The sequence below is a fragment of the Trachurus japonicus genome, chromosome 13 (assembly GCF_045865225.1).
Source record: "Trachurus japonicus isolate A0001 chromosome 13, Traja_1.0".
Taxonomy (NCBI): Eukaryota; Metazoa; Chordata; class Actinopteri; order Carangiformes; family Carangidae; genus Trachurus; species Trachurus japonicus.
In genome coordinates this window covers 34,106,354-34,217,615 of record NC_140919.1, presented here as the reverse complement: position 1 = coordinate 34,217,615, position 111,262 = coordinate 34,106,354, and the positions used below count along the sequence as shown (strand labels likewise).

Below are 111,262 nucleotides of genomic sequence, written 5' to 3'. Positions count from 1 at the left end.
AATAAAAGAAGAGAGAAGGAGGTATGATGCGTGTGTGTAATATGCACTATGTATAATAATAAATAATAAATAAATAGTGTGCAAATGTGGTGCTACTGTGTGAATAATGAGTTACCGACTCCTATTGTTTAGGAGTCTGATGGCAGAGGGGAAGAAGGAGTTTTTCAGCCTAGAAGTCCCGCTTTTCACACTTCTGTACCTCCGGCCTGAGGGCAGAAGTGTGAACAGGTTGTGCTGGGGGTGGGTGTGGTCATTGAGGATGGAGAATGAGATGCAGCCTTCTGCTGGTATCTGGCAGAAAACCCATTCAGCTGCCCATCTGTGCAAGAGTGATAACATACATCATGGATAGAAAACATATTTTGTGGTGGGATGTGGTGCCTCGAATTTGTGTTGAAATAAAATGACAAACATGGTGTCAGTTGATATGTGTGAACGATTTTTTGTCAGGTATTCCTGAATAGCTCTCCCTATAATTCAGCACAAAACATGAGCGAATAAGTATAAGAGCCTCACTGATTGTTTCAGATATCATATCCACTCTGAGACTCTGAGTACGATGTTACACTTGGAGAGTACACACACACACACACACACACACACACACACACACATACTATGCCGGTACAATCGTGTCATAATACGTGCGCACCTATCAACTGGACTTGTCACACCCGCGTGCTTTGACGGCTGTGCAGCAGACAGCGCCTGACGTGTAATGTAGTTTCCTCATTGACTTATAATGGCCCCCATTCACGTGCACGTTCACGCGTGATGACTGCTGCACCATACACGTGTGAAATACAACCTGCGCGTAACAACGCACGCACGCACGCACGCCTAACAATTTAACCATGCGTGCACACACACATAGCTGCGCATCCTTACAGTTGTTTTGACACGATTGTACCGCCATAGTGTGTGTGTGTGTGTGTGTGTGTGTGTGTGTGTGTGTGTCTGTCTGTGTCAGTGTCTGCCTGTCTTTGTGTGTGTGTATGTGTTGGACTTTGAGCCTCCTCTATGTCCCCACTGATCTGATTTAGAATGCCTGTGAGTCTTCAAACTCTTCATGTTCTTCTTCTTTGAACTTCAACAGATTCAACAGAGTTTCACCTATAGACTTCATTCACAGTAATGTAAGGCTATAAAATACTCGGCTGCATCAACCCATCAAAATGTTTACAAGCTTTGTGGTGTAAAGACAAGACAAGTTGACAGACAAGTTGAAAATTATAAAAAAAAATAAAAAAAATAAAAGGATTTAAAATGAAAATGTATGTTCTGACCACAGGAGCATTAACACCATTATAAATGACATTATTACCACAGCATTTTGAGTTGCCTGCTTATCTTCACTCAGCATCACTGATCACACAGGAAATATTGTCTCTTGTTCAGTGAAGTCAAATTTCATTGAACAATATAGATTACCCGCAAAAAATCCTCGCAGCTCATAAGAAGACCACTCAAAGCACAGTTAGGAGTCTTGCAGTGATTCTACAGACCTGCCTGAAGGGGGAGAGCAACTCCTATTTATGTTGAGAGATAAAAACCTTTGGCTCCTGGTAGACTAAACACAACTGTCCCTCACCTCCCCATGTTTTCTCATGAAGCCTCTTCCACCAAATGTAAGCAAACAGAAAAGAGGGTTTCTTGCTGCTGTTGTGGTCTGGACTCAGCGGTAGGACAGCAGGGAGGAAGGCTGTAATGCACTGTAGAGCTGGGCTATTCTGAAATTAGTACACTGTACACATCAGTTCAAAGACCTTAAACAAACATTATAATATTACTGCAGTCAGTGCTGAGCAACATTGGCTTAATTTCATATATATTTTCACTGACATTCATAAACACAAAAGTAAGGAAAACATCCTGTTTACTAAAGCTGGGTTCATCAACATTTTCTGAAATCAAAACTAACCCAAAAGACCCTACTATAAAACAAAGGGGACTTTACATAATATAATTAGGAAAGAGGTGAATATCTGAAACACAGACTGTTTGTGCTCAAGCTGTTCAGTGAACCTGCTGGGACTACATATTGTAATGCAGAGATGGTCTGTGTAAAACTTGAGAGGGTTATTATTATTCAGTCTGGATGTGGTTGCAAGGGTATCACATGCAGATTTAGTGCTGTTAGTTACCTGGCCACCTCAGGGTCCTGGCCCGGACATAAGAGGATGGCCTCGGCATTGAGGAGCAGACCCCAGAAGGGGAGACGGAACAACAGCAGGATGATGATGCCCCACTGAAGGATCACCTACACCATCAGCAATTCAAATTCAATTCAAATCAGTAATTAGTATAGGCTACACACTGAAGAAGACAGCTGTCAAAACCGGTCTGTGTGTTTAGTTGCCTGTACACGACGGAAACTGAGTGTTGCTGGCTTTTTGTTTGTACTGAGTTTCTCTACAGCCGAGCACCTCTTGACTTTTTTCTTTCTGTTTTTTTTTGAGTGTTGCACGTTCTTCCTTATTTTTGCATAATGTAGCTAATTTACCATTTGGAAAGGACAGCAGTAAGGGGTCCATAAAAAAATAAATAACAGTGTTTTATATAATCTTATCAAAGCGTTTTCCAAACCCGAGTCATCGTAGTAGCCTACTATCACCTGACAGCCTCAAACCATGTCCAGCAGCTACAGTATAGTGGTGACATTTATGCTATGAAATGAACACGCAAGATGTTTGAATGAGTTTGACCTACACCAGATTTGTGAGAGGACTATAAAAGGTATCTTAGGAGGTGACTTTATAGTTGCAACATTTCATTTTCCCTCTGCAAACTCTCGTTTTCTCATGTCCTCCATGCAACTCTATGGATACAGACGACCACTTAGCGCAGAAGCTAATCCGTAGCCAGCCATCACATCATTTCCCAGACACCAGCAGAACAGTGTAACCGCAGATGGAATCAGGTAATTGAGGATTTGGGGGAGCAGCTGCAAAGACAAAAACCAATGTTAGCGCAACTGATACAAAGTCCAGGTTGTAAAATACAGTAGCTAAACAAAATTTGTAATTACTTATAGCACTCAGACTATGACTTGGCAAATAAGCTAACTCAGTGTTGTCACTTTAACTGTTGAGCGTCTGAAACCTGCCAAAGACTGTTTTAAGTATATTGGATTCTGTCTCAGAGTCTCAGAGATAAAAGTCTGGTTTCCTGACATCTTAACCTTTTCTTTGGCAAAGAGGGACTGTCATCAATCTGCTGTTGTCCAAATCAGATTTTCAGCAAACGTAACCTCTTTCTACAAAGTCCCTTACAGATAGAGGAAGGATAAGCAGGGCCAGTCCTTGCCAAAGGTCCAGTCATCCTCAGGATGTGGTACTGTACAGCTCCTCTCTGTGGGCCAGGGGAACCTGCAGCAAAGCTTATAACTGGACCCCTACAGCACAATGATGTGCTGATGCAGGTCCCCCTGCTGAAGTGTCCCTCTTTTTTCTGATGCACGTTTCCTTGCTGTGGTCATAGGAGCTGCAGAGCTAAGCCAAGGCCAGCTGAAATAACACTAACAGAGTCAGAGAGGTGAGACCTGGAAGCAAGAAAGTTTCGATGTGAACAACAATCTGGTTCTAGTTCTTCTAATTCTTCCACAAGCCAATTATTTCTGTTACTATCTCAAGCCTTTTGAATGTGATAATGCTCCACACAGAGTTAAAAGGTTGAACAAAAATATTCAGGTTAGTCTATAAATATTTTATCTCTGGAATGATGAAAAACCTGCCACAGTAATAGTGCACATTTATATCTGAATAAAGAAAAACAAGTTGAACAAAGTACACATCTCCAGTAGTTACAGTCAAAGTACCCCTCTTCAAATATCAGTCCATTACAAAAGAAAGTAGTTCAGTGAGAACTTCACTTGAATAATTACTTACTGAATGATGCACTGACTGATTTGTAGAAGCTGTAGAATAGAGCTCTTGTAGACAATGATACAATCCCGAATTCACAATGAAAACAAAATACAAAAGCCATTGTCATTCTAGCATTTTCCTTTCTTTAATAATATGCAACAAGTTTCACAGCTCTAGGCTAGGCTCACAAAATGTTGTTTTGGCCTTGTGAACACAACATCTCAAGAACCCATCCAGAGAGTTTCTCATTTGGCAAAACAACCACTTTCTTTTTTCTTTTTTTTTCAAATTTGGTACATCCACTTGGACTCAAAGACAAACTGATTGGACTTGGTGGTCAGGAGTAAAAGGTCATGGTCATGGTGACCTTGGGGTATGGTAACCTTAGACACTTTTTAGCCATTACCCAAGACCTCACACAGCAGTTATGACAAAATTGCACATTAGTAGTACATTTAATTTGGTTTTTGGATAAACAGCAATTTATCTTGAAATTAGGAGGTGCGGCTATAGCAACTGAGCAGTACTTCTGGTTTATTCAATTTAATGAAATAGAAAGTCTATTCACAACTTATTCCACGCACCATAATATATTCTGTTACAACTAGGATCTGTATTTACCAAAGGTCTTTTAACTGAAGCTCTCCATAGTCAGTAAAAAACGGGCAGAAAAAAAAACATGGATGAAAAAGGGAAACAACCAAGGCAGTAAAAATTCACTGTGAATAAACAATGAAATACTCTCTTAAATGTATATCACATTTCCACCAATCTATCACAGGTTAGCTACAAGCATCTCAAAAGTGATGATCAAGGCTCTGAAGGTTACATTTTCTCTTCTACTGGGGTCAACACTGTGGAGAAAATTTGATCAGGAGAGTATGTAGTATTGATCGAGTCTTTGGAAGAAAGAGTCTCTGGCAAGGGCACAAGGAAGTGCACACATGCTCCCACAACCAGGAGTGCAACTGCTGCAAACATAATGAGGCCTCGCCTGAGGATCAGTTGGGTAAAAGAGAGACGACCTCCCCTCGCCTGTTGGACCGCATGTCCACCCTGTGTGTCGGTATTCCCATCATGGGTTTCAGTTCTCACAGATATGTAGCCGTCCACTGACTGGAAAGAAAACACTTTATTATTATTATTATTATATAATAAAGTGTAAAATTATATACGTATATTATATTATGTCCAATTACTTTATTTTATTGAGCCATACAGTATGGACAGCTAGCATGGTAACACTTTGAAATATTTGGCATCTTTAACTGAATCATGTTATAGAGACATATTGCATCAAAGCATTAATTGATACCAAAGTGAAACAAGATATGAAAACATATTTATTTGTATTCAGACTATCCAAACCTTTTTGAATAACTTGCCACTTACGTTGCAATTACTTCCTGTCTGGCCGTCTGTGTTGTCTGACAGAGCAGCTGCACTTAATAATGTCATGTGTATCTTTTTCTGAGATCGTTTCACAGCCTGCAAACAAGCAGAGATCAAAACTTAAGTGCCAATTTCAGCACCCATTTAACAAAGAGTTGCTGAAATTTGCCAGATTCGTCTCAGCGACTGGGTGGAGTTGTAGATATGAAACAGATTCTGTCATTGTAGCTGAACAGCCTTGGCCCTGCATGATCCTGATTGTTAGATTAACCGCCTACCTCCTCAGTTATCTTCTTCCAGTTTAGCTTGAAGATGACAATGATGTAGAAGGTGGATTGTAAGAAAACGCAAATGAGCAGTCCCAGCCAAAAACCTGCAGAGAGGACAAATTAGTCTGTCAAGGGCACAGCAGGCTTCACTTAATGACAAAGTGCTCTTACTACGTAGCCATGGACATGTTTTGAATGTTAATGAAAAATACAAAATATTAATTGAAGCACCTAACACCCCAAGCTTGGCAACAAACATCAAAGTTACACCCAGTGAAAGTCCTATGCCGTAGTATCCAATGAGATTAGCCACAGCTGGTATCTTCTGTTTGCCTGTGCCCAAGAAGATTCCATTGCAAACACACTAGGGTGGAGACAAAGATGTTTCACATTTGAAAGGAGCACCTTGCATAATTGTTCTGGAAGACTGAGTCAAGTTGGTAGACTCACCACAAGGGCATCAAAGAACTGACTGAAAACGTAAGCATTCATCAAGTGGGAGACCAGACCTATGATCTTCCTGTAATGACAACATTGTGATTGACATTTTGTTTAGTTGTACTCTCGCAACATTCATGGAGGTGGTGAAATGCGAGAGCAGCTGTGGAATCTCACTCATCAGAGGTGAAGATGTAGCCGATCACTGTTTTAGTAGAGGCAAGCACCAGACCTTCAACGATTGAGATGCTTCCTGTACAAGAGGAGCAAAAAGTTAAAAATGCTTACGAAACCAAACATCAAATGCTGATTTCTGAAAAAAGGCCACAAGATTTCTTATGTTGAATAAGATTTATTAAAATACAAACGATCGAGGAGAACAGAGGAATCATCACTGCATGCTGAACATATCAGAGGTGTGATGCAGCTTCAGTTCTTCCTGAGTCTGAAACAAATGCAGATGTGTGTGTGTCTCCTACACCTATCTTGTGTAGTCATAATTCACACTTCAGGTGCCAAAGTTACTGTAACTGAATCTCAAAGGGCTTTAAATGGCAAAAAAAAAAAAAAAAACTCCCGGGAATCCTTTTAACAGGGAAAAATTGGAGAAACCTCAGGGTGAGCAACAGACTCACTCACCTGCAAGAGTGAGCGATATTTTGCTGGTGAGGATCGCCCTAGCTGTGTCTCCTGCCCCAAGAGCGTTACCTACGCGAGCGCAGGCTGCAGCTTGAATTCCAAGAGGAAACTATGGAGAAATAAAATGAAGGTATGTTTAAAAAAAACTGTCATGCAAAAGAGGTCGCCCCTGGGAGAATACAGCAACAAAATCACATTCATAATTTGTGACAATTACGTACTGTATTTTTTTAATCCGTGTAATTACGAGGTGAATTGACTGTTTGTGAGAACAAAATGTTTTGATTTGCTGTCACTAAAAATTACCATGTAGGTTATGAATGCCACCATCATCGTAACATGTTGAGCTGCCAGATCATCTTCACTCAGCATCCCTGATTATTAAACACAAAGAAAATATCATGTGACTTCGGATTTGGTTTAATGACTTCAAAACTATGTTGAATAACATTGTTAAATTTACTTCTGTAAACATACAGCAAATATCTAAATTACCTGCAAAAAATCCCCCAAACTCAAAAATCCACCACTCAAAACAGGTCATCATGGTACTGGGGATGGCCAGTTTCATGTACGAGCCCCACTCTTGCAGTGATTCTACAGACCAGCCTGCAGGGGGAGAGAGAAACTCATTTATGTTGTCTGTAAAGATGGAGGCTGAGCAGTGTGTATCTAAGTGAAAGCATGAGTATGAAATCCCTCACCTCCCCATGTTTTCACATAGAGCTTCTTCCACCAGATGTAAGCAAACAGAAAAGCACAGATGTAAATCTGAGACAGACTGTTGGCTGCTGCAGATCCACTGCAAGACAGATACAGTGACGTCAGTCTGAGCAACAATTTGATTCCCATTTTAAATGGTCTTGACAACACCTACACCTACCTCACCCCCAGATCCAGCCAGTGAAGAAAGATGTAGTTTGTTAGCAAATTTGCAATGTTTGCTGCGGCAGCAGTGTACATTTGAGGCAAAATTATATCCTGAGTACACAGAGAGGCGATGAGATGGTAAGAAACACAATGATGCAACGAGTACCAATTAGTTAAACCTGTCCCTTCAGAAATGTAATTACCTTAATTAAGAGAGCATATTTACATTACAGACAATAAGAGACAGATTTGCACACAGTACATTAACACACCTGGTTCTGAAGATAAGACACCTGAAGCTGATGTAGGAACATTGCCTAGGAGACAAAGATTGATGAAAACAGTTGACACTGGGGTGTGAGGGCAAAGTGTGCGTCACCAATAATCTGTTTAATTTGCAGAAAAATGTGAAATAAAAGCTTCAACTCACTGGCACTGCAGGAAGAAAGTATGTAATATACATCTGGGCTATTCTGAAATCAAGAGACTGCATTCAGATCCAGTAAAAGGTATGGAAATGATGGTTTAACACAAAGTTCATCATCATCATCATCTGTCGTTTCTCTCCCATCAGAGATGTAAAGCTGATGTATGTGGACAACCTTGGATTCAGATTTAGTGCTGTTAGTTACCTGGCCACCTCGGGGTCCTGGCCCAGACATAAGAGGATGGCCTCGGCATTGAGGAGCAGACCACAGCAGGGGAGACAGAACAACAGCAGGATGATGGTTCCCTGCTGAATGATCACTCCCACCCTCAGCAGGTTCTTACCACCAAATGTCTGCATAACAGTGCAGCAACTGTGTTAATCATTATATCAAAGAGAGTAATGGACAGTTGAAATCAGGAGTTAGTGAAGTTTAAGCATATTTGCTTTGGACAAAAGACTTGCCAAACCTGAGCCACCAAAGTATTACATGCTAGTCCCAGACCACATCCCGTTGATGCAGTGGTGACGTTAATAGTCTGAAGGGAACATGAAACACTTAAATGAGTTTGTTGGACGTACACTTGAGAACTGAACAATATTTCTATGACTCATGAGGGTAAATGTACTGTAGGCTATATTGATTAAATCATCAGGTTTGCGGAAGAACCGTAAAAGCTATCTTGGGAAGCAGAGTTTATAGCTGTATTTTTTTGTTTTCATTCCACCGGCTCCCTCGACATTACATCTTCAGCTGTCAGTTTCTCATGTTAGCCTCCACACAACTCTGTGGAGCATACAGATGACAACTTACAACAGTAGCTAATCCGTAGCCAGCCATCACATCATTTCCCAGACGCCCACAGAACACTGTAACCACAAATGGAAGCAGGAAAGTGAGGATTCGGGAGAGCAGCTGCAAAGACAAACCAAAAGTATAGTTGATACAGAGGCCAGCTCACAGGGGATATACAGTATATAGTATAAGTTAGAGTTATCACAAGTTGTAATGAATTTGCATGGGTCTCTTTGCAGAAGAGCTACTACACAGTAATCGCTTTAGCAGCTTGTAACCAGTGCAGGAGGTAGCCAATTTCTAACAGCTGCCAGACTAAGTCTATTTTCCCTGTCAGTTCAAACAAGAACACTCTCGTCCAAATTCCAGTGTATAAATCATGTTATGAAGGACGCCCTTGATGCACACAATAACAGACAGTACATGGTGTTTAAGCAGTGCCAGTGCTTACCAGAGGCCCTGTCATCCTCAGGATGTGGTACAGCTCCTCTCTGTGGGCCAGGGGAACCTTGTTGCGCACCCACCTGCAGCAGAAAAACTTATCACTGGACCCCTCCATGTCTGCAGGATTGGATGCTAATGCAGGTTTCCCCAGGGAAGCCGCTGTCCTTTCACTCATGTATGTATCTTTGTCGTTCTCCAGGGAATGAATTCACCACTGGTTGAGTCAAGTATTTCAACATCCTTAAAGGTTACTGATTGACAAATTCCATCTCAGGTTTGACACTGGGCAAACTATGACCAAAAAAAAAAGAAAGAAAAGACATCTCATTGTGTAAGACAAAAATATAAATTATAAGTTAAATTGACAGTATTGTTATTAGTAACATGGTGCAGAGGTTTTTGCACCTATTAAGATAGGTGGATACCAAAGTTGTGCATAAGTTTAATTTAAAAAATAGTAATTAAATTTGAATTTAGCGTTTCACTACATTCACAGTGTGAATGATTATATGGCCTAGTGGGCACTGTGAATGGCATACTAAATAACCATACATGCCATCATGCTAATTCTGTGTTGTCAGATAAGATATGTGAGCAGACAGAAGGTGTGCAGCCATGATTATTCATGAACATCTTTTTATTCTTTAATGACTGCACAGGTTTTTCTTTGGAGCAGTAAAATCAGTCCAATCAGTCTTCATCATTTCAGAAAGACATGTTCATTATAGTGTTTGGGAAGATTAAACATGTCATATGGTTCAATGTCTAGAGAGTGGTAAAGGTTAATCGGTCCCTGCCCAGGCAACATCTAGAATGAGATGCAGCCCTCTGCTGGTATCTGGCAGAAAACCCATTCAGCTGCCCATCTGTGCAAGAGTGATAACATACATCATGGATAGAAAACATATTTTGTGGTGGGATGTGGTGCCTCGAATTTGTGTTGAAATAAAATGACAAACATGGTGTCAGTTGATATGCGTGAACGATTTTTTGTCAGGTATTCCTGAATAGCTCTCCCTATAATTCAGCACAAAACATGAGCGAATAAGTATAAGAGCCTCACTGATTGTTTCAGATATCATATCCACTCTGAGACTCTGAGTACGATGTTACACTTGGAGAGTACACACACACACACACACACACACACACACACACACACAATTGCTTTCATTATCGCCCACTTTGGAAAGTTGTATCGCCTCTCTTTCATTTCCAGACCTCTCTATTGAAAGTGAAATTGGTGATGTGAGTATGAGATTAAAAGTGCCCTAATTTTTCAACACCAGCATGCAGTTTCAGATGAATGTTAAATGCTATAATGTCTCACTGAGTCAGTCCTCACATTTATCATTGCATCACAGAAAAAAAACAAGTATAAACTCTCCAGAATCATAAAACAGACATCTAAAATCACTGGTACCTCTCAGTTGTGACTTTCATAACTTTACAGTCATGCAGTACAAAGGACAGCAGTTTGCATCACTAAGGACCCTTCACATCTGTTTCACTACTTGTTTCAGCCTCTACTGCCAGGCAGCCTTTTCAGGGCACTTCTAGCCAAAAAAAGGACCTATAAAAACTTTTATTCCCACCGCAGTGTGCATTTTAAACAAAGCAAAATAGACAGCACTTTTACATGTGCTTTTATTAGTACTATTGTATGTGATTGTATATGTCTCATGGGTTTGAATGTGGTTTTCATGTCTTTGTGGTGTTTTTAACTGAAGGCAAGGCAAGGCAAGGCATCTTTATTTATATAGTGCATTTCATACCAAGGCAACTCAATGTGCTTTACATAAAGACAAAACATTAAAAAAAGAAGCATAAAACAGAGAAAAAGCATAAAACATAAAAAAAGCATAAAACAGAATATAAACAAACAAACACTAAAAACAGAGTTAAAAGCAAGAGCAAATAAAAGTAAAATAAAATAAAATAGATGAAGTTTAAAGTTCTTAAAAAGAGCTCAGCTATAAGCACGTGGAAAGAGAAATGTTTTTAACCTGGATTTAAAAGTGCTCACAGTTGGGGAAGGGAATTTTATGTCACTATGTGATAGACAATAAAGTTTTTTGAATTTTGAATCATGCCTAACTGTGACACCTCACATCTCAAAGAAAAAACACTATTTAGATTCTGCAAGTTTCAGGATCATATTGTGTGAAAATTAGAAAAAAAGGTAATTGGCTGTCCATCAGTTTCTGTCTTTCAGTCTGAACGCAATACATGATAGTATTGCTTGGGTAGTCATCAGACATACACTACTTTTAATGATACATTGTGATATCCTATTAGTCCACCATAAAGGATATGATAGTTCTCACTCCACTTTCAGACAGCACCACAAAAAGCCAAACTCATAGTATAGCGGACTATATAGGATGTAGTGACTGCACAAATGAGTCTTGTAATAGAGTGCAAACTGAACAGAAATTCTACCAACACCTCACTCAGAATATGCTTAGGTATGATCGGCTCACCAATCCCTGACACCCTGAGGATAATGAGGCAGACAGTGTAAATTAAAGACATATTACAAGTGCATAATGCACAATAAGACTGAATAAATAGTGTGTGAATCTAAGGAAACTGTTTGCACACAAAATTGGATCAAGGTAGCTCATGTACTATTCTTCTTGTACCACTGTATATTCAAAATCTATTTTAATGAGCCAGATTTTTTTTTTTTTCCAAGACAGGCATCAGAGGGAAGCAAAAGAGAAAACAGCTTGATAACACCTTGTTTGAAATCAAATAAGGTTTGGAGGATTAAACAGTGTGTGAATTCTGGTTGTAAATGCGTTTCTAATAAGAGGAAAGGATGAGCAAAATGTCGCATTTCTGGCGTGTCCTTTTAGAGGCTTTCAGTCTCACTTTGAGCTCCTCTTAATGTGACAACCCAAAGCCCTCTAGGCTTCATGTTGGCAAAATCAATCAGTCTGCTGGAATGAGTGCCACAGATACCATGTGCTGCAGTGCCAGTGATTTGTATCTGTCACTTATTATTTTCCCTAACCCTGCTCTTGCCTTTGTATTGCTAAATCCACTGGATGGCACCTCATATCTCTGCCTTATAAATCAGCGTCTGGGCAGTTATTTTCTGACAAACAAATAATTCAATAATTTGTTGATCCTTGAGATTGGGGAGTAGGTTGTTTTCTTAACCTACATAGTGTAAGTACTGTATATCACAACCATAGGTTAGTTTGGGATCTCAACATGAAAGTATCTAATAACTTTTGTCAAGTTCCAAAGTTAAACACATGTTCATCAGCTTGATAGTAAAGAGGTAACAGATTACAAAACTAGTACTTTGATGAGTTTTTTTGTTGAATAGGACACATTAGCATGTGTGGGGTTGTTCAGTAGATAATGGGGTCTGCGGCCACGCTACTGGCTCTGTGAGGCTGGTTTTAGCCATGGTGGTGCTTTGAGAAACGTGTTACTGTCAGCCTGCCAACATAATAAACATCAGAATTGAAATATACTCATGTTTAGCAGGTACTTTGATGTTCACAATCTTAGTTTAGCATGTTGGTAAATTTGGGTAATCAGTACTAAAGGCAAATTATATCTGAAGCTGATGTAAATATTTTGCATGTGACAAACCAACAACACAAATTAATTTTGACTTGTTGGAGCTGTAAGATTATTACAGCACATCCCGAGGGAGACATGGATGTGTGCTCCAAATATCCCAGTTCGTGTCACATCAACAGGGTTAGCCCTAGCTTCTAACCAAAGTTGTTCAAATGTCATGCTGCTTTACACAACTATAAAAAAAGAAAGACTTGAGGCCTTAAAGGGATAGTTCTAGTTTTTTTTTTTCACATGAAGTTAAATGCAGTTACAGCACAAGATGCCATGGGTCATGTGAGTGAATCAGAAAGCCACTTCAGCGGCTTCTACTGTTCAAATTCATAAGGGTTTTTGGGACTGTACGGACTGTATGACTCAAGGTCACAAGTCATGCAGAACACCAGCAGGTTTTGTGTCTAGGACAAGGACAACTTAGTGTCCTGTGGTGATGTGCTGTTTTACCAGTTCTCCTTTGGAAATTACTGCACATAAATACAATAATGAGCAATGTAAGATCCCATCTCAGAGTTTCTGACCTCTAGTAGTACTTTTTTAAAATACAGAACCTGTTTTGTTTATATTGTATCTTGCTCATATATGAGGACACACATCCTTCAAGCAATGGAAGTGAAGAAGACAGGTAGACAACGGCTAAAGCTTAAACATGGATGTACAGAATTTTGGTTTAACAGTCTTTAAGAAGTGCTGTAGGAAGAAGGAAATGCACACTCTCTATGAGGTCAAAGTAACCAAGTTAATGTGTTTCAGGTTTGTGTTTGCTTGTCTTCGGGCTATACATTAATTTTGTGGTTTGTACTTCTTGTGCAACATTTTGGATTTAATACCCTGAGGAGAAGAACACTGATCAATGTCCATAGTGAACAGTTTGAAGATATTTCTAAAATTGCATCTTTCATTCCATCATCATTCATGGAACTAAAATCCGTCAAATATTTATTTTAAATAATAAAGTTTAATTAAATTCCTTCATACCATGTTAATCTATCTGTTACACTAACACAAAATAAATAGAGAAAAGGGTCATGGTCTTACTGTTGATGTCTACACAGGACACTGTCACAATCTGTCCACTTACAAATTCAGTAAAGTTGTCTGAACCGCAGAGAGAGGACAAGTGTCTGTGCTTATCTTGGTTGAACATTATATGTGTGAGTCACAGCGTCTCATTTTAATCCTGTTTCTTCTGGAAAAAAACAAACAAAAAAACGGTATGTAAAAGAAACTGCACACACCTTCACTCCCTGTAGTTAACAGCTTGAGAAAAGGATCAAAGAGCCAAATCTCTTTGACAATTTATCCCACCGACAATGCATATTCATTGAATGAATTATAGCTCTGAGGAGGCACATATTGTTTATTCATTTGGTTCTCCTTCAATTATTCACTTTCTTTGTGTCTTTCACAATGCTGGAAGTAACACAGATCGTGTGTTAATGAGCTACTGGGTTGACAACACTCTGGTAGCTTAAATAAAAGATGCCTGTGTTTACCATCACAGATTTCAACTGAAATACCAAAACAGAGAATGACAAATGAAATATTTTTGGTAAAAACCAACAGTAGAGTCCTGTGTTTCATTTTGTGAGACATCTTACTTGTAGATACACAAGGGGGAAAACTGATGATTCTAGGAAAAGTCCCAAATCATAAAGAGCAGGCTCCAAACCATTTTTCCACAGTGCAGTCACACCATTGCGTTGACTTAAATATTGATGTCTCTGGTTAATGATGGCAGTCAGAGATGTGAGCTCTACTACGATGAGACACAGCCTGTCACGTCTTGTGCCACTGTGAGCAGTGATATGTGGTTCCAGCATCTGACCCTCGCTTCCTGGAGGCATTTTAGATAATTGCTTTCTCAAATCCAATCTACAGATTGTTGTTTTCCCCTGAAAGTATTCAAAGACAGCGGGTTTCCAAATTCTTTCTGGTTTCTTGTGACCCAGAACTGAATTCAGAGGCTGTGTTGCAGGCAAATGCAACAGCATCTAAGTGACTAAGCCTCTACCCAATCATGTGCCCTTATTCAGAGACCTATTTCTAACCTTGATGCAATGCATCCCTTTGGACATTTCCAAGACTTTGACCAAACAGCTAAATCATTTATTCAAGTGTCACCATGGTTACACACAACTGAGATCAAATGGTGAATTACATTAAGTCTCACATGCAATTGCAAAGCTGCAGTAAATACACATTCAAAGTTATTTTTAATGTGAAACTAATTCAAATGACCTCATACAGAATGAGATTGATTACAGTAGTCGTATAGCTACAACCAGGCCAGAGCTAAACACTAAAGTGTTTCCATGGCAGCTAGCCAGAAGTAGAAAAGTTTATCTCCGTTTCTCCTTGCTGACCCCAGGCATGTGCTTTGGGTATGAATGTGTGCAGCTGCCTTATTTACACTATCTGAGTCTTTTTCTTGTTGTCTGGAAACCAGGCTGCCTGGCTTCAATCTAACTCTGTATCGTTGTCTCTCCGTCTCTGCTCTGCTTGATCTATTCAGATATTAATGCATTCCTCATCACAACCCGGTCATCCAGAAATCACCTGCCAGATCACAGGACAAATTAAACCCCAGTCTGCTGATTCACTGGTGGTGGTAGTGCTGCTGCTGAACAGAGCTGAAAGTCAGGATAAGTGTGAAGTTGCTGCTAGGTAACTGATTTGTTCTGTGCAAAGAGCATCAACTGTGTGATCTAAGCTGCTATACGCAAGCATTATCTTATACAGGTTGAACAGCCTAACCCTAACCTTAACCCTCCATATGGTAAACCGGCTCAATGCAAAGAGGCTAACCCTGTCCAATGCAGCATGCCCTATGAGCAAAGTGTTATCAGTGATCCTATATTGTTAAGTTACACTGCACCGTGCTCCTCTTTACCCCCGCACCACGCTGAGGAAGCCTCCTGTTTGCTTACAGTAAAAGCATCATCTGAGTCCAACAAAGGCATTCATTGATTCACAAATTAGGTCCATGCAGCTCCAACAAGATTCGGATCTCATTACCAGAAAAAGCCAAGGATGCCGAGAAGCATTACAAAAATGTGATTGACAGTTGGGGGTACACCATTTCAATCCCCGGGATCAGCATAGGTGACACTGTCCCTGTTACTTGATTCATTTGCAGCAGAATTTTTTAGCTTACCTAGCATGGGCAACACATGAGCATTGTTACATTGAGACAAGTGTTTAAAATGATACTGATGATATTGTGTCTAGCTGAAGCTAATTTAAATTCAGGTTAAAACAACTACACTGATGATTCGCTACAACAGTGGATAAAACCAGCAGATCTGGAGCTGCATGTGTAGAAAACACCCAACTAATACTCCCTTTACTCTGAAAAACTGCCTCAGTTGGTGTGTCTTTTCATGAAGACCTGGTTGATTTGTGAAGAAGCAACGGTGCACTCTTACTAAAGAGTCTCAAAGGAAAATTACCTTGATTCAAAATATTGATCAGCATAGAGACCTATGGGAAAACAAAGACAGCTTCTTTTAACACAGATTTCTTCTGCACAAATGAGAAGGAAGGCAAATTAAGAGGATTGTCAGCCAGAGGCGAGTTTTCCTCACTTGAAACACAACAATTCACTGTGGTTGAGAAACAACAAACAAACAAACAAATCAAACCACCCTTTAGTTGAATCATCATCACCTTGCAGTACAGGAACTATATTTCCTTTCATAAGGGGACACTTTCTCGCCTGTGTCACCAACCATATGACTAATGCTGTTTAAATATGGCTTGCCGACAGCTTCAGCTCACAGCTACTGCTCATTATACCAGAAGCCTGGGGTAGGATAAAACACTTTATGGTGATCCAGGGTGGAGGTCATTGTCCTCGCAACCTTGACAGTGATGAAAGCAGTTTATCAATTTGATACCCATTGATTAGGCTACCCATATTTCCAGGATCTGTTCAGTGACCTGTGAAATGGAGCACATATTTCTGCAAAAGGTACAGGGTTAAAACAGCTCCAGGCTGCACAGATGAATTATCAGCAAGCATCTGACATATTGCACTGTGGTAACTCTTTGGGCTTTAGGCCTATATGATGAATATTAAAGCAGTTGGGAAAAGAATTATCTCACAAGATACAGCAGTATGGAACTTTTTCATCACAAGATTTTCATTATTTAGCTCAGGTATTATGAATCACTATACATTTCCATTTCCAGTTTTAGCCATGCTAGTGACTGTATGGTCTGTCACTTGTCCACCACCAAACCCGTTTTGTACAAACATTCATGGTCAGATTAATAATACTGACTAATATACACTAATTCTCAGACACTATAAACTCAGATGGCACACAGTGTAAACTTTGTACCTGCTATGGATCAGCAGGTGGTGACACAGCATTTCCATAAGCATGAGCTCAAAGCTTGACTGCACAGCCTTAGAACAACTAGCATGGCTGCAGACTGGTCTCCATGACCAAGACCACCAGTCAATAATCACCACCAAAGTCAAGAATAAAGTGTCGGTAAAACCAACAGCTTAATTTTAAAGCAGTCATGATCTGAGCCTGAAATCAATGACTGTATTCTACATGTATTGACACTGCAGCCTGTGGTGTAACACTGAGCAGTGAATGGATGACTAGTTTGATCCCAGCAATCAGTGCAGGATGGTGGCCATTCATCTGTTAAGGAGAATTGCTGCTCAGCCTACTACTACTTTAACAGCCGAAGTCGCAAATATTTAACTCAAACCAACTGGTTTGCAGGTCAAATTGTTGTGAATGGTGGAAAAAAAGGTAATACGCTTCATTGATTTCTTGACCTAAATGCAGGCACACATAAAGGCAGGTAGATGCACTGAGGCTATAAATGAACAAAACCTGGCTCACAGGCAGATGAAAAGATAAACAGAAGTCTAGACAGGCAGACAAGCAGAAAACTGAACATAGGGTTGAACTCAGGACGAAAAGACAGACAAACTGACAACAAGTGAAAGGAAAATTGGCACAAAAATACACAAGGGAGATCAGGGTGATTGGGAACAGGTGAAACACCTCAGGCCGTTGCTGGGCCCCCTGAAAGAATACTAAAGTGGGCCCCTGCCCCCTGACTTTTCCACTTTTTTTCTTAGACTACGTATGTATTTATCATGCTTTGTTTTGATGCTAATGCAGCATTACTATGAGTATTAGTCAGGGTCTTATGCAGAATAATTCAGTCATAAAGATTAGACTACTGGGGTTTTTTGTGGGCCCTACTGGGCACTGGGCCCCTGGAATTATCATCACCTTTCTCCCCTATACAACGGCCCTGCCTCAGGGCTGGACAAACAATAACAGCCGGAAAAACAAAGTAAATTAACCAAGAAACACAGAAGGTCTGCACTTTTAAAATCCAAATAAGAGGACATTAGAGTCTAGTCTGATGTGTTATGGTAAAACCCATGATCTTGAAGTAATAGCAGGTGCTCAAGCTTTCATTGCTGCCTATGAGGAGCATGTTGAGGGGAAAAGGAAGACAGTCCTGGAGAAAAACTAATTTAGTCAATTGTGAAATATCTTTATTTATGCAATAAATACGGACTGAGTCCAATAAACACAATAACATGTTCATCATCACAGGAGATCTGTACAAAACAATACACTTTGCAGCAGTGAAACCAGGTGTTTTTCCTCATTGGTCAAAAGGCCAGTGTCAAATACTCATAAGACCAAAATTAAGATCACAAAAACAAATAAAAACAATCATTTAAAAGTAAAAATTAACTGTCATACGATATTAATTAACATACAAAATCTTACTTTATAAGTCATGAGAATTGTTAATAAATGGCAAATTAGGCTGATACCCAATAGTTAAGTCATGATTTGGTGAATAGTAATCATTTGACAACATTAATTAGTACTTAATTAGAGGTTAGTCATTTGTATTGGAAGATAATAATTGTATAACATTTAAATCTCTCAATATATACAATGATTTTACATGATAATAACATATCCTACTGTTATTTATAATTAAAGACTATTTCCTTCTATTATCCAAGAATAAAACGAAAATAGATTAATCTCATTTACATGATTAGATGATGAATTTAAGGAAAAAAACTGATTAAAGGATCCATAGAGACACTTCCACACAGGGGTGATGCTCAGTTTAGTTATGAAATCTGTTGCATTTATAAAAATACCGGCAACTTAGGCCAATCTGATGTTCTATCAAGATGGCAACAAGAAAAGAGCTACTGTATAAGTGAAGGAGGGCTCATAGTTGGGGCACCAACAGCAGGAGCTTTAGTCACAGACTGCTGAACTGGCTGGTGCTTCAATAGGAACAGTGACTGTAGTGAACAGAGTGTAGTGATCTGTATTTGCATCTAAAGGTGTCAGTAAATATATGAACAGAAAATTGTGGTTTCAAAACTTATAACTAAGATTTTCATGCAATAGAGTGATTGGGTGAAGAGAGTCTTTGTTTGTTCTACTAAATTCTTGATACCACAGTAAGGGGATCCAGTGACTCATTGGCTCCATTGTTTGGTCGGCATGACTTTGTTCCACTTCCCTTGTTAAAGGAAAGTGCACTGCAAATCAATGCAAAGTTGTTGTGAATAATTTTTATTGTGATGAAACATTCCTCTCCTGACAGCTAGTGGTCTCTTCCAGGACAGGAATACTACCACACATACAGGTATGTATGGCATGATGTACCAGAGAAATTTTGGTGAGTATGAAAATGATGTGAATCATGTGCTGTGGCCTTCACAGTCCTGAACCTCCGTTTGAACCTGCATGTCAGACAGTGATCTCCACCAGTGCCATTAAAACAATACATGAATGAATGAATGTTTTGGAACAACAACATCCATCCCTCCACTGGAGTGGTAAGATCAATGTGGAAGCTGGTCTGGTGAGATGTGTTTTCCTTTTGGGTGAGAGTCTGATGGTAAAGCAAGAAGTAATGTCAGTTTGTATTAACTATGTCATCCTCCATTTACACTTGGAGAATATTATTATTATGAACTGTTGAAAAGCCTCAGTTATTTATCATGATTGAGGTACTGTTTTCTATTTTATTCAGCAGGTAGTGGTTGAATTTATGTTCATGAATAATAATTATTCACCACTTTATTACAAATAACTACTCTATTATTAGAGAGTGCCACAAACATGACAGCTGATCACTTAACCATATCAAATAATTAACATGCACGTCACCATTTAACCATTAGATCATTATTTGCCATTTACTAACATTGGTGTACTACATTGCTGGCCAGCTTAGATATTTCGCTCCTGCTGTCTCATCAGGGCAGCAAAATATCACTATGTGTTCTACACTCTAATGGAGTCACTTTGATTATTGATTGTACATCGATGGGAATGATTTTGTTGCATGGATAACAACGTTTCTGTATTAACAATTTTAATGGAAAAACAAAATTGAGTTAAGTATTTCAGTATTGTTTCTACAATATTATACAATTACCAAGAAATGCTAATCGGTGCACTACAATTACAGGGGTGGCACTACAGGGAGTCATACATACTTAGTAGTAATCAAATAGCTCATTACTGCACCACCTATGATGTGCAACGGGTGAGAAAAGGGGGGTCTCCCTCCTGGTGTGCACGTTCTACTCTGTTCAGTTAAACCAGGACATCCTAAGAACTCATAAGCCCTTTTTCTTTCATAGCAGGTATAAAAACCTCCACCCAGTAATCCTCTGACATAGTGCTTCAATCCACACCACAGAAATACACAGTCAGTTCCGAAAAGTAGTGAGCTGCAGTGAGAACACACAGGTATGTTAACACTGACCTCCCTTTGTTCACTGCTTCCTCTGCAGAGGACTTTACTCATCATGGTCACTGTCTTCATATTCACAGGAAATACACAACAAATACCAAGACACTCATTCACACTCATTCACACACACACACACACACACACACACACACACACACACACACACACACACACACACACACACACACACACACACACACACACACACACACACACACACACACACACACACACAGTATCCAAAACATGTCAAAGCAAAATATCAACTTGATAAAATGCACTTCATCATGATGTAACTGTAAAACTCAATACTTTGGTCAAAGAAATAAAAATAGTTTTGTATCTCTACACAACATCAAATACAATTTAAGGCAAAAATCAACCATTTAACAAGTCAAACAACAAAAAGGTTCAAAAACGTACATTGAAAATATTTCTATTTACAATATTTCCTTATAGAAAAATATGTTTGACTTGCACAGAGTTTTAAACATGGCCACAATAAGACTCAATTCAACCGAGTGCACAAGACAGCATCAGATTTAATCACAAATCTATTGGCTCCGGTGCAGCTGTAAATAAATGGATGCTATGGCATCCTGGTGGAGTTTCAACTGGCGTGGGGTCTAATGTACAATATCCTGCAAGCCACTGCAACTACTAAGCAATTACACTGACATTGCCAATAATGATAATTACACTGTCACTGTAATTATGTAGCTGAACAAGAGTTGCTCCCTTTTTAAAGCAGTGTCTGTCAATCTGTAAACATTTTATGGTCAAATCAACACTTCCCTACGAACTATTTGTGTTTAATCCTGTAGTAGTTACAGTAACCAACAGAAGGAGCCAGAGCACGATCTGCAGGAGAAACAGGAACTACAAGTACAAATACAAATATAACTCTTTTGAATCTTAAGCTAGTGCCGCAGCTAAATTGAAAACAATTGTGGCATAGTGCAAATGCGACCTTGGGAACCGAGTCATGCACAGCACAGCGCTTCAGTGGCTGTGGACCTGGTCTGAGGCGGCTGTCGAAAGGCATATTCTGCCTCACTTGTTGGTGAAGGAGGATGGGTTGGGTGGGGATTGGCAGTCTCAACGCGAGGGAGACATCTACAGTAACAGTAAGAATGAGATGGGAGGTCGGCCGATTTGGGCTCCAGATCGCAGAGCTCATGTACAGATTGAACCTAAATGTCACAGTGCTTCTCTGTCCACAAGCCCACGCAGGATGGGTTGTGTTGAGTATTTACACCGATGCAGGAGTCAGACAACATGACCACCTGTCAGCACAGCGGTCTGAATGGGATGAGAGTGTGGCGCAGCATCTTGTAATCTGCTGCTTGAGTGTCAGCATGTTCAAAGTCACCTCAGGCGCCATATTTTTCATCCTCTGAAACATGTGTGTGCATGAATATGTGTGTATATTTACCATCTCGAGTATGTTCTTCTGATTTTACAATTAGACACAATTTGAGCTTGACACGGCCATCCCCAAAAATCACCGACATCCCCGGCATCTTCTTCACATTTCAGGCGACTGGAGACTAAGTGACATTATCCACGGGCAGGTCCGGAAAAAGGGCCGAACGGGTGTCAAAGTGTAGAGGGCCAAGCGCAGAGGTAAAGCTGAGCTGTGAGCAATACCAGCAAAGGATCCAATGTACAGGTTCAGTAGGTAGAGATGACACTGTCAAATGAGAGAGGGAAATTAGGCAAGTTTCTCACACTCGGGGAAAAGTCGACGGGTTGATGAGTGTTTGCACACTCTCTGTCAGCGTATTTGCTCCAACATATCTCATGGTGATACAGCTCCAATCTCCATAATTGCAACGACAATATTTCCAAAACTAAAAACGAGTGGATTTCAAGCATGGGAGGACACTGCAGTTGTAGCTCATCAGTACTCACATAATCATAATCATGCTGCTGCTAATAATAGCACATCTTACACAGGGTGACACAAGAATAATTTTTCCCTCCTGTTGTTTTTGTCCTTTTATTCTTCTGGCCTCTTAGACGCAAGTTTATTTTTAAAAAAATATTAATGCCTCTGCGTAAAGACTGTAATGTATCAGGTACAACAAAGAACATAATCTAATCAACGTGGACATTTATTGACTTTGCCGGAACTCAACATCAGCGAGCAAAATCAATCTACGTTTGTGCCACTGCTTTATGGAGCGTTGTGCGCTTAAAGGCTTAACAAGCAATGCAGTGAAGTGAAATGTGAAAGGCTGCATTATTCATCAAGATTTATTAAATTCATGTTAATGTCCACTGCTGCTTATGTGACAGTGATTGTTATTTTTAAGTGGGAAACAGTAAAACAGCAATCTCACGTATATTGACAGTCTGCACTGCTGTGATGCTCTCAACACAAGTCTGTGTACTTTTGTCTTTTGGTACATTAGTTTTCACACCCATTATATAAAGCATTCTTCAGTACACATGAACTGTACTTGAGGCCACCTTTTCAAGTGGATCTGAGCATCGATCAATGAACCGTGGCTGGGTCCACTTGAAAAATCTGCTCTCAACTATTGTACACAGTGCTCACACTGATCAAACACACTGCACTTTGTACTTCGTACTCAGATCCAGGCCCAGGTCCCTGATGTGAGGGGCCCACATAATGAAAGAGCAAAATTTGTCTGCTGATTTAAACAGATTTCTTCACAGGCAAAACTCAAATGCTACCCACAATGCACAGCATCTTGCCAACCACTCTCTTTTTTTTAAATACAAAACTAAATAATGTGTCTTATTGCTTCATTCTGAATTTGAATTTGCCTCACATTGCTTTGTCCCAAGAGAAAACCTGCATCATGTGAAAGACATCTGTGCAAGTCCAGACGGAGATGAAACAAGCAGTTGGACGTGCTGTAAGTGACACCTGCAATATCAGTAATATTCCCTCACTGCACAAGACTGTGAGCACATGACAGCATCAAGGTCAAAAACGGAATCTAGTGGTTTGCAAATTGCAAATTGCATTTAAGTAATGTATTTTCTGCTCACCTTCATTTTCTCAGCCTAAACCTTGTGTTCAATCATTTGAAGGTAATGATAAAGAATGCCTCGAATGTAAGATCCAAGTTGTTACAATCTCTACGGACCAGTCCTAGCCTGGTCAGATGCGTACATGAACTGATAAAGCCTCTTGGATGAGAGGTGAAACGTCTTCCTAGACAAATAACCAAGTCCAGTTGCATTCGATTTATATTTCCTTGAGATAACTATGACCTGGACAAATGAGAATATTCACAGGCTTACAATCTCTAATTATAAGTTCAATCTTTAATGAACACTAAGATCTCACCTTGGCTCTAGACACTAAGACCTTTTTGTTCTCCTCTTCTTCCGTCCTCCTACAATCCTCGCATTTTGTTTTTGACGTCAGGGAGTTGTGTCTCCACGGTGTATGGAGGCTCGTCCCCATACACCTTGTCCACCGCCACCGCCTCCTCTTCCACCTCCGCCTCCGCCTCCTCCCCCTCCTCCTCCTCCACCCGCATGGTCCTTATCGGACTCTGGCTGGCTCTGGGCTCGCTCAGGCTTGGGGTTGGGTGTGCACGGTGGGTCGGGTTGTTGTACTGACATGGTCCTGCGCAAGTGGGTCCGCTTACACAGGAAGTCAGGCTTCGCTGAGAGACCAAATGATCCTTTCCTTAGGACCATACGAACCGAGGGAGATTTCTTTGGTCTGGCTCTGTGCCCAAACTGAAGCGTGGAGAGGTGCGCTGCGTAGCCCTCACATAGGAACTGGAGACAACACACAGAGAGAGCATTGTAAGGAGATGATAGTAAATAAGAAAACACAATAGTAAAACCACAAATTTCAACTGAGGTAAAAGACAGAAACACTATTAAAAAGAGATAAAAGCAACAAATGGAAATTGAACCACCTGGCACTGATTCTGGTACTTCTTCGAAGGTCTGCCAACAATATAAATCTGTGAGGGGCTGAGGCCGAGCATGTTGTAAACAGAGATGTCCTTCATGGAGCCATAAGCAGAGTTGATCTTAATGTGACACTGGTGAGAGAGGAAATGATCATTCAGAGATGTTTGTGGCATTTCAATGCAGCACAACCCCAGACTGAGAGCTTGCAGAACGCAGAAAGAGTGACACAGAGCAGAGAAATAGAAATATCGCTTCAGGGAGGAGGGGTAAAATGTTTCACATGCTTTTAAAGACAGATTAAATGCCCAGTTAATGTCAGAATGCTGCTGTGTCTCAGAGGTCTACCTCCTGTATTAGGTTCCTGAGGAAAATAGTCTTTTGTCGCAGGGGATCGTGAACCAGGCCTTCAGAGAAGAAGATCATTCCGTGGGGAAAATTGTGCTGCGAGAGCCAAGATACCACGCGCTGTTTCTGCATATCGGGACGACCCGTTATGTAGATGATCAGATACCCCAGGTCCTGCCAGTGCCTGTGTGTGAATACATAACATCAAAACGGTTTCAAAGATATTCATCTCAAAGGTTTTCCTGTAGTAGGCATTAACATGGGAAGGACACGCTTAAATGTGTAAAACGCTTGGCGTGCACAAAGGAGGACACAGGCACTTCTGAATTCTTACATCGCTCTGAACACTCACATGTGCAAACGCACTCACCCACGCACATTCAGAGGCTGCCTGTTACCTGACGACGTCCACGGCTCCCGGGCGGACCTTGGGGTCGCTGCCCATGATTGACACACTGGCAGCAAAAGAACCGTCGATGCTGAAGACCACACACTCCATGCCCCGTGGCAACACAGTCAGGTAGGCCTCTGCACTGGTCTGATCTCCCCTTGGGTTAGAAAAAGGAAGAAAGAGAAACTGCATTGGCTAAAACATGGTTGTTGGCCAGTTCAAGACAGCCTTTTATTACTGCAGCTAGAAAGCTCACGCACTGATACAAAGCACGAGCATAGGACCTAATTCAATGAGTCTCTCCTTTTTCTATGTCTTGCTACGTCTTATTAGATAATGCAGCACTCAGTAAAGGGCATGCTACATGGATGCTTACTTGACCACCATTTTAATCGGATAGACTCCCAGGCTGAGCTTCTTGCTCTTGGGTATGGTATATGTGACTCTACCGCTGCTGTTGGTCACGTCCGTGTCAAAGTGCACCCAGCGGCCAGACTGAGGTTGTGTCATCAGCAGGATGTCCACCTGACAAGGACAAAGTGAGTCACCATGTAGCGGTTAAAGTCAGTCTTTCACACACAAACCTGTATCGTCAGTGATCAATCATGGCCTTCTTTTTCACCTTTTCTCCTGTCAGAGTGACCATGTCCAAGGGGCCGTACATGAAGCGACCAACCAGAGTCTGAGGTCCATCCTCCGTGGCGATGATATCATTCACCCTGTGGTTGGCTGTGACATTCTACAGTGGACAATAAGGAGAATCATAAAATACTTCATTCACGACATTAATGTTTCAACCTTTTGTTGCAACAGTAATACACATTTAACCACAAGAGCTTTGACAAAGACACCAAGCAGATTCAGACATCCTGAGATTATTTTTTCACACATGTTGCTACTGTCAAGAATTAACTTCCATGCTCAAACCTCAGGAAGCTTGACAAGGAGCAACATCAGATGTGTGCATGATTAGACAGTATGGTGTCTGCCTGAGCCACCACAAAGCTCCACTAACATCACCACTGGTGTTTGTCCTTAAATAATGTGCTTTTACAAGATTTTGTGACATACAGCACTACTCAACATGACAGAAAATAGCTGAAGTTTTCTCCACTTTGATGTGTTGCATTTCCAGATTTCAGCGCCTGTGAAGCACATACCGTGCGACCTTAGAGAAAAGAGTGTTAACTCTCTGTTAAGCTTCCTCGTCATGTTCTTTTCCATTCAGTGACTACCTCCGAGTGAGCCAGCAGAAAAACACTAATCCCTAAATCTCTTCTTGCAGAGATGGTTGCATTTTAATAGCATATTATGATCACTCTAATGTCTAATTCTCAGACACTGTTGTGGGTCACCATGACAGAAAATTTCCCCAACAGACTTCTCTGCCATTTCTGTAATCTTTACTTTGTCCTGGAGAACTGCTCGGCACCCATGTTCTTTTCCAGCACATGGCAGACATACTGACAGTAGTTGTCCTGTAGAGAAAGTATAGCATTTCCTCCACAAGTGGAGCATGTGCACATGAGTGCTCAGTAAGCTAATGTGATCAAACAAGTTGTGGTTGTGTTACACAACCACACTGGCCAATGAGAACTGATTTAAAGGATGTGATATCTAACTTCTAAGGAAGTTTAACATTTCCAGCTGTTATCCTGCATTAGCTTTGTTAAATGGTAACTTTAATTTCTTTTTTTTATTTATTGAATTGGGACAGTGCACATTCATCAATACTGACGCATTAAGCTTCAGTGTAAATGTGCCGGACATAGCACAACTGCTAAATTTCAGCTGCTGTTTTCAAACGCAAGTTCTCACTTACCCACTGATAGCATGCATGCAGAAAAAGCAAACATGTATGTTCACACAAGTACAAATACAAATTCACACATAACTTCACAGCCCTGTGTGATGTATGGAGGCCTGACACTGTTCAGTATCTCCTGGAATTTCCCCAACACAGTCCACTAAATACTTGTGTGTTCTTATGTAACAACAGGAAAATAACATGTGCCTCAGTATCACCAGACTGAAAGACAGTGTGAAAGACAGACGGTGGAGAGTCAGCTGCCTTCAAAAGAGCAACATGTACAAAAAACCCAACAACAACAACCAAAAAAAAAACCAGCTACGCAAGTGGTTCCTCTCCAGCTGTGACAAAGACCTCTTACCAAACAGAGGAAGATCAGAAATAGGCGGCAAGCCTCTTGAATAGTATCACTCTGCAGCAGTGTATGCTGTGACTCTGCCTCCACTGAATCAGCACAGAGCAGTTCTAAATCTCTGTACAATGAATTGCATTCAGGACAGGGCAACTTGTCACAGCTGTTTTCCTTGAAGCACTTACATCAGAGACACATGACTTGGCAGAGGTGAGGCATGAACAAGATGACACAAGGAAACCGTCATGGCCCCATTTATAGATATGTTTTCATGGCTCTCTGGTTCTATAGCCTCTTGAAAAGAATGCAGTCACTAAATTCTTTAGTCTTTTAAAATAGCAGATAAAAGCAGCGTTTGGTGGATAGCAAACCCTGGACCCTGATTGTTCTACTCTGCACGGCTCAGAATCAGCAGGAAATTGTTTTAACCCTCCATCTCATGGATATGTGTGGCATGACATGTCTGTGTTGCTATTGTTAAGGATGTGTGATTGTTATTGTGTTGTGTATGTCTGCACCTGTACTGACGTTCTCCTGCATTGAAGTTCCTAATGGAAAAATAAAGTGATTTTGACTTTGAATTGTCTGTCTGCCTGCTTGATTCAAGGTGAATGTGTAGGACTATTTCAAGAATCAGGCCACAGCACATTCACACAGACTGCACAGCTGAAGCACTGCAACCTCTGGAGCTATTGATAACTCTATTTTTAGTGTGAATGAATGCAAGGCCACTGCATAATAAAAGCCAACTTGTGCTGTTGTGGATGTGTGCGTATGCATGTGTGTGGGTGTATTTCTGAGATTGAGGTAACCTTGGAGACAATATCCTTGGTTGTGTAATATCTTACCATCCAAGCCAAAGTGTTATGTCAAAATATTCATGAGTTTGTTCACGTAAAGTTTGCGTATGAGCTTCTAAAAATGATTTGAATGGATTTCATATTTCTGTTAGCGATTTTGCAACCAGACTAAACTGGGACAAAAGTATATTTATATAAAAAAGAACACACAGACTACTTTATTACCCTTAGTTTGACATGTGTCCTTCTTCTGAGCCATTTTTCTCGTGGGCTGGAGGGAGAGAATGGAGCCGAGTCCAAATGGTCCGCTTCCTGGGTCTTCACACAGTCACACCGCATGAGCTGCCAATAAACACAGATGCATATAAAAGTGGGCATACGCAAACACAAGCTAAACGTAATTAAATAACACCTCCCTTGCATTTGTACAGCACAGGAGGAGCATTAAGCGTGGGCTCTGTCATGTCTCTTTGTTTCCTTTTCCATTTCCTGTTTTATTCAGATTTTCACCTCTTGTCTTGTTCCAGCTTCCTCCCTCCTGTGTGATTACCTGACCTCCATATAATGTGTTGCACCTGTGTCTCATTGTTTCCCTGGCCCCAGTGTGTTTAGTCAGTGTTCCCTCCACTCTGTGCCAGTGTTGTCTTGTTCACTTGTGTCAGTTCTAAAGCCTTTTTCAACATGTAAATTTAACCTATTTCTGGTAAAGACTGATCTATCCAACTGAGTTTGGTTTAATTTGTTGACCTGCAGAGCCAACATACAGTAAATGACCCTTGACCCTTTCGCCTATCAAAGAGTGAAGATAATAAAACAAAAGAGTTTCCACCAAACTCTCTAAGATTCTCAAGACAATCACATCCAATTACAGAGTGTGGAACATTTATTCGAATTAAAGGGACTGCCCTTAACTGGTTGAGTCATATTGCTGATTTCAGCATTATGAGGAAACACTTTAATCGTTATGCAGATGATGATCGATTGTAGTTATAAAGGAAGACTGGTGAAACAAGTCAGTTGGCAGAATGAATGTCTTGTAGTTTTATTTTTGGCTATTAGGGTAAGACAGAACTTAAGTTATTATACTTGGCCACAAACACCACAGACATAATGATGATACAGTATAGTTACTCTGGATGCTCTAGCCTCCAGCATCACTGTGAGAAATCACAGTGTTATCTCTTATCATGGTGGACCTTAAACTCTCATAGAAAGCAAATTTTCCATGTTAGCTTCACTACACTGGCTCCTTATACAAGCCATCCATCCAAAGAATTGAATCCTACACAGAATTTTCTTCTTCACCCACAAAGCCCTTTATGGTCGGACGCCATCATATCTCTAGAGTCTCAAAGAGTAGAATGGGAGGCAGAGTCTTCAGCTGTCAGGCTCTTCCCTGTGGAACCAGCTCCCAGTTTGGGTGCTGGATGCAGACACTCTGTCTAAGTTTAGGAGTAGCCTTAAAACTTTCCTTTTTGATATAGCCTGGAGTTAAGGCTGGCTCAGACTTGCCTTGATCCGTCCCCTAGTTATGCTGCCATAGGCCTTCTAGAGGATGTCCCTTGATGCACTGAGCTCCTGTCCTGTCCTCTACCTCTGCCGCTGTATACATTCATATTCCCGTGACACTTGTTACTAACTCAGGCTCTTCCATCCCAACAGGTTAGTGTTTTCTCACCTCACTCCTCCTGTCTCTCTCTGCAAGTATTTCTGCCTCTAGAGCCACTGTGCGACCCTGCTCCACACCCACTACTATATTATTATTCATTTTAGTATATTAATTATTTTTACGTGTTTTGATTTGTCACTATATAAATTTGACTTTACTAGTCTCACCTGAGCACTTCCTGCACATTGAGTGAGGAATACAAAATAATTACTTGGAAGATTTAACTGCTGAAGCCTTGAAATTAAATCTGCAGTTATGTTTAGGGATCATAAATCACAATTCTAATGGAAAGCCATTGTGACAAGAGCAACACTGACGCAGATTAAGGGCTAAGGAGTGCTTTGGAATACTCAAATGAAAATGACTGCTCCCTACTTGAAAGAGGCCATGCATATTATTCTTGCCTCAGTCAATGGGTGGCTTGGACCTCCAGACGATCCGTGCGTCTGGTAAAAGAGGTTCTCCCACTAAGTACTGTACACTGAAAAAAAACTTGATTTTAGGAAATTACTTTCTGCACAGCCCTTAAATTCCATGACGGTCTTTTAATACGGTACAGCACCAAGTGGAGCTGAAAACCACTGAACCAAAATAATGATCTTCAAGTTTATTAGCTTTCTGATGGCGTCGATAGCACTTCTTATTTCCTATATGCTCTCCTCATTCCCCTCACGTTTCCTCACAAAGACATGCTGGAGCAGACAGTGGCAGGGTGGAGAAATTGTTCTTTTCTTTCTCCTTGGGGAACTCTGCTTTCTAATGATCAAGTTCAAAGACTGCCAGTGTTTCTAATGCCTCTAACAGGACATGACATGGTGTGCTTTTTCTTTTTTGGGTCCTGCTCTTAGTTGTTGTCTGAGGATTTGGTTCACATTACAGTCTTTCAATCTGATGCACAAATACACAAATACACAAATGCAATCACTGTTAAAGACATGATATTTCATGAGCAGCCAAGTGGGTAAATGGTTTAATTCCTACTTAGTACTGGAAATATTAGACTAGAGACACCATGAGACCTCTGATCAAAGGTTTCAAACTCCAAACTAACTCTTTATGCTTCTTTAATTTCTGCAGATTTAAGTCATGAGTTTTTACAATTATCCATAAACCAGCCCCAACTACATAACTATGTAAACACACCGGCCTTGATGTCTGTCTATATGTTGAAGTTTCAACCCATAAGTACCCTACAGTAGCATTATTATATAAGTAGCCACTGCCCCACCCATCTTCAAACTCCACTTTCATCATGTTCTCAACTACACACTTGTATTTGCATTTTGTGTCTGTACATGGTTGTAACGCTAACATGTTGACAATATCAAAAACACCTGCCAATGTTTTCAGAATTCCCTCTGTGGTAGTTAGTCACACACAAAAACATACACACAGTCTCAGAGGGTGAAAACAATACAAGCATCACGCTGTTGCAGCTGGTAAGCATTTAATAAAATGGCCCCCACTTGTCTGGGGCTCAACTGTGAGGTGTGAGATGAATGCCAAACATTTCCACATAAAGTGTGCTAACAGTGGTGGTGGTGGTGACCTTCCCTTTGTTTTGCAGACCATTACGCAATCTTGAATCACTCATCGAGGCTAAGTCAAGGTAAAAATGGGCCTTTACATCATGTGGCTTGCTGTAAATCCACACGTCACGACTCAGAACCAGATTGTGCCTTAAAATTACTTTACACAAATCAATCAGTGAATATCGGTATACATTACACAACTGACTTTGTCCACAGCTACAAGTATTGATGGTGTTACTGGCTCCCTGCCAGACTGCTGGTAATAACATATTCAGTGAGTCTCATGTGCAGTAGCAGCCCTTGAACAGCTAAGCAGCATCTTTCTCCAGTGCCGTGTTGCTTGTGGGGCAAGACACCATTAAATGAAAAATGAAAACAGCTGCTCCACAAGCCGCAGCATTTGGAGATGGCAAAAGAGAAAAGTCATTAAGGATGCAGCATCTAACACATGCTGAACATACTATAAATTAAATGAAAGGTATTACCAAAATATCCCTGCATGTCAAGGCCAGTTTATATAATATGTTCACAATAGGACTGTTGAATCTGTCCACGACCTTGCTTCTAAATTAGCAGATTTATATAAAGGTATTATAATTCAATAATTATGTACAATAGATTTATAACATTTAATTATGATATGATATAAAAAATGTGTTTCAAAATGAACACCCTGTCCAGTGTCTTCACCTCCCACCTCCTACAACGTTCTTGTTGATGGTTTTGTTAAATTACAGTACAGCCTGAAACATTTCCCAGTTCATCTCTCACAATAATAAATGGTTGCAGCAGGGGTGGGAAGTCACTTCCTGCTGCTCTCATTTGGGTGTGACAACATGTAACACAACAAACAAACGTGGAGGCTATGGGCTTAGAGCAGAACACGCCTGATACATCAAGGAAGACAGGGTACACAGTCAAACTTATGGCCCGAACAAAAAACTGTGCTTGTACTGTCCTCTGTTTCTTTGTTTCATCTATTTTCTGAGCAGCGTGCTCAGAAAGCCTCCCCACCTTTAATTTAAGAAGTTCAGGCTTTTGAGATACGGTTCGGCAATTTCTTTTCTGCAAATAGCTTTGCCTTGCTGAAATGTCAGACTGAAACAGCCTTTAGATGATGTGTGAGCTAAAGTATACTTATAAATCACAGAAAACAACTCAAAACTTCCTATACAGTGTATGCTATGCTAAAAACACCTTCCAAATGTAAATGTGTGGTATTTGCAAGTGATGACAGCTGTCCCAGAGTATGAAACCTGCTGAGAAAGAAAGGTAAGGAGGTAAATAAGGCTCTCCTACCTGTCGGAGAACAAAAGCTGCTACGTCGGTGGACTCCCAGTAGGAGGCGTGAAAAAGATGCGGCAGCGCCACCGTTGGGAAGGTGGTCAGCACATCAGGGCAGTACAGAGCAAAGTCCAGCCTTTTGGAGCCCCACCAGCTACCGGATACTAAAACACACAGAGAAATAAAGACTGTGTTGAAAAGTAACCGACTCAATTTACTAAAGGGTACTTCAGTGCAGTTTTGAAGTACTTCAGTCATCAGTCATCCAGGTCATGTTATTTCTAAGAGCTTAGAGCTCTAAGAGCTAAGAACTGTACCAATAGGCAGCTAGACTTGCTTGATGTTTTTGAGATGCTTCACCTCTCATCCAGGAGGCTTCTTCGAGGGGCAAGCTGCAAATTATAACTTGTCCCTGCAGCAAAGCGAACACAAGAGCTACCGTCATCCACAAAGGATGATCTCATGCACCTATGATTATGCATAATGAATGATTTTGCTTAAGTTACCAAGGATAAAATGCTCACATTCTGAATTATCTGAAGAGCATATTGGACAGCGTTGTTTTTCTGCATTTGCTTAAGTAAAGGATCTAAATACCTCCTCTTACACTGAATGAGGAAATTAGAGGTCACCTTAAGAGCTGTGAAACCTCATGAACTTAACTTCATCTCAGGAGATTATAAATGAGACAAAGACAAGAGTCCTTTCCTTTTCTCCTCTCCTCTCCTTCCCTCCCACTCACTGTTAGCAATGGTTTTTCCTAGCTGGCCCATGGAGCAAACTGACGTTTCGCTTTCCAAGCTGGTCAGACTGGCTCTGCGACCTCCCTCTTCTCCTCCTCCTTCAGTCTTTGTCTCAGAGGGCTGCTGTGGAGCTGGACCTCCGTGGGTTTGCTCACCTTCCAGAAACACGTTTGGATGGCCTTGGATACTTTCCTCTAGAGGGGTGGGAAGGGAAGAGAAGAGACAAGGACAAACAAGGAGAGATGAAGGCGGGAGATGCTTTGATCACACAACAACTGGCTGGCCTCAATCTTTAAATCAATGCTGGTATTTTGCTTAATAAGATAGATTCTTGCTATGTTTCCATTTGCTTCTTCTTTCAAGGAGGAAATCCAAGACAAGCACTAAGTAGGCGTACAATGTCAGATACTGCTTTTACTCTTTGGGGGTTGAATCCATTTGTATTGGCTTTGGAAGTCCCAAAAAGCATCTTGCTCTGCGCTCCTGCTGACAAGAAGAATAATTTATCAGGCTTAGTTCTTCTCTCCTACCGGCTTGTCTCTATGCAGCTCTTCCCTATTTGTTCGGTGATAATACTGTATATTAAGAAAATTTGAATTTTCCCCAGAGACCTGGTTCCACCAGGAATCATGGATCCACTTGCAATTCCCTGAGATGCAGAGCGCTTAGAAAGCACATCTCGTCAATAATTTAATCATTAGAGAAGCAAATGTCTACCAGATCAGCTCAATAGCACATTTGGGCTAAATCCTACAACATCATGGAAACAAAAGGAAACTCACACTGAATGTAATTAAACTTCTACCAAACACAGGAAGCTGAAAAACACAGCAGCAACATCTTTCTTTGAAAACACCCCCACACCATGTTCCTCCAACCTGAATTATAAGAAAAACTTTTTTTATTTCAGCCTGACTCAAGAGAGTAGTCATTATCCTGTCAGCTAGACCTCCTATGTTACTGTTATGACAATAGAAAATGGTTTGACTTGCATCTGCAATGCCGCTGAGATGCACAGTGTGCAACTAAAGAAATGTTGATGACCTATGAACCAATCCATGCCTCGTCAAACAATTGAATGGAAAGCAATCTAGACTGTATATTTGTATGTATGTCACATAAAAGCCAAGAGTCAAAGTGCAGGTGACCCCACTTGAGTATCATGTTATCTGCTCTCTGGTATTTACTGTAATACATATCAATCCCCTGTGATGGAGTGGATAAGAGGAGGAATACTGAGAGTGTGAGCAGGGAGCAGCATGGTTTAGGAGAGCTGAGATGAAATGAGAGTGCGTGTGCCTGCTTGCCTGCCAATGTCGGCCAGAGCACATCTTTCATGGGAGCTGCATCTCTGGAAAGAACAAATTCTCCCAACAGCTTTCCTACAATTTTCTGTGTTTACATGACTTCCTCTCGCGTTAATCACAAACGATGTGTGTGCCTACATGCATTCAATACATGTAACTGGGGATGGGTTTGTATGTGTCAAACACCCAGAATGGTCCGTTTGGCGGACGCAGTGGCCCAGTTATCGGCAGATTAACCCCTTATCTGCTGACTAGTTGCTGTGGTTCCAAATACAGTGAAGCATCAGATGCAACCACATGTTGCACGACTTGTCTGTGATGGATTTACGTCTGCGGCAGAATACAGATGAAGAGACGTGACAGAGAATCAGATGTGATTAATACATCTACACAGTGAAGGCAGAGAATAGTGCACATTAGGATGAGGAAGATGGTAGAATCTGACATGTACTGTGTATCAGTGTCAGAGAGAGAGAGAGAGAGAGAGAGAGAGAGAGAGATGGCTTTGTATGAAAAGACACATACTACAAATTGAAAATTGTTTACCTAGTTTAAATTAGTCTACATCAGGTTTAAAAGATGACTGATCAAAAATTGAGTGTAATAAACACACAAACTGGGTGCAGTCCTGCAAAGAAAAGGCACTATTAAGGTGTTGTGTACTTGTGTAGTGCTGGAAAGTAAAGGTTTTTCAACTGAATCACTCAATATATGGGACTTTGTGTGGTAATGACATACAGCTGTCGATCAATATATACTAGAGCATATTTTGAGTGTTGGTTGGACAGAAAAAAACGTTTAAAGACATGACTTTGGTTTTTTTTTGTGTTTTTTTTTACTATTTTCTCTGCAATTAGTGTGTGTGTGTGTGTGTGTATGGATTCAAGGTGAACGATGTCTGCTTTCTATCTGACCTGTGTGTCATCATATATGTAACAGCGCCAGTGCCCAGGCGCTTTGTAACTGACCGACTCCTATTGTCAACTGCACTGGCAGTATTTATGTCCTTTGTACAGGAACTATTGTCCTTTTTTTTATGTGGCCGTACATAAATATTTCAAATGTGTATGGATTCAAGGTGAAGAAGATATAGTGGTTGAGTGTTGGAGCGACTACCTTGTATAAGAGTTGCCTTGGAATATATGAAGTGCTACTTGTGCATACTACTGGGCAGGTATCCCACTGAGGCGCAGTGATGAAACTTCTTTTTACAGGTTTGACATGTTTTAGAGGTTACTGAGATGGAAACTATTGGTGAAAGATTAGTATTCACAGCTGATCACAGATGCCCTGCCTCTCTCTCTGCTCTAAGGTATATACTGTACTGAATACTTTACAGTGATTTTCTGTCAATTACAGCTGCTCTGAGCTTTTTAAGAGACTGAAAGGATGTTCATACACATGCATGTTCCTCCACTACAATCTGTTATCATCAATAAGCTCTGCCTGCCACACACCTCTCAGCGGAGTCTTATTCTCATTCAAGCTCAAGAATATTAGCACAAGAGAGAGAGAGAGAGAGCCCTTACTAATGCATTTTACTAAAAATTTCAAAAGATATATGGCGAGGAATACAGCAGAGCGAGAGGAGCATCAGAAAAGTGCAAGGGCTAGCAGGAGAGACGAGGCTGTGTGGCCACACAGATAGACCCGAAGAGGGCTAAAAGGACGAGCACGTGCACGCAACTACAGTCTGTTTGAGAGTAGAGGAAGAAGCAAATATGGTTGAGCTGCTGGTGCGATTAAATGACGAAAAGATTATGATTCAAGCACAAGGCAGGGGAGAGTAAAAAGGACACACACAGAATACACAAGGTGACAGAGGATGATTGCTCTGCAGCCTTGAAACGTCTTTGTAACATTAAGAGACAGAAAGAAACATTTAACTCTGCACCCTCCCCTCCTTTCTTTACTGTGCTCTCAGCCTCCACACACACATGCACCCTGCTGACAGATTAATTCAGTGCGAGCAACAAAACATACACACAGTGCAGCATCTTTGCATTACAGCAGCGCTATAGTCACATGATCAGTTCTGACTTTAATTGCCGTCTTGCATGATCATATTTCTAACTGGACCATAGCTGGAAATCAATAGGAAGAGGACTCATTCTCTCTATATTAGCAACATTCATCATAATAAAAGCCCCACGGTTGATGGGTGTTGATGTCAAAGTCATCCCCAAAGGAGTCTGATTTGATTGGCTTTCCATGCCTTCATAACAACTGATTACCATATTACAGAACAGGAAATGGGTGATCTGTGCCACTGTTTCTTCTGTGTGTCTGCCTGAGCCAGTGTGTTTCGTGCGTCTACCTATGCCCATGTGCATCTGTCTATGGTTTTTAATTTAACACATAATTTGACAGCATCCAAGTCCGATCAATGGAACAGGGATGCAGACCCATAATTAAAACCCAGTGTAGCTGCAAGTCTACGCCGTGCGTCTGCTTTTACACTCCATCACCTTTATCAGCACTACTGGCTCTAGGAGGCGTCAAGCATGCCGCTTTGTGACGGGCTGAACATGATTAAATTAATAAATCACATCTTGGGCATCCAGTATCCATTTTGCACACGTTATTTAGTATCACGCACCAGTTTTTTTTCTACTTCTCCTTGTACACAGGTCATGTGCAAGCAGTAGGGAATGGATTGGCCCTTGTATTGGGTGGTGGAGGAGGGAGCTCAGATCCAGACCACCATACATGTGGCATGGTCTCATGCGCAGCTCACTGACAGGCACACAGTGAGGGGCAGTAAAGAGACTGACAGATGAGGACCTGTAAAAATGTGGTAATGACTATGAAGGGTTCTGCTATACCTGAGCTGTGTGTAGTACACCAGCACTCAAAGAGAATATCAATACATAATAATAAATCTATCAAATCTAATGGTATCTTGTTAAATCTGCCTCTTTCTCTTTCTTTAATTCTCTCTCTCACCTCAGTCGCCATGTGTTTCCACTTTAGCCATCAATTTAAATTAAAAGCTCTCTTGATTGTGTAATTGGGTTGTTGACATGACACTGTCACAGAAGATAAAAATGAATATAATTAGTATTCTCATCATTTAAAATACAGTAAATGGTTAAACATGTATTTGTTCTACATGGACCTGTTGTTATAAAAACTGTTTTTTTTTTACATTTTTGAGTCAAATCTCAAAATTGTCCTATGGTGTGACTGTCACATGCATAATTAAACGATTTACAACTCTTATAAGTTTTTTTTAAAAAGGATAAAAATGTTTATAAATAACTCAGGCATAATTTTACAGGAATGTCCTTTGATGTGACACCTTTAGCTGTCACACCAAAGGACAAATATGTCACACTGGAGGACAAGGTCTCTTTAAAAAAGCATTTTAAACAATTAAATAAGATTTTTTTATACAATTTTTCTTACCTTGGCTGCTTACCAGTGTTTTTAAATGCAATAGCTACAATAATTTAAATATTTTCCGTTTTTGCTGAAAATTTGTACGTTAGGTGAAAACTATTATTTTTTTGTTTTGTTTAAAAATATGGTTGATATTGTTTGCAAAAAAAAAGAATATTCTTTCATCTTTGACATTTTCAAAGTTAAATGAAAAATATTTCAATGTAAAATCTCTCAATTTCTCTTTACTGACTGTTTCTGTCCTTTAGTGTGACATAATGTCCTATGGTGTAACACACATAAAAGAACCAAAAATGTATTATGTTGAAAATGTCTTAAAAAATGGTTGAGTATTGCATTAGGGCATATATTATCATCATTCACCTTGAATTATTTTAATTTTTTTTTAACAGTTTTCAAAGGTTGACATCAAAGTTTGACTCGCACTCATTGAATTTATTGAAAACGGTCAACAAGTCATGAGGAAAAACAATAATAATAATAATAACAATAATAATAATTTCTCATTAAATAGATAACACTATATGAAAATAACTGTCTCACAATTAAGATAAATCTGTCTCATGCTATTTGTGTAGGATTTAAGGTTTTTTTTTTTTTTTTACGTCACACCATAGGACACATTTATGGTGCAGGTCAGAGAAGATGTTCAAAAAAACAGTGAAAGAATTGAAAAGGTTAGTGATCACTATTCTCAAATATCACATTTTGAACTACATAATTTTTTTTTTTTCTTCAAAAAATGTGTTTTACTTCTTATTTGTCAACAACCCAATTATAGCTTTGCAGCAGTGAGCTGTTCTTGCAAAATGTATATCATAAAAACAGTGCACATGTTTTGCATTAGTTGTAGACGCTTTACTCAAACATAATAGAAGCAATGCTTGGGCAATGGTTAGCAACTAGTGCAAAAAGGGAGTGCGGGCATAGCAGTGAGCTAGAGGACAATAAACTTAATGATAATTTTTATTGCTGAGGACCGAAAGCAGGGCTTGGTTGACTATGAAGTTTTTTGGATGAGTAATTCTTTGAAAAACATTAAACAACAGTTGCTTAGAGCTGGGGTGTTTCATTTTCATCCCAACCCAAGCATGACCCATAATAAACATTACAAATAATTCATGCACTGCTGCTGTTATGGTAACATAACATAGCACAGCGCATTATCTAACTTAACTTAACCCTATTACTAACATTATTAAGCCACTGTATATTTTCACTTTCCTTTAACGGTCATTGTTGTTGAATCTCTTGTTACAGTCAGGAAATGATTTTCTCAACTCAGTGATATAAATCAATGCCATACCCTTAAGTGAATTTCCACTAATCCTCCAGTTCAGGGACAAGGCTGCGATGACACACTTTTCCCTGTACGAGACAATCAGTATATACAGCATAATATTCAGTTTTTACTGAATCTATCTGAGAGGTATTGATTTATTTTAATGGTCATTTTTATATAACGTCTTCAATTTCTGGGGCTGAAATTGGGTGATCCTACTTTTTCTGTCAACTTCAGTGGGATAGACAAATGATAATGATCAGATGATTCAATTAAATATTTAACCATCACTGACATTAATAAGTAGGTTTTAAATGTGCTCCAGTGTTATTAAGGAAGATGAGCATTTTCTCTTCTCTCACCGGCCAAATCTATGGTCTATTTTACACAGATTTTCTGTTTAAGACCAAATTTATGACTATCTCACTCCTCATAGTAAATCCCCTTGATAAATGTTTTCATCAATTTAATCATTAGATAGCTGTAGTAACAGTACCCAAGCATAAGATTGCCATACGCTAAGTATAGGACTTTCTGTTAATTGACATGCTGCAGCATTTGACTGAATATTCACTCATATTCAAAGTATAAAATCTGGGGAGGTGGATGGCAAATGATCATTGTGTTTTAATTAACTTACCTGACATGAACGTCTTCCATTAAGGGAAACCATTTTTACAGTGACCTTTAGGAGGCAAAACACCTCATGGTTCATTTAATCCACTGACTGTAAAGAAAGATTGAAACAGCCTCCTTGATACTGTATCACCCATAGCTTTCTAAAGAGCAGCCTTGAGGCTCAGAGTGGGCTGCTCTGCCGTCACCATTTTGGTAAAAATTTAGTCTGTCAAACTCCCAGTTAATCAAAAAAATGGGCAAAGAGGTATAGGGCCCAGACCTCATGGTATGCTGGTTTATGGCAGGCAAATGCTCAAAGTGGCACACCCTTAATTCTTACTTGAAATTGAATCCTTAATAAAAATTTAAACGAGTGTGTGTTATGTGAAGTATCCACTCTCCCTTGTACAGTTCTCGTGAAGGAGGAAATTAGCCACAGAGAGACCTAAACTATTTTATTACCAGGCTGTAAACACGTTTATTTCTGCTGTAAAATAGAGCATTTTTACATTGGAGTCTATGGGAATTAGCTCACTGATGGAACCACATTCACATGATGAAGAAAGGGTTTTCATTTTTCAGACATTTGATGTCATCTCGCTTTGAGCAGATTTAACTGTACTGCTTCTGTGGCCATGATAACAATTTTGCCCCCTATGATGTACGACTGGTACATTTATGTAACGCTAAATGTTAAATAGTTCTGACATGTAACTGTTTCCATATTAGTAAAAGGTGATGACGCTAATTTGAAACTACTGATTTTTATTTTTATCAAACACAGGGAACCTAGATCTGTCTAAATGAACCAGATAACATCAAAAAGCATCAGATCTCTCCTGGGATCTTGACAGAGATGCTGCTGTTGCTGTTCACACTCAATTCCACACTCATTATGTCTGCATTTTACATTAGTTTAATTTAAGTGTCAGAATTGTGGCTTTCCTAAAGTTACATTTAATAAGGTTTGTGAATATGATAATACCTAAGTGACTGTATGGATGTGTGGTTTGAGGGAAATGCAGTGCTCCCCCGCAAAAAGCATAACTGAAAGCTAGATGGAAATTCATTTTCCATTTCACTGACATGGCACATTTCACAAATCTGCTTTTAGTCATACATATCTCTAATGATTGCATGTTGAGTAAAAAGGGTCTAAATTTTTTAAAGCCTTGCACCAAACCACAAAGCCTTATCTTCATATCAGGATTCATGCTCACAGGCTGTTAGCACAGCAGCGATCAGTCCTTGCCCTACTTTCTCTCAGTGAGGTAGGTGGAAAGAGAGGCAGGAACCAGCCGATGCGTCACAACTGCTGTGACTGTTTAGGATGAGTCTCTGTGTCCCAAAAGTGGGCTAAAACATGCTTCAAATAAATCAGTGGCTCATTAAGGACTCAGTCTCTACAATCAAGCCCTCCGCTGGGATTACAGCAGGACTGTGCTATATCTAGCAGATTAATATCTCACATACTGCGCCTGATCCTCGGAGAGCTGTGGCGGGCTAAAGGTACTGCACCACAAGAATATAAAGTATAATTACTTCATGCTTCAGGCTTTGGGGTCAGGATTTACCTCACACAAATGGATCAGGCCTCCATGTGCCTTCTGCATCCATGACGATTCACATGACTAAACCACAGAGTCTGTCTCTCTGCCACTGTAATCCAGGCTCACTAGAAGAATTCCTCAAAGGTCTAACGTCAGCTTTGAAATGCAAAATCTAAAAGGTTATTAATATGGCAATACAATTCCACCAGAGGATAGATTAACTAATGAAATATTCAGAAGGAGCTGCTCCCCAATATCTCCCCACACAGGTAAATTGATTTCCAGGTTTCAAATCACCCGTCGTACCTATGAGAATTGAGCGTCCGTCTCCGAGCGGGTAGCGCTGGTAGCGTGGGACAGCAAACGGTGGCAATTTATGGAAGAGAGGCTGCAGCAGCGGCTCCAGTCGGGAGGCCGAAGGGTCCGAGGGGTAGAAAAGGTTGAAAATCTGAGAGCAGGCTGGATGGAGCTGGCTCACTGACAGACAGAGAACACAATGGAGAAAAAAAAAACACATTAGGATTTTAGCATGAAGTGCAGCTGTGTCAGATGAAGAGTAATATCTGACAGTATATGGGACTAAGCTGAAGCATATTCTGTGCTGCACTTGCCATTAGAGGACCTTTCATCTGGTGAACTACGAGCAGAGCATTAAAAAACTGTCTTTTTGTGTCTTTTTCTTCAGAGAACAGAGAACTCAGGTTTCAATAAGCGGAGAGGTGACATCCAGGTTAAAATGAATTTATACTGATCTGATCCTTTTAAAAATGGGAGCATTTGTACAGAAAATGACTAAAATGGTAAAAAATGTTGAGATCATTCAGCTACATAATTTTGAACTTGACTTTCCATCAGTCAGCCAAAGTTATTTTGTGGCACCATTCATGCTGATCAGTGCAGTTAACAGTGTTTTGCAGCTGGTTGACGAGCTGCTATCAGAAAACCATGAAAAAAAGCAAAACAATTGGTAACTAATGGACACACATACAGTACACAAATTCAGGTTTCCTTGTGTGTGTGTGCCTGGGCATTGCATATGCTTCTATATGTGCGTCTCATCTTCTACCATATGTGTTGCATGTGCGTGGTTCTTACCCTGGACAGCAGGCAGCACAGTGCGTCTCATGGCCAACACAAGGCCCAGCGGACAGCCCAGCAGGAAGCAGTCTGACACCTCAAAGTCGAATCGGCCAGGGTTCAGCATCAGACTGGTGTTACTGCCGCCTCGCTCTACACTTTCTTTCATCAAACTAAGAATGAGACACGGACACAAAATGTTAGATTTTATCTGCCGGTGAATATACTGTAGTTCATGTATTTTTCCCTTGATGTTTACTGTCTGTCGCCATTGGCTACCAGTTGAAAACAAGTTGTTCTTCACTCTGATGCTGACTGCCAATAAATGGACAGGAGGGGAAAGGCATGTGAGGATTTTGTGAATGTGGTTTATGGAGCTATAAAGGAGTGATTCACAGTGAATTCACTTTGCTGCAGGAGAGGCTTTTGGGGACATTCGATATTACTCTTTTAAAAGCTGTGTTTCCCATGAAAAGTGAAGTAAAAGCCAGTAAAACGTAGCTTCAGGTAAGTAATATAAAAAAATTATCGTTTTGAGGTGTTACAATTCCTTTCAACTCTGTTCATGGCTCAGTATTGATATTCGAGCGTTTGATGGCAAAGAGTGGTTGAGCCAATAGGCACGAATATGGGTGTGTTTTTTGTTTTTACATGAAGAGAAAGGCAGGGTTACCTAAAACGCCAAAAATATGCAAATAGCAGAGGCAAATCTTTGATTCTTGATGAGTCACTGCTGTTTTCACTTTGTCCTCATCCTCATTGTAGGCTGGTTTGTTTTAATATAGGGTCATTGTCAGCAGCAGGCCTTTGTGACTCAGTCTGAGTCGCTTTTCATTCAGCCTTCACAGGCTACATCCTGCTCAGAGCTGTTTGAATAGTCGAGCCCATCTCAGCCTTGACCCTCTGTCTCTCTGCTCTCCAGCGAGCCAAGATTTGCCCATTAAGTCCTGTGCAGGGAGAAAGGATTAGCCAACAGTCTCCAGACGTCTTTAAAAGCCAAATCAATAGTGCTTTGATTGTCTTCTGCTTCCGTTTTGTTTTTTTTAGTTCTCGCTTGTAATGTGTTCACTCTGTCTCTTCTCTGAACTGCTAATCTCTTTGTTTGTCTACCTACCAAAACCGGTTACTGTGCAAAAGATCCTCAGAGTTAGTAGCAGCCTAAAAAACTCCAGGAGAACTAGTAGCAGTATCTGTGCGGGTGAAGACATGGGGACCACCGGGTCATTATTTATTGAACAAACAGGACATGCGCCATAGGGATTAGCGTGATTAAAACACTGGGTTTGTACATGTTCTCGGTTGCTGTAAATAGCCTCATGCTCTGGGTAAGTGCACTTTCCATTCACTACAACATAAAATGCTTAATAACATAGTACCTAGGACACTGTCATTTTGCCTATTGGTGCAGAAAGAGATGTGTTATTTTTGCTGCAACTTAAATTGTCCTTTTTGCAGCACTTCTCATTGAACTATTACCAATATGTTAAATAAATATGACAAATATTAGATTTGCTTTGTGAGCTGAAACATGTCAAGTCTCAACATGTTCAGCCTTTTACTGCAGGAGCAGCAAATAGATCTAATGCTGGTGCCTCTATAAAGCTACAGCATGTCGAATAGATTTTCTTATGGGCATTAGGCACAGACTTTTAGTGGCTCAAACCACAAATAATCTTTTTTTTTCTTGAGCGCTTTATACTACATTAACATTTTTGTAATGTCAATTATGTCTATTAGGTGTTTTGGTATTTAATTTTTCTCAACCGTAAAAGTCAGTTTTATTAACATCATCAGTGAAATAAGTCAAAGAGAGGCTGGGGTGTGAGGTTCAGGAGGGCAGCGTTGTGACCATTAGCACCAATCTCAGGCTATTCCCAGTCAGGGTCAAGGCGCAGCACGGTACGTATGGAAACATCTACAACGGAGTGAAGCATGGATAGACAGGGAAAAGGAGTTTTAATAAGCCCTCCTGGTGACTATGGAAATATCCACTGGGACGTGCAAAAGAAAAGGGCAAAATCCAGTACAAGAGGTCACTCCAAACTAGGCTTCAGCTTAATCAGTGCAAGAAGTGATATGTGAAAAGTGCACTGTCACTGTAACTGAACTGACGAGCTCCTAACTTAAATTACTCTGTGACTATGAAGGCCAGAGTCCAGTGGAGCATGGTTCAAAATGGGAATACTGGTTGCTTGAATTGAATTAACATGGCAGCCACATCCCCTCCAGCCAGCCCGACCTACAGTAGCTACATTCCCCCACAGCGCTCGGTCTCCCATACAAAGCGGCTGGCACGGGCACAAACAGGCTATTTATAGTCCAGCAGAAGCAGGTAAGCATGCAGCGCAGTCAAGCTGCAAATATTGATAAAGAGCAGGGGCGAGACGGGCCGACACACTCCAGGAAAATCTGGATGAGGGCCGGCGTGCAACATCTGGGTCATTATATGAACCTTTAACAGACCTGTCACCAATCACCAACAGCTGTTTGACAGAAATGGATGGCAGGATTTCTGTATCTTTGATGTTGGATGTGGTCTGTTGCCAGGTTGCTGGTGATTACGTTGACAAAATGACTATTAAATTATGCAAAAGTTGTATAACTATACACCACACTGTAGGAGTTGGGCCACCATGTGCAGCCAGATCAGCTTCAGTGATTCCTGGCATTGATCCTACAAGTGTCTGAAACTCTACTAGAAGTATGAACACAATTCTTCAAAGAGATATTCCCTTAATTCATGTTTTGATGATGGTGGTTGAAAGGCACTGTCCAAAACCTCCCATTAATGTTCACTTGGGTAGAGATCTGATGACTGTGAAATCAATATAAAATGATTCCTATCTGAAATAAAGAGAACTACTTCATTTGCTGTCCAAAAATGCATCACAGTTGTGCTTTCCAACACTGCCCTTTTACAGCCAGAGGGTTTGTCCTCAACAAAGGCTGGTTTCATGTTTTTGTTTACCTGTGCATTTTGTACTATTTAATGTGAGTGTGTTTTTGTAAGTGTGTGTGTGTGTGCCTAGATTTACAAAGGAACCTTTAAACCATTGCACTGTTGCACTGAGCTAAGCTTTCTTTTGTCAAGTGTGTTTTCAGACTGACCAGATGGTTGTTATTGTTGTTGCAGAACTTGGTAGACTATATATTTATGTGATATACACAGCTTTCTTTTACCCCAGCATCCTTGTTGCAGACTGATTGAAATGATAGGCTTTGTGAGTGTTTGAGTGTTTCTTTGTGGACGTACAACAGTAAGTCACCTGAGATCCATTTTTACTGGCAGAGAATACATGCAAAACAAACCATGTGTTCTTTTAAATATGAATACTTTGATAATCCTATTTGCCTATAGCACAAATGTTAAATTGAAAAATGACCTGTATTTATTTGGCACTGACAGAGATCTGATACAAATCCATGGTAAGGTTAAAAGTGAGTTTACCAAAGCATTCATTTTCTTTTATCTGATAAAATGTTTGAAATGTTTGTACTTTGCTGTATTTGGGTTTATTTTAGGATCATTCTTTTTGAGGATAAAGGTCAGAATCTGGATTAGACTACAGGTGCAGAGTGTTGTGGCATAGTGTGTTTTATGTATGTGAACAAAAATGAACAGTAAGGATAAAATCCTCTGTAACCACACTGATACACTTGTTCGTGCTACTAATCATCAAGAAATCTGTGTCCGTGTGCCTATCTAATGATTTCCTTGATAACTGCTGATCCAATCAATCACATTGCTTTCTGAAGTTCAAAACCAAACTGAAGTATGAAATGATCTGGAAAATCAATTGTTAGCAGAACAGATGGGAATGATTGTTCTGGCTAAGACCTAAATAAATATCTGAAAATTCAAACTACTTTACCACAGTGATGAAAAAACTTCAGAGCAAATAAAGCTGTGATTCCAAATTGATTATCATTTCTGTAAACAGTCACAATGTCTCAGTCTGTTAAACTTGTCTTGCAGTACTGAATACCTATCAGAATAACACCTGTGCTGTGTGCTACGTCACCTGGGAAAAAAGGTGTGCTGGCCAGTGGTCGAGGTATCTCCATCATACGAGTCGCTCTGCTTCCTGCTGAGAGGCGGCCCACCCTGACTGTGCCCTTCATTGGGGGCAGAGATGTCGATGTTGCTCTTACTCAGCCTCTTGCTAGAGCTGAGCCCCGGGCTGGACTCACCAAGCAGAGACCCCGAGTTATCCTGAGAGGAAGCAGGAGAACCTGCGGGTTACTATAAAGCCGCAATCACTCACAGCGTCGGCTGCATCAGAAGATAACACATAAACAGATTGGTGATGCATTTTCCTACGTGAACAATGTGGGAGGAAAACAATGTGGGAGGAAAACATTGTGTGCAAGTGGCAAACGGGGGGGAGGAGAGATGGAGGGAGTAAAAGGCACAAAGTGGGGATCATGCAACATTTAACAGGAAAAGGGGACAAGAAAATGACAAGCTACAGCTACTGTAGAAATGTACTGTAACGATGAACACAAACACTACAGTGTTACTACTAAAATAACGCTTGGAAAAATGGAGATTCACATCAAGTTCCCTGTTGAAAACAAACGAGATCCAGAGACACAGAATGAACCTGCATTTGATTTACATCTTATGTATTAGATCATGGAAAAACACAGTGCCAAGGACATGGCACAGGGGCATTTCTGGAAGCCTTTTTAATAGGGGTGTAAAATCACTTTATGTTTGTTCCAGAGGCCAGAGACAAAAGATAACATCATCGTCATCATTTTGAGTTATTTCTCCCAAATTAAAAAAAAAAAAAATCTTGTGCCAGCTGTTAAAAGTCTCCCACACACCCGAACAACACGCAGCCCAGGGTTTTATCATCATCTTATCACTGTGACGCTGAGCTCGTACCTTCAGGCTCTCGGTGCTGTTATTCCTGCTGCTGTTGTCGGGGCTGCCGGGCCTCTGGTGGTTACTGAAGCACAAAGCGTCAAAGCACAGCACACCTCCCACACAGTCGCCCATCAGGCAAACCTGCTCGGGAAATTCATGATTTAGATGCCTTACACATGTGCTTCACTCACTCAGTAAAAGCTTTAATTAGATAGAAGTGTGGTTAGAGGGGGAAAAAAAGAGGAAACAACATATTGCACAGGAACAGGCGGGTATGACCCTCAAAGTATCCCAATATTAACCACACTACTTGAGTTAGAGTATAGATCCCCTTGGGCAAATATAACTCTAATACAAATTAAAGTTTTACTACAGTCAGATTTTTTACTTAAGTTAAAGTATTGGAGTTCTTGATTTTAAAAACTCTGTTTTATCAACATATTAATGTTCCACAGTGTATCAACAGAGCCTAATGACTCTGAAACAGTCTACTGAATACACAGACTTTATAGAAACTGTACAATAGAAAGCTTGTAGAATATGGCCATAAAATACAATTGAATCAATCAATTGTATTTTTATATTTCTTTTGTTTTAAAGTTTGGTCCTGGTAAAAATGGTGAACATTTAAAACAAGATTATTTTCTGAATGTTTTAAACATTGACTTATGGAAGATTAGACCATTGTGGCTCTTTTGCCTCATCTTTATCCATTATACTGTAGCATCATTTGGTTCAAACATGACTGACAGTATACAGGAGTTTGCTGTGACTGTTTTTGTATTAAGTTGATACCCTGATAGTAGTAAAGTACTGTACTTGTACTCCAAAAATATACTTAGTACAGCGCTCAAGTAAAAATGTCTTTCTGTTCACACCTGCCAAAATGCAGTTTGCCAAATAACATCAGTCAGTCTACACCACTGATGATAAAAGAGAAAGCCAGATGTTTTTCTAAAGATTTAAAACATGTTGTATTGTTGGCCTGTAATTTATCCCTCTGGAGCCTTTTTCAACACTGTTCACAATTTATTTTAATGTTTTGAATTATCTCCATCTCCTTTATGCATTGCATTGGGGGGCAATATCATTCAAGAGCTGCTCACTCACAAAACAAGCTATTCTTTTTAATGCTGCATTCGCAACATATTGTTCAGACTGTAATTACAAGCAACCCAATGGGAAAAAAACTACTAATTTAGACCATTCATCTGTTGGGACTATAAGGCAAACAGTTTGGCTGACCATCTGGGAATATTGTGTTTGTATTTTGTTTTGGTTTTCCATTTGGCTAACACACATCACTCACGCATCATTAGATTGCGTGCTTTTTTCAAGTGTCCGTAATTTAGTGATTTTTGGCTTGTGAGCACACAGCCTCCTCCTGCTTAAAATGAATATGCAGTATGAAAATGGGATACAGCACCTATATTTCAGTTATGTGCCAACCCATGTATCCACAGTCACAAGGTAGCAAAAACTCTAGAGCTCTTACAATGAAAGTAATTACAAGTAGACCAATCTGTAAAAAAAAAAATATTGCAGAAGGAAAAAAAATGACAAGTCGAATATTTTGATTGATGAGCAAATACATTTGTAAAGGAGAGAGAATTACAAGATTGAAAAAATCAACACATTTTCTTATTATGCCACAGCCCCACAGACCTGAAAGTCTGGAAAGTCAAAGGGGGTTTGTATTGATTTTAGATCATCATCTCCAGTTCATTAATGTAGTGTTGTTCTCAATCAGCCAGTTGAGCTAGTGACCAACTACAAGTATCTTGGCACTATAACTGATAACATGTTAAAATCTGATACGAATTGTGACATGTTTTGCAAAAAAGGTCAGCAACGCCTCTTTTGTTTGAGGAAACTCGCCAAATTCCAGGTAGATAGGAGCCTGATGAAAATGTTTTATAATTCCTTCATTGAATCTGTTATTTCCTTTTCAATCACCTGTTGGTATGGGAACCTTGCCAAAAGGAACAAGCGTGCGGGTGGCGTCAACGTGGGGTGAAATTCAGGTCTCTGGATGAGATTTTTAACATCCAGGTGCTTAAAAAAGCAAAGTCTATTCGTATGGATGTTACTCATCCTCTCAGTCCTGAATACAGTACAAACTGCTTCCTTCTGGTTTTCGTCTAACTGTCTCCCCCAACTACCAAAAACAGATTCAAGTTCTCCTTTGTGCCTCTCTCCATCTGGGCTCTAAACGCTGCAGAGAGGAGGAGGTGATTGCACTGCCTATATTGCTGCTATTGCTATTTTGCAATTATACTTGTAACTATTTATTATTACTTATTCTCTATGCACTTTAATGTTGTACAGTAACACTTGGTGTATCTGCTATATCTTGCTGCACATCTTGTATGTTTTATCATGTATGTCTTACTGTATGCTTTTTTCAAATGTGACTGTTGAATGTGTGTCCACTGCAAACCAAATTGCCCTTCAAGGGACAAATTAATAAAGTGAAGTGAAGTGAAGTACCAGCTATCACAACATACATCACCTATTCACAATCAGGAATAACAGAAATTACTGTAATTACCTTTCATCAACTGCAGGCCAGCTAACTCGTACCTGACTTGACTGTATTTAATGTATCCCCCTGTGCTCCTAAGTGATTGGCTCATCAAGATTTTATTCACCAGTGGTTTTCAATCATGAACCATCACAGCCTGTCTGAGAATCTGAGGCTTTTCAAAGAAAACAAGCACAACTGCAGCTGAAGTACATCAGCTGGCAGTAAAAATAAACTACAGATTCGTTTTTATTATGTGTTTCTAATCCGGTTTTTAAAGTTACATTTAGACTACATTATACAACCTTATTGAAGCTATGCAACGACAGTGTGTTTCACAGCTGGACAGTAACGGGGTTTAATGCAACTCATGAACACTCTTTCTACAGATCATTACCTCATTATAAAATGCACCTTGAACCAAGAGCCTAGTAGTGGTTACGTAGAAGAGAGAGAATCTTTACTGCCTTTGACGATCATTGATTTCTATTACAGTGTGTACAGCCCATTACTCAATAATGAGTGTACTTCTCCTCTCCTCTCCTCTCCTGCCCTCTCCAGAGCGTGGCGTGACACACCTGACCCGTGAATCCCTGGCCGTCATCTGACTGCAGGAAGCTGCGGTAGACCTGGTTGGCTCGCGCGATGACGGTTGCCACGGCATCCTGGTAGCGTGGCGAGACGATAGCGAGGAGAGGGAGGGCAGCCAGGGGCAGGTGGTCCACGCTGCTGGACACGCAGCTCTCGTCATAGCTGTACGGGTTTAGACTGGAGGGGGTGATGGTAGGTAGGAAGGATGGAAGGAAGGAAGGAAGGAAGGAAGGAAGGAAGGAAGGAAGGAAGGAAGGATAAAGAAAAACAACAAACGGCATCATTACTTTGTCTTAAAAAAGGGCTTTTGTTTTATGTTTCCTTGGAGTCTGGTAAAATGCCAGTCATCATTTCCAAATGTTCCTGCTAATGTCAAAATAAATGAAGGTTGGAGAAAGTTCACAATGCTCCTTTTGTGATATGCTTCTCTTTGACTACCCCATTGTCTCATTCACTCTGATCATGATGCTCTCAATCTGGCTCGACACACAAAGGCATTACCACAAAGGTGCCACGTGTGTATGTGTGTGTACACAAGAAAGAATACAAGAACAGGAAAGATGTTACCTCAACAAATAAAACCCGAGGAGCCAACAACACGGAGCGCACGGCCTCTGTTCCTTTACCGTGCACATTAATGGGTGCCTGTGTTTGTGTGCTGCAGTGACAGTGCAAGTATGGATCAAGGGAGACACTTCAAGTGACAGCGTGGGGAAACAGTAAAGGATGGCGTTGCCCCCCCCCACCCCCCACTCTCTCCTTGAGCAGCAGTGGCAACCCTGTCACCATCCATCAGATGCTCTGATCGCAGGGAGAGGCGGCGATGCCACACCAAGGCAGAAATATGTCAGTAACCATGGACACCTCACCACACAGAAGGGCACAACCTCTGTGTGAGGATGAAGGCTGACAGTTTGCTTGTAGCGCAGACACAGAAGAGCTCCCCCACATGTTGTTTATATTCCAGCATCTCTGTTCAATCTTTTCAATACAGATTCTAGTGGCCTGTGACACACTTAGCGCAGCCTGCCTACGACTACTTCAGGAGCTGGATTGATACTTTTAATACTGTAGTTGACAAATCCCATGAAAAGACGGGAAATCTGTCTCTCAAAATGCTTGAGCTCCCATAAAAGTGTTGTATCCTTGAGCTGCTGTCCAATCTCATTTATGGATCCTGAAATCACAAGTTGATAGCAAAACGATACAATCTGAACAACCACTTATTTGTGTAATATATGATTCCCCAAACCCTCCAATTCAGATACGGACAAAATGACACAAATTCAACATGATCATCTTTAAAAATGGCTAAAGAGTTTCATACTGTACAACAGCTTAAGGGCTGTACACAGGCAAAACAAAGGAGCTGACATCAGTAAACAAAAACAAACTCAATAGGATCATCAACATGGCTGGGAAGATAGTTGGCCGTCAACAAAGATCATTAGAGAGCCTCTATGACACCGCTGTACAAAGGAAAGCCCTGTCAATAATCAGAGATGAGACTCACCCCCTACATAGTGAATTTGAACTCCCCTCAGGGCGGCGGTATAGAGTACCTCTGGCAAAGAAAAAGATCTACAAGGGCTCCTTTATCCCCAATGCCATTTCTATAATCAATAAGACACAGTAAAGGAGATCTTGAAGTGTGGTTGTTACCTGTATGTATGTTTTGTTTTGTTTTTTATTATGTGATCATGGTTGATTTGTTTTGACTCATGTAAGTCTTGCTGTCTGTGTTTTTCCTATGTAAGTGAGACCAAAGATGAATTTCCAGCCTTGGCGGGACAATAAAGTTTTCTAAATCTAAATCTAAATGTTACTCGAACAAAAGTAAAGAGTAAACAGCATGTTGGATGGGGACTATTTTCAGCTGTGGGTTTCACAGCAGCAGGATGGTGCTTTTGGTACTGAGTCAGCGTGAACTGCTGTGCCCACATTTGTTGTAGAGAAGGAACATGTCGCCCAGTTCTAATGTGTAGTTCAACAATGCATTTTAATTTAGATTATGAAGAGGAGGAATACATCAGGCTTTGAACACACAAGTTGTTAGTTGGATACATTTGTTGTTGGTTTTGCCTTGACAGTTATAAAACAAAATACCCTCCATCAGCAGTGAGGTTAAAATAAAAGGATTTTCTTAACAAGCGTTTATCTTATGGATTGGAGATAATTACCTAACAGCCATCTCCTGGGCCCAGTGTTTGCATGAGTTATTGGCACTGCACACGTTCCACCTGCAACACTTTGCTGTTTGCCAGCTAACAAAATACAGCAGGGAAATAATTGTTTTGAAATTGTTTGAAGGTGGGTGTTTTATCTCTTGACTGGGGTTAATTATTTTCTGTCACTCACCCTGTAGCTTTTTTTTCTGCTTCTGTTTTCCCTTCATCCTGCTGTGAGCTCATGGACTCTTACCAACAGCTATCCTATGTACTGTGGGAAAACTCTAAACAACATACTGTACGTATGCTTCTTTCTGACAATGATACATTTCATTATACGCAATATATTTGAAATACGTTGAACTGAATTGAACTTAAAACATTCTGGACTAATCTCTCCACTAAATTAGACTACATTAATATCAATCTTCTAATATAATCTCATTTTACTGAATCTGACTAAGTGAGTGAATGATTGTATTTCCCGAAAGGAGGTAGATCTTATTGTTGTTTTTCTAATTGGACTGCCACAATTTATTTGTAAGTCCAGTAACAGTCTCTTTTGTGCCTCTGGCAGGTTATGAACTTTGTTTTATTAGAGCAAAACATTGTGTCACCATGGTGACAATACCCCAGAAAAGAAGAAATGGAGCCTGTGTACCATCTATGCAAGAAAATATTTCCTTTAGTTCGTGAACAATTGGGGTCAGAGCATATCGATGTTCTGTCACTGGCTGGGAAAGCTTGGATGTGTATAAGTCAAATTAAGCCAGTGTTTCTTTGACTGCCTGAACTGACTACGCGGCTGTGTAATTACCTCATTATAATCCTATTTTCAGGACCGAAACACTTTTAATTATCCAAATAAAACTTTGAGAACTACTGAAAAAAAACCCCACCAATTCCATTATCATTCCTTTTTTTCTTATTACAGTCGAGATTCTGCACTACCATATGTTTATAGCAGCCATGACCAATTTGTGTAGCAATTAAAAAAAAAAAAACTTGCTGCAGGCTTCAGAGAATATGGAGAAGAAAGAGACAATAGATGTGTTTGTTGTGCTCACAGCAACATGGTGCTCAGCAGCAAGTCTCTGACATCTACGGTGAATAAAGCCACATAGACAGAAAATACACAGGGCCACAGCATGTCTGTAGACCTGTCCTCTATACTGTAATCTCTATAAAACATCATCTCTGTTGGAGTATTTCACGTGTACATTCACACTCCCACTGGACCAGTTGGTATTAATGAGCAGCAGTGCGACACGTCACACCCAAGGATGTGGCTCTGATGTGTTGCTGTTAGCAGAAACGTGTTACAGACATCACCTGAGACACAAACTGCGTTTGCAGTGTCAACTCTGTGGTGCATGAACCCTGCGCTCTTCTCTCCAGAGCTCCTTATTGAGACTCTACTCTATAACCTGCTCACCTCATGCAGGTTTGAAAGCAAACAGTAAAAAGGGGAAACTCTGTAATATATTCAGTGCCACTTGCATAAGGATGCACACAGGTATTTGCATATCAACAAAGTCACTTCTACAGAGGCTTAAGTGAGAAATATGCAACTCAGGCAATCCAGGCATGGAGTTGGCAACATTTTGGTCTTGGGGGAAACTTGCTGTGCAACAAAATACCATCAGGTCACCTCATACCACAAGTTATTATCTTCCTGTTTACTGAGTTTTGGAATTGAAAGGAGAAATCCCAACATCCCAAGTGAAATACCACCGAGGGCTTGGACTTTCCGTTTATAGTTACACGGCTGTGATCTTATTAGAGTCATGTTAACAAGTGCTGCTCAAACACACACACACCAAAAAACACAGACCTGAAAAATTGAAAATAGCTCCAATTAATATTCCAAATGCAGCTCTTCCTCTGAACGGGGTTCACAAGTCACATGACAGGAGCAGAGGTTCAACACCTGCTGCACTGTTCAACAAATGTCAGGTGAGACACTCATTATTTGCATTGCATAATTACTTGATTATGCAAGCACTTGTTAGTATCATTACCACAGAGCAGCCACTGTTATACATTCAAGAGTGCACAGAAACGATTTATTTGTGTGTGTGTGTGTGTGTGTGTGTGTGTGTGTGTGTGTGTGTGTTTGTACGTGCATGAACATTAGTGTTTTCTGGTTTATTTGCTGAGGCAGCTTGAAGGTACCACATCCTCACGGATTGCAGCAGGTTATTCTCGGTCTCGGAATCAATCATCCTAATTAATGCGAGGCGATCATTATCATCTATGTCTATACAAACATGCACTTGAGAAAGTCTGCTCCGCCACACCATCCAAATCCCATCAACATTTTAATGACCATAATGAATCTTAGTAATTCTTACTATTATTTCCCCAGTGATCAGTAAAATAGTGGCAGCGATTACAGGCGAACAATCTTGATGGAGCAAAACGGAAAAGCGTCGTATTTGTTGTCAGAGGCAGATGGTGTTCTACAGTCTGGATTTTGTGCTTACGACTGGAGAGCACGTGTTCATCTAACAGCCACATACGCATGACACACCTGACATCCAGCAGCCAGCAGCACACAGGTAATACAGATATGTTACTTGTGAGGGACCGGGGGTGTTTGCTCCTCAAAGAGAGGCATCATCAACACAGCCCTGAATGGTGCCGGAGCGTGGCTCACACTGCAGTGACAAGTCTGTCCCTGATATTTCAAAACATGAGTCACTCACTCATGAGTGCCAACATTTGCCCTGTTTACATCTCTCCACTCACATTAGGAAAATGTAAGTGATATTGACTGAGAATACACTGAGGTCATTGTAACGTGCACCTCTTTGAAGACACATTCACACAATACAAAAAGCTTAAAGACATAGAGTAACTTAAAACGAGATTTGCTGAAAGGGTTCCTTCATCTTCGAAAACCAGTGAGCCTCTTGGCCATGTTGATTTTCCTTGAGTTACAGAACTATTCTTCGAGGTTTCATGCCAATGTGATGATGAAGATATCCATTTACTGTAGCAGGGGGAGACAATAAGGCCAAGTGAGTCGATTAAACCTCAAATCAGTGTGATCTCACACAGTATAACCTTGAGAAAGACTCCATTATGCAACCCCCCCCGCCACCCACCCTTTACCGCTCGCCACGTAATGTCAAACTGAAAACTCTGAAGTCTGTCAGATTCCTGTTTAATTGCTCTCCCCGTTTCTTAATGGTTGGCACAACGCTTGCACAATTAACATGAGCAGCAACGGCCCTCTGCAGAGTCCTCTTAATTAGGGAGAGGTCCCAGAAATAGTAGCGGCATGTCCCCAGCCGCCGATGGCCGGAATAATGAGACTCTCTATCTCTATGAACTGAGGTCGCTTGCTGCGCACATGGGTGAGCGGGCTTCCTCCTCGTCCTTCACTCACCCTGATGGAAAAATGATCCAACACAATGACACCGAATCCACACAAACCAGTTTGATTTTTCTTTCCTGCAGCACAGAAGTTTTTAGCAGCTGAAATTTTTCTTTCTCTTCAAACTGTGACAGAGGCGGCGCGTCGGCTGCAAGAGGAAATCAATTTGGGAGCCTTTTCACTGCCGCTGTTAATTGGATGTGCTATGGTGCAATAATACACATAACAGTGCTCTTTTCCAAGTGTTTTTTGTGTGGGATGTATGTGTGAGTGTGTGTGTTTATGGATTTATATGTGTGTGTTGTCTTGACACCCAGCTCCTGGCCAACACTGTCAGGTACATTCATTAGCAGGCAGAGCTAATAATGAGCGCTTGGAGCCCCTCAGAGCACAGCAGGCCATGCACACACGTGGCAACAGAGAACAACACAGGCTGAAAAACAAGTTCATCCTCTATGGGGACTTCCTCTGGTACATAAGGAATTATCAAGAACTGAGTCCAAAGTGGTTTGTTTATGTGAAAGTTTGTCTTTTCAGGCGCTAAGAGGATTTGCCACCTTCACTCCGTGGTGCGATTTTCAGCCAATCTGTTACCCTGAATGAGAGTAAATTACCCATACACCAGCGTTTCCCTCCCGCTTGGGTGCCCACTCCTCTGATGTTTATGTTGGCACAGAAATAAATGAGGCTCCACACACCCACATGTCCAACGCTGTCATTAGAGTAAACACTGTTAACTGACAAAAGTGGAGTTGAATAAGTGTTGTTTGGTGCAGTGTGGGCGTGTATGAATGCCTACTGGCTGCACATATTGTGAGAATATGTTGAGGACCTGGAGCCATCTGGCCATAAGCATTCTTTGTCTACTTTCACCAGAGCACAAAAAAACATTTATTTCTTATTTATAACCTAAATTATTTCCTTTAACATATCTTAAAACAATATATTCCCCCTTACAGTATAATGCAAATTATTGAGGAAATAAGCAAAGACTTGTATCTTGTATTTATGATTGTTTTGACATGAAATATACATATATCATATATACATTATATGTTTCCTGATGAGAAGCTTTAGAAAGGGTTAAAAAAATTACACTGGGCTGTTACATAAAAATTGTCTAAAAAAATATCTTGTTGAAGAAAAATGAAACCGGCAGGAACACAAGCCATCTAACATTACAATTAAGTACTTAATACATAAGGTGGGATAAAGTGTATTATACATCTCTTAATCCTTCTGAAATGATTTTTTTCTCTTCATATTCAGTCATTCACTTCCTAGTAAAAAAGCTTTGGTCCGTGCTATTTTCATATGAATGGGTCTTTCCTCAAGCTATTTTTTCATGCTTGCCTTATATATAAATTGTGTATGTATTCGTGTGTCCACATGCATTATACAGCAAGCAATGGAGACATGTGGCAAGTTGTGCTCGTCTCCCACGGGGAGTTGTTGTTTTTAATATTTTAACTCTGGATGTGGTGACAGCCAAGCGGACATCAAGCTGCCAAGCAGCTACAGCACTCAAATCACTTCACACACATCTTGCTTCCAGTCACCACCTCTCTCCTGCTCACGCCAATCACAAAACCAGACTCTTCATTGCCAAACACGCTCTTTCAGCCACGGTGATTAGTGGCAATTCTGACAAAAACATCATCGGCTTGTAATTGGAGAGCAGTGAAAAACTAAGTGACACTGTCAGAGAGAAGACTGGTGACCAGTGGGACATGTGACATTAAATGTGAAATGAAATCATTAGTTACGCTTAAGCTACTCTCTGCACAGACAGCTGACAAGACTAAAGAAGGAGTAAACCTGTGAACAGAGACATGCATTATATCTCCTGTATCTCAGAAATATCTAGCAGCCAAGGACGTCATTACACAGGACTGCAGAGAGTTAAGACCTGTGCAGTTTAATGGCCACAATACTATATAATATGCCATATGGGAAGACTAATTTACTGTCGGCTGTTCATCACTGAGCTACTGCCACAACATCCACGATTAACTTTCACTCTGAAATTGATACCAAAATGAAACCTGAATACAAAGCAACAGTAGCTAATTATACAAACAGATCATTGCACACTCTCCTTGCAGAGGCCTCAGCATCAGTGGAAACTGTGTAACATCATTTAGCCATTCATTTGTCTGCCAAGGAGCCACCTCCAGTACTTTACAGGGAGAATTCACAATCAAAAACAAAAGCATTTCAAAAGGTTGGGAGTTTAATATTCCACATGAGCACTTGCTTGGTAGGGCTGGAAATGTCATCAGCATGCTAATTAACATTGCACTGTCTGTTTAGGGGTCTTTGGTCAATATATTCTCTCAATTAACCTTCGCTACCATCACCAGCCAAGCGTTTCTGTCTCTATTCATGTAGGCTTCAATTCACACTGGGCAGATTCAGGAAATAACTCCTTTAACAGTAAAGTCCAGTGCAGATTCCCCATTTTAGTAATTGAGATGGTCTATTAAAATACAGAGAGTGTTGTTTAAATAAAATTAAAAGAAACAATTAAAGGGAAGCATGGTGATACCTAAGTGCCTTTCTCAATGAAGCATAATGGAATAGCTTCTGTATCGGATGTTATGTGTACATGCAACTAAGAATCGCTGTTGAAATCTGATTACTCCAAACAATTTAACAGTTTGAAACATTTACAGAGACGCAGCATGCACAGAACCAAGACCCTGAAACTGAAGCAGGTATCATTGACTCATTGATATAATTATAAATTGCATTTGTGTTTAAGCTAAACCTGTGAAGCTCATGGTCTTTTGAGTGTTTTGAGTGTGCTGCAGCAAGCTTTTAGTCTTGATTTTGTATCATGGAGACAGTGTTGCGCAGCATCAGAGTCCAAAATGATAAAGTATATTTTGGTTCTGATTCTGAAATTTAATAATATCTGGCTAGTTCATCCACGTTTGTATTGCATACTGTTTTTTATTCCTCTGGCATGTTTTTGGAGTTACAGTATCAACAACTTCAGATGCAGAGCAGCACCTACCCAGATTTGTATATAGCTTTGGAAAAGCAAGATTGATGCTATCCGATTTGTGATCTGTCTAAAGAAGGCTTGTGATAATAAATGGAGCAGATAACAGGTAAGATATGTCGTACCAAACAGACTCCAAAAATATAACCCCCTTGTTGCATATCTTGCATTCTTACTGAATGCAAATGTTTCATTATTTTTGTAATAATTTATTTATGTTTTTTTATTCTTTTGTTTTATATTCCTTTCACTTATTCACTGTGGAAAGCATTCATATTCCAAGGTCAAATCTTGCATACGACATGACATATTTTGTAAATACAGTATATCTGTGAATATATTTCAGTATCATTTTATAACCATTTTCTGTTGTGAAAACAAGAGCTTATACATTGATGCATGATGGCTGAATGTATGATTTTCTTTGGCTCAGTAAAACATATTTGAAACAGAATAGTTCCCTACAAGTGTCCTGCACTGGGGGAACATGTACATGTACATTTGGTGTTTTGAGGATGTTGGTGGAGAGCTCCATCAAACACATTGGTACAAAATGTCCTCAAAGTGTTTCACTGGGTTCAGAAATGATGACTAAGAAGGCCATAGCATATGATTCACTTTTTCTTACTCATCAGTCAACTCAGTGAGCTCTCGTGTCCTTGTCCAGTTATCTAATCAGGTTTTTTCTATGACTAAATATAAATGAAAGCATATCAAACCACATTCGGATTTTATCCAGATATGAGTCACTTCCAATGACAAGTGCAAGAGGGACCAATGAGACTCCCTGTTTTGGCAACAGCACTTACTTCGACACCAGGGAGAAGGCTTCAGCGCACACAGCCGGACATGGCACCAGCTTGATCATCACATGTTCTGCAGCAGCCTGGAAATGCGCCCGCGTCACTTTCTCCAGCACTGAGGCCAGGGTGGCCACATCACCAGCCTTTGTGCTGGGGTCTCCGCCCGCTGTGTCCAAGATGTTCCCCCCATGCACCACGAGCAGCAGCACATGGGTTTTACACTTCCTCTGCAGGAGAGTTCAGTTAGAGTTGAAAAGACAAACACTTAAAAGGAGAGACTCAAAGGGAAGGAAGGACTGGAGGCATCATTTTGTGAATGCAGTGAGGTTGCACGGCAAGACAAATAACCAGGTCCTTCTACTTGTTCCTGGCTGCTCATCAATACACAGAATATAAAGGTTCTTCGTAATGATCCTACCTCTGTGTCCTCCAGTCCTTCAATGCTGCTCTGAGGGGCACATCGACGACCACCCAGCTGGTACAGACCCTCTGTGAAGGGTAAGTGTAGTAAAAGGGGGGGTAGAGAGGGAAGAACAAAAACACAGAGAGAGAGAGAGAGAGAGAGAGGGAAGGAAGAAAAGCGTCACTGTGGGAGCCACTTCACCCTGATGCACCGATAGCAGAAGCGAATTTGATATCGATCAGTGAATATGGTCAATATTACTAATGCCTCTCCATCACTCTCCATTCTTCCTCCAAACTGGGTGATGGGCTTAGGTGCCCTTACACTCTAATGGCATAAGCATAAGATTCCGCAGTCAATACTGAGAGTAAACAGCTGGAGCGCAGTTGTTTTTCTGCTGCAGTATCTGTGGCCATCACATGTAATTGGATTCTGGCTTCTGGGATGCAGAACAACAGTGGAGTTCTTTTCTAGGCACAAAAGATGAACAGATGGGGACAGTTTTATCCAAACTGGAACAACTAAAAGCATCTCTCTCTCTGTCTCTCTCTTCCTCTCCCGATGCAGTGCAGCATATCATGGGAACCTGGCCAAACTCATTACCCTCTCCGGAAGCCTCTGCACCCTGTGTCATCTTATTCCTGAGCTCTCTCTTGTCTCTCTTTATATTTTCTCTCTCTCCAGGCTCAAGGCATGGCTCTGTGCTTTTCTAGCTATGGTTGTTTACTTGGCCTCCTCGTCCGGCACCGACTGTCATGGGAGGCTTGCAGCAGACTCACGCGCTGTCAGCTCCCTTCTTCTCCGTTCCCAGCCCACAGACTGCCTCCAACTGCCGGCTTGTCTAGAACAGCTCAGCACTCACAAGGGACTCAGCCCACTGCACTATTTTGGTCACAAAGTAACAGAAAATCAATGGAGAGAGATTTTCTTCTTTTCTGAAAGAGGGGAGGCAGGAAAGAAAAGTTCCTCCAAAAACCTTTTCAAGTATTTTAGTGTGCAAACACTGTTGGAGAGAGAAACAATTTAAGGTTTGACAGCAAGCAGAAAAAAAATCAGGCTTTCTTTTAAAATACAATATTTGTACTTATTATTTGTCGGACAAGATCATTAATGTGTTTTTGAAATCCTTTACAGTATTATACTGTATATAACCAAGTGTCAAGTCTGTGTTGTGAATGTAAACTTTGGTCTGTCGGCTTCTTTGCACTGCTGTTCCCTTCTGCACAAGCAATGTGATCCACAGATGTAGCCATAGTATATGCGCTACACTTATACTTTGTATTTTATAGATTTTTTTTTCAAAGTTTTGGTCTGTTGGTTGGTCTGCTGGTCCATTAGGTTGGTCCAGACTTACATATCTCAGCTATTCAATGAATCACAATCAGTTTATAGTCATGGTTCCCAGGAGATTACGACTATAGACTTTGGTCATTCTCTGGCTTTTTGTGAAATACCTGGGATATTTAAAGCAGAAGTAAGCCTGGTCGTTTTGGCTAACTTCCTGTCAGCCGATGGAGTTAGCAGTCCCCGCCCTCGTCCCTACGTCACCACATTCACGCGCATCCCTTGGCTGCACACACAGAGAGGACCGCCCCTTTATGCCGTTCTCTCTCCTCATTGGATAAAGGTTGTAGGATACAAGGAAAGTTTTCTCCTCGGTTTACAGCAGAGCAGAGTAACTGACAGACCCGTGTGTCGGACCAAACACTCTATATACGTGATTGCTGTCGGAAGATATAACTATTTAAGACTTATATTAACACAAATATTCCGCTTACCTCTGGTTCCAAGTCAAATATTCATAACCACTGAATGATTCCCAAGCTTTTCATTTAGCACCATCACCATTATCTGGTCAGAACTCTACAGAATTTCCCATCAGTCTTTAGTTTTTAGTGACCTTTAATTCAAGACGGTCATTATTTAAGTTAGGGGTTGGGAGTGAGGTCACAAGTTCTTCTAAGTTGTCAAGCATTTATATTTTTGTTGAGTTGAGAATGAAATGAGAAAATGCATAACTTCATAAGTGATGAAATTTTTTTTATGCCAAATTATACAAATACATGACAATCATTGAATATTTTTTGGTTTACCTGTGCTTATTTAATTTTAATTATCACGTTTTGATTAACACCTGAACTTCTACAAATAAAATAATTTCATGTGGGCTCAACCAATGTGTTCAACAAATTTCTATCTGACTATTTTCACATGAGCAAAATCCCCTGAAACAGCATGTGTGGTATGAATCTGACAACTGAAAGCCAGACAAATAGAATTATTTTAGGCAGGTTAGAGCAGCGCCTTAAAGCAGGCAGCTGAAATAGGTTTCATTACAGGTTTCACACACTACAATTCCTGTGGCTGATAAAAATATGATATGATTTCTCTGGTTTGGAGGGCAGGAAATGTTCCAGCTACATTCAATGTAGTTTAAATTTATGATGCAATAAAATAAAGTCTATGGATCTTGACTCATTAACAACATTATCCTTAAAGAAATTATGTTAATTACATATGTTAATTACACAATAAAGGCAATAAAAAGTGAAAAAATGTTTTATGACTAAATAGCAGATAGACTGTACTCAGACACGCCAAGTATAGAAAAGTCTTGCATTTCAGTGAGTTTCATAAGTGCCAATCTACAGCAAACGGCTGCGTTCAGAAGATTGTAGGAAAGACAGTTAAATGAAATAACAGAGCTGCACTCACCTCATCATTTTGAGAGAGCAGCACACATGCTGGGATGCTCCCGATTTGTGAGACATTTGTCTGTTATTGGCCTAAACTGACAAAATCATCTTTCTGTTGGTGCGGCTCAGTGGTTTAAACCGGCTTCATGTGGTTATGAAGCCAATTGTTTTTTCTTCCTGCAGTAGATTTGAACCGCTGCAAGAGGATTCTCACAATCCATCTGCTTTTCTGTTTTCATTTCTTGTGCCTCCTCTCAGAGGTCTGAGTCCTGCCAGTCAATATGTGCTTTATGAAGCTTAGTGGTATTTAGCAGCTCTCTCCTTGAGCCCATTCTCTCCCGACAAATTACCTAGCCTAGGAGGCACCCTGTGGAAAGCTGACAGCACTATTGTTCAGTTGGCATCACTGTCATTTCCAGTGGTTTAAAGCCCAGTCAAACAGTTGCAGCAGGTGCACATGGTGCACTTGTTATCATACTGCAGTCTGATATATTTCTTAACTTACCTATGAGAGAGAGGAGGGGAAAACTGACCACGAGGGATGTGATATGAACGATGAAGGGCTCTACAGAGAAGTTTACTAGAGCTGAATGAGAAGGGATGAAATATTGATGTATTGATCTTTGTTTGGTTCCCTCAGTGTGTCATTTTGTGAGCACAATAATGATTTAAAATGGCATTTCCTATAAAACTCTGTTTTTGTCCCCAGCAGCATACACAGTTTTTGTTGTCTGTTTATCTCTCTCTTTCTGAATCGTCTTCCTCTCAGGTCACGACCACTTCTATCGCCATCACACATTTGTCACCTTCGACTGAGCAGATGGGAGAAAGACAAGAGCAGGAAGATGAGAGTGGGAGGCAAAAGACGGCATTCATCATCAGTGAGATTGGCTTCCACACTACAGATTTATATCTTCCCAGGGAGTATGAAAATGGCAAAATGCCCTCAAAGTTTCCAGCCTGCCGGAGTGTGAATCGACTCATTAGAGAGCTACAGTATCACGGTGAATTATCTGTCTCTCTGGGAAGACGTGCACAGAAACCAGCAGCGGTGGCTTCTTCCTGCAGTTTGTTTTTGCCTCCAAACCTTTATCTTAATTTACGGGACATGCCACAGTTTCTAGCAATATAAGGTGAGGTTTACGATGCAGAACAAAGCCTATGATTACATTTGTGAGGAGTGATTATGGACACTTTTTAGCACACTGTAGGAAAATGTTCAATAATAAAACTGTATGCGGCAATAATGGTTGTAACATAATGCTGAACAGGTTCATTGTTTTATAGCAAGAGGTGTTTTCTTTCTTTATTTCTTTCTATTTTTTGTTTTTGCAATAACCAGCTGTGCCTCTCAGGTGTCACTGCCCATCCAATAAAAATCATACCAATACAGTATGTTGTGTTTTAGCTCTGTTTTTGGTCTCCATGCACTGAGAGTAACATCTGGCTCTGTTGCTGCTAAATTTTCCACCAGATTGTCACTGCAAGAGAGGTCTGTTTATTACAGATTTTTCACTGCTCCACACAGGGCTAAGGGTGACTTCAGATTTGGGTGATAACTCTCGATTAGTTCATTCATTCATTCATTCATTCATTCATTCATTTTCCATACCACTTATCCTGCACTAGGGTCACGGGTGAGCTGGAGCCTATCTCAGCTGACTTTGGGCGAGAGGCGGGGTACACCCTGGACAGGTCTCGATTAGTTCATCACATATAAAATATAGTAAAAAATGAAAAAAACATGTTTTGGCTCACAGTATTTTGGCCAAAACACATGTTTACATGTTAGGTGTTTATTTACACCCCCCCCAAAATTGCAGGATTTCCTCCACTGGGTGCTGATAGAGTGTGTGACAAACCACTGCTGTAGGAGTTCAGATCTGCAGCGGAAGATGTGATTTAAACTATTACATACAAGTACAATAATGAACATGGAAGGTAAGATTATGGGGGACGACTATAAAAAGGTGAAGTATGACTGTATGTATGTATGTATGACTCTGTTGTGGTTCCACAGTGCGTGTTGTTGAGCAGTAACAGGTTAGGGTGCTCATTTGGGGGAATGCTGTCTCCCGACTGGGCGGACACCCCCCTCTGACCCCTGGCACAGTGCAGGCATGCTAACACGCTCAGCCATCTGTTCACTGCTGTCGGCATCAGGGTCTGTGTTGGCCTACTACTCTGAAAAGACCCCAGGAGACGCCACCAGCTACTGCATACCAAAACCTGCCGACCCCTCTCACACACTCGCGCGTACATGTGAGCAGCACACACTTACATGCACATACAGTACCATATGGCGAAGAAGCGGCACAAAACGTGACTCAGACACATATACATTCAGACACACAGTCTGTCCCAAACAATCCCAGCTGCTACCTGTCTATATGATGTGGCTGCTGCACTGTAATTAATCTTGTTCCCTTAATTTAAGGGCGGCTGTGGCACAGGAGGCACAGCGGGTCGTTCACTAACTGGAAGGTCAGTGGTTCCTCCAGTCCGCATGTCGAAGTGTGCTCGGGCAAGACACTGAACCCACACTCGCCCCCCGGGTCATCAGGTGTTTGAATGTGTGTGTGTGAATACTTAGCTTTCAAGTGCTTTAGCTACGAAAAAGCACTGTGTGAATATGTGTGAAAGGGCGAATGAGACAAACAGTGTAAAGCCCTTTGAGTGGTTCGAGAGACTAGAAAAGTGCATTTACTTGATTCGAGTCAGTCTTTGACTTTACTGGCTGTAGCTCCTGACAATGGTCAGGCACCCTTGGTAAGCCTTGCTACATGTTGCCATACAGCATGTACATTTTGATACAATGAGTATAAATGTTGGTTGAATATATTTATCTACAGTAGGCTACATGTACCAGCTTATTTTGTTGTAATATATCAGAACTCAGTTTTACATCTGATATAACAAGCTCCAACTTGTGCAGCGACTCTAGTGTGTCATTAAACCTGAGCGAGCAGCAAAATTGAAAAAATGGGTCTTATTGTGAAATGTGTTTCTGTATTGAATTGGCAACAGAGTACGGACACAGACACTCAGTGTTTTAGTATCAGTTTGGAGATAAAAAAAGAAATATGGGAAATCAAGCAAATTTATTTTTATAGCCCCAAGATCACACATTTGTCACAGGGGGGTTACAGTTTGTAAAACAAATTACCTACTATTAGATCCTTGATTTGTATGAGAAAATCCCCAGGAAGGGACAGATATTCAATAAGTAATTAACCAAATATTGCACAAAACATATATTATTCAGAAATTAAGTGGAATAAGTTGAAGGGTATAAGTGGTATTGACGAATTTCTACCCTTAAGTGCTACAGCTGCTGTGTGATCACAGTCACTTCATGCCACTTCTGCAGAACACAAATACTCACAACAACACTCATTCAACATTTGTTAAGGGTCAGGGAGTGTGTTAAACATTAGCAGGGGAAATCTATGGGGATCCTGGAGATGTGGCACATCTCAGATATGCCCCCACCCCAGGGGCTGTCAAAATAAGAGGTGTGGGCAGAATAATACTACAGATGTGGAGTCAAGGTTGGGCGCACCTCTCCCTTGTTTGTTATTTGCCGGCTTTAATTGGAATTCTGCTGAGAAATTTGTCTCTCTCTCTGGACACTTTCTGTTTTCACGAGAAATACAAAACGATTAATGGGAATTAAAATGAGAAATTGTGTCGTGCCTCAGTATTGACTTGACCAGGGGGACGTGGCAGACAGAAAACAGATGAGTTTCAGACCTTAAATTTATGTTATCTGTCTCTTTCTCTCCACATGTGTTGCTGAATAGAGCTGCAGGGCGCATGCAGAAAGGAGAGCTCCGGTACTTCACAGGAAATGGAAAATCATTCTCCCATTCAGTATATTTCTCTGTGTGGAATTAAACTCTCATCATATATTATGTTACCGAGAAAAAAATTGGTCTGTGTTGGGTTGTTTGGCTGGGCGTATCTCTTAGTCACCTCCACCAAACTGTCTGCTACTGACATAGCCATTTTAGCTAATGTTATCCCAGCTTGGCAGCACACACTAAGGAGGAAGCCAAATCTGGAATCTAGAGTTTTTGTTTATCATGGAGTCAGTCATTTTCATAAAAGATCAGTTATGTAACATGGCTATTTCAGGTCTGACTACATTATATGGCATCAGTCAGTGAATAAAGTGGGGAAAAACATGGCAATGAAAAGAGCACAGCATAAACATACCGATAAAAGTGTTTGCATAGTGAGCAGATGGGGAGCATGAAAGACACTGTGGAGCTGTGGCTGTTGTTAGATCACAGGACGTAACAATGAGCAGCGATGAAGATAGTGGAAAATAAGGGGCAGCTGTGTTGCAGGCATTCCTCTCTGCCAATGAGGTTTCCACCACTGTAAGCCGTCTCTATTGAGAGAGAGTGTTTACAGTGGCCTGTGGCTTGTGGGGTAACAAATGTAGCGAGATAGAGCAGGAAAATATATAAGAACATGATGAGGTGATGCGATGGGAAGGGCGTGAAGGAGCAAAGGGGGCCGGGGGGAAATGCACGGTTACAGAAGCTGAGGAGAACAAAGGAAGGGAATGAAGGAATAATCAAGAGCAGAGGGAGAGAGGGGTTATAGACCCAGACGTGCTTTTGAGGAACCGACAAATGCATGGGGATCAAAGGGTAGTGGATGTTTCAGCTCTGACTCAGATCAGTCCAGCGGAACCTTTAAGGTTTCCCACATATTGCATTTTCTCTTCAAATTGCAGGTAGCTTTCCCATCCAGAAAAAACCACCCACTGATCTGACCTCCACAACAGCACAATCTGATCCAGTCTTTTTTCTCACCTTTTATCATAAACCCACAATAAAACATAAGCAATGAGGTGAGTTAACAAATGGGTAGCTGTAACTGTTATAGTGACTCATTTGACATTTTTTTTAAAGCACTGACAATAACACAGCATATCTGCAACAGAAACTGAGCAGACAATTTAGACACATCTGTAGGAAGAGAATGTGCTAATGCCTAAATGCAACAGGATTTTAAAAGGTCAGCGCTGACTTATTTGAGAGTTTAAAGCTCTATAATCAATATGTCTGTCTCCTGTGGGCACACCATGGAATGGAAACATTATTCATACATCCACATCATCACTCTTCCTCCTTTATGACCACCAATAAAGGCATAGGAATAAACTGGGTAATAACACAAAGTAGGTAATTCCATCTTGAAATAAACATATCCACTGATGCTGACTGTGCTCAGCTAAAATCACACAATTTGCTGGTCAAATCCGTTTCACACCCAGTTGACACCCAGCTGCAGCAGGCCAACTTTGTGTCTTTAATATCCCTGCACTGCTCTCAAGAGTGCAGGATGTTAATAAACATTAAGAATACAGAACCTCTGCAGGCTTATGCACATTTGTATGCAGCACCATGCTGTGGAGTTTCTATTTTTGGTTGAGTTTGACTGTCGCTACTTAAGGATGAGAGACCGAGGGAGAGAGAGTGAGAATGTAATTACCAATATTTTGAAAGTCCAAGTAAAATTCTAAGCAGCAGTCTTAAAGTACTAGAAGCACCTCTCCTTGTCTTTTCTTTCCATGACACAGGGCCTCAAATGAACAATTATTCAGAGCTGCATGGATTTTTAAGAAATCACATTTATGCAACACTATTAGTGTTTGCAAACATGCTTTGCCACTTCAGGCATGTGGTATGATTGAAATGTGAAGCACCTGCTGTACCAGACAGAGCCGCACACTGATTATACTGCAGCAGGGGGAACATCTAAACTGTGCCACCCTTTCCTTTGCATAAAGAAGATACTCATAATGTTTTCACACATTATAGAAGATTAAAAGATATGGGGCTCTAGTTTCGTAGACCAGGCGCGGTCTAAGCGCAGCGCAACAATGGGGTGTGTTCAGGCGCACTTTGCAAGTGCACGGCACAGCCCGGCGCAGGTACTCCTCCCGTCCCTCCTACCGGCACAAAGGGGTTTAACACAGCCAACTCAGGCCTAGTCCACACGAGCCCGGGTATTTTTGAAACCGTGAACATATGTTCCCGGTTGTATGTCCTGTCCACATGCAACCGCGCTTTTGGAAACCTGAAACCGTGGTTTTTTGAAACCGGAGTCCAGGGTGGGGTTTTCGGCCGGGGTTGGTTTCACCGGGTGCGTGTGGACACTGCAACCGTGATTGTTTTACTCGTTTACGTCATAGCTGCACACGTGCTGATGTAAACACTGCAGCTGCAGAGGTTGTTTGCAGCGGTTTGCAGGTGAGCTCGCAAAAATGGAGGTGACAAAGTGGATTTTTATCACTTTTTTTTAATTTATTTTTTTACATCATCTAAATGCTATTTGTATAGTTTTTCGATGAGAAAAATATAACGAAACGGTCGTCAGTCAGCTCCAAACTCACCCTCAATCACAGACCACAGCTGGCTTTCCACACAGCATCATTTACAGTAACAAGTGACGCTACAGATCAGCTGGGCCGCTGCCGGTGTGTTTTTAAATGACAGAACTACTACAGTAGCGCCACAGTTTCTTATTCCCCACCTTGTTTGATTGAGAGTTTTTCGGGATGATTTTCATGAATGAACAGGCAATAGCCTATGTCACTGTCAGGCCGGGTACGACGGGAGGGGGGGGGGGGGTGAGTCGCATCATGCAGTGATATAAAGAGCCTATGCGGAGATGAGGAACGAGCCAAAAGCCGAAAATGTATCCGTGACGTCCGCGGTCGATATAAAGTGGATATGATGTTTCATTCATCCATGTTTTGACAGACAACACAACAGCCAGTGATAAAGAGTTGCGAAGCACCGACAGTCATGTGGCTCAGCAGCCAGGTGATGCACACAGCACAACAACACAGCACACAACAACACACAGCACAAGAGTCAAGACACAGCACAGCAACATGTGCAGGCTGCTGCAGCAGTGCACGTCAAAGGGACATCGTCGAAAATAAAATAAATAGGCTACATTTTTATTAAATTAATTAATATTTAATTGTTGGACTTGGAGTCTGTGAAATAAAGCTATAACACGTAGTTTTGAAATGGTTTTTGCGCATGTTTACATCCATAAAATGACCAAAAATGAACACTATAAGCGGATTTCTTGATAACGAATTATTTAAACAGCATTTGTATAGAAATGATTCCTCCCAAGCCTTTTGATCCAAGCGGTTTCCACTGTATTTTGATTGGTTAAAACACGTGCATTGCGTCACTTGGTAGCGGATTTCACGGTTGCGTGTGTACGGAGTGTTTTTATTACACCACTGGTGTGGACGCGAAGCAAAACTCCGGTTTCAAAAATACCCGGGCTCGTATGGACAAGGCCTCAGATTTTCACCAATCAAATGAGCTCCTCTCCTCACATTTAATGCAATTTTGTCATTTTATATTTCAACATGGACGAAGGAGACAGCAACGCCAGACGGCCGAATATTTTACAGAAGGAAACTGATGTTTTGGTCCAGGAGGTCCAAGCTCACACAGTGGACGAATATATATGGTAACACGAACAGACCTCCGCCGACTGAGCAGAAGTAGTCTGGGAGGAGATATTGTAAATCAGTTCTGCCCTGCGTTAACCAATGTGAAAAAACAAACAAACAAACAAAACACACCCTTTTTCCACTAATGAAGACACTCACATTTACCACCCCGTGTAACAAAGATCAGGCAGATCACAACATAAACAAATACCAGGTGTAACGGGGATGAAATCAGAAGCAGCTGTGCGTAAAAGACGCATTGCAGAGCGTCTCTCTCTCTTTTTTTTTTGTTTTAATTTTCTGAGATGAGAGATGCCGAATATATATTCACTCTCTGATACCGAGGCTGTTTGTGGTTGGCTGAGAGAGATGTGAACTTGTTAGTCGGCATCATGTTTTAATCTGTGTTAATTCAGTCAGGTTGAGTTTCTCTTACGTGTGCCAACCGCCTTTGATCTGACATCAGATGTGATGGGAAAATCGATATAGATATAAACGTGTTGATTCCATTAGTTGCATTAAAGCTGTGCAGAAAAGAAAATTTAATTTGATCCCACTGTGGGTCTTAAGCCTGTGCATATTCTCATTTGTCCAGGTCATAGTATTTCAAAGGAGGTTAAATCGAAAGCAACTGGACTTAGTTATTTGTCTAGGAAGACGTTTCACCTCTCATCCAAGAGGCTTCATCAGTTCATGTACGCATCTGACCAGGCTGGGACTGGTCCAACTAACTGGTGTGGAGACCCAGGTATTTAACCTCTTGTGTGGGCGTTCACAAGGCTGATGATGTCACTGGTTCCCTTTTGTGCTCCAAGTGCCAACGACAGTCGTTTAAATGACTGTCTTTGATGGAAAGTTGGTTTCGACTTCGTTAGTGCCCTATGTTGTTATAATGAGTCGTTGGAGTCACTTGCCACTTGTGAACAGTTGTTGTTCTTTGAGGCTAGATTGTTGAATCTCCTGGGAAGGGATGAAAGGGCAGCATTGTAAATTGGAGATAGGGGGTCTCAGAGAGGTCTCAGAGGTCTCAGACACCAGGGAACCAGTGAACGTCTTCCTAGACAAATAACTAAGTCCAGTTGCTTTCGATTTAACCTCCTTTGAAACACTGTGGGTCTTAACATTAGTGTAATAACTCATCTATCAGACGATGTAGCCCAAACTTTGTGCAAAATTCTATTTTTGATTAAATCCGGTATGAAGGTGTGTTTTTTTTTTTTCGCATTGGATAATGCAGGCACACAAATTATATGTCAGCCTGCTCACGATTCATCAGCATCGGTCTCGCTCCAGACATTGAATATCCCGCCTGCTCGATAACGACCAATCAAATTTGTTTTCCTTACTCGAGTAAACTCGTGCGGCAACTCGTGACAACTCGGCACAACAAACAGGACAAATGGCCATTTCTGTACACCTTTAAATAGTGGTTGTTGATTATTTATTGCATCTAAATTTGCCTGAAACTGTGGAAACCTGCCTGTGAGGTCTTTGTGACGTGTGCGCATTGTGCACCGGTCAGCCAAACTACCACTGGTCCGCTTTGCGCTGAGAGTAGACCAGGTTGGAGCAGGCGAGCTTTCAGCGCACCTTTGGCGCAGCTTTTTTGGCACGAAACTCTCACTGCCCCAAGTGGAATCTGTGCCTGCTGCACCGCCACATCTATCTCGGCGCACCTCGGTCTACCAAACTGACCACGCGCTGGACGAAACTTTGCGCCGCGCCACGAAACTAGAGCCCCTGGTCTGGGTGTCAGTCTCAAGATGAACACTATTTGACTACCTGTACATAATAATGTCTCAGTTCAGTGTCTCCCATTATGGATGGATGCCAGTTTTAGACCCCTACAGACACCACATACATCACACACTCTATTTAAGGTAACATATTCCTTGCCATCTACAGCAGGGTTATTTTTTTCAATGGCCAGTGAGTACACTTAACTTCTCAAGCACCACTGATGTGTGGACCAACTCCAGCAACAGACACCCTGTCATTAATGGAGTAATGGAGAATGAAGGCCCTCATTTTTTCTGATCCCACGTCTGAAGCAGGAGTTGAGAGCCTGGAGATTTACAGTAACTGATGACAGAGGCGGCAAAATGCAATAGTACGTCTAGCTGCTCAACAAATAGAAGAATAGCTGTGGCTTTGCCGCAGCTAATGGGGATCTGTATAATGAACTAAACTAAACTAAACTGACTCTTTAGTCACCTTGTGCTTTGCAATATACACATAATATTTAGTTTAGTTCTTAGTGTTAGTGTAACAGCTCACATTGTTTGGCCACAGCAGGCAGCTTAAGAAACTAGCTAGTGAACATGGTGGAGAATTTAAAAGCTCAGCGGCCAAATATTTCCCTCAGGAGTTGCTGAGACCAGAACAGACAAGGAGAATGAATACTGGGGTTTAAATTCCTCATGTGGCTACAAACACAACTTTGAATAAATGTGTATAATACACAATTTTTTGAGGTTGTGTTACCAACTAAGCAACTGTTTGTGTACAAACAATTATATGGCAAATTAAAAATGCTGTTAACATTATTGTGGAGCCCTATAATAACTGACTAGTGCTGCTGCTGCAGTGGAGCACTTCACTGGTGTGTGTATCCACAATGTACCCACTTCTTCAGTTACTACCACATGACTTGGTACAGAATCCCTGCAGGAGTGAATTCTTTCATCTCTGCAGGACCAGACTACACTCCCACTGAACCACTGTGATTAAAAGCATCCACTCCAGTTTTCTAAACCTTTGGAGCTGACCTTCCACAAAGAGCAGAGCATTTGTCAGTAAACAAAAACCAAAAACAAGTGCAATGCTCTCTGTACATGACCGAGAGGAAAAGCACAGTTGGTCAATTAAAAGATGTAATTGTCACTTTTTTCGGTGGTTCATTTGACTCTGCCTGTTTTTGTTTTCTGTCCCCTGTTGTTTGGTCCAAGTCCTTGTCTGGTTATGAGGAAAACCTAACTCTCATTCACGAATATGGCATGTTGATAAGTAAAAACACAATTTAACTATACAATTTTCTCATGGAGAGAGACACAAAAATTGTGAAACATTATGGAAATCTAGCCCTGACAACTGAATTTGACACTCTTACATGATATCCTCTGCTGTGGGAGTTTGACGATTCTATTAAAAACCAGTGATCTGCACAAATCCCAGGGCTGATTCATGATCTTTGAAGGCACAAACTAAACTTTTCTTATTGTGTCTGAGCTGTTAAATCTCTCGGTGAATGTAATTCAGTTACTGAGGTTGGATAATCACACCAGAGACTTCGATAAATGAATCTAATTAAATAACTTTCTCACAGGAAGAATTAATTTGGAGAATCACTTACTTAAAGTCAGTGTGAAGAGTGATGTGAAAATATGCTGGAATATGACATTCTTCCTGCCAGGACTGTTTGTTTGAAAAATATTTCTACGGCTCCACACAGGCAGGCACGGCATCTGTTCATTCTGCTGCTCAGAATATTTGACTTACAGTGTACAAATGAAACAGTTTTGGACACTCTTTGATTTACCGAATTACGTGAGGAGCTTCTTCTCAAAGACAAGATTAAGAAAAGTCTCTCAATGTGGGGCTCAGGCAAAAATAAAGAACTGCGGTTGCCATGTTATTCCTCAGGACCTTGATGTGAGTATAACGAGGATGGAGAGACATAAAACTAAACACAAAAGAAGGAAAGAAGGGAAATCTCTAAAATCAAAGAAAATCATGTTCACCGAGTAAGGATGTAAATCTTTTAATTTAATTTTAATCATTGAATTCTTTGTTGCCTCATTAACTGATCCACATCAGAGGAATTGAAATGAAAGAATAAGGAAGCTGAGCATCCACATATATCAGTATCGTTGGCATTCTCGACAGGTTTTGTTTGAAATTCGATGCTAGCCTAAAATGAAAAACATCAGAACCTTTTTTTCCTGGCAAAGAGTATATTCAATTTTAACCAATGTGCATAGATAAACTGTGGCGCAGAAGGAGCAGAGGACGAATGCAGATGCATGTGTTTCAAGATCAGTGTTTCTTCCTCAGGCATCAGTGAGCAGGGAGAAGGAGCGCTGAGCTTGAAACACACTGCGTATCTGCAAGTCAGATCTCAGGCACCCTTCCGTTTATCTTGTGTTCACTATGTGCCTCTGCTCACTCATGCTCAACTAAAGCATGAATAACAAACTGTTCACATTTCGCAAGCAATGACCATCTAAACTGTTTCACTTCAGATCTCAAAGTTTAACAACAGTTTTTGAGATAGAAGCCTGCATGAAGTAACCCCTTTGATATCAAAGGAGTGTAATGTGAAAAGGTCACTCACAACACTGAAACACCAAGGAAATAACACCCACTGCAGGTCTGTGCAGTTTTTAGCCACTTTTAGCTCATTGCTTTGGTTTTGCCTCCCACACATTTACAGATCTCACTGACCCTTTAACCTCTGTATAAAAATATAAGCTATTTCCTGAAGACAAGCGTTGATAAGCTGAGTTTATGCTGCCTGCTTAACACTGAATGGTAAAAAGACAATTAAATAAGTGTCTAGTGAAGGTTATCAAAGTGTTAGTGAAGTGACCAGGGCTTAAAAGATTAGTGAATATATAGACACACTGTACATCAAATGGCCAGAAACACAACATGATCCTAGACTGAAAAAACACAACAGCATTAAAGGGACTACGAGGAGTTTCAGAAAGCGAAGTGTTTTCACACTAGATTTCCTATGAGCCTCCGCATGCACAGTGAAATTCTTGGACTGGTGCAAGACGGACGAAAACAAAAACATTTGCCAAGAATGTTTTCATTAATCAAAAATGAAAGTTCGGGGGCTGTGTTTAGCTCAGTTGGAGCTAAACACAGCCTCCCCATTTTTCTGTCTCTTTCAATGGTCCTAAAGGCCTGAAAAGCCAAAAAAAAAAAAAAAAAAGTTGGAGGTTCGAAGACGATCAGATACCGTCGTAGTTCCGACCATAAACGATGCCAAATAGTGATCCAACTAGCGATCCGGCTGCGTTATTCTCATGACCATGATGACAGCATCCAGGAAACCAAAACTAGGAAATGCTGGGCGAGCCGACCACTAAATAATAATAATATCAAAATAACTATAAAGACAAAACGATATATTTATCGAAAATTGACCCATTAACAAGCATGTGTAACGTAGATTCATAGATGAATATGAGACTCTTTTATAACTAAAAGCAAACTCCTCGGGGTCTCTTTAATCAATGCAATCAAGAAAAATCAGAAAGCATAGCAACCACTTATTTTTAGAGTATGTGGAAATCGGGGGTAAGAGTTGATGGTTGTACGGCAAAAAAGAATCTGGTGACAGTGGTTCAGGAGTTAGAGCAGGTCGTCCAGCAACTAGGACACAGCGGTTTGAATCCTGCTGTGTCCTAGTTGCTGTTTTAGTGTCCTTGGACAAGACACCTTACACCCACCTTGTCTTGTGTGAATGCGTATGAATGTTTGGGGGTTGTCGGTAGGGCCGTTTGGCGCACATTGGCAGTCTGTCAAACTGCCCCAGACTACAGACGTAGCTTACCATGAATGTAGCATGAGTGAATAATGGTGTCATTAAAGCGCTTTGAGTGCCTAGAAAAGTGGTATATAAATCCAAGCCATTGTGTTTGATAGGTCTTCAAACTAGGTTTGTAATCCAATGATGAACCGATAACAACCCATTGTGGTGTTTGTCTTGAATAACTGTTGGTGTGAAATGTCGTTCTCAATAAAATGAAATCAGGGTAGTGGTTTGAGCTCTCTCCAGTGGTTTGGGCTCTCCCAAACCACTACTCTCTGCCCCCTAGTGGCCAGAAACGTATTTAATGTGGCTTTAAATAGAAGCTGCAGTCCATTTACGGTCTACCCACCATTATCATCATTCAGTGGGTTACTCTCACTCTCATTCCAGCCAATTTGAACCTTCATTATGGATGTGTAAGTAAGTAAAATACACACCTCTGCTGTGCACACACGAGTAGTGTATGTGTGTGTGTCTGAGTATCAGTTATAAATCTGTGTCTATGTGTGTGTGTGTGTGTGTGTGTGTGTGCGTGCAGGCTGTACCATGTGAGTGGGCCTCCATGTGTCCCAGAGTTTCGATCTGCTCCACCAGGTCATTTGAGTTCCACTGACTCATGCCCAGCAGAATGGCGCTCTTCCCCTCCATAACATCTGCTGGGACACACACACAAACACACACACAGATGAGTAAGACAGAGCAGCACAGGCAAAATCCTATTCCTCTCTCTATCAGTAATATGGCAACTCATTGATCTTGAAGCTCAAACTGATCAAAGCTAAACAACATTAAAGGCCTTACAGATCTGCAGTTCAGACTGACATCTCCCTCACTCTTATGTTAGTTTTGCGGCACCTGTCTGGGCGGGCAGTTTCCCCCTTTGGCAGAAGGTGTACACACACCATCTCGTTTGTAGCAACTGAGCGTGCTCTCAGCTTCATTTAAATTTGGCTTGCCAGACAGTACACACGTTGCTTCTGCTAACCTGAGGAGACAGCTTAATGTGCAGTAAACAAAACAACAAAATGCCAGAAGAGAGCCAACGACATGGCAAACAACTAAGTCTAGTAAATACGTGTGTTTTTCGCACTGACTTGTCAAATTGAATAACAATTGTTTCGCCGTTGCCAACACTTGCAGGCTGGCAAAAGATAAAACTTAATTTTGCCCTGAATTATGTTTAGAAAGATTAAATACACCCTACAGTCAGAGGTGTGACATGTTTATTTATATATACTATATATACTGTATATTTACTAGTCCACCATCCACTGTGAGAAGACTGTTGCAGCTTCAGCCATGTTACTGGAGGCGGCTATTTGACTATTAGCTGATAGAGACAGTCTCATAAGTGCTGCATCACGTGCTGCCTGCACTTAATTTAAAAAGATGCCCTACAGAGTCTTCTTCTAAACACACACTGTTATGTTTACATTGTTGTGTTTCTAACCTTGAGACTTATTTGAAAAGTGTGGTGGGGCTTGAGAGTTACTTGGTGCTGATCGGGTATATTCAAAGTGGGATGTGACAGAAAGTGCAAAAATTGCAGAATTTCTAATGGGGAACTATGCAAGTCCAGTCGCTTTTCCGCTGTTTTGCTAACCCTCCTCCTGGCCATGTGCATTTGTTTTCAACGAAGCCGGCGAGAAAGCAATCCTTGGAGCGGTGGATAACATTATATATGTTGCGAGTCGTATAGAAAGTCATTTATTTAACCATCACAATTACTCAGAAGCTGTTCAATTAAGGTAAAAATGTTGCACAGTTAAGCTAAAAACCCTGCATAGTTCCTCTTTAAAACCCAGCAGAAGAGGAGCATTAGTGGAAAGTGTCCACACTGCCGGAAAAAAACAACAACAACAACAAACGCAGTAAAAGAAAAACTGCCACACAACGAATGCGCAATGATCAAAACTGCTGCACAATGTTAACATCGCCTTAAGAGTCCGGTGGGTCCTACACGTGTCCTACTCTGCAGTGAAGACACAGTAGCCTATAGGGCAGAGTGAGAGGACGTTCATGTACAGTTACCACCTCCTAAATTTTTACCAGGAACTTTCTCAGTGGAAAAAGTTAGTAGTTTAGTTAGCACATCCCTTGTCTCTATGTAGCTACTACATCACCCGAATGGGAGCGTACCTATGTTCCCCGGGTCCTATGTTCCCCCATCCTCTTTTTGAAAAAGGGTCCTATATGTTCCCCGTTTTTCCCAAAAACGGTCCTATGTTCCCCGGTCGCAATACATACTGGGGAACATAGGACCCTTTTTTAGAAAAAGGTGTGTGTTGTTGAAGGTATGTTCCCCACTGTTGCTTGTTGATGGACTCTCTCTACTTATCTGGACTCTATCTATCTGGCCTGTCTAGCCTCTACCTGGTCTTTTTACTAAACCAACTCCTTTCTTCATTGCCTAAACCCAACCAATGGGACAATTGCACTTCTCACTCAAAGTCACAACTCAACTTCTCACTCAAAAATAGGCAAAAATCTGCAAAGTCACAATTCAACTTCCAGGTATGGGACCAAAAATCGCATGTTCCCCGGGTCCTTTTGGGGAAAAGCGGGGAACATAGGACCCTTTTTCTAAAAAAGGGTTCTATGTTCCCTGGTCACATACACAGCGGGGAACATAGGACCCTTTTGGGGAAAAGCGGGGAACATAGGACCTTTTTTAGAAAAAGGGTCCTATGTTCCCCGATCCCATACAAAGCGGGGAACATAGGACCTGGGGAACATAGGGATGATCCCACCCGAATTGCTCTTTTTCTACCAACATTATTGTCATGGCCCACTAGAGGTTGCCTTACCTGAAAATGTAACTATGGATTGTAAATACCTGTTTCCCCTAACAACCAATGGGAGCAAATGACATCAAGCGTTATTATTACATAACGTCATTTCAGGCAGGGCTTCCTCAAGATTACACCTAAGCTGAGGTCTAAACAGCCAGAGAAACCAAAAAAACTGCAAGGACATGCACTGCATTTTAAAAAAACCAAACCATCACCATGTCACGGTTAAAGGACATGCTCTGCTCCATTTCTGGAGTGAAAGTACAAGCCTGGTGTGGTTCAGCATGACCAAAATGGTTGTCTGCTCGTCACAGACTGTCATCGAAGAGAGTCTTAGACAGGATGAGTCATGCAGGAAGAAACCCCTCTACCTGACGTACTTCTCTCCTCTCTCACACATTGCAGCCTGGCAGCTCGGAGAGACTGTGACTAAGGGCTGTATGGGCTGTCCCTTTGGATCACACAGCCGCCGGTCTACTGGTCACAGTTTGTCTTTCACTATCTGCACTGACTGCCCCCTCCTTTGGACCCCCCTCTCCTCCTACGGTCAGACCTTACTGAGCTGAATGTAATGATGCAGGGACATAAAACACCAACAACTTGCAGATTCAAACACACATTGATAAGCACAAAGAAAATGGAGAGGAGCAACAAAGAGAGACACAGAGATGTGGATCTTAACACAGCGTTGCAGGGGTGTAAGAAAGCTTGTGTTTGGACAGGATGAGAATGCAAAGCAGGCTTTGCACCAGACACTGAAAATGCAGGTTACTGAATCATCTCCTGGAGGGAGAACTGCCAAAATACAAGCTCTTCTGTCAAAATTTCTTTGAGCTCAATGAAAAAAAGTACCTACACTAAAAAGCTTCCGATCCACAGCAATCAGATGCAGCACAAAAGAAAAAAATCAAATGCAAGAATCAGGCAGAGACTGGAGCTGCCACATCTCCTGCCTTTGGTATGCGAGAGAAGAGCAAAATCGGATTTTAACAACAGGCAAAAGGAGAAATAGAAGTGTGTTATTTACCTGCAGCGGACAGCCCCAAGGGGGAGAGAGGGGATTTAGAAACATCCTTCAACCTGTCAGCTCAGAGTGAATAAGTGTCAGAGTGGAAGAGAGAAGAATAGATGCTGTAATTGTTAAAGACTGAATAAATGGCCTTGGTTGACCTCTACCACTGCAATTCTTCTATTCTTCTTTTTTTTTGCACTTCTCAATTCCTTGATCTCATCATTATGCATTCATTGAAGAGGAATTACCTCAACACTACTTCTGGCTTCATTTTAGGCCCATTCAACCTCCTATGATACACTATGAAAATGAGATTGCTTAGGGGATTATCCTGTGAAATGGCATAAACAGGATGAGTCTGTCAGGTGAGTAGGCTACTGAAAATGGTTTGGATTGAAACGCCAAGAACATAGCTCACATGCAGGCTCAGGGATTATATAATAACTGTAATATAAACAATAAGGTTATATATATACGGCATACTATGTAATAATTTATTTAATTTTATTGTGACGTGAGTCATGATTTAATTCTTAGAAAATGGAAATTTGGAAATTTCTGAGCATCTATGTGATGATCAACATTTACAGTCCCCCATTCTAAATAGTTAATTTCAATTTTGTGACTGTTTAATGGTTGGTTAACAAATATCTACAGTCTCAATCAGTCATAACTTTTCTATATTTCTTGTGCCCCAATGAGGTTGATATATGTGATTTTCAGTGACATTAAACTGAGGATAGGATTCATTTTAACACTGGCATGTTAGTGTTAGCCCAAAAAGATGCTTTCAGGCTTTGTTTTGTCTTCTACCCTGTGTGTTTACTACAGTAGCTTGTCTTCACACATTGTCATTTTACTGTTTGTTGTATTTCTGTCTCTACTGATATGAGACACTTTCTGTGACCCACTGTATTTGATTTTTTTTTAAATACTGTGCTTCTGCAAGCTACAGCATTTGATGTAAGAATATTTTATATAGCGCAGTTTATGTGCCTATATACAGCCTATATAATATAATAATATATAAAGTATGTTGTTTACTTTGAATTGTTTTAATAAATCTTTCATGCGTTTTGCCATTTTTATATTGCTTCTCATACTCGTAATCCCCATCCTAAACTCAGCCGTATATTTCCTTATTACCCCCACAGGAGGATCATTAAAGTTTCATCTCTTCTTTTATGTTTCACAAATAAGCTTATACTGTATTTTCTGCATCTGTGTGCCAGTGTTATTTTTGTGCAGCAACAGTTTCATTCAAATCAAACACTGTAGCAGCAGCAGATTCAACTGAGGAACAAACTTTCAACCAAAGAGAAAAGGAGCAATCAGTGGAATCACCACCTGTGAGGTCTGGTTTGAAAAGAAAAACACCAGGGCTTCAGTCGTTCAACTGGTTAAGATTCACTGCAGCAGATGTTTAGTGCTGGCAAGAGATCTTTTTTTCTACAAAGGACAAAACAGGCTATGTTTGTTTTAAATCCCTTTCTAAATCCCAGGAGACATCGAGGTTGGCCTTTACCACAAGAATGTGAAAGCAGCATACAGTATTTTCTACTGGTTAAAAAACACACACACAAGTCCAAGAGACCCCAGATCTGGATCTGCAGAACTGTAATCAAACATTGTTGAGTCCATGTTCTACTGCACAACAAAACATTTGCTGTTTTGAAAATACAGCTTTTAAAATCAGGAGGAAAATAACACATGCATGTGTTTCCTTACGTGATTTGGCTGATCTTGGGTTGTTTGAGTATCAAGACTTGTTCAGAGGTTTAAAGGTCAGGGTTGAGAATACAGGTTTGTTAGCACAGTATGGGTACGAAGACCAGCCCCAAAGCAATCTTCACTATAAACTCTCATATTCTGCTTCCACATTCCTTCTGACTTCGTTTTTTTGTTTTGTTTTTTACATAGGACAGACAAAACACTGTAATCAGTCAACATGCAAGACTGAGAAATTGAACACAAGATAAAATAGATGTTCATGAACAAGTAAAATAATGATGTACATCTTTGGTATTTTCAACAGTCCTTACCTCTGTCTATCTTTTCCTGCAATATGAAGCTATGGGGGAGGTCACCTTAGCTTAGCATATAGACTGAAATCATGTTACATCTGCTGTCAACATCAGATTGCCATGCAACCAGCACTTTCAGCTTTAATTCTGTATGAATTAAACAAGCTTCAGTCGTTCAACTGGTTAAGATTCACTGCAGCAGATGTTTAGTGCTGGCAAGAGATCTTTTTTTCTACAAAGGACAAAACAGGCTATGTTTGTACATAGGTACAGTATGTAAGAAATCTAAAGCAACTGGCCGTAAAATCCTCCTAATATGTAACAGGGACTCAGACAGACAGAGAGAATAATGTTCATATAACATGATGAACTCACCAACAACAATAGTACAGCCAGAGTATTCGCATTAAAAATCTTTTTTTGCAGACTGCAAATCATGTTTATGTTTTGAATTTACGTGTTTACATGTTGCGCCACCTAGCCCTCTCTCCCAGTCACGGCGGCGTCAGTGGCATTTCAGCCTCCGGTCTGGTCCATTGAGCTGCCGCTACGACTGGGAGAAAAAATGAGATCGCTGTGTTTTGAATTTGACTGCAGTGACCGTTTTTGGCCACATTCTTACATATTGTACCTTTAACATTATTTCATTAACAGTAAGCTGGTAGACTTAGATTTAGTTACCCTTGTACAGAGCCAGGCTACCTTGCAGTCTTCATGTGAAGCTGAGATAATTAGTGATTGGCTGTACCATTAAACTGATTGGACTGAGTGGTACACTGATTTTCTCATCTAAAGCAAACAAGTACTTGTTTATGCCAAATTATTCCTTGTGATAAATTTGTAATTACATACCATTGCGTATACTCAAAGAACTGTCCTTCAGACCAGATTCAATCTGGCAGAGTCATACCAATTTCCATCCACAAGCAGTGCTGAGTGAAATACAGCATTATAATAAGATAGCTGCCTTATAATAAATAGATGTCCTACTTGCATACAAACACAGTTAAGCTCCAGCGGCAATTTATTATGGCATTAAACTGTGGGAGCAGCCAACACCATGAATTTCCTTTCAGGCTCAATCTGTCAATTCACCTCATTATTTAAATTCATGTCATCAAATAACAAATCTGGATTAACACACAGCAAATTTGTCAACAGCTCATATCAATAAACAATATGACAATCAAGCTGGCATTCGCTCACGCAGCCGGAAGGCTCATTCTGCTGTGATAGAAAAATGGGGCTTTCCATCCTTCTGCACAAACACATGTAGTTTTCAGTGCATCAAGGGGTTAACAGAGGTTGAATGATGCCGTTGGGGGGTGGGGGTTTGGAGCAGAGATATGATTTTTCATTTTTATTACTACAGGCAAGTGGAGAGCTGCTGGAATTCATGTGATGCTTTAGAGGGAGTGAAAAAGAGGTAGTGAAAGCAATCCTGCATAAATACCCCCCACCCCCCCACCCGCGCAGCTGCTGTTATTGACCAACAGCCTTCACAGAGCTGAAACAATAAAACTCACAAACAAAATCCATTACACATATAAAGATTCAATGCATTGAGGCGATTTATCACTAGACCTAACTTCAGTATAAGGTTTAAATGATCAGTTATCACTGCCTCAGCTTTCCTCAATATATATTTTCAAACATACAAGGCTACAGAACTCTAAGTAGTCTTCAGATCACACAAATAAAAAAACTGACACATTTATTCTGAGCACTGTAGCACTTTATTACATTGTATTGTCTTTGGTTTCGTTGTGTTCAAGAAACGGTCTTTACATTGCTGCACCTGCTGTCTATCTTTTGTTTTTGTTTTTAGTAGTGTCATGTTAATTGTCTCTTATTTAGTGTCATTGTCTGCTGGTTTCTGGATATGTTCTATTCTTGCGCTGATTTTTGTGTTTCCTGTGTCCCTGTTTTCATGTATTATGTTCCTTGTGTCCTTGTTGTTTATTTTAATGGCTTTTAACATCTTGCCAGGAGGACTACAGTTGAAAATTAGCCTCTGGCTTTTATTTATTAATGTGCACTGTCCTCTCCAAATTCTCTAACCAAACCACAGCCAGATTTATCTGAATGAAGCACTGTTTCATCTTGTTGAGTAAATATTTGACATCTTCAATCTTTTTCATATCTGATTAGACTGAGACAATCCTACCGGCTCAGTAAAGAACAAAATACTGAGAAAACCCTGAAAAATGTATAAACTCTTCAGTAAGAGTCCTTAGGTGCAGAAATAAAATGAGAGAAAATAATTTCATGGCACTCTACATGCTAAGCTGTTTACAGGCCTGTATTCTGTTGGCTTTTCAAACTAAAATTTAAGGTGGTCCTTCTTCTTTCTGCATGTGGTCTCACACACACAAAGCATCAAACGATCCAACAGAAGTAAAGTGCATTGCCTGGATAGACTGCTAGAATAGAAATCTTAACCTTCCTGAGAATAGTGCTTTGGGTGTTGCTTTGCTGCTTTTAATGTTAGCTTCAAATGTCCTGTTATCTCCTCTCTTTCTTTTGAACAGTCACGTCTGAGAGCTTCTGGGTCTGGACTCTAGATAAAATGGAGCTTTACCTGCCACTGGTGGAAAATGAACATTGTATACTTAATACAGTGGAGGTGACGCTGTAGGTGGACGGGTCAGAAAGCTGCCCAGCATCTTCACTTCTAACTTTCTTTAGCCGCGTTTCCACTGCAGGAGTTCCTGGTAAAAGGAGGGGGTAGGAACATCTACAGGAACCGTCCTCTCACTCGGCCCTCTCGGTGGCCGTGTCTCCACTGCAGACAGGACCCACCGGGCTCTGATGGTGACATGCGACAGTTTCGATCATCGCTTGGTCGGTGTACAGGGTTTTTATTTTTTTATTTTTTATTTTTTTACTGCTCTTGTTGTTGTTCTTTTTCCGACACTTTCTAAAAAAAAATAAATAAATAAAAGATTGCCATCTCGATTGTCACGTAATCCCGCGATCGCGTATTTATCACACTTTGTTTTACCAGGCCTACTGCTACTCTTTTCTTTTACTGACTTATTCTCTCTTTTTTCCGGCCGTCTCACGTTTTTAGTATTATTGGGTTTTAAAAATGCTGCTTATTTCGGAGCTTTCTGGAAACGCGCCTTTTGTGTGTCTGGATGTTGGCCTGAGACTCTCTGCTCTGACAGCAGTAATCTGTTTAAATGACGCTTGAAAAAAACAAATGATTGCCTTATTTCGACTATAACTGGACAACTGAGTGCATGTAAACGCGTTAGTCCAACTAATATCGGAGTTCTCCGACAGATAATGCGATTGAAATTCAACTTTCTCCGGCATGTATACGCCGTAATCAGAGTTTAACTGGACAACACATGTGCACATGCTCCACACCCCCCACGCTGGCATGAGACCCCGGAGCGTCAGAGCGTTCTTGTCTGCCTCTCAAAATCACTATGACCATGAGGGATAGAGTGCACCTTATCCGCACAATAAGTAACGCGCACATTACGTACGAGATGAACAAAGCTGTACGATTAACCATCTCGCTGTTGTTCGAAAATGCCGGTCTGCCGTCTGGCTAATAGGTCAACCGGAAAAGGTTCCGTATTAACCCACTGAAATGACGCAGTACCGTCACCTGGTTTCCCTGGTGTTCCTGTCAGTTATTCGGTTTTTCTTAGCTGCATGTAAACTGGGACAAGGACAGAAGTCTGATTAGACGCCAAAATCAAATTTTGAGCATAGCTCGATTAAGCTCTGCATGTAAACGTAGGCTACTGTACACTTCTTTTCATTGTCACTGCAGGTCAGCTCAAGGGAGGCAATGTGACAAACTGTCCTGTGTGTGTGTGTGGCTAGAGGCAGCTGTTGGGATGATCAGCAGAGATGACAGCATCAAATCCTCCAGCCAACAGCTGTGTTGCCTCCACACAACATCATACAAACACTGTCGGACACAACAACAACATCAGTTTATGGAAAATGAACCCAAGTCTCAAATTGAAGAAATATTTGCTTTTTAGATCTGAGCCTGTTCAATCAGTGCCTTATGCAGGTCTGAAGTCAGTGACCCAAGCATTTTACCTAAAGAGACTGTCAGACTTGTGCTGCACCCATTTTCACTTCTCAGTCTGATCTTTAGGAAGTGAAACAAATGATCAGTTGGTTTGAGGTGAGTTGGCCTATTAGGATAAACAACATCTGTGGCCATGACTGAAATAACTTCCTGGTTGATATCGACTACTGCTCTACTGCAATCCCCTCGAACTGGAAGATGATGTTTAAAAACAGTTACTGTACTTGTCCTATATTATTGACCCTGTGCGAGTGCCAACAATGTGAAAAGATACAGCCAAGGATGAAAATGATCGTTGTTTCTTCTCAAAGCTAAATGGCTGGATTACAGACGATAAACAACAGAAGACGTCAAACACTCATGTTGCTCTAGCCTTTGATCAGAAGGCTGCAGCTTCTCTGCCATTGGCCAAGTACACTGACGTGTCAGGAAGTGACGTCAAGAGCAACAGAATACGTTTCCACTTCCTAATTTTTTTGTGTGTAGAATGAGCCTCCCATTATCAAGAGGCTCCTACAAGATATAATTCTCATTACATTACAATCTATACAGTGGCAGCAAGTGAACACACTCACACACACACACACACACACACACACACACACACACACACACACACACACACACACACAGAGTGATAACAGTAACAATCTGATTCTTTTTATCTTTTTAGTAGAGTTCTGAGCAAAGTCCTGACAGTCTTCATTCATTTTTCATCCGTTTTCTGTCCACTGGGTTACACTGTGTGGATGAGGGCATTCATCATAAGCACATAAATAACACTCCCTCCAGCTTATTGTGATGGTTTGACTTGTGGGCTCATAATATGACAAACGCCTCCTCAATCACTCTTTAATCTTATTCCCTCTGTTTCTCTCTGCTTCTGGCCAAAGAAAACATACTTACAGTGTAGAAATAAAAACTGCCATACCAGTTATATGCTGCTGAGACTGTGAGTCAGTCTTTGCAGTTAGCAAGTGACTATAGGGCCATAATTTCAACAACCTTTCATGACCTTGCTCTGGTTTCCCTTTTAAGGGAGACATCCTTCATACTGAGCGTATGTTTGGAATAACTTGTTCTGTTTCCTTTTTTGCAGGACACAGCTTTACTTTCCCCCTGAGCTTAGACCACAAGAAAAAAACAGCCTTCAAAAACTCACTTTCTGGTATATGTCCTTTTTTTCCTTCACAAAATGAAACTTTCTTTGTTGTTTTTCATCTTTTGCTGTTGCTTCTTCTTAGGGACTCCAACAGCCTTGCTTTCATGCAACTTAAAAGGATAATCCAACCTAATACCTCAAAAACACCAGCCCGCCACAAAGTCCTTCCACTTCTGTGCATCACTGAGACATGGTAAAAAATGAGATGTGATATATTTGGTCTAAAAAGAACAAGCCAGCAAATAATGATCCAATTAGCGAGGCAGGGGGAAATGGCCTGAGATGGGAACAAGAACTGAGTGGTACCATAAGCACTTGGACTCAAATCCAGATCCCCTGCTGAGCACAAGGCAACAATCATATCTCATTACAGATCAATGTGGAAACTTTGGCGTCACTGATACTACTCCAAACTCTGAAATTCAATAAAATCACACTGTGGCTGCAGAAAACCAAAACAAGATGTGTATATTGCACATCTAATTAGGGAATTTACTCTTTTTCTGGGGACTTCTACACTGTAGGTCGCCAGGCTCCATTGACAGGTGTGGTGCTTGTCAGAAAAAAAGAAGGAACTAAAGCTGACAGCACTCACTAATCCACATGTGACGAAAATGCAATCAAGGGTAATCAATACTTCACAGTAAAGTGAATTTCTTGAGTCTCTGCCTTTTTCTTGTCATGACACAACTCAATCAAATCATACATATACATATATAAATATACAGTACAGTATAACTTTGGCTTTTGAAAGAGTCAGATTTGCAGTTTACTGCTTTCACTTTACTACAAACACGAGTGGTATCAAATATCTCATCCATCTCCCAGCAAGAAATCAAATCAACACAAATTTGTCACTAATCCACAAGTTTCTGAACATCATCTATGGGCAAACCCGGAAGCCGGTTTTGCCGGTTTGGTGGGATTGTACGTTTCCGTTTCCATGGTTTTCAGTCGTTGTCATAGTTGCGGTAAACGCATGGATCTATTAACTCTGGCTTTTAACACGGATGTCAATTTGTGTGATATCCACTGTTAAAAGCTGGTGTGATGATCCATGCGTTTTACAGATTTTCATTGGAGAAAAAAAAAAAAAATCCATGCATTTACCGCGACTACTGAAACCATGGAAACGTAAACATAAAATTCCACCGGAAGAGCAAAACCGGCAAAACAGGCTACGTTTTTGACGTTCGGAAAAAGGTGGATACAGCGTCATACAACACCTTCAGTGTTCGAACAGATGAACATGAGCCATAAACACCACAATCCACAAACGTGAGGACAATGTCCTTTGTTTTGCACTATTGTGGAGCTTCTTCCTATAATGATAAAGGATAAAGGACGTCTCTGTTTTCCTGTCTCTTCACACTCAGTGAAGAACTTTCATAGCTGAGTGTTGAATCTCAAGGATGGTGAGGTGCATGTCCTCACTTATCTTCCTCTGAGCAGATATTCGCCTCGACTCCAGTCTCATAAAATGCATTCTGAGCGATGCACAGCTCAGCTCTGTGACAGCTGTGATAAGGATAAATATTTCATGTTTTCTGGGATTGTGTGCAATGAACATGCCTTTTCTGTGTCAAGAATGAGCTCAGGGGGGAAGTGAAGGGAAAGAGAAAATTAAGGGAGGGGAGCAAATGAAAAAGATTGAGGCAGGGAGAAAGAAGGGAAAATGAGATAAATAAAAGAGAGAGTGAAGAGAAGAGAATGAAAAATTGATTCATCAAATTTCCATGAACACAACATGTGATATTATACCACGGCACATACAATTTCCACCAAGGAAACAGAGTGGAGCAAGTTCCAGATGGTGTCTAATGTGCCTCGTCTTAAGGATGTTTTATGTTAAATGAAGGAATGTTGGACACCAGAGACCCTCAACACACCCTCAGCTATTGACTGACCTAATGTAAAATAAGAGCATGTTATAATAATAACACATACTTGATTAGTATCTCTACCATCAGTCTCTCTGGGGATATACACTTGTGGTGGATAATTGGTGGGGTAAGTATTCCACTTATTCCCTGACGAACTCCCTCTGGGACTGTGAAAAGGCTCATAGTGGAATATGTTCTCAAGTGGCTCTATTTCTGGCCAGTCTGACATCTTGAATAAAATTACAAGAATCCTCTGCAGTGAAGCGGACAGTGAAATCAGTTTTACCAATTTAAAGATTATGAAAGTTAATTCAAAATCCATTTGTTACCCATTCTGCCTGGTTTGTTCTGCCAGACTCAACCAGACCCGTTCTTCTAAAGTCGGATTTTACCCAGTTCAGTGGGAACTACGACAGTGAACAGATACCACCACCCCTCCACACCAGCATACAGTTGTCAGAAAATTCCCCTGGGTCTTGTGAGTCATTCATTACAGTTGTTCTTCATTACCCCGGCTTTAGAAAACAAGGGACTAATCTGGGTTCCCCACACTAAATAACAACCTGTAACAACCTGTAAGCAAGGGCTTCCCACACTTCATACATTTCAGCCTAGAATGTCCTACATCTAAAGTGAAATGTTTTGAGGTATCACTCAAAGTACAGAAATACATTTAACATTATTAAAGACAAATAAGGTATTTCCAAAGTTTTTGGAATGACTGAATCAAACAATAAACAGCAAATAATAACTCACGTAGGCTATATCATTTGTTTTATATTTCACAAACTGTTCTTAATGAGACAAAAGTGGCACCAAGTTGTCACTTTTTGTGGTATTTGGTGGACAGGTGAGGAGAGAGGTTGCTTACTGATGCAGCTCAAAGCTAACCAGTAACTGCCTGGTGAATAGTAAGTTTACATAATGTATGTCGCTATTTTGATGACCAATTTAATCATTGGGGAAATAAATAAAAAGGTTTCCACTTCTCAGTTGTACACACTTGTTGTTTTTCTTTGTCTGGACAAACAATAGTAACCTATGTTAAAGGTTGTTGTTTATATTTTCCTCGAATTTTTGTGTGTAAAACTAACATTTCTACCAGACGCTAAGATGTCATCCTTTTACTCCAGCTCCTTCTGACCTCCTATCCCCACACAATGAGGAGTGGGAAAAGTAGTGTTAAAGTAGTGTTTACTGTTGTGTTTGTAGTAGCCTGCTTGACCAGGCCCAGTCTGTACCAGTGCTGCGGTACCTGTAACCTGCATTTAGAACGATCTCCCAAAATATAGTCCCAGAAACTTGGAAATAAGAAGAACACAGAACAAAATCCGCAAGCTGCATTCCTTTAAGACCCTTATGGGCTACAAGGTCTGACGAGTTGATACATAAGCTGAGACTGTCACTGTATGGCAGACAAGCTGGAGATGAATATCAAAATAATAATATGATACTAACCTCTGGCGTCGAAGAACTCCTCATCGGAGCTGTCGACTGATTCTTGTGCGATATTCTGCAGGCACCAGTGAGAGGCGCTGTGCTTTCGTGACGAACCTGTGCAGAAAAACAAAAAAAAGACAGAAAATCTACTTTTAGACTGTTAGACTGACAGGAAGGATTGTGCCTTTAATCTCAGCACTTGAGGAACGGCAAATCAAGTGTATTTATATTTTTCTTCTTCTTTTTTTGCCTTTCAATTGATGTTTCTTAAAACTCTAAGTGAAAAGCCAAGCGTGAATGCCCCAGGTGGGGGATGGATGGCCTTTTCAGCGTCACAGCGGGTGAAAAGACCCAAATGGACTTTCCTTTGAGTGGTGTCATAGCACACCAATGTCTCAGCAAGGAGGCCAGGCAGTGATTTTATGACCTTCTGATACAAGAGCAGAGATGAAAAGGGATTTGGAGCACTTTCCATTGTTGACAGTATTCACTCTCAATCACCCTGATATAAAACCGGTGCAAACAACAGAGAAAGGCAAATGATTTCTTATAAACCACTTAGCGAGAAAGTGGCAGCAGCAGCTTGGCGAAGCTGACGAAACAAAATGCTGATTCTGCTACGGTTGCCTTTAATAAGCCCAACTAGAGCATGTAGACATCTCTTCAAGTGCCATTTTACTGGACTGTCGGGGTGGAAATTTATAATCATTTAACACATTTCCCTGAATTTCTGTGCTGTTTTCTTCCTTTTAGGGCCGGTTGCAAGTTGTAAATAATCCTCCTCCTCTCAGTGTTGCAGCACTCTGACAGCGTGGTCGTAATGAACCTCGTGTACCTTCGCTGCCCTGAGGTCAAATCGTCAAGTTTCACTTTCCCATAGCCTGGGTCCATTGCATCCTACCCTCACATCACAGCAAAGACATGATGCGACTAGCTCATCAAATGTTTCGCTGTGAGAATACCAGAGCCAGGAATGTGTTTCAATTGCTGCAGTATAAATACTCTCATATAAATTGTGGAAATTAGGGTTCATATAGTTCATAAACCGGCACAATTAAGTTCAATTAAAATTCCCTGCACCGAAGGGAAGGCAAAGGGTAGATCAAGTAACCATGCATTATGATATATGTTTGTGCATGGTGTTCTCTCTCCTGTGTGTGTGTGTGTGTGTGTGTGTGTGTGTGTGTGTGTGTGTGTGTGGGTAGGTGGAGTTGATGGTCTCGCCCCTGATTGGTCACTGCAGGAGCACGCCACCTTCTAAGATGGCCTCTCCACTTTGTCTCCTGACAGCACCCACCATGTGTCCTTGTTGCTTCTATTGTTGAGCTATACTATGTGAAACTGTGATTTGTGTTACAACTTGTGGCCTATTCTGTGCCCAACCTTGGCCTTTGTTTGATCCTTACACATTGTGCCAACCTCGAGCAGTGGTAGGAGGGAGAGTCCCTTTTTCTTTTGTCCATGTTTTCTCATGTTTAAATGCAGGAGTATAGGTAAGCTGCCTGTCTTTTGTTTAGTTTTTGTTTGTGAGGCAAGACTAGGGCACTGAGTGATTTTTGTTTATTATGTTGGGAAGTGCTCACCTCTGAAGTACAATAAAACTGCTCCGTATCTGTGATTCCTGTGGTGCTGTATTATTATTTGTTATCAATGAGACAGGTGGAGATCCCACCTCCTAGACCCTGCATGTAACGACAACATAGAGTCTGTTTGTTTATTAGATGGCATGCATGTCATTATTTACCCTGTGGTGAAGCATTCCTATTGGGATAATAAACATCATGTTTGTGGTTCACACAACGTTCAGCCCAACTCCAGCTCAACAGCCGAGCTCCTCTAGCCCCGCTGTGAATTTCAAAATGGTCTCCCTGAGAAATGTGTCTCTAGAGGCTTTGCTTGAAATGTGCATGTCTCTCCTCAACAATGTCACAACTGGGAATCGTTTTAAAAGAGACAATGTAGTACAACCACAGACTGTATGTAAAAAGAAAATTGATTGATCCTATTCTCGAATGCTGCAAGTTAACTTATAACACCCTAGTCTGTTTCTTCTGTCTGTGTGTGCATTTCTCACACATAGCAAACCATTTCAGCAGTTCATTCCTCTTCAAGGTGGTAGGAAGATAATTTTACATTCCTGTCAACTATGAGGAATCTATGCACAAACACACTCACACACACACACACTCAATCCACTGAAGCTGTCTTGCGTTGCACATTCCTTTCGCCATGCAGACCAGAAACAGTCAAGTCGTCACTTCCTGTTTTAATATTAACCCACACGAGCCACTTGAGCTATCACACTAGGTAATTGCTGGTTGCAATAACTGTATAATTATCTTGTTGCCAAACAGTTGCAGTTGTGGCGCTATGGATGTGGATGAGAGTCAGTGGCTTTGCCTTCTGACAAGGAGAATCATGACACCCGTGTTAAATGCATGCCTGCAGAGTTAAGTATGAGAGGAAGCCCTCTCTCCAACCTTTGACTTAGCAGCAAATCTACCCCTCAGCAAAATGTTCTCCTGAGGCTCCAGGATCCCTGAAGCGCCACAGAGCCTGTAACCCTGACATCTTGGCCGAGTGAGGGGGCTCAGGTGAAGATGAGCTCAGTCCTTGTGTGAGCATTTGAGTAGTTATTGTGCATCAGCCAGCAGCAGCACTGCCAGCCAGTGCAGCATTGTTCCCGCATCTTGCACAGCCGTGCCTTACATACCATCCCTGAGGCCTGAGCAGAAATTTGTGGCAATTAAATTTGTGAACATAAACAAATTATACTATTCCTCGCTCACAGAGAAATAAGCAATTACTGCACAAACGAACGGTGATTATCCCCTCTTAATCACACAGAATGAAAACACGAGTTTTCAATATGCATGAAATTCTCAGCACAGGTAAATACAACAGGTATGAACAGTCTGTGCATCAGAGGTGTTTAGAGAACGATCTACCTGCTTGTGGTGCAAATCCAACTGCTCATTTATGTTTCATGCTTTGTGCCAGTCTGACTTCTTGGCAGTAGGATTGACATTAATACACACACAGCGCATGAAATACACAATAAGCCTGAGGAGAATCTCCATTACAACCTTCAAATCTCTCCTGTGGTCTGTCCTGAATGGGATAGTATTTGATTATCCACCTTCACACAGGAGCGTAGGAAGTGCCAGGTTACGATGTCCGCAATGCGCATCTGAATCAATATGATCGGATGTTACTGGTGAGACAGCTGTGAATGAGCCAATCATTGTGAAGCATACTGCAAATGGCTTGTGTCAATCCAACCTGGATAAACAGTATTGCTTTACTTTATTTTTTATTTAGTTTTTTTTCTTTAGGTCATTTTCCACAGCTGGATTGTTTTTTTTTGTTATTTAGTTTTTTTTAAACAAGATTTCACTTTGGCTCTGTATGCAGTTTAATGATGCAACAACAGGCACCAGATTTATCACTCAACATGTAATTAATTTTTTGTGAAGTAATTATCCAGAGATTGGCTTCACACAATGCTACACAAAGCAGACTTCTTAGTTCAACCCCATGATTTTCCCCGGCTCCTGCTGACTTTTTAGAGTTTAACGTTGACTTGTTTTTAAGTAAGAACTTGTTAAATGGGCTCAACTTGATGGCTACATGACGAACAGTGTCTTTAACCGACAGCACCCCATAAGATTATGGTTGGGTGAACATAAAATACACTGTAAGCCCACAAATGACTGCAGTGCAATGGCAACACTGGGTTGTTATAAGTGTTGGTGGTGATCAAGGTAACTGTACAGACTAACATTTTCAACAAAAATAAACTTTCAGAACTGGAACACCAGAGCAGACTTTTGTAGAGCTGTGAGGTTGCATATTTCAGCATCTAATATTTGCCCCGTCACTCTCCTTTGGGCTTCGTACTGGATTGTCTTTGAATATTTGCACGAGCCATGCTGAGGAGGCATATGGACGGGAAGAGGCGTTCCTGTCTGCCACAGTGCTGAGAGCTCCCATGGACTCAGAGAGCACACACTTTGAGTGGGAAGAGGAGCTGATAGGGAGAAATGCTGAAGCAAAAGAAAGGAATCGCTTTTGAAAAATATAAACAATCCCAATCCAACATTCCAAGCCAGATGCCGCCCTTACCAACAGCCAAACAACTCTCTCCTTCATCAGATTTCATCACACTCATGCACCTCCAACTGATGTTAAAATCCCCATATATTGTATATGCTGTGGATTATACTGCATTCAGTTTACCCCTGAGGCTATGCAAGCACTTTGAATGTCTCATAAGGTTTAGGAAATCTAACCAATTGCTTGTGTGACTGAAGCCTCACACCGAGCACCCATCACCAAGCGATACCTTCCCCACTGGGTAATGGAAATGATTGCTGTAGCTCCCTGCACGGCATTTACAGCACACTATAGTCGCATAGATACTAAAGGGTGAACGCCTGAAATAACTGCAGATTATGATCACAGAACCAGCAGGACTGCAAATCTGAACAGGCCATCCTGATAGTATGTGGAATCTGGGGAGAAATGTGTTGCCATTATATTGGCAGGTATTTTTTAGGAGAAAAAGTCCCTTCTTTTCACACCTACCACTCACTTCTGCAAGTTGGCATTTTGATTCAGGTTTCTGAGAGCTAAACAGAGACAAGTGCTCCTTCATGTAGAAAGCTCACTCTTTTTGAGAACAAGACTCAAGGTTTTTACCCTAGATTTAATGTAGGCTAATAGCTTCTAGGATGTCAATACTGACTAATTGTTTTCCCCAGCTCATTAGGTGGAACTGATTATCAATGTACATGGTGTTTAATAAATTACAATATAACTTACAAAATCGTAGCTCTGAGCTTATGTCTGTGCCCTATTTCAGGGGCTCCATTCTACCGAGGCAATGGCTTCGAAGGCACCTCCGATGGTCACATCAACCGTTGGCCTAGCCTTCTGAGCATTTCCTGAGTGCATCCAAACGCAATCAATGTCCCAACACTAAACAGTGGCAGCTACTTTACACTTCCAACAGCTAGCCTACTCAGTTGTTGGCCTTGGGCTATGTGGCCAACAGAGCCCTGCTCAGTGGGCGATCACGCCAAGCCGGCCACAAAGTGGGGCTACCATGGCTACAGCGTGGAGCCATTTCAACATTCCGACAGCTAGCATGCTAGGTGGCTAAAAATTAACGATGCGCAAAGAATCTTGGGATACGGAAAGCCACAAAGGATAGGCGTGGTGCGTCCTCCGAGAACAGGCAAGAGGAGGCCAGATTTGTCGGCCAGATTTGAAGGAGCCTTTGAATTGTCGCAAAGCTGTGACATTATCGGCCTCCAAATATGTCCTCCAAAGGTTGCAGCCCCCGAATTGAGACATGTGTGTGGTCCCAAATAGCTGCAGGGACCAGTGCCCGGTGCGATGGCCCGTGGCCCTAATAATGTATATCCCTCTAATTTAGGTTAAATTACTATGGACAACAGACTGGTTGAGTGGTTGAGTTAGTCATGTGTATTGTTTTTTTTTCTTTCAGGCACTTTTGTATAATTACTCGCCAATACAGGGGAGCATCTGTGCTCATAAATCTTGCTCAATGTTCAATCATACAGAGTTGTCAGACTAGTGAGGACTAGTCAGACCGATGCATTGCGAACTGATTAAGCTCCTCGGAAAAGAGGGCGAAACGTCTTCCTAGAGAAATAAAAGTCCCGCTGCCTTCGATTTAATTTGCTGCCCAGAGATAACTACTGTATGACCTGGATGAATGAGAATATCCATACATAGACATAGTACAGAGTTAGATTAAAAAACAAACAAACTCTGAGACACAATTTCAAGTTACTACATTGCATCATATAGATGTTTCATGCTGCATTAATATGCTAATAAAAGAAGATGAGAATACCAAGCTGCAAATTATGAATTAGACATTAAGATGTTCCAATCACGACTAATTAGACATTTCAAATTCTGTTTGACAGTGTTCAAACAAAACCACCTACAAAAGGTAACAATGTGTGATTCATCACTTACTCTGATCTAGTTGCTAAGTATGCAAAACCAAGACAAGCTTGTCTTTTGAAATTGAACAAGCAACTGGAAGTACTGTAACTCATGAGGAGAGGGAGAGAGAGACAGAACTTCACTGTGATCTGTTCAAAGAAGATATGCATGCAAGTATCTCAAAAGAAGGATCTGTTTTTGAAAAACTCTCCACTGCATGCAAAGATATGAAGCATCAAACAGTGAGACTTTGTGGTATGGTGGAGAATTTAGCAATTAAGGAATCAGATCAGATGCATCCCCTCAGGAGTTGGTAGAGAGCAAAACAGAGCTAAGATAAATGGTAAACATTGGACTTTCATTCATCAGGTGTTCAGAAATAACTTTCTTTTCTGTTGGACGTGCAAAATGAGCTAACAGGTTGCTAACATATCAATAAACAGATTAATTTATTCAGCTTGCAAATCCCTGAAAAATCAGTTATTGCAGATTTAGGTGTAGCACTTTATCATCATTGTAAGGTCTGTAATTAAAAATCTCTCACATTTTACAGAATCATGTACGCAATTTAGTACTAATTAGGGAAGTAAAATCAATTTATCTTCATTAGCACTGGGCACAAACATTCATTAGGCTACTTATTAATGCACAGATTTCAATAACAAGCAGTGTGATTCATCCAAAATGTTTCGAGACATAAGATTCAGTGGCACAAATGCAGTCAGTTGGTAATTTATTAGATAGGCTACACCTAGCAAAAACCAATGAAATCTAATAAAGTATAGTCTTGCAATAAATCTGATCTTCAAAAAGGTTTGTATGTGGGCGTAACAACAGAAACATGTCTTCATTCTGAACATTCTAACAATAATAAAGGTAGCATGTTTTGCAGGACCGGCCTGTAGTCTTTTTAGCAAGGTGAATGTTTGAGTCTATACTGAATAAATACATTTCTTGGTGGGATTTGTTGTTCCTCTTTAATAACTTGTGTTGTTGAATGAAATGGTGGGCAATACAAAATAAAATTCTGGATAAATGAATGAATGAATGAATTTATATTTATTTAAGTGTCATGCACCAATTAAGACGCCCATCCTATAAGGGCTTACAAGACACATTTCATATTTAAACAACAAACAAAATCATCAGAGTACAGACAAAACAAAACCCACATGGAATTGACATAAATAATTCACTTTCTTAGGCACTTTTTTTTAATGAAAGTAGCTATAGTAAAGACTTCTTTTCTGAAGAACCATTCCAACTTTACCTCATCATCATGCTGTATTTGGAGTAAAGGGAAGCCATTAGCCACTAGTCCAACTTCCAGCCCCACATCTATTACAGTAGCATGAATGATTTCATTTCACTTTGTGGTGTGACTACAGCATAACACATGCCTTTAAGTGGAAATGTTTGTTTACAGATATTGAGCTCACTAAGAAATGTAAAGAAGAATGTAATTAATGACTTTTGCTGTTGGGCTATTAGTAAAGTCATTACTTCTTCACTGAGCAAGGTGTTGGGGTAATTGCCAACATCTTCAATTTATTGCTGTAATACATTTTATGTGAAATGTTTTGTATAAAAAATATGATTAAAAAAAGAGATAAAGTAAAAAATATTTTTCAGGGGAAAAGATGAGAAGACTGGTGAGAGGGCAATGTAATGATATGATGACATAAATAAGCTATGTGTTTGAAAATCTAAAGACCTAGAGTTCAGTAAACCCTCAGACTTACAAACTGTCCCATAGTTTAGGGGCACAATTAACCAAAGCTGCCACTCCATGACTTTTAGTTCTGGCAGCAGAAACAGTCGATGCTTAAGACAAGGGATCTTAGGAACCTGGCAGGCACATACTGTATCTCATAATTCTGTCAGACAGACGAGATGGGGCAAGGTGATTCAATGCTTTACACACCAATAGAGGAAATGTCAATTAAAATCACATGACAGACTGGTAGCCAAGGTAAAGATTTTAAAGTGGGAGTAACGTGCACTCTCTGTCTACTTTTGCACGCTGTAGAAATAAAAACATAACTAGTCAGTATCAGCCTGCTATATTTCAGATGATGAAAGGACACTTTGGACACATTTCTTCAAATTCTTGATCTGATTGTTTTGATTTGTTCTTAGGTTGTAAATGCATCGCTCTCTTTCCCTTCCTCTCTCTGCCTCTTTCCCAGTGCTACAAACACTACAGTCTCTGACTCATCCATACATTTATGTGATGAATACATGCAATCAAATTGTCAATGGGGCTAGAGTAATCTGGGGATGCAGTGACAAACAATTAGCTATCATTTGCGTAACTACAAAAATTGATCACGCTACTAAGCCTGAGGGACGATGTTGAACACTGGCAATGTTGTGTTGTGTTTATGTGTTTTGCATTGCCCCAATTGATCAAAAAAGGAGTAACTGCAAGTTTAACAAAGGAATTTAACTATTAAGTGATTGACATGACATGTAAGCCTAATGAAAACCAACAAACAATTCCTTTTTGGATTACAGAAACACTTATGGTAAATTGAAATACCTTAAAAATACAAAGAAATACAAAAAGTTACAAATTTATTTCAGCTACAAAAACAGACAGAAAAAAATATACAGAGGAAAGTAACTACAACATCTATTATTATGGTCTAAGCAGCTTAAAATGGTGCAGAATTACCAAAGCCTGTTGCAAAGGTAAACTGGTTGGGCTACATTCACCATCAAATTGACTCACTGCCAGCAGAAGCCACCTGTTTTGCTACAAGAGTATTTGTCTGGCAGTGTTGATGATTTTAAGCTGCTTTAGGGTTGCTATGTCAAATACAGGAATGGAGGGGAGGTAATGCTGCACATCTGTTGTTAGCAAAATCCAATCCAATTCTGATTTTAAACCTAGTATTACTTTTCGGGCCACAGATTTGTTTTTTTAAGGAGTCAAATAAATAAATAGGAGTGGAATCGAATCAATATCCAGCTGTACCCAAGGTTGTGTCCAATCTGCATTCATATATGAGAAAGCAAAATCAGGTTGATGATGGTATTTCATCCAGCATGACTGATAACATATGATATTCAGGGATGGAGAAAATCTCTCTGTCTCATGTAATTTCTCAAGAACCAGACCCTATAATGTATTCATGTCTATGGTATTTTCCCATTGATTCTCAGTGTAATTTGCACACTAGATAACATACGTGTGACAGGAAATTCAATGCAGACACGTTAAGTAGACTGTGACATGAAGGGAAACCTTGTAGTGGAAGGCAGCTGTTGAGGACACTGTGAAATTATGTATTCAGGATGGCAACTCTGGGAAAGAAGAAATAGCATGACTGCAGCTCCTGAAAGATTTATAATTGAACTCATTCATCTTTCGATCTTCTCTATCACACATATACATGCTTTGACTACACTACTAAAGACCCTACTAAGATGATAACATCTATCCATGAATTGCACATCTGCCACTGCCTGCACAGAGAATGAGACACAAAGCTAACGTAAGCATGCACTGGCTGAATTGTTGAATATTATACATTATCAACACAAAAAAAAAATATTCAAACAATAAATAAAGATACTAGTTTGCGCTAAGAACAAGATAAAAGCTTGTTCAGTTTCAAAAGGTAATTTCAAGCAGAGAAATTTTACAGCCAAATTCTCTCAAAAATTGAACTTTAACAACTCAGGCTCCAATATGTAACAATCACACAGCTCAAAAGGTTTAACTGTATTTAATCTGGATTTCATTACCTCACAAAGCTTCTAGCAGGATGGCAGTTCACTTATAGCAGGTCTGATCATCTGGGGGTTCATCACACAGCTGGCTTTAATTGCAGCTGAATTCACTACACAGGTGGCTTTCACACAATAGCATCCTTCCCAGATTGAATTCATAAGTGCTTTTCTTCAAAATTGTATTTGTATCTTGAAGTGGCATAAATAGAGTGAAAAGTGTGGTAATTTCTGAAACAAAGTGGATTATAACTCCTCAGGAGAGAAAATATCAAAGTTGAATTCTGCCAAAAATATTTAGTGAAACACAGTATCAACTAAACAGTGATTTTCTGCATCTTTTTTTTTCTTATCATGCACTAGTTCTCCCAAATCTTCATGCTTTTGGGGTTTTCACATTTCCATCACGTAGGGTTGTGTTCGCACCTGTGAGTGATCCCCTGTTGCCATTCAGTTGTTATGTGGTATATGGCCTGCTGGACATTGTTTGGAAAAGAGCAGGCATTTTCAAAAAGATGCTTGTCAGGAGATTGGATAAACCATCTGTCTATCATGACTTAGAGGAAACAAGTCAGAGAGCTTTGAAAGTGAGTTCATGTGTCAGTTGCAAACAGCACCTTTCTGGGCTAAAACTTTTTGGCAAAAACTGCAGTTCCTCGATAAAACATTTTTTGACGGTTAAGTGACTGTGTCTGGTCTCAATTAGCTCAATTAGCTGGTATCAGTGTCTCTACTACCCACACGCTTATTAGCTTAGTTACCAAAATAGCCAGCAAATGAATTAGGCTTGGGTTAGTGTGCAAAGGTGCTGACTAACATCTCTGCTCTACACATGCTCCACCGTTAGTTAGTAGTAGTGTTAGAAGTAATGAGTCAGCTACTGCTTATGGTGATATGGAAGCGGCCCACTCTCATCTTCTCATCCTCAAAACTGCTCCTCAGAAACCGATGGTTGATGTCGCAGAAGCTACATCCACCTTCATTTACACCCTATGGTCCATAGATGATTATTGTCTTATTGTCTTGTAACACAGCCTGAAGCCTGGCAAGATGAATTCTCCCTTGTGCCAAATCAAGCTGCCTCACAAAATTGCCAAGCACTTAGTCGAAAAGATTCACATCAACTAACAAGTAGCTGCCTCAGATACAAAGGAAATTCAAACTTTCTTCTCCTGATGATTGGGAGACAATCAATCACGCTTCACTTAACTGAACTTGAAGTCTTTATTCACCCTCTCTGGTGGTTTATACAACTCACCAATAAAAACTTACACATGTGTATTTGTTGAGATTGCATTTGGACGTTCTTCCATCAATAGCAATAAACCACCATAAAAAGAAGAAGGAAACAGTGCCAAGTAATGGAGGGGATGATTGATGTGATTAGAGGACTATTTGGCTGAATTTTGGAGAAGCTTTTGTATTTTGCTACAATCCTGTGGAGGACTTGGTATCACCCGTTAGTGGAACAGAATTAAGGACACTGTACTCTGAAGAAAAAAGACAGCAGGTGTTGTTAAGCCTGTTTCTCTCTGTCACTAACCATTAGGTCGCCATTTTGTATTTTGCCAATTGTGTAGTCATATATCTTGTTTCTGAAAGCAGTGACGGACAACATGATCTTGTTTGTAAGACATGGTTTTATTGTTATGATATGATTTTATTTTATTTTTTAGATAATTCCACTCTTCCAATCAATGATTGAAATCAAATTGTATTTTGAATCTGACAAAATGGGGGTGGGGGTAAAGTAAAGTAAAGCAGAATTCAGTTTTACTATTTCATAGGTAATTTAATGAGATCCAACTGAGTAATCACTATCAAAAAAAATATGCTAATTAATCCTGTGATATTTTCAGCCTGGCGGCCTCGCTCTAATTCTCCTGGCTGTTCCAAGTTGCTTCCTCACCATTTCATTGCCATTTTGTGGCCCACATCTGCACCTGTGAAGTTAGACAGGGATCCATTTCTAGCCACAGAAAACCGGCCACTAATACAGCCCTCTCTAACTGCAAACCTCCTACAATTAATTCAGTATATATATGTAATATATGTGCAAGATGAAAGATTCCAATTTTGGCTGTGAAATTGCTTCAATATGAGCTGGAGAAGATCCTCATAAAGTGTGCTAGGTTTTGATAGTAATGAGCGAACAGTCAGTGTAGATGATGGCCCCATAGGAGGAATTCCTCTTCATCAGAGACCTAATCTGCTTTTGATCAGATGCTACCATCCTAAAGGAATTTCTCCACACAAGAGCTTTATCTCTCATTGCCCTCACTCCAACCCAGATGGCCTGTAAGACACAAGTGCCAATCTCCTCGTTTTGTAATTACCAGCATTTAATAACCAGGGAACTCTAACAGCACCCACTAGAGCTAGTGGGTCATATGTGATGGCAACGGCTGCTGTCATGCGGAGCAGAAAGGTAGAAGAGCTCCTTGCTGATGCAAAGCATTTCTGAGTGAATATTGGACAAGCCAGAGCATCAGAGAACGATATCTGCCACGTTGAGAGGAAATCCAATAATGTTTGTCTTCTGTGTATGAAGAAAGAGGAGGAAATGAAAAAGACAGAAAGTGCCTATGTCCCTCATATCAACATGCAACATGGCCATGTAATGATAAAAAATCCAGCGGAGCTGATCGGACGTTAACACAGTAACAGATATCCACAAAGACAAAGTAACATAATGGAATCTTTTCATGTCCTGCTGCAGTGAACATCCATCGCACAAGGTAAACAATATAAAAAGTCTGCTGGGTCCTCTGTGAGCTGCAAATAGCTATTAATAGCATGCCCTGTGATTTAATTAAATCTCATTTCAGCACACAGTTAAAATCTGTAGACATACAGGATGACTGATGTCTAAAAAGTGTCAACTCGGTCACAGTTTCACCCTCCAGACATTATCCTCCTGACTGACTTTCTGCACTGTAGCTACGCAGATCAGCAAGTGCATCGACTGTTAATGGACTGCCACACTATGACTCTGTGACAATCGTCATTACTAAGCCCCCTCCAATGAGCACTAAACTACAGCTACCTGGTAATGGAAATTACATGACAACTGTCAAGTTTGAAAGACTTTGGTCATCTTGGATTGTCTTTAATCCTGCTGCAATTTGTTTGTTGTTTGGCCACCTGGGGGGATGCTGTAACAAGCTGAGAACACAACACGTCTTATTTACACATTCAGAAGACACAGAAACAATTGCATTCATTTGGAGCTGTTGTCAACCTGGTGAAAATAAGTCCACTCTCTTTCAGCTCTGTCTTTAACATGATCTACCAACTCCTGTGAGAAACCCATGTCTCTTTAGCTGCTAAATGCTCCACTATGTCCACCAGCTAGCCAATAATACTATAATAAAACTATAATAATACTAATATATATTTGGTGCTGATTGTGTTGAGAACAATGGTCTGATCAGAAGGTTTATTTACTGAAAACAGCTGCCTGTTGGGCAAAGAACGACACCAGCGGAGTGTTGAGTGAACCAACACAGAGAGGTGGTGGGCCATGAAACAATGACAATGAACCAAACCTTGTACAAAAACCTGTGAATGCTTCACCTACAGCTTACAGCACTGTGTCCTTATTTAGTTACTATCCTGACTTGTTGATGGATACTATGGATACAAGACTGCAACTAAATCATTTTTAGTATTGATTAATCCTCTATTCAGCCATAATGGCAGAAAATAATGAAAAATGCCCATCACAAGTTCCCAGACCCTGAGGTGTTGTCTCCAAAATTGACTGCTCAGACCCCTGAGGATATTCAGTGTGCTGTCACACGAGGGAAATTAAAGTAATTTAAATGATCAGTTGATTAGCTGTCATTTAATTGACTAATCATTCCAGTTCTATGATGGGATTTTTTAACAACTATGACCTGTCCAGCAGGTGCTTCCAATCCATTGCCAATAATTGATATGAACAAAAAGTGTGTGAACTTAAAACATTCACTCCCAAATTGCGCATAGTCTGGCATTGGAGAGCTGAGTAATTGTGACTTCTAAAAGCCAATTTCATGAGTTTAAGAGGTTCTTCATAGCCTGAAATCTTAAGTGATTCACCAAAGGTGAAAAGCAGAAAAGGCTGTTTCTGCTTTCTACCCTGTACTCAGACACCAGTGTGATGTAAAGTCTTTTAGCCGTGACAAACACAAAGTCGACGGCTGCCTGGCTCCAGGTGAGCTGGTCCCCTGCCACCGCCTTGTGTCTGACCTCAAATAGCAGCTGGCCAGCTGCTGTGTGCTTTAGAAATAGCTGCTCCCCGACACAGGCCCAGTGTGCTTCCCCATGACAAACAGCTATTAAATTTAAATTAACACTGTTTTGTATGATCAAATACAATAACAGAGGTCACAGGCTGAATGCATTAGCATTCGTCCCTGTAGAATTCAGAGAACATTGTGGTGCTACTTGTTGAGCAGGCTGAAGAGACCACTTGCCAGTATGACGACACATACACACCACAAGCTGTAGCAGTGTAACACAGTATAGTATTTATCATGTCTTAAACTGAGTGATAAGAACAGGATTCGGGGAATCACTGACAGCATCAAACTCAATCCTTTCTGCAGAAAATGTGCCAGCAGTCTATTTCCTCTGAAGAGACCACAATATAGAACGCTGTATTTAGCACTAAAATCCTGGCAAATAATTACTTTTCACTTTTGCAAAGGGAGAGAGAGACAGAGAGAGAGAGAGGGGGAGCTGGTTCATCAGCATCCTTCAGTTCTATTTTTAGCTTGACGCAGAATCTCGGCAAAACAGCAGGTAGGCTATACCCATTTATTTGATTTGGACAGCAAATGAGAAAAGGGAACCTTCAGAACAATCCAGTTTCATCAAATATGAAGAAAACAAAATGCTCAGGGGTGGTAGACTTCACATTGAGCCCTGGAATGGTCCGTGAAGTCTTGGGGAGGACAAGCAGTGGGGATCGGGTAGACTCTGCTGGTGGTGGTGGTCGGGGGGGGGGGGTGTAGATGACTGAGCGTGATTAAAAAAGCAAAGGTTCTTCAAGGGATTTTGGCAGCACAGTTGTTAGCTTCAAGCTGCAGCTCACGCACTGGGTTGGACGTACGCTTGAGGATAGGGAAACAGGCATGCGACTCAAGAGTTCATGGTTTGAAATCCCGTGCCAGCTGCTTGAATTGTTAATTGAGTCCCATTAAAAAAGTGCTTAACTCCATTCATGTCTTGCAGGCCTTCAGTGGTCAATGAAAAGAAAAGTTCACCGGTACAAACATGGAGAAAATCCTAATTGAGCAGCAGAATACAACAGGAATGAGCAGCAATGAGTGTGTCAAACAATTAAGTTTAAAAAAATAAATAAATAACATTTTAGAAATATGGCTGATAACCAACCAGGCTAATTAAAAAGAATATGTGTCTATGGCCAAGTTGATCTGAGACTGTCTTCAGGCACAGCATCATTTTGAGCTGCAATGCAACTGTCATGCTGAGATGCTGATGTTAAACATCTGGTAAACATCAGCAACATGTTGTTACTCTTCCAGGCATCTGGTCACAAAGTACTGGTAAGATATTGGTGCTAAAGGAAAAGTTAGAGAATCCCCAAACTGACTAATATTCACCTTCAGGGGGGCACAAATGTGTAGTAGTAGTTGTTGTAGTTTTTTTATTTAAACTTGGTGTCATGCACCATAGGTGCCCAGCCCTCATGGGCTTATAAGACACACTAAAAACAAAACAAAACACAGAACACCGGCACACACAAGAGAACAAGGAATACATGCTCGTGTACATATTTTTCTTCAGTACAGTACATACCCACACATGCGCACACATACACACACGCAATTAACCTATATGTTCTTAATTTTGGTTTGTGTTGAACTTCTTCTAACCATTTTTTTTTGTAGTTTTCAAATAATAATTCTTTAATTTGGTTAACAGAACACGGTAATTTATTTCTATATACATATTGAAGGTCAACCATACTAAATACTTTTTCAAGCTGCCTTGCCCAAGAATAATTGTTTAAAAGATCCCATAGAAAAATTTGTTTAGTAAGCCTGTTGTCGAACATATTAATCAATCTATTCCACAGACGTACCATGTCACCTCCATGCCGTACCTCCCATGGCTCCCGTCAAGGCAGAGAGCCTGTGTATTTCGAATGTCATGACATGCCATCTGATATTTGTAAAGACATTTTACTCGAAACTACAAATATCCACCTTGTGGTAGAGCTAGAAAGAAAGAAAAGTAAGGGGATCAACAAGGCATTGGGATACACCATTAAAGGGGAACTATGCAAGTCCGCTCGCTTTTTCGCTGTTTTGGTTACGCTGCTCTCGCCCATGTGCATCTGTTTATAATGAAGCCGGCGAAAAAAACCAATAAATGGAGCGGTGGAAAACATTACATAACATATACGATGTTGAACAAAAGATTAAGAGTTACGGAGCACGTTTGTGTCGCGGTGTGCAGAGACGAGAGCTGGGACACCGGGGCAGCGGCCAAGTTGTTGCAATTGGTTTTCAGCCGTGAGACGCCAGGTCAAGGCAGAGAGCCTCCGTTCTCACTCGTAACAAGTCACAAGTCATGTAGTTAATGATCACAATTACTACGGAGCTTTTTAATTAAGGTAAAAATGTAGCATAGCCACGGGAGAAATCCTGCTTAGTTCTTCTTTAAGTGATCAATTGAGAAAATATTGAAGGATTTCACTGGATAAATTACAATATTGACCCATAGCAGGTTAGTTCTAGAAGAAAGTGCAAGGAATCACCATAGTTGTTACCATTCATCGGCTGATACTATGAATGTCTATACAAAATTAAATGGCAATCCATCCTTAGAGCCATGTGGCTTAAAAATGCCATTGAGAGATTCATTAATATTCTTATAAGTTTGAGTCACACCTGCTTTATTTTGAGAGCTCAAGCTTTACTTGGCATAACCCTCATAATTCCTAAATCCTTATTACTCCACTCAAATTATCTTTCAATATTTGGATGATTAAACTGGGGCTCTGTTCTGTTTTGATAGACAGTGAGTTAATTTTGGCATGAGGCCATTGAGCTGAAAAAACAAAAAATGTAAAGCTTAGATGGTCTAAACACTGGCTGTTATTCTGCAATGCAAAATATACAAAACACCTTTTGTTTTCCAGTCCACGTCTTCGATGATAAAACAGGCTTTTCCCCTAAAGAGTGAGGGTTTAAATCACAATTAAGAAAAGGTGGAATCCTCTGCAGCGCTCATATAATGAAATAAATGACAAAGATAAAATCTGCATACATTAGTGAAAGTTGTGAAATTAAAATGTCTATTGTTGCCATGACGGTGGGACTTTGAAGATGAATGTTTCTATACGAACTGCTCTACAAGTTACAGTGCCAATGAAGGTCAAGAGATATTTAATGAAAAGAGATATACTGCCTGCTTGAGATATCACTATACTAACAGTAAACTCACACATATTGCACCCTGCTATCAATCTGCCACCAGCCTGCAAGAACATCCCAGGGTTCACATGGTTTTATAGAGCCAGGCTGAAGTAATGTACAGTGTCACTACCATTAGCAAATGCATTTTACCATGAGGCTCAATGTAACATAATTTAGATTAACTGGAGAAGACATGCAGTGCAGCTGCTCAGATTTTTTTAAAAATTGTTTTTCCAAGCATTCAGGGAAACTAATTTGTCTTGTGACATTGTCAACTAAAAATAGGACTACATGCTTGATTTCTAGCGTACAACGAACTTGCAGTGACCGAGGCTGCACTTGACTTCTTTTACAATTTCGATTCATGCAGATTTGTATGTCTCAGTCTTAATAACCCAAAAAACCATGCAACTTCCTCGCTAGACCACAAGCAGTAAGAGTTGAAAACTCACTGTCACCCACCATTACTCTCGATACCTGCGCTCCACACAGGGGTGTGTACTTTGTTCATTTTTCTGCATTCTTTGTATAAATGACAGTTGTCCAACCATCATTACCCTCTGCTTCAAATGTGCAGATGACACAACTGTCCTTACGCTGCACAATAATGACAACAGTGACTCCTTCTCTGTTCATCAGCATTCCAGTAGCTTTGTATTTTCTAAACTCACATGTTTATTTGCATGGGTTGTCAAGCTAATGGTATATTTTCTGATTGTCCATTTGCATTTGTGTGTTTTTTTTTTCCAAATGCAGTACATTTAGCTCATAGGGCCACTGAAGAATCTACTGCACTGAAATCACAACAGAAATTAAAATTCTAGCAACAATGCCAACTTCAGAGCACTCCACCGATTTACTATTGCACTCCCATAACACTGTCAGATTCGCTATGTTGTAAAAAGATCAAAAACCATGCAGCAGAACAAGAGTGTTTTTTTCTCCCTACTCATTCTCCTTCTTTGTCAAAACCTTACACCTACTGTACATTAACATTACCCACAATTCAACTAGACCACCAACAGTTTGGTGGGTGATTCAGGTTGTGCTTGTGCCTTGAGCCGCTGTTCTCATGTACGGAAGAGGAACTGGCTACAGAGGCCTGATAATCTCACTTCTTTCCAACTCCACACGTCCGGATGTTTTTCATCCTCAAACTGACACTAGATCAGTGTGACATCACTTGAGACGTCACAAGTACATTGATAATAGTCCCCTCTCTGGAAACAGTATACAGCAGCAATGATATGTGGGAAACAGCGGCTGCCGGCTACATAAAAAAAAAAAATTCTCAACACAGGAAACTTACAGAGAGATTTCATGGAAAATCCAGGGGGTTAAGAGTTTAATGCAGTATCTGATCTCAGCTCAGCACGATCTATTCTTTTTGTTTTAAAGAGTTTCCACTTTGTATGCCACTGTAGCCTCATATCTTATCACGATGTTGCATTAAATCTGAGGCAGCTGTATTTTAAAGCCCTAACCACACTGAATAAAATCCCTGCTTTATTGTGACACCCTTGTCCCTTGTCCCTATGTGGAGTAATAATGATTCGGTATGTTATTGATTCCTAGAAGGGAAATTCCCCATTAACTCGCCCCCCTGTGTAAAAGGTCAGTGCACAAAGGCCACACACAGAAGAGCAAAACTGAGGCTGGAAGAGATTGGTGATTTGCTCAAGGGCTCTTCGGCACAGCAGATGCATGACCATTACAGGGATATACAAACAGACCCCTGGCTTAGGGAAAGACTCATTGCCGACAATGCCATCCGCCTTTCTGCTGCTAGCATGCAAGGTCTTACATTTTAAAAAGGTGTGGCGCAAGAATGTGTGAGTTAGCTCCATCAGTAAAAATCATTTCAAATCAGGAGACAGAAACAGAGAGAGACAGGGAGAGAGAGAGAAGAGGGATTTAATGATGCTGCTGCATAGAGAGAGGTAATGAGCAATCCAAACAATAAACAACGCACAACCTCCTAAATCACTGCTCTTTTGCCAAATTAACTGAAAAGCACAATGCAAACAGGTGGAATATTTGAGCTGCAAGAGAATCACCTTAATGAGCCACGATAAACCTTTTATGCAACAGAAATGTCACGACTTCAGGGGCCTGGCTGATGCTGTCCTGTCAACTCTCTCTCAAAAGACCACACACCCAGTTTAACTATCAAACCAGATGTATGAAGAATGCCTTCTATTAATAACAACACACATACAACTCTTCAGTTATTGTTCTTTATTCATTCCATTTCCTGGTTTAACCTTGTGTTGGAAGGCTTTCTCCTGATATGTAATGAGGTAGAATAGAATAGAATAGACACAGCTGTTGTCCTGTGTCTGTACATTCTGTGGCCTGACTGGGAACATCAGCAAGTTTTTTTTTACTCCATAGTCACATCCTGAATTTTAATAGCTGTTACCAAAAATAGTGTCACCTCATGTATAGTACATGCAGTCAGGGTCGGCGACTGATAAATGTGACGGCACAGACCTGTGATCACGGGCCTGTGTGTAATTCACTGTCTGTCAATATTCAGCCCTTTATTTCCCCATACGTGACCCTGCACAGTCACAGAATCGGACGGGTCACACGTTTGGTTGTAACACCTGCACAAACAGGACAGACGTGGCTTTTCTGTCGGACAGACATAAGACAGACAGAAACAGTGCGGGCTGCTGGACTGTCAACCGGACCAGACAGTTTTGGTCCGTTTTTTAAGCGTCGCGCATTCCTACAGATTGCCTCCATCCATGCAGCACGCGGCGGCGGCTGTGCGCGCGCCAACGTTCACAGCGGCACGAGTCGCGGCTTTCTACCTGTTAGCACGAGACCATGCAGGTATAGTGAGTAGTCTGCTTACCTCTACCCCTCGACTCTTTTGACATAGTGTCCTCTCCCGTGTGTCCCTGTCTCTGCGGTGTCTCTGTGAAGCCGTCACGTTACCGTGCACGGCAGCGTTCAGTCGGAGAGTTGATGAAGCAGCGTCGGCTCTTCCTCCGTCCCTCTCCTGCCTGCTGCACCTTGACGCCTGCCAGACCGAAGCAGGGTGAAGCGGGCACGGGGGGAAGCTGCGGCTGCCGCGTCGGTCCCCTCTCACCGTGGACAGAGAGGAGGAAAAAGGGGGGAAAAAGGCAAAAAAATATACAAATAAAAAGCACCGGGAGAATCCGCAGCTGTGCTCTCATTCACCTGTGTCAAGTCCCTCCGAGTATCGACCCGCCCCTGCCGCAGACATACTTTGGGTAGCCTATTTGTTGTATCTGTGCAGACTTGGCTCACATATCATGCCCCAACCAGCCCCCGTCCCTTTCTCCCCCCCTCCACCGCCAACATCAGCCGGAGTTCCTCCAAACAAACCGCCGGTCTGCAGCTCGACTGCCTCCAGCGGTGCGCGCACGTCCGCGGCTGGCTGCGGCTGCTGAAGGGCGTCCGTCCTCCGTCCTCCCTCCTGCCACCGTCCTCCGACTTTGTTAAACACTCAGCATTATGGTTAAAGAAATCAACAGCTGTTCCACTGACTTCGTCATGCATCAAAGCACACTGGGGAAGCCTGTCATGTGAAAGCTGTTTACCAGTGTAGGCTGCGGTATGACGTATTTGATTCAATATCAGGGAATAAGTCTTAAAAATATTACCGTAATGATAGCCT

At 40.8% G+C, this 111,262-nt stretch overlaps 2 protein-coding genes across 3 annotated transcripts; both read right to left on the bottom strand.

Moving 5' to 3' along the window:
• Nucleotides 1–4,508: 4,508 nt before the first annotated feature.
• LOC146976390 (multidrug and toxin extrusion protein 1-like) lies at nucleotides 4,509–9,345 on the bottom strand. The gene is made up of 17 exons (XM_085796143.1): nucleotides 9,149–9,345; nucleotides 8,716–8,817; nucleotides 8,372–8,440; nucleotides 8,107–8,255; nucleotides 7,905–7,947; nucleotides 7,747–7,791; nucleotides 7,488–7,585; nucleotides 7,309–7,406; nucleotides 7,100–7,213; nucleotides 6,911–6,978; nucleotides 6,605–6,713; nucleotides 6,143–6,218; nucleotides 5,978–6,047; nucleotides 5,759–5,891; nucleotides 5,537–5,631; nucleotides 5,259–5,354; nucleotides 4,509–4,982 (listed from the first exon to the last, which is right to left on the bottom strand). Exons 1-17 carry the CDS (start codon nucleotides 9,314–9,316, stop codon nucleotides 4,692–4,694), a joined length of 1,824 nt encoding a protein of 607 aa, XP_085652269.1. The 5' UTR covers nucleotides 9,317–9,345; the 3' UTR covers nucleotides 4,509–4,691.
• An 11,359-nt stretch (nucleotides 9,346–20,704) lies between these two features.
• pitpnm3 (PITPNM family member 3) lies at nucleotides 20,705–111,002 on the bottom strand. Of its 2 annotated transcripts, none has more exons than XM_085796142.1 (20): nucleotides 110,474–111,002; nucleotides 90,479–90,574; nucleotides 76,633–76,740; nucleotides 60,364–60,434; nucleotides 59,952–60,172; nucleotides 50,573–50,762; nucleotides 47,489–47,611; nucleotides 46,620–46,810; nucleotides 42,616–42,770; nucleotides 41,827–41,997; nucleotides 33,361–33,555; nucleotides 32,634–32,782; nucleotides 28,359–28,475; nucleotides 25,794–25,910; nucleotides 25,548–25,696; nucleotides 25,179–25,328; nucleotides 24,781–24,964; nucleotides 24,438–24,566; nucleotides 23,852–24,294; nucleotides 20,705–22,219 (listed from the first exon to the last, which is right to left on the bottom strand). In XM_085796142.1, exons 1-19 carry the CDS (start codon nucleotides 110,496–110,498, stop codon nucleotides 23,929–23,931), a joined length of 2,907 nt encoding a protein of 968 aa, XP_085652268.1. In that variant the 5' UTR covers nucleotides 110,499–111,002; the 3' UTR covers nucleotides 20,705–22,219; nucleotides 23,852–23,928. The 2 variants fall into 2 exon arrangements, with proteins under 2 accessions (XP_085652268.1, XP_085652266.1); XM_085796140.1 differs by having other exon boundaries at nucleotides 20,709–22,219; nucleotides 76,633–76,743; nucleotides 110,474–110,729.
• Between the last annotated feature and the right edge of the window lie 260 nt (nucleotides 111,003–111,262).

Bases quoted from the DNA above. Each gene is read 5' to 3' on its own strand.
- LOC146976390 (XM_085796143.1), bottom strand. From the start codon at position 9,316: ATGAGTGAAAGGACAGCGGCTTCCCTGGGGAAACCTGCATTAGCATCC. The intron at 6,219-6,604 runs GTGAGTGAGTCT...CCTCTTGTACAG, and splicing joins AATATCGCTCACTCTTGCAG to GAAGCATCTCAATCGTTGAA. The intron at 4,983-5,258 runs GTAAGTGGCAAG...TTTTCTTTCCAG, and splicing joins AGACAGGAAGTAATTGCAAC to TCAGTGGACGGCTACATATC.
- pitpnm3 (XM_085796140.1), bottom strand. From the start codon at position 110,498: ATGTCAAAAGAGTCGAGGGGTAGAG. The intron at 41,998-42,615 runs GTAAGAACCACG...TCTGTCTGTCAG, and splicing joins TGTGCTGCCTGCTGTCCAGG to TGAGCCAGCTCCATCCAGCC. The intron at 24,295-24,437 runs GTGGTTCAATTT...TGTTGTCTCCAG, and splicing joins AGTACCAGAATCAGTGCCAG to TTCCTATGTGAGGGCTACGC.